This window comes from Hirundo rustica, chromosome 3 (assembly GCF_015227805.2).
Source record: "Hirundo rustica isolate bHirRus1 chromosome 3, bHirRus1.pri.v3, whole genome shotgun sequence".
Lineage (NCBI taxonomy): Eukaryota > Metazoa > Chordata > Aves > Passeriformes > Hirundinidae > Hirundo > Hirundo rustica.
The window spans coordinates 23,673,984-23,817,336 of NC_053452.1; the positions used below are offsets into that span (position 1 = coordinate 23,673,984).

General features: G+C 41.8%; 3 protein-coding genes across 6 annotated transcripts; all 3 read left to right on the forward strand.

Moving 5' to 3' along the window:
- The first annotated feature begins 10,222 nt into the window (after positions 1–10,222).
- On the forward strand, positions 10,223–69,953 carry LPGAT1 (lysophosphatidylglycerol acyltransferase 1). Of its 2 annotated transcripts, none has more exons than XM_040058322.2 (8): positions 10,223–10,275; positions 10,709–10,976; positions 37,159–37,277; positions 42,354–42,449; positions 44,559–44,832; positions 53,394–53,520; positions 60,365–60,471; positions 63,944–69,953. In XM_040058322.2, exons 2-8 carry the CDS (start codon positions 10,739–10,741, stop codon positions 64,093–64,095), a joined length of 1,113 nt encoding a protein of 370 aa, XP_039914256.1. In that variant the 5' UTR covers positions 10,223–10,275; positions 10,709–10,738; the 3' UTR covers positions 64,096–69,953. The 2 variants fall into 2 exon arrangements, with proteins under 2 accessions (XP_039914256.1, XP_039914257.1); XM_040058323.2 differs by lacking the exon at positions 10,223–10,275 and adding an exon at positions 32,323–32,441 and having other exon boundaries at positions 10,847–10,976.
- Positions 69,954–99,070: 29,117 nt separating this feature from the next.
- On the forward strand, positions 99,071–107,367 carry NEK2 (NIMA related kinase 2). Of its 3 annotated transcripts, XM_040060597.2 has the most exons (10): positions 99,071–99,207; positions 99,383–99,600; positions 100,665–100,902; positions 101,593–101,675; positions 101,932–102,058; positions 102,816–103,035; positions 103,980–104,034; positions 104,117–104,187; positions 105,075–105,122; positions 106,646–107,367. In XM_040060597.2, exons 1-10 carry the CDS (start codon positions 99,112–99,114, stop codon positions 106,870–106,872), a joined length of 1,383 nt encoding a protein of 460 aa, XP_039916531.1. In that variant the 5' UTR covers positions 99,071–99,111; the 3' UTR covers positions 106,873–107,367. The 3 variants fall into 3 exon arrangements, with proteins under 3 accessions (XP_039916531.1, XP_039916529.1, XP_039916530.1); XM_040060595.2 differs by lacking the exon at positions 105,075–105,122; XM_040060596.2 differs by lacking the exon at positions 106,646–107,367 and having other exon boundaries at positions 105,075–105,519.
- A 17,754-nt stretch (positions 107,368–125,121) lies between these two features.
- On the forward strand, positions 125,122–133,541 carry SLC30A1 (solute carrier family 30 member 1). The gene is made up of 2 exons (XM_040058566.2): positions 125,122–125,755; positions 129,163–133,541. The coding sequence occupies exons 1-2, from the start codon at positions 125,134–125,136 to the stop codon at positions 130,071–130,073; spliced, it is 1,533 nt and encodes a 510-aa protein (XP_039914500.1). The 5' UTR covers positions 125,122–125,133; the 3' UTR covers positions 130,074–133,541.
- Positions 133,542–143,353: the final 9,812 nt, after the last annotated feature.

Here is a 143,353-nt window from a genome sequence, read left to right on the forward strand (position 1 = left end):
TGGTAGGTCAATCAGCCTCAGCCTGGGCCACACTGGATCAACAAGGGGGTGTATGGCTCCAGAGGAGCTCAGTGAAACTGGGACTGCTGATACTTCTATTTGGAAAAAAAGGGGTATGAGTTGAGCAGATGGTTGAAAGGGTTTTTATTTTCCACTTGCATCACTTCTGTTTAACAAAGGGAGTTTCTGTTGCGTTTTTACTCTCCAATTTTTTTTTTTTCTAAATACATAGTATTACAAAAATAGTAATGCAATTATATCTATCATTAGCAAACGCTATAATTTTGAAACCTTACTTTAGTTTCCTTCTGCTTTTTTGTTATGAGACTTAGGCTGAACAAGTCAAACTATGTAATCCCTTGTGGTCTGGCTGGATTCATCCATGCCATTAGGATTGCTTTTCTTAGCCACAGTTAACATTGGTGTAATGGATTTTACAACATTTTATTAAGTTGAAATGCATCAACAGCACTAATGATAAACAATTGTGGTATTTCAGGAAGAACAATTTCCAGCTCTTACTGCACATGCCAACCTATGGAGCTTTTGGGCAGCACTTGACTGTGTGACGTGAAGATAGGGAGTAAATGTCCCTTACAAACAAGTTTGTGCTGTGGCACAGACTTCGGGAAACTGGTCTTGGATGTGTGTGGTAAAAAATACATATCAGCATTACTATCATCTAGATGAAAATTCCTCTTTGACTGATGACTGTTGCCTAAGTCTGTGCTGCTGGCTGGTGTAAACCAGGATAAAGTGGTTTGGATGGCTGTGGGGAGGATGGGAAGGGGCTTTATTGTCGATGCCAATCACAGGACAGGGCGTGGTGCCTCCTCTCTTCCTCTCCTTCCGAGCACATTGGGCCTGCCCCTGGCTCAGGACGATAAACTTCATATGAAACTACAGATAAGATGTATAAGGATTTTCTGGAATTCAGCTTTCTCCTGCATCTACGGAACAAAGAAGGCTTCAGTTAAGACCTAGTTGTGGCCTTGCAGTATCTGAAGGGAGCCTCCGAGAAAGATGGAGAGGGACTTTTTACAAGGGCATGTAGTGACAGGACAAGAGGGAATGGATTCAAACTGAGAGCAGGTTTAGATTAGATATCAGGAGGAAACTCTTTACTGCGAGAGAGGTGAGGTACTGGCACAGGTTGCCCAGAGAAATTATGGATGCTTCATCCATAAAAGTGTTCAAGGCCAGGCTGGATGGGGCTTTGAGCAATGTGGTCTAGTGGGAGGTGTCCCTGCACGGAGCAGAGGGGTTGGACTAAATGATCTTTAAGGTCCTTTCCAGTCAAAGCCATTCTGTGATTCTATGGTCTTTCCCTGGACAAAAAAACCCAAACCAAAACAGGGTACCTTTTAATGCCTAACTGATAGTGTTGTCTACCTTAATTAATGATTACTCATTAGCCAGTGCCAACAGTATCTTTAACTGAAGTTTTCCCAAAGAAATTATTAATTGCTGTTAACAGTGGACATCAGTATTCTACATTCAGCAGAGAGATAGCGACAGTGTTTTTCAGCCAGCTAGCAAGGCTGCAGAAGGTGAGGGTACCTTGAATGCAAATCACAGTGTGACTTCTCCTTTTGGATTTCCCAGTGTTGCATTATTTCTTCAGTCAGCTTGAGCTTGTGCAAAAACTGTACAAGCAGCTTGCAACATGGGTGTGTTCATGATCTTCTTTGGGTAACCAAGTTAAACATAGCCTTGAGGAAGCTCAGCAAAACAGTTGCAAAGCTGCGTATGGCATCATAAGAGAAGGAGGTTGCATGCTGTGCTAAACTGGGGGAGGGAGAATGAGGAATTTTTTAACAGGTCTCTGTCCTGATCATATTTCAATGGAAATGCACAGTGGACCTTGGATCAGACCTGATTAGTTTGTCCCCAGGTCTTCAGTCAGCTCAGATAGGATGGATCTTTGCACTTTGACCAGTTCTGTTTGAAATCACTGGAATTCAGCACACGGACCGAGTCCCCCACAAAGGCAGCTGTCATTGTTACATTGGACTCTTTACTTTCTTTTTCAACTCAAAAATCACCACTTTCCTGAAACGTCAATATTAATTTTAGATTGTAACGATACAGAATTCAACAAACATAAGAAGGATAAAGTAGTGTGAATAACTCTTTAGTTTTGTAAGAAGCTGTTCACTAGCGATTTAAGAGTGATAATCACATTTAATAACGGTGATAAGTATTTATTTAGTTCTCTTGTATTTACGGTTTGATCTACAAACACTGACTTGGTGTTAAGAGTTTACCAAAACCCAAGTAGGTCAGTCTGGTAAATGCTGACTTGAAGTGAACTTGAAAGAAAATAAGAACTTCATCTGATCTTTATGCAACATATGAACTTTATAATCAGGACCATACAGTGTAGTGCTTAGTTTGCCAGTACAGATGGAGAAAAATATTAATTTAGGGCAGTCAAATTGCTGTTTTTTCTATATATATCTATTTAAAATGGCTAATCACAAAACAGTGTGATAACTAGAAAATGTTAGGAGTCCCATCTGCCTAAAGATGGGTTGGCTTCATCTCTGTGTTTGTACCATGCTTCCTTATGCAAACTTAACGGGCTTACAAAAAAATCTTGCAAAGTGCAAGCTTATATATAATCACCATGTTATCACTGCCTGAAGTAATAAGATGCTGCAGATGGAATTGAATTAAATCAATATTATGGAAAAAAGATTTCATAACCAAGCTGACAAAGAGGTTAAAGATTAATCAGTTGGAGTAACTCTAGAGCTCCTTCCTTTAAAAAAAGCCAACAAGCCAACACTAAACAAGATGCCACAACAATCACAATCAAGCCCTCAGCTCAAACACTGCCTTGGTGCCAGTAGAGTCAGTGGGGTGGAAAAAACACTGAGATGAGAACCGAGCTTTGTTGTGCTCCAGGTGAGCTGCCCATTGCCTGACGCACGGAGCACGGCAGAAACACGTTCCGTATGGCAGCAAATGGAGGTGTTGCTCACCGACCCCCTGGCTGCACTGTGCTGTACCTGTTACCCATCTTTAATAAGAGACCTCTGTCAAAGACTTCAGTTTAGCTTTAATGAGGAATCAGACACCTCAAAACACCTGAATTATTCAGCTCACAATTACAGGGGTTGGTATGGAGACTTTATTACGGTATGAAAAGGCATTGTAATAGCAGGAACAACCTCTCTGGTTTTTAAGATTATATTGACTTGGCCAACTGTGAAATGTACTATGAGTAACTTTTACCAGGTCTGCATGCCAGTTACAGAACATGTAGCTGCAATAAGAGGCCTTGTATTTCTCCTGTGCTGGACCAAGAGTAACCCAAACAATTATAAATATGTACATCTTACGTAAAACTGATTGAAATGGAAAATCCAAGAGTGGCATTGTGGGAAGGTTAACCAGCTCTGTCTAGGTGGAAAATTATGAAATTTGCATACAGCTGGTAGAAGAAAGGGAGCGATGGCTACATCTGCCTCACCTTCTGCTATTCTTGACTAGCTGGCAAGTTGTTCAAATGTGATATATTCTGGGTTTTGCCTGTCTAACAAATGATGAAGGTCACAAACAAGATGACAGTACTGTTCTTAACCAGCTCCAAAATTCCTTGATTTGCTTCTGTTATGCTGTAGAAAGAATAAGTACATTCAGATATTAATGTACCCAAATTCTTCTGGGACATCAAGATAGCCTTCACTGAAGCATCATATGGCCTTGTCCCCCTCTGTAGCTTATACTTAGAGCCTCTTTAGCTTCTTTTTGGTGGCAGTAGAACAGATGCTGGTTATCACACTGCTCTTGTGCCACAAAGGAAATAAATGCATCCAAAAATAGTTAAAAACAAACTCTTGACAAATTCTAAATAATAGAGTACATCTAAATATTAGAGCATAATCTCCACCTCAAAAAGTTTATGAACTACCACTTTTTATGTGACCATACCCAGTAAATCTGTTTTGACACTGCCTTGGACTTAGCAAACAATTGGAAAGCACATGATAAATAAGAATTAGGTATTAAATGGGACAAAAATAGCTTCCCATAGAGAAAGCACAACTATGCCAGCCAATTAAATTGAGCAGCAGCAATCCACCAGATGAGCTCCATTCTGAAATGCAGGGCAGGGAGGATGCAGCACACATTCTTGACAATCTCACTGCATAAAGGCCCAGTTTGATGCAGGACTTAGTAGATGGAGTGATGGGACCACAGCCAGCCCCAGCATGAGACATGAGCTGTCTTCTCTCTTCCCCAGTATTTTTGTGCACTGATATTTTTTGTATCCTGATTTTGTGTAGCTGTGTCTTCCATGTTGCATGGCCTCCTGGGCCATGCCTTGGCTTCCTCTGAGAACACCCCAGAAGCTGTCTGTCAAACTTCATTTTTTACTTTCTGTTGGATAGGGCTTCAAGCATTGCATGGGAGTTGACTCACTGGAGCCAGAGTTTCTTCTTCTGTCTGTGTCTAACTGTATAAAATTCCCTTGGGAAAAATTACAAATGCAATAATGCCTGGTTATAAAATGTTTACTTGGTCTCATGTAGGCTTACAAAATTTTTGGAATGAAATATTATCTTAGAGCTATGTAACAATCCAACTTGCATCATATTTAATGATTCCTGGTTAAAAAAACCAAACAAACAGCAACAACAACCAAAACCCATTTCAGGACAAATGCCGCTAATTTTTATTCACTCAGGAAAAAATACATTTTGTTTAGTCTCTCTTACACTAGTGATAAAAAAATGGCCCTAAAACAACTCAAGACCTTCACTTGGCATCCTGGAGTCTTGTTAAACAAGCACTGTCTAAGATCTGATGTCAGCTCAAGCTAATAGAAGAGAGAAGAAAAGTGGGCATTTATCATGAGCTTGAAATTTTTGGTCATGCTTGTGACATTTTCTCCGAAGCCTATAATTTTTTTTTTTTTTTTTTTTTTTTTTTAATGTGAAAAAAACATAGCCTTTCATCTAAGTGTTTAAATTTTAGAGAAAATGAGCAAAAATGACAACTCTGTATGCTAGAGCCAAGGGAACTGGCAAGGCTGCAACTGGCTGATCTTGGTGAAGGGATCTGGAGCTGCAAGCAAGGGAAAGGAACTTGTTGGGGGGCTGAGATTCAGCGTCAGCTCAGTTAAAGCCTTTTTACATAAATTCAGGAATGTGACAAGTGTTAAAGTCAATGCCACAATTTACTTCCTCTTTAACTTCTGCTTCATGTTACCCTGAAGTGTCCTTAAAAGAATTAATGTGCAAATAAAAGCATCTTTGACCAAAAGGTCAAATAGGCCTGATAACATTTACTTCCTGGAGAGAAATGACAAAAGGCAAGTGGCCTGGGTTTTACGTTTTGTGTGTGATAAATGAAGGTGAGCCTTCAAAAGGAACTCGTGTGTCTGAAAGATTACTGAAAATAGATCTTTTTAAAAGCGCGTCTGCTGTTGGATGACTACGGGAAAGAACACGAGATCAGCTTGCCACTGAAGTTCGAGGGACTTGGAAAAGCACGGTTCCTCCCGAGGTGGAAATGGAGTAACTCATACTGTCCTTCAAATTTAAGAATTTACTTGGAGAACAGAAGTGATTTTGCCCCTCTTACAGAGGCAGCAGTAAAAGCTACTCTTAGAGAGTATTTTGGAAGGTTTAACTTGCAATGAAAATGTTAAATGTTCTGAAGACAGTAATGCAAAAATCCTTCGCACCAGGGTATTTGACACTGTAAAGGAGCTCAGAATTGAAGGTTAAATGTAATTTATTTTTTTCCAGATCCTAAACTTCCTCCATTTTGTTTTGGGTTTATCTTTTTTCCCCCCTCTCTTTTTTGCAGATTATAGAAAACATAGGTTCTTGATGCTTCTTTAAACTATGACTTTTCCAAATCCAATGCTAACTACTCAATTCACTTGAGATGATTATGCTCCCCTGAGTATATTCCCTATTTCATATTATGCATCTTCCAGCAGCCTGTGCTCTGCATGTTCCCATTTCTGTAGTTCCTCATGGCAGTTTAGTGTACTTTCATATTTTCTATCATGCTCTTTTTTAATAATAAAATTTTATATAATTCCCTAAGTAGCCAGTTGTTTTTTTCTGAGAGGCTGGAAGCAGTTGTTGTTTTCTGCTCTGTAGCATTTATGAGATTTCTCAGAAAATTTCTTGTCCCTGCTCTCTGTATGACAGAGATTGTGATTTGTAAAGGCCATTTTGATTTATTGTCATCAGCACACAAGTGCATCCTCCTAACCCTTTTTTTCTCCAACCATAAGACACCTGCAGCTTCAGTTTGCTACAACGAAAGCAAGCAGGGAGAGCTGATTGAATCTGGTGGTGACAAATGAGCAGCTTTTGATTTGCCAATCTTTGACCCAGACTGAGGTTCAAAAGCATTCCAAAACTTGCTGTTTCCTAACTCCAGAAGCCAATCATCCAGCTAGCTGGTGCTTGCAGCTCCAAGCCTGGATTCCATTATGGCTGTGACTCGAGGACCGCGGGGATGTCTGCGCTGCGTTTCCTCCTCGCAGCTACGCTCGCAGGCAGCTCTAATGCTACAGCAAAGCTGGGATGTAAAGGTGTGCCTTTGAAGGGCAGAGTATGACAATGACAATGGCTTAATCACTTCTGGAAGTGTACCCAGGCATGAGAAACGTTACCTTCTTCAAAAGGCTGTCGAGGAGTTTACGACTGACACGTGACTGGAATCGTGCAGCCAGATCCAGCGTTCACATCCAGCCTATGCAGTAACCTGTGCACTCCTTAGCATTACTTGTAAAAGTAACCAAATATAACAGATGTTTGTTTATTACTATGTCACAGTCACACCTCTGATGTGTTTTCCCTTCTTACTGGCAGGAATAAGCCTAACCCTCTTCTGTGTTTTTGGTCTGAAGGTTTTTAGGAAGGTAAGTGGGAGATAACTCCAATATTTATTTATTTGCTCCGGCAATCATTGACGTTGGTCCATCACCTAATTTTACCAATGTTCATATCTGTAGCTACCAGTTAATAAGTACATTAAAATGTACTTTTACAATGATCAACAGTGACATCCCTGTGAGTATTTCTGTGAGGCTGAAAAGAGGAAGTTATAGGGGAGATATTCGGTCAAAAAACATGTAACCTTTAAAAACATTATTAGGAAGGCCATAAAGTGAAAGCTGCTTATATTAATACTTTGCCCCTTTTCTGCATTTATAGTAGTAAAAAGACAAACTATATATAATGAAAGCTCATGAAGCTCAGAGCTTGAGGAATGGCTTCCAGAAACTGGCATTTATTTTCTGAAAATCAAAACCAAAAATCACTTGTGATACTTCGGGGCTTCGGGCTTATTGACCTAATAAAAAATTGCTGCTTTTAGTTGTCGCCTTCTTTTCGTTTGCAGTAATGGCACATATCTACCTTTGTATTAGAAAGGATTCTTCAGAGGCTCAGACTGGGTGGCACAGCTGGCTTGGCGAGAGCAGTAGGGTTATTTCATTGTGCACACTTCCTAGGACCTGGGTTGTCCATGGGAAGGCCAGGAAATGAGGAATAGGGGTGGGTCTTTGCTACGAGCTCATTCAGCAGAATGCTAAACCACAGCTTCCTAAGCTCTAAGGCAGTCACTGACAAAGAATGAATGCTTTGTACTGCTGCTTCCCCCTGTGCAATTCCTTTCTGCAGGATAAATTGCCTAATTCATTACTTGTCTAACATCATTTCTGCAGTCCCTCATTGGATGCATCAGATGTCAGAATAGTGTTTGAAACTGTGCAGTGTGAATAAAATTAGGATAAATAAAATTTTCTAAAAATTCATTATAATTAATATTTTAAAATAATGGAATTATAGATAAACTAAGCTTCATTTTGCTGTTGGATGTAAAAAATTAAAATGTATCCTTAATTATGGCCTAAAAATTTTCCTTTTTCTACCTGAGAATTTTGGAGCAAAATTCAGCTGAGAATAACTTCAAGCATATACCCAGAGTTGTTTGCATGAGACATATGGAAAAAAACCCCAAACCCAACATAAAACTCAAGTTCTACTGATGCTGGTAGCACTTCAGAACAGCTCAAGCTGACTGCACAACGATTACCGAGAACAACTGTCAGGTTTAACCTAGGAATAAAAATAGCACAGGCAAAGAACCGCTGAAACTTGGAAACCCTTATGCAAGACGTGTCCTTTTTGTCAAAAAGGTCAGAAGTTTAGTGTTGTTTTGTTTTGCTCAAATAGAACATGATGGTATTATTTGGTTGTTTGTATTTTTAAGTTCTCAAATTAAATTTATCTGCAATAACAACTTTGTTTGCTTCCTGGAACGGAGGTTGGGATTTAATTTTGTTGATGGCACAGCCATCTCTGAAGCCTCATTGTCTAGGAAACGGTAGACTAGCTTTACAACATGGCGTGGTTAGTATGTGAAACTGATATGTTTTTCAGTCCGCATATTACAATTTGAACGTCTTCTTTTTTTCTTTTTCTTTTTTTTTTTCTTTCCTTTTTCAGCTCAAAAGACCTTCCAGCATGTCTCCTTGTTAAGGTGGTTTCAGCTGCTGCTCTTCTTTGAGAATGCAAGCAGAGTTAAAATCACTCGCAAAGCCATTCTGTTCAGTGTTAAGTTGAAGTAAGCTGCGGGAACAGCCAGGTCAGGCCAGGGAGGGCTGAAGGAGGTCTGGCAGTGCTCCTGCATCGCCACTTCAGGGGTTACAGAGAGGACAGGAGCAGACCTGTGTCTGGCAGGCACAGCGAACAGACAAGAGGCAACAGTCCTCTATTGCCACAAGGGACAACGTAGTTACACAGAAGGCAAAAAAATCCTCACCCTGGAGTGGTTTTGTAAAGCTGTAGCTTCTCTGGATGGGGCTGTAAAGTCTCTGCCCTCAGCTGAGGGCAGAGGTATCTGTAGAGGTCAGAGGTACCTGTGCTGAGGTCAGGTATCTCTGTAGGTTGGAGACCATTGCAGAGTTGCTTTGGAGGTGGATGGATGATGTTTGTGGCTGATGGGGAGGGGTGAGAGAGGAGGAAGAAAACTGAAGCCGATCTATAAAAAGCACGCACAAGGGACTTATGACTATAAGGACAAGGCAAACTGCACTGTTGCTGTCTGGGCCCAAAGGGTCTTTCTGGTGGTGTGAGGGAACCTGTGGGAGCGTTCTCTTCTACCTTCCCCGATTGCCCGACTTTAACCAAAAAGCAAGGGCGAGTCGTGGGGCCGAGCCTTGCCGCTCCCTAGTCACAGAACCAGGGTTATATGGGATGCAGAGGGCTCATCGAATCCAAGGCCCGGCCCCGCACAGGACACCCGCAGGAGTCCCGCCCTGTGCCTGAGAGGCCGTGTGCCACACGCTTCCCGAGCTGTGCCAGCCTTGGTGCGGTGACCGCTGCCCTGGGGAGCCTGTTCCAGGGTCCAGCCATCCTCTGCGTGAAGAACCTTTTCCGGATATCCAAATTAAACCTCCCTTGACACAACTTCAGGCCATTCCCCGGCTCGTCCCGGCGTCGCCCCGCCCGGCTCCGGGACGGGCGCAGAAGCTCTGGGGGCAGCCCCTGCCCGTGCCCCCTCCGCGGAGCGCGGGTGTCCGCGGCCCGGCCCGGGAGGCGCTGCGGCGGGGGCGGCTGCACTCCGCCACCTGTCCCAGGGTCTCTGCACGTCCGTCTGTCTGTCTGTCTGTCTGTCTGCCTGCGTGAGAGCGGGAGGCTGCGGGGGGCTGCGCGCTGCCCGGCGGGGGCGGCGCTCGCCGTAGCGCCAGCCCCGCTCCCGGGCGGTCACGGCGGACGCGGCGGGGGCGGGGAGCGCGGCCCCAGCGCCCGGCATGAACCCGCGGCGGAGAGTCGCAGGCGGCGGCGGTGCCGAGGTACGAACTCCCGCCCCCGGCAGGTGCAGGGTCCTCCCCCCGCCCGCGACACCGCCTGCCCTTTGCGGGGCCGGGGCTCGGCGCGGTTCCGCCCGCGGAGCGCCGAGCCGAACCGGCGGGGAGGGCGCGGGTAAGAGAGGGGAGGGGATGGGAGAGCGAAGCGTGCCAGGCCCGGCCGCGGGCGCGGGAGAACCGAGGTGAACCCGCGGTCTGCGCCTGCCCGCCCGGCCCGGCGCTCCCGCCTCCCCCGCGCTCACGCCGCCCGCCCCCCTCTCTCCCTCCGCAGGGAGCCGCAGGGCGAGCAGCGCTGCCGCGGCCGGGCCAGCCACCTCCGGGTCCATGAGCCGCCGCCAGCCGCCGCCGCCAGCCGAGACCGCCGCCGCCGGGCCCAGCTCCCCCAGCCCCGCCGCTTCCGCCGCCGCCCCGCCGCCCCGCCGGAGGTGAGTCCCGCGGCAGGGCCGCCGCCGCCGCCCGCTGCCTCCCGCCCCGCGGGCCCGGGCTCCTGTCAGCCGGGGCGGGGGAGAGGCCGCCGGCAGCCGCCCTGGCGCCCGCCGCCTTTTCGGGGAGGGGGAGATGGAGGGCGGCCGGAGCACGCGTGTGTGCCCCGCCGGGAGTGCGGGCTGGGGACCCCCGGAGCCCGGGGACGGCGCCGGCCGGAGGGTCGCGCCGGAGCCTTCGTGCCCCTGGGGCTGGGGTCGTCGCCTGCCCGGTGAGTCACGGCCGAGGCGGGAGCGGGCCGGGGCCGGGGCCGGAGCCGCGCCGGCGGACAGCCGCGCCTCGCCCCCTCGGGGAGCGCTGCCTGTGCCGCCTTGCTTTGGCTGTCCGCGCTCGGGGAGCGCTGCCTGTGCCACCTCGTTCTCCCTCTGCCCGCAGGACCGTCCCGCGCCCTCCGCCGGGAAGAGCATGGCCGTGACTCTAGAGCGGGCCCAGAGGGTGGGCTATACCTGCCTGAAAGCACTCCTCAGGTTCGCTTTTATGGTCGCCAATAACCTGGTTGCTATTCCGTCCTACGTCCTGTATTTAATTGTGCTGCAGCCTCTCCGAATATTGGACAGTAAAAGCTTCTGGTATATCGAAGGAGTGTTATTTAAATGGCTTTTAGCCATGGTGGCTTCCTGGGGCTGGTGGGCAGGATACACAGGTAAGAATGTCTTATTCATTTAAAACATGCTAATGTGTTAATAGACTGTTTTCATAAGGGAATGTTTAGGGGAATATCTGAATGTAGTAGATATGCAGGATGTTTTTCTTTCAGGTGTCTTACGCAGATGTGTTTCTGGGTTGAGATGCTGTGTGCTGAAAAAAAATTTAAATAATGGCTAGAAACTTTATATGTTTATATGTAAGTGTTTAGCAGTCAGTGTTTTGTCCTAGTAAAATGGGAAATATGACTTCTCCTTAGCATCTCGATCACACTTATTTTAGTGCTACATGAAAACGATACATCTCTTCAAAAGAGAGGTGATTCGTACTGTGCATATAGCTGGTAGAACTGAACTTTTCTTATATTAACCGAGTGCATCTCTAAATCATCTCACCTTAGAAGTATCAGGAGACAAGGCTAAGCAGTTTGACACAAAGCTCTTGTCAGAAGAGCAGGTCTTCTATTCCTTGCAACAGCAACTGTCTTTTCTGCCGTTTCAGAACAGAGGGAAACAGAAGAAACCTTTTTCATTCAAGTAGTGATACGGAATATTTCTCAACTGTATGACTCTTCATTTTACTGTTAGCAGAGCTAATTACAGTATCTGTAGGGTTTTTCCCTCTGCATGCTTGCTTTGTGGTTATTACTGAACTTGTTTTTGCTCGTTTAGTATTCATAGGCTCATCAAGGTGATGGACTGAACTGAATTATTAAGGAAGGCTCTGGTCTTGTCCTCGAATGCACTGATTTTCATCCTGGCTACTGCACTTCGTGCAAAAAAACAGCCATCAGTTCTTTGTATGTGCTTTGGAAAGGGAAGAAATGAATCTACCAAGTGCAAAGTATGAGCAGCCCTCCTAAAATTCTTTCCTTCTCTTCTGCCCAGGCTGCATCTGCAGGTCTTGTGTAAACAAGAAAAACAAGGAATGGCAGCACACAGCTCTGGAGTCTGGTCAGACTCCTGATTAGTCAGAAAGTCAGTGTTGACCCAGACGGAGTCTTGTTAGGCAACGAGAGCTGACGCCTCTGTGCCAGCGTGGCTTTTGGTACCCTGTCGTGTGCCTTTCCGAGATGCACAAATTTCTGTGGATACTCTAGGTGAGCTTCCCGTTCTTGTTAAGGAGATGGCAGCAGCAGCAGCAAGCTAGACTCTGATCTGTCGGGCTAGAACTGTCGCAACGTTGCACTGCTTCAAAAATGCCTTGCCTGGTACAGCTCAAGCTTATCCAGATATGCTGTTTAAAAACCCTTTTATATGTTTGCTCATTAAAAGAAGTCCACATGGTGCTTGCAGTGGCAGGTACACTTGTAAAAGTCTGCTTTATGTCGTAAAGCACAAAGGCCTTCCAGAAGGAAGGATTGACTTTCAAGGTGTCTTGTGTATTATTAATTGGAAATGGGAAAGTTTATGGACATAATGGTGATGTTAAAGTCATACAGCTCATGACCCCGAGGATTCACTGTGTGTACTGAATGTGCTGGTTAAAATTCATTGTCCCATGACAATTTTTGAAAGCCATTTCCTCAGGGTAGTTTTACTGCTGACTGCAGAACTGTGTGGTTTCTTTTGCCTGTTGCTTGGAAGGTGGTCTTAGCATGATCTGCATATCCTAGAATCTTCCTGAAGCATCTGTTGGTTGGTGCTGCTGATATATCTTGACAGTTTGAAATAATCTGTTTTATAGTCTTGAAGTGTCTTAGTATATTTGTTTGAAGTATTTATAAACTGCTATGCGGAAGTGTTTTATGGGATGGTGTATGGGTAAGGAGGTCCTTCTTTTTGCTTTTCACTATGAAGCATGGCTTTTGGGGAGGATTTTGAGCAAATGCTTGTATGAAAGTTTAGTTTAAATGCATTTTATTTGACATGAAGGTGTTAACGTGTTTTGTACTGAAAGCTATGAACGAGAAAGAGCAGCTTATTTCTTTGTCCTTTCTTTAACCTCATCAGTGCTCACTACCGCTTGCAGAAACCTGGAAGGTTTCATTTCACCCAGTATCCTTCTGGCTTCAATATATGCAGACAGGGTAATCTCTGTGTCTTTTTCAGATTAATAGATTTATAAAAAGCTGTCACTAGGTCCATTGTTTTTTATACAGTATGACATAACTAACTCAGAGTTGAAATACTGCTTTATTAGAGTTGGTGTCCAAGACTTGCAGTGATCCGTCTGAAAGAGACATTTCTCCGGAATTCTTCTGTTTTAAATTCCAACAAACTAAGTCAAAGGTAGGCTTCAGTGTGCTCTATCTTTGCAAAAGTAAATGCAAGATAGTGGGTGTGCATGGGTTAATTGAAAAGGTTAAAGTTTCCTCTTTTGACTAGCAGAGTAGTTGGGGAAGGGTTTTTGTCTTGGTTTGTTCATCTTTAAGAGGGTACCCAGATAAATAAGTTTGCTTGTCTTTTAATTGGAGGAAATGGTCTGCTTCAGTTGTGTTGCAAGTATGTTTTTGTTCTCTAGTTTATTTATTTTTTCCCTTTACAAGCTTGGGCCATCTCTTGGGTAAGAAGCGACAAAAATCATTTGCAATTAGGGACTTAAACTCAGCCTGCGAAATAGATTCAGGGCGGACTTTTTTGCTCCTGTAATTTGTGTGTGACGTGTAGGAGAAAGCTCGACACCAAATGAGGAGAATGTGGAGAGTGCTATAGCTTATCCTTCTGGGCTTTGCTGCTGTTGCATAATTGTTGGTATATTTTATTGAATATAGCTGCAAGAGCAGAGGAAGAACTCCTTTCTGGCCTTCTCTTCCTCACCCCTGTCTAAACCTGGGGGGTTTTGTTAGGATCATAGAGGCTTTATGACAGAAATTACCTGATCTATTACTCTATCTGAGTAGCTCTGATCTGTGCTTTTTGATAAACGCAGGTGTTTCTGTTTGCAGATGCACTTGCTATTATGTAAAGAGATAGCATATGATGGGACAAGCAAAATAAAGGACTGGGAAGAGCAATTGTAAAGGTCACTATCCTCTCCCTGATCTTTTTCTTCTTAAGACGCAAGTGTGGGAGAGGACTTGTGCATGATTGGTTTACTTTGATTTTTAAAGGGCAGAGTATGATAAATATCTCTGTTCTCTTGAGCTCCATAGGGTTTCTTACGAAAATGAAAGCTAAGTATCTTTTTATGAAGAGTGTACAGACAGTCTAGCAATGTTATTTTATTTGTATATGATTTCAGAAAGGCCTTCTCACAACTCTTCTAAATATCCTTTTTTTAAGGCTTTTTAAATAATTACATTCCTCTTGTAGGAGCTGTTCAGCCAGGGCACTTGGCATCTGCATATTAGTGTGATTTGAAAGGCACCTTTGAATAATACTTCTAAATATTTTCCTGCATTTGTTGGAAGATGCATTCTAAAAAAAGCAAACTCAAGAGTGCTTGATCCTTTGTTGGCAAGTACCTTTTCCCCCTGTACTATAATTTGTCATTTAATATATGAGTACACCAGATAGCACTAAATAGTGCAGTAGATGGGAGGGAGGTGGAACATATCTGTGGTGGTGAATTTCTGATGACCTTTTGCTCACCTACAAAACTAGTTTCAAAGCAGTCTTACAGATTGCGTCTTCTTTGGTCTGGTATTGCAGGCTGAGTGTAATACCCACGTACCTAATAAAATCACCAAAACCAGGACCGCTAGAGAGAAGCTTGCTTAATTAATTCCTCATAGACAATCTGTTTTGTGCCCTCTGCTGCTGTCTGAATGCAGGGGTCGGTAGGAGCCTGCGATGGTGTTGTTGCAGTGTTGCAGTCAGGAGCGTCCAGGGCAGCAGAGTGACCAGCTGGCAGTGCAGTCCTGACACTCGGGATGCTGGCGTTCTGCTCCGCCGTGCTCCGGCCGGCTCGGTCCCGCCGCAGGGAGCGGGGCTCGTGCCCAGCCTGCGCCAGGGGCTGGCGGAGGGCGAGCGGCCTCTGGCCGCGGCCATCGTCTGCTCTAATGTCAGCACCGGGGGAGAGAAGTCCTGCAGGCTTGTTGTGTGCACCTGGGGAAGGGGTTCTTCAGAACTGTGCCTGGAGTGCTTCAGACTCCAGCAGCCAAGAGGACGCCCTGACAAAACCTCGTGTTTCAGCCTCTCAGTGACGCAGAGTCTTGCAGTGGTATTGGATAGGTCAGTGGGCCGTGGGCATGTGGAAGAGAGTAATACACCTGTTACCACACGCTAAAAAACTCCTAGTGCTGTGACTATGCTTGCTGGTATAATGATGCAGAGCTTAATTAAAAGTGAGCCGATCCTGTGGTGTTACTGTTCTGTGTCAGCCAGGATGGTGACTAATTTTGAAGGCTGTCTGTAAGGATTGTCAGGTTTTGTTAGGTGAGGAGAATTTCTCTTTCCTTATCTGTTCAGCCGAGTAGAGAAAAGCTGAGATTGAGATTTTTGATTTTTAATTGTCCCCATCTCCTCCCAAGTGGTTTAGCTTTTATTGGCTGATTTATACATGTGATTAGGATGTGACCACTCTATAATTTTTTCAGCAGTCACACTCTTTTTTTTTCCTTCCTAATGCAAAATCTTGTTTCCATTTTATCAGTCAACAGCCTTAATTCCTCTAACCTTCTAAGAATGCAAATATTTTTGTCTTACAGAGCTGTAAAAGATACAGGTGGAGTTGCTGTGACGACACTTCCTTGGTGCAGACAACATTTGCTGTCTGTGCTGCTTCTTGTGACAGGTTGGCCCCTCTCCTTGGGCAGGAAGTGCAGCAGAAGCTGAAAGACAGCAGATGAGATAGAGTAAATATTTTGTCCCATAAAAGGCAGGCAGTGTTATTTCAGGAGACCTATCTATGCCTCTGATCCTGTCATTGGTTCTGCTCTCCTCAGTTCCTACAGTGTGATTTTCACTGGCAGTATTTTGCTTTTGGGTCTGGTCACTACTCTGGGGACTGGGCAGGGAGAAGCATGGGGAGACAACTTCTGCTTTTGAGGTCAGGCAATGTGTGAAATGGAGAAGGAAAATTGTTCCTGTTAACGTTCTTAAAATGTAGAATACTACATCATGTGACTCAGTAGATTTGGGTAGCAACGTACCGCACATAAACTTCTGGTTTATGCTGTGGCGGTGCGTTGAGTTTCTAGGCAGTCTCTGACTTAAATGAAGCTTTCCCTGATGGGTAGGTTATGCTGAGATCAAGCAGGAATCCTTTCATTCGTTTTGCTGCTTGTAAGAGGAAGTTTGTGTTTACCTTTTGAGCTGTCTCGATAAGCAGGGGTCAGAGTTGAATGAGTTGGGGGACCTTGGAGCTGTTCCCACCGTGGCCTCGGAGCAAAGGCCCATTGCAGCTTTGTGTAAGTGGAGGGAAGGTGTGCAGCGAACTTGGTGTCAACTTCTTTGTGCACGTGATGCGTCTGTAGAGCGTGCTGTACAAAGACCCTTGTCCTTTTCCAGTGGCATGAGAAATCACATCAGGAAATCCCCATCTCTCCTTTTGGGGACATGTGTTATAGTTACCACACTTCTCTGTAGCTCCTCTAATGCCAGCAAGCGTAATCTAATGTGTCAAAAGCAGAAAAGCTTATAATTAATTTTACTGTTGTATCATTTCACTGTAAAGGGTCATTCCAAGCGATTAGATAAATGAAATATTCTCTGAATTGTTTTGTTGTTTCAGAAAGCTGCTGCCTCCAGGCACAAAGCTTAGTGTAAAAGCACACACTATTGTTTTTGTTGTTCGTTGCTCTTTAAGTCCTTTTTATTGTTGTTTGGTTTTTTCTTTTTTTAAAGCAGGTTAGTCTCTGTTCCTGTTTCACCTAGTCTGTGTAATACAAGAACTATTGCAAGCCTGCCAAAGCATAGTAAAGATGAAATTATTGATGAGTAAATGTACAGAAAGGTGTGATTCTGTAATTTTAAGTACAGCAATGGCTGTGGAATGCTTCTAAATTAGCTCATATGCTCGCAGCCAAAAGGAAACAAAGTTTTAGGAATTCTGGGTTCTATGGCTCCTTGTGGGTGAGTTTGCTATTTTTAGCATGTGTTTTTATCCCCCCTAGTTCATCATCTGGGCCCTTGTTTTTAGCATATCTAGTCACATTAGTCTTCTTACTTCTCCCTTCATTATGAAAGGGATATGACTAAGAATACCTGAGAGATCTGTCTCTGTTCTCTTTACCTTTTCCTGTTCTTTTCCATGATGGTAAGCTTTTAGGAACCATGTGAAATAATTACAGGAAAGCATTTGTCCGTCTGTGATTTGGACAAACAAAATCTTAGAAAGTTAAATATTTTGTCCACAAATTCTTTGCAGTGAAAATTTTTTTGCACTTGAACAGTGTCATCATGTCTCAGAGATTGGAAAGTGTCAGAGATTATGTCTTTATGCCAAAGATTATGTCAATTTTCCACTCTCATTTAATGTAGCTCTTCTAAAGCCTGGAAGTTTTAGGGATTTTTAAGATGGAGAAAAAAAAACGGAATGTTTACTGCAGAGAAGAAAACTTATTTTCTCTGAAATTCTGTTCTGAGAAATTACATTTTTAGAATGAGGCTCAAACAATACGTCACTTTCCCTTTTTCTGTCGTGTGTGAGAGGGACAGAAAAGTCTCGCCAAAGGTTAGTTTGGCAAGTGCTGAAAAGTAGAAGAGTTGTGCAACCTTAATTAGACAGGGTAGTTAGTAAATCCTTTATGGAATATAAACATAGTGGTGTAACTCCCCAGTGTGAACAGAGCCAAACTACAGCTCCAAGATACGTAATCTGCTCGTGTTTGCTGCAGTGGGATGTAAACTCTGATGCCGAGGATGACACGTCAAATGCATGATTGCATGGGCATGGAATTGCACTGCTCTTGCAGCCAGCATGGCTCAGATAGGAGTCCAGCCACTTGTGTGTGCACTTACTGAAATAAATAAAGCTAATATGTTTGCATTCCCAAAAATGTTCCATGACACCAGTGAGGGATTCTGTGTATGAGGCTGTTCTGTGTTTTCCCTCTCCCCCCACAAAGCATTTCTAGCAGGGACTGCCACAGAAGAAAGCCAGTTCCAGCCTTTCAGACTCATCCTACCACTGCTTCAGTTTATTGGGCAGATATTTAATGATTTGAGGTGATCTGGATCACAGCCGGCTCTGGCCCATGCTAAAAGTACCCGTCCACCCCTTTTTTTGCTGGGTGAGGTAGAAGACACAGTCCCTAACCCAGTTTCTTTGTGGGCGTGGTGAGAGAAGGTAGGTGCAAAGAGAAAGAGGAAGGGAATCCATCTTTTGGTGGCATCACCAGCTTTAGATGATTTTTTTAACTATTGCTTATGGCCTCAATTCAGAAGAGCAGTCCTATGCAGGATGGGGCTTTAGTATGTTCAGTGAATGTTACTGAAGTAGACTTCCATCTTTTCTTACTATTTTCTTAACTGGTTTAGACTGGAAAAGTGCTTTCTGCCAAATTCTTTTAAAGAAGAAGACTAAGCTTAGGGTGAGAACAAAGGACTAGAATAAACTGAAAACTAGTTCATAAAGAAATAAGAAGACCAGTGGTGCAGGCTCAGCAATGGGGTTTCTCTAAAGTTTTGTATGTGTACTATTTGAATTTGTCAGCTACAGAGACAATTGTAGAAAACTTCTAAAGTACTTAAGCTGTATGTATAGCCAACACAATGCAGAATGTTTGGTGTTGAACAATATAAAGTAATAAACATTTAAGTAAAGCAGCAGTTTAGGAAATAGATGAGTATCATGGTGGAGAGCTTAGGGAAAGTTTTATCCCCATGAACAACTATACCTTCTGTTACAAAGTATGTAAAGAACAGAATGGAGAATAATACTAAAAAAATACCAGTGGTTCAGCTTCACAGTTCAGTAGTTTTGTCTCAGTTTTTCTAAAGCTATTGAAGAATTAAGACCTCTCTAAGAGGGTCATCAGCCTCATTGGTGTAGGCTGAAATCAAGCCAGAACCATTTCACTCACAGCTGAACTCAAAGTAGAACCAAATTGGACAACTCAGTGATTTGGTTTCCTGGGCAGAATAAAAAAGATTCAATCTTCTTTACTCTCTGTGAAGGAGAAGGGAATTTTTAGTGTTCTCATTAAAAGGTAGAACATTGCAAGTCTATGAGATGTAATGAGACAGTAGCACCTGGAGGTTATGTTTAGGTTTTTTCTTAGATACTTCCATTATACCTTTTCACAAATGCTTTACCAGGTAATGCCTATGGTGTTACTTCTTTTGATTCATACAACATAACCATAAAATGTCTTTTTTAACTGTTACCGTTCTAAAGGGTAAGGAATTGTCCCTTTTTAAGGAGTTTAATAGTTAATAGCTTAGAGACTCACCTCAGTTTTGTAATTTAAGTGAAGGAGGAGAGGAAAGATTAATAGCTTTATTACTGCTTCTCACTTAGGTGGAGCTAAAAATAGAAATGGTGTTCTAAGAGCAAGGGGCAGAGCTGCTGCTGTTTGGGAAGACATGGTTTCAGGAAAATTGACTCTTTAGGACAGTGGTATGAGTGCTTGTGGATTTGGGTTTTTTTGGTGGCAAAAGGGAGGACTTTGTCTGACTTCTCTTAACATTCAGTTAAATTAGTTTTCTAGCATCCCGTAGTTACAAAAGTGGAGTTTCTGTGAAAAAGTCCATAGTGTCTGTGTTTGCTTGCCAGAACTGGGGGAGAAAAAAACCCCGTCAATATTAAGAACACGTACTTTTGGTTAATTTAAGCAGCAGTTATGTTTGAGTGTGGTGTTTAAGGTGGGCCATCAAACACCATTTTAGTGTAATTTTATGACTTGGGTATATATTACCCATGTAGATAAACGTGACCCTATTTAAGTAGTTTTCTGATGAGATTAAGCTGATTGTTTAACAGCTATTCTTTCTCTCACCTCTCCCACACTTTTGATTTGCTTCCTTGCAAATCTGTCTGCAGTTGACCAGATGGTTCGGATTTCGGGCATAATTGTGTTCTCATGAGTTTTGTGAAAATTGACAGCTGAGCGGAGGAGAGAGACCCAAGTTTGTGCCTCAGCTGAGGGTAGTGCAGGCAGGCTCAGCCATTGTATGTCTTGACATGTGCTGCTTGTTCAAACAGTGCATCAGTGATTCAGGGTTTGCCAGTGCCAGCGTGTCTTGTCCATCCTGTAGGGGGAGAAGGAGGTTAGACAGTGGGTTTTTGGGAAATCAGCATTTGTTACTTCCGCTTCTGGAGCAACACGTTAACCTGGCAGCGGCAGATGGTGCTGGCAGCAGCATCCTTTCCTGTGGGGTTTAGTGCACCTTGCCTATCATAGTCTTTTAGATCCGAAAGGCAAATGCCGAATACTCTTCACTCTTAATATTGGGAAAAAGGCTAACTGGCAAAAGAACTTAGTAAATTGAGCTTTTAATACCTTCTGCTCTATGTTAAACAGAAATTCATGTAGACTCCTGAAAAAAGGACTGGAAGGGCATCAACCTGATGACTGAAACTCCATCCTGATTTTGCCTAGGATACTATTAATTTTCCTTTTAAAACCACATCAAACTCTCAAGAAAGAGCAGTGATGCTCAGATTACTGTAGACAGGTCAGAGTCAAAGAAAAAAATCAGTTGTGAATCTGACCCAGGGACATGTAGAAGCATGAAGGTCAGGGTATATTTGAGTATATTTGGGAAAACCTGGGAGAGAGCAATGGTGTGGGTTGTAGGCAGCATTAGAGTCTGTCAGGAAGGGTTCTGTACCACTGCTGCACCACTCTTGAAGGCATCACATTGGAAGTGTGGCCCGTTGAGTTTTGTACCTGAACCTGTCCTATTTTGATATGCATAAATATATATATAGATGGCCTGGCAAATCTCCAACTCTGATAGCTGCCAGTTTGCTTTCCAAATGCATTCTTCTTTGTTACCCATTTTTATTTCCTGTGGTTTCTCTGGCATGAAATTCAGTTGTTGTTGCTCCTGTCAACAGCATTACTTGGAAATAAATAGAACCATAGCCTGTGTATACATTAATAGAGAATGAAGGACCTCTGAGGTTCAGTTTACATTTGTAAAAATGTTTCCAGATGCAGGCATGGTTAGTATAAATGTCTTTTAAACCTCTGGCATGGAGTGGATGACATGAAAATGAACAGATGGGGGTTTTTTGTATTTGGAACTCTTCCATTTGTATTATCAAACCTAATACTTTGGTCTTCTAATGTAGTAACAGAGGAAGGGAATGGGACAACAGCAAGGTCTTTGCGCAGGTAATTCTGTTGTTTTGGTTAACGTGTCTGGAAACACTGAAGATCATTTGATGCCTGTCTTGGGCTTCTGGAGTTTGACAAGATTTCTGCAGGCTGGAGGGGTGCTTCTGTTCCTCCTCTCTTTCGTAGGGAGAAAATACCGAAACATACCCTTTTTCCTTTATTGTTTACATTCCGTGATTTGTTTTAACGTCCTACTGAACATTAAAAGCTCCAATGCAGAGCTGAGTTCATGTAACCGCGAGTGGTGTCACTGTGCGTCAGTGAAGGAAGGCAAAGGGTTATTTTGGGTGGCTGCTGTGGGAAGGAACCCTAGCAGGTGGCCTCCTCCCTTCTTTTCCAGTCCCATTACCACCCTTGCCTGATACTTTGCAAGAACTGTGTGGTAAATCTGGCTGTCTGGTCAGTCACTGGGTTTGATCTCAGTTTCTTTGGGCAAAGTATGGAGGATTTGGGTGGAGAGGTAGAATTCAGTGTTTGAATGGTATTGACCAAAGCGCTTAATCTGTGGAAGTGCTAGACTTCTGTAGCCTATTTTTTTCCCTAGTTTTGTTGTTGTTTGAAGAAAAAGTCATTTGTAAGGCTTTTGGCTGGAGTTTCAGGAGTAGAGTAAGCCAAGGCACTAGTAGCCACAGATCATAAAAGGTTGCATTTAAGTGCTTACAGTGCCCATTACTACCCACAGACTAACAAGTATTCAAATTAATCATTTAATTGTAAAGTAGAAGTTTGAGAGTCATCGTATCTTCTTTCATTTGTGGCACCCTTCTATATTTGAAGTGGAGAAGCCCATTTCCACAGTCTGTTTCACAACTCTGTTGTTCAACCCCTTTATGGGTGCTCTCCAGAGAAACTGCTCTGCACTGAAGTAGTTTTTAATTTAAGTACTCTGAAGTCTCTTCTTCTTTTTTTGTTCCCCAACATTTTTCTGCTGTCATTTTCCCCATTTGTTCCAAATCCACAGAAACTTTATTTTATTTTATTTGAGCTGTGAAATTCTTTTTTTAATGTGACGAGTGAAAAGAGAGGGAGAAAGAGAAGCCTCAATTACTGTCATTGCAGCAACATATTTCACAGTTTGAGCCTGGGCATTTCACTGAAAGGTGCATTCAGTACTGGTCTGTGTACTGAGGATGAAGGATGGGTATTGGAATCATCCACTCAGAATGTTTGAATAAATCTCTTTCTAGAGAGTGACCATTTTATGTTAGTAAAAAGTACTACTAAAGTTCCAAGTAGTGTATGTTGGCCACAAATCCAAGGTACTTCTTGCAGTTGTCAGCAGGTGTAAGAGGATTATTTGTTTTGTAACAGTAGGAGATGGCAGAGAGCTAAACTTTTTGTAAGATTAGGAACAGTTAACTTTCTGCTGCTCCTTTGAGGAACACCAGCTAGAATAATGCAATGAGAGAGGCTGGTTTTTTCCTGCTGATTACTTAGTTTGTGATAGCCTGACTATGCCATTAATGGTATTACTTCTGATGTTGTGATGGGCTTCTGCTTACTGTCAACCTGAAACCTGGCCACACACTTCATTCTTAAAAGTCGCTGAACCGGTATAGGATAACCTGGGGCAAATTTAATAAGAGGTTTTGTTCTCTTGAATCATTTGTTGTGTCATACCAACAAAAGTAATACTAAAGTTCCCAGCTAGAATTGGTGTAATGGACATTCCAGCATGCTTTTCAAACTTACTGTGGCCTCTTGTTTTAATAATGGAATTTGCATAAGCAGAAACATGATACTAAATATAGGAATTTGCTATTATATTTATTTACATCATTAGCTTTGAATTGGTTTATGATTAAATTATTTCATTATATTTGTGGTAACTGAACATAGTTTCCCCTTTATAAAATCCATTGTATGGAAAAAATTAACCTGGTATCTAACAAGTCCAAGGGACAGTGTTTTCACAGTTCTTGTTCATGTTACAAGTTCCTTGTTGTAAAGACTGTTATTTTTAGCATGGATGAGAAGTTTTTTAAAGTCCTTAAACATAATGGTGGAAACATTTAAAGCTTCTCTTTAAGGTTTATCCTTCTTTCTTGCATCTGTATCGTTCTTTTTTGGATTCTTTGCAGGCCTTTCATTTTTAAGTGTCCCTCTCCATGCAGCAGCTTGAGAATGTCCCGTGCCTGGGTGTGTTCTGTGGTATATGGCCACTCTATCCCACTGAACTGGAGGATGGCACAGAGGTGTGTGGGTGGAGGAGAGTAATGGCTGCAGCTGTTGATTAGGAGCCAGTTTTATGGCTTGAGGGTATTGATTTTCAGATTATGCTACATCTGCATTCTCAGTGTTCTTGTGATCGTTCAGGCGCTCAGTAGCTGTTCTGTCTGTCCAGACTTGACTGAGTTGAAAGGATTTTAAGGGTCGATGTCCTTCAAGTGGAGACAAGCTCCTCAGTTCTGAGGTCACTGGGGTATAGGGCTGATCTTACCACAGTTAGAACCTTGACTTCCAATAATAGTATTGTTTTCTTGACTTGAACTTGCAGCCAGTGATTAAAGTCATGCAGTTTGCTTCCCTGAGGAGGAAAAGCAGATTAAGATCTGGTTTTGTTTGTTTGTATTTAATCAATATGACTTATTTAAAGGATAGTTGAAATACTATGTTTTTCTGAGCCCAGTTGATTTGAACACTGAGAAAATGGTTTCCTTGCTTAGTAGTGTAATTAGGTTTTTTTTTAACATAGCTTATGTTTTGAGAAACATGGTTTTAGTCTTTAACTGTTGTCACTCTGGCATCTTTTCTTGATGTGTACCCTCTTGCTGCAACCCTTGCCTGCACCTGGTCCCAGTGCTGCAATTCAGAGTTAAGCACTTTAATGCTTGGGGGCTGATCAGGCCTTTTTGCCATGCTATTAATTAGGGTTTGTATGTAGGGAGAGATGACTGCAAACTCTCACTTGGAGTTTCAGGCAAGTTCCACATCTTGTGTAAAGAAAAAGCAATGTTTGCTCACTTCCAGTCTGATTGCAGTTTCCTGGTTCCCATATTTCATAAACCTCAAGGCACTTCAGAGATTTTCATGGCACTTCATGCCATAACTTGATGAGTTACCTCTCTATTATGTAAAAAAGTGCCCTAGAATAGCTGTGTTTTATCAGTTTCCTATGAGAAATTGCTTTCTCTCTTCTTGCAACCCAGTGACAGTTTTCTGCATGCCTTTTTCCTCAAAGAACTTCTTGTGTAGTGCTCTGGAAAGTTTGTGGTCCCAAATCGTACAGGAACTTAAAACTTTCAAATGAAGAATGTGAATGAGATTTACAATAAGTGTCTTTTCATTGCTGGCCACCCTCTCCAGTCCCTCATGCAGTACATGATTACTAAATTTGGCTGAGTTCTTCTGCTGTCCCCATAAAGACTTGGTATAGCATGGCCTTGGGATATTGGTTGGAAAATTGCTGCATATGTCATGTCATTTCTGCAGCTGTGTTTTTTGGGAAAAACATCTGAAAAGCTTCAAGATGCCCTGATTTCCTTGTTATTATGTTGGAAGCTTGCAATGTGCAAATCTTAAAAGGAGAGGAAATGGCTTATCTCTTCCTGGGCAGGTTCATTGCTATCTGCCACCAGTTAAATTGCTCTTTCAAGCCCTACTTTCAGCTAGGCTGACTGGAGGATCTAGGTTAAGTGAGAGCAGAATTTTCTGTATGGCTGGACCTGTGGCTTTTGAAATACCTTAGCTCTTACTTTTTTTTTTCCCCTAAAGTGTAAACCAGCAATTTTTGCAGAACTTTGTAGTGGTGGAGCTTGCTTCCTCTTAAGTAACAATGAAAATTTTGGGGAGTCTTTTAACAGGATTTGATTTTGAGCACCTCAACGGTTATCAGTGAATATACTTTAAATTTCTGTAATAAATTCCTTCAAGTCTTATGTATTGATCCCAGAAAAAAAACAGTACTTGAATCTGTCCACTTTAAAAGCAGAAAAATCTAGTGTGGATTGCATCCACCTATTTACCTATTTATAATAATAGATGATTCTTATCTTTATTTCTTTGTAGCCATCAGACTCTGCTCGTGTTTTATTTTCTTCTTGAAGCAGCATTACAGATTTTTCCGAATTATTTATTTAAAGCCTTGCTTTTGCCTTGCAAGTGCATTTTTTTTTTTTTTTTTCAGTGAGTCTTTGTCCAGTTTCCTCATTATTTCTGTTATTCCGGATTACACAGTGCAGACCCTATTTCTGTCATATAAAGAAGAAAATTCGATCCCTAACAGCGTCCTTCAGTGTGCACCTCTGCAGAAGCAGCTGAGCAGTGGAATGGGAGCTGTGGGAGTGCTGTGTTCCTGGATGGTGACTTGTTGATTATTAGTTTTGGCCAGCTTGTTCTAAGCTGACCAGTTTACATCAGGGTTCTCAGAGTGAACAGCTGAGGCAGCAGAGCAGGTTTCAGCCTTTCCCCCACTTTGAGAGTTCTCTGTCTGGAGGAAACGGGCTTGTGATTTCACGAGTCATTTGTTCTGCGTAGACCATTATCCTAATGGGCTTTTTCACACATTTGGTTTGGATATACTGGTTTTTGGTATTGGTAACACAATCTGAAATGTATCCCTTTACTCCAGGGCTGAAAACCTCTCTTCTCTGGGCACTATCTCCCCTGGAAGCTGACAGGGTTTTGTCTGACTGCTTTAGTCCTGTATCTATTAGGTTTTTAAGGCCGGATGATGTGTTAGCTGTACTTTTTCAGCCACCTTAACAGTTGAGGCAAGTGAAGTACCTTATGAATGAGTCTTTTTGGCATCACAGGGAGTTTCACATCTGGAAAGAGAAGCAGCAGGATCAAATTAGTAATGCATACCATTGCTAGTGACTCAAAAGGAAACTGTAGTAATGGTATTGTAGTTTTTGGTACTGCCTCTGGGTAATTTCTGCTGTCTAGTCAGTTGATTCTGCAAAGACGGCTGAGGTTATTGCTGGGATGCAGTACTTTAACTGTGACAGAGGGTGTGCTTTCGCACCGCTCTCCTAGGGAGAAAATATTTTCTTTGGTTTGCTTTCCCCAAACAAATCCAAAGCCCACTAAAAATTAAGCAGCTGTCACCCTGTCTCTGCCTAAGTAGTGGCTCTGTAGTCTCTGTGACACACAGCTACAAAAATTTTGTACCAAGGATGTTTAACGTTCTCTTGTACATAAACTTACAAAAAGAGTGGGGAGGTTGCAGGTTTTTAGCGTGTTCTAAACATGTTCTTTGAAAGAACAAAACTATACGCTTACTGTGCTTTAGAGACCACAACATGCTGAACAAGTTTGTTTCAAAAAGAAATTCACAGCAATTTTGAAGGTAACCTGGGTGACTCGTACTGGTTATGCTTTTCTTGTTGGGCCAACCAGACTTGCCCAGCAGGTCTTCCAGCATAGCAAACTACGGTTCTGTAAGGATTCATCCTGGCTTAGCTGGTGCTTGCTGCCCCATCATGACATCTTCTGATAGCCCTGATTGTGCTGGCTTGCCCCTTCTAGTTTGTTTTTTCACCAGCACAGATTATCCCATGATGTTGCAGTGACTCTCTTCTGCTTCTCAAGTATAAGAGCAACTTAGGTAACTATTTTAGATAAATATCTTGAATAAAGATAATAAGGGAAATAATTGGAGTCTTCCCACTTTACATGTTGGGGTTTTTTGTTTACTTTTTATTACTCTTAGTTTTGTGTTTGCGTAGGTGTCACTAGCTGTATCTGAGCATTTAGTAGTAATTTGAATATCCTGGTGTTCAGAATAACTTAAAGCAGCTCAATCTCGCTGCTTACATGTGTGATGTTTGTCGTGCAGACAAAACAGTCTCAATAGAGAGTTCACTTTTCCATAATATAGCTAAAGATAAAAATATCTAAATGACGATCATCAGATGAAGATATCGAGACTTCCTAGCAGTGAACACAATAGTGTATTCTGACTAAAATGCATTGTTGCCTCAAGCTTCTGGGGCTGGTCCCACTTTTTTGCCTGAGTTGGTAATCCCAGATGAATCATACTCTGTTTCTTTCATATTAAGATTTGAACTATCTTTCAGATTTATGTCTTTGCAGCAGTAAGACAGAAAAATGTTGTCAGTTTTTATTTGCAGTGTGTGCTTTGCGATTGTAAAAGCTGTTCCTTCTCATGCTGCAGGATGAAGTTGTAGGGTTTGTTGTAGCTGTACATATCCACTAAGAAAGAGAGAGGTCTGTTAACTGTTTTTCTCCTGATGTCAGGCTGTCAGAGTTGTTTAGGTTGGAAAGGACTTCTGAGGATCATATAGCTGCACCCCTCGCTCAAAGCAAGGTCATTTAGAACAGGTTGCACAGGTTCGTGTCCTGTCAGGGTTTGAACCGCTGCAAGGATGGACATTTCACAACCTCATTGTGCAACCTGGAAGCAAACTGTAGTACAATGTTTTGGTGGTTTGGTTGTTGGTTTTTTGTTGGTTGTTTTTTTTTGGTTTTTTTTGGGGGGGGTGGTGGTGGTTTTTTTTGGTTTTGTTTGTTTGTTTGGGTGTTTTTGCCTTGTGTTGAAGTGGGATATCCCTTATTTTTTTATTTGTCTCTATTACCTCTCAGCCTGTCACTGGACACTGCAGGGAAGAGTCAGGCTAGGTCGTCTTTACACCTCTCTCTGTACCCCCATCAGGAATTGACACATGGGTACAATTTTCCCTCTGAAGACTTTTTTCTTCAGGCTGAACAGTCCCAGCTGCCTCAGCCTCTCCTCGTATGAAAGATGCCCTGTCCCTAAATCATCTCAGTGGCTCTTTGTTGTGGTTTAACCTCGGCCACCCCCCAGGTCCCACACGGCTGCTGGGTCACTCGTCCGGCAGAGAATTGAAAGTAAAAGTGAGAAAACCCATGTTGAAGCAAAGGCAGTTTAATAGGGAAGGCAAAAGCTGGGCACACAAGCAAAGCATAACAAGGGAGTCTTTCTCTTCTTCCCCATGGCAGACAGGTGTTCAGCCATCCCTGGGAAAGCAGGGCTCCATCACACACGTGTTTGCTTGGGAAGATAAGCACCATCACTCCAAACATCCCACTTCCTCCCTCTTCCCCCACTTTATATGCTGAGCATGAAGTCATACGGTATTTTCTGACACGAATCCAGGAGGGAGCAAGTTCTCCAGCTCATGCAGCAGACAGGTATTTTTTGTAAGATAACAGTAGTTTTTAAAGGGAAAATAAAGACGAAAGTGCCGTAGCAATTTTATTCCTGCCTGTTAGTGTTTGCGGAGTCAGACCCTGTTTATCAGCTCTGTTCCTGCTTGTTTAGGGGCACAGCAGTAGTGATGGGGCAGATGAGTATGGGTAGAGTACTGTAGCAACCTGCTGGGATCAAGTTATTAAAAATACAGAACCTCAGCCAACTGTTATTTGCTTGAAAGGGTGATAAGGGTAACAATAATAGGAAGCTTTGTATTTGTAGCATATCTTTCTTACCCAACAGCATTGGTATGGTTTTTTTCCAGAGAAAACCAACACTCTTTCCTCCTCTCTTGCTCCTCTCTAGTACCTAACCTTTTGCAAAAGAGCATGCTGGAAATGTTGTAGTGGTGTTGTATTCCAGAACTGCTGCTTTCAAAGTAACTCTTCTTTTTAATTCTAGAAAAGCCAGGCTGTTTTTCATAAAGCAGTCTTACAGATAACAGTTTTCTTTGAAATTAGGATATGTTTTGCATTGTAACCATAGTTAAATTACTGTAGTTTCAATATACAGTACACTGGAAAGGACTTCTAAGATACCTACTTAGGGTAGTCCAACATCAAATCTGCCTCTTGTTAAAAGTAGACATCAGTGTTATGGGTAAAACCCTGAAAATTTGAATCTTGCATTTTAAAACAATGGAGAAGTATTATGTAGATTCAGTATATAAAGTCATGTATTTAATTGATGAGAATCCTTTCTCGCTTGTAGAAATTATTCCTGTGGATAAAGAGACTGAAATACAGGACCCGCTGTCTTGCCTGACAACAGGTCTAGTTAAGCAAGTGCTGACCTCTGTGATGAGACGGAGTCTGTGGTGTTTCCATCATTGCCTCTGACCTTGGACTTGAATCACAAATGGCACAGTGGTTAAAAAAAAATTGTATGTGTTGGTTGTCTCTTAAAATTTCCAAATCCATACTCTCTTTAAGGAGGAATAAAACACCTCTGGGCCAAAATTCCCTGGGACATTTTTTTCATACGATAGGTCTTGTGGTCAGTGACTGTCAAATGAGGTTTCTTTCCATTGAGCAGTCTTCGTAAATCTTGTCTTTGCACTGTGTAACAAACAACTTAGATGAGATCCTTCTATTCAGGATCTCTTTGATGTTTGTTTTATGAAAATATGATTCTTTGCTTCTGTCACTTATGGTAGTACAACTTTTTGGTCATCCCTAGTGTTAGAGGCTTTTGACGAGGAAAAGGCAAAAATTCATCTTTAGCTTACATCCTTTTTTTTGGTTATGGTAATCTTAAAGACAGTCCTTTAAATTTAGTCTTTATTCATGTTGGAAATAGACATTTTTGGACATAGGTTGACATTATTTTCTTCCACATTGTAACTGGGAATGACCAGAGTAGTACAGGATGTCAGCTTTGCACATAAACTGAAGTAGTGGCAGTTAATCTGTTAATCTGAAGTGTATTTACTTTTAGCTCAGGTTCACCTGCCTTTTTAGGACTTTGGTGACAGTGTGCTTCTAACTGGATAATTTTTGTGTGCGTAATTTAAAACTTGTCAGGATAATTTTCAACTTTTAGGCCTGATCATTTGATTGCAGTATCCCTTAATAACCTTTACTTGTGGTGATTTTTTATTTTGAAGTATTCCTTCATGGTGAGAGAAACTTGCCAGACTCTCCCCTTGTTTTGCTTCTCCTTCTAGACTTCAAACAAACTAATTTTTTTTCTCCTGGTTATTACATCTGCAGTATGTAAGATATTAGAGCATTAGGATATCAGTTCATGAATGCATTGATGTTCTTCTGGGTGGTTAATGTATTTTATCTGTCACTGGGGAGGAATGTGCTGTTCAGCTCCCTCTGCGACTGCTCTGACTCATGAGCGTGAGGCGCTTCTAAAGGGTTTCAGCACTCCATCTCCTTCTTCAGTCCTGCAGTTGCTTTTCTAAGAATAGAAACAGCAAAACAGACAGCAGAGTTCCTTCTCAGCTGCTGCAGTTCATTACCGCTGTGGTCATGAAACCTGACATCAATGGCAGTCTTCACATCTCACAGCTTCCATTTACCTGTGCAGCTACAAACACTGTGACTTGTACTACTCCTTGGGAGCAGGAGCCACCATCTACAGCTGAGCTTCCAATTTGGATGATCAAAACTATGAGCTGTGGGACTTGGGTGCCTCTGCATTTCAAGCAGAGTTGTGGGAGCAGCATAAAATAACTGAGACCTCCCGAAAATGTGGAGGCTGTGTCCAGTGCAAGATGTATTCTTCTAGTACTTAAAATATATTGGAACTCTTCCTTAAATATCTGCTGTGATCATAGCTTGTGTATTCTGACAGTATCTGTTAATTTTAAAAGTTTTCTCACCGTATAAACTGCTTGCCTAATATGACTGCAAATGCTGAAGCTCTTGAGATGGTATTGCTTAAGTCAGTGGAAGAAGTTTGCTTTCTTGAGGGTGAGCTAAGGTTTTGCTTTTGTTTTATTGATTCTCATTCATGTATGAGTAAAAGGATCCCTCTCTTCAGCCACAAGCGTCATCTCTTGTGCCAGTGAATTATAGAACTCAAATAAACTGTACCCGTGAGGTCTTGAACGTGCACTCCAGGAAAATTAAGTCAGTATTCAAAAAGCAGTCATTGCTAGAGCCTATTTCCAAAAGGAACTGCTGAGCTTTAGGGAAAACATGGTTCTTGGTTTGGTTAGAAAGGTGATGGAGCCAGGGCATCTCTGCTGTAATTGTCTCCTGTTTTTAACACTTCGGACTGTTGGTTAATTGAAGTAAGAGGGTGGGTTGAGTTGGGATAAATATTGTGACTACTGCAGTGCTCTTGTCCACAGAGCAGATCTGACTTTAAACTGCAGAAGGAGGGAATGGAAGCTAAGAAGACCTGAGAGCAAAAAGAAATTGGTGTTGTTTCCTACAAGGAAGTGTAGAGTTGTCCAAAGTGGTTGGTGGCAAAAAACCAAAGATGGTGACTGGGACATCTTAAAATCAGCCTTGGCTTATTGACATATATTGTAGGAATAACTTGCCTTTATTTGCAGCTTTCCCTTCCCCAGCTGCTGCTCATACTCTGACTTTTCTATTTCAAGTGATTTTCTTCATGGAAATAAAGGGAAAAGATTGTCAATGCAGTCAGTTTATCATCATAAAATTCTGAATCAAGTTATCTGTAAAGGATGCTCTTTTTGTTAGCAAAATCTGGTTTGAAATAACATGTTTACATCCTGAAGATACAGATATTGTGATAGCCCTGAAATCAGCAACACTTGTTAGGAAGGGTACATTCTTTAATAGAAGAAGGACAGTATGTTAAGTGAAGCCATGTTTGATGAGATATGATATTGTGTGTATGTTCTTTCCCTCCTTTTCTGTGCTGTGTTTTTGTTCATCATATGTACCTCATGTGTGTTATTGAAAACAAGATATGAAGCCTTCCTTGGCAGTAGGAATTTTGGGAGGAATGGGTGGGATAGGAAGAGCTACTTTTCTCTTTCCATTAGTATGTGTCTGGTTTTATGTAGGTGGTTTTAAATACCTTCTGACCCTAAAATAAATGCTTAGTAAGTGTAAAAGGCTAACTGTAGGATAATTAGCTTAGTCCAGTGTTTGTTTTCCTTTTTTTCACTGTAGACAACCGGTTCCCAGAGATAAATAACCTTAACCTTTTTGTGAAGGGTAAAAACCACCTAAGTAGTATTTAACCTCTGGCATCGCTTCTGGGATTTTGTAAGGCCAGCTATCGAAGGATCCCATGTATTAAGGAGAGACAAATGAGTTGAACAACTGTACATGGTTGCTCCAGTTCAAACATGCTTTGACGAGTTGTTTGTGAATAACAGTAAAGCGGAATTGCAACTTGCCAGACATAAGTGCTTGAGTAAGAGGAGAAATGTTTAAAACATAGAAACCTGGTTGTCAGGCATTAGTCACTGCTGAATACCTAATAATTGCATTCTTTCTGCTAGAGAGCAGGGTGGCTTTTGAGGAAGGCTGTTCCTCAATAATGCTGTTTGTTTATTTGTAGGTTTCCGAGCAATCAGCTAAAGGTGGTTCTGTTCAGTTTTAAGAGTTGCCAGTCTGCAGCTTCTTAGAACAAGTTTTCATGAAGTCTTGTAACATGGATGCAAATGATCAGAAGGGCAGGTAAACTAAGGATGGGTGTGAAAAGGCAGGGTCCTGTACCTGGGGAGAAATAACCCTGTGCACCAGTGGCACAGTCTGAGAGTTGACCTGCTGGAAAGCAGCTCTGCCAAGAATGTCCTGGAGGGCCTGATGGACAACAAGCTGTCCTCGAGCCAGCAGTGCCCTTGTGCCAAGAAGACAACTGTGTCCCAGGGTACATTAGGAAGAGCATTGCCAGCAGGTTGAGGATAGTGATCCTGCCCCTCCGTTCTGCTCTGGTGAGGCCACATCTGGAGTGCTGTGTACAGTTCTGGGCTCCTCAGTACCAGAGAGACATGGAGCTACTGGAGCTGGTCCAGTGAAGGTCTGCAAAGATGCTCCAGGAACTGGAGCATCTCTCTTAGGAGGAAAAGATGAGAGAGGTGGCTGAGAGGGCGACCTCATCAATCTATTTAGATTTCTGAAGGGAGATGTCAGAGGATGGACCGGGCTCTGCTCAGTCGTGCTGGGCAATAGGACAAGAGGCAGTGGGCAGAAAGTGTTGCACAGGAATTTCCACCTGAATGGAGGAAGAACTTCCTTACTTCAGTGCCCAAGCCCTGAAACAGGTTATCCAGAGAGGGTGTGGAGTCTCCCTCACTGGAAATACTCAAGAACCATCTGGACACAATCCTGTGCCATGTGCTCTGGGATGACCCTGCAGGAGCAGGGAGATTGGACTGTATGAGCCACTGTGGTGCCATCCAACCTTACCCATTCTGTGATTCTGTGGAAAGTTTTGGAGTGGAAGTTCTTAACTTCTCCCCATTTCTAGAGAAAGTTGTGACTATTGTGTGGACTCAAGTCTAAATAGCAAATAAAGTGGATATCCAAATCATTTACACGTTCACTGTAACTTTTAGGTGATTTGTGTTTCAGTAGTTGTGATCAGAATGCTTAAGGTCACTTCCCTGATCTTGCCATAAAATGTCAGTCTTTTAAAACTCTCAGTGCCTTTTGAAATAATAAATTAGGACTTATGTTGTTATGAGGCCAAGGAGATCTATGCCTATTCTTAGGGCACACACTGTCGTGAAACTACTGACTAAAACAAATAAGAGATATTGAAGATTTCAGAGCATTTTTTTAAGTTTTAAAATACAGTCTGTAAAGTGAAATTGTTTGTATTAATTTCTGGGCAGTTGCACAGATCAGTAGACTGCCATTCTTCCAGGTGTATTCAAAACGATAAAATAAATCTGAATTTTCAGTTAGGTTAGTAGTCCTTTGTGCAGGCCTAGTGACATACTGTAATTGAAGTGCTTGAATATTTATTCATAGCATCACTTGCATGCAGACAGTTACATTAAAGACATGAGTATAAAGTAGCCAAGTGTTCTGAGAACTCTCAATGGCTAGTAATAGTTCAGTAAAATATGAAAAATTTTTTATTACTTTTGTTCTCTTCTTTAAGCTCTATAAGGATTAGCTCGTAAAGGACTAAGTCTGCAGCTCATCAGATGAAATATTTTCTTGACGTCTTACATCTTGGGCTTCTTTTTATGAGAGAAGGATAAATATTTCTGTCTTGGGGCTCATGTTACTAATTGCAATTAAACTTGTTTTCCTCCTTCTCTGGTAAAGCCTTTTCCTCACAACCTGAAGTCACACATGAGGTCTCTTACGGCTAAGTCACTTCTGTCTTGCCACATAAAAATGGTTTCTGCTCTTTCCTCCCTTTATGTTCTTTTACTATGTTAAACTGCACTTTCAGAAATCTAACTGTTGTCAGGCTTTAGATGCAGAAGCTGCTGTCTTTGAAAAAGGTGCTCTGGCAATAGAAAGAAGCTGTGGAAGAAAGTTTGCTGGATCTCAGGCCCCCAAGTGACAAATATTTGTCTTTGAGGTGTTTTTTGTTTTCTAAGAGTGGAGCTAAGCAGTGTTGTTTCTGCTGCCATGCAGCTGAGGTTTTGATTTCAATGTTTCCAACTGCAGTGAAGGAATGTAATAGTGCAAGTATTTCTTAAAGCAAAAGGTTCTCCTTTGTGTGGGGAGAAGATTGAAGGTAAGCATTTATTCCCCCCACTGAATTTAAAGGGACACCATGAACTTAAAATTTTAGAGACTTGAGGGTTTGTTTTTTCCTTCTTTAAAAAACTGTAGTAATGGCAGTGGTTTTTCTGCACACCTCTGTGGTTTGCTGTTCTCTTTTCAATCCAGAAATGCTCTGTGAAGGACTTGCACAGAGTGATTCTCTTCTCCCTGATAATCAGGTCAATCAATTTGCTGTAAAGTGTTATTAAGCACAAGAGACAGCGTGATTGCCTGAGGAGGAATGACAGAGAGGGAAGAAGCTAGAGGCAGGCCAGCTGATACACTGGGATTTAATAATCCACTGCCTGTCAGCTGAGTCACAGAAGCTGAGCTCTTAGCCTTGGCTGGTTGATGGAAAATGAATGGAGTAAATCAGTTTAAGAATTAAATCAAACTTCATTTTTCTTCACCTTGCGTTTCGAGTGGGATCACAGAGCCCACCTTTTTCGTACTTCTCAACTGAAGTCTGTCTGAACGTTTCAAAGTCAGGCAATATTCTTCACCTAGTATGTTAAAAGTGTACTTTTTTTATAGCAAATTAAGCTTCCTAAGTTCTCCTCTTTAGTTGTTTCCATTGTATGCTGCTTCTCATGGCTTGTACTTTTGTCATGACCTTAATTTTAATCCATTGTTAAGTTAGATATCTGAATTTTTTTTGAAGATCTTCATTTTAAACTGTTCTACAGTTTAAATTATTAGTATTAAATTGCTGTGTTCCAGAGAAATATCTATAGTAAAGGAAAGCATTTATTTTCTCTGAGTGATCTACAAATAAAACAGTTTTATTTGGAAACAATTAGCTACTTGTGAAAAAAGTGATTTTGTAGATACTTGATACGTTTAGTACTTAGTTTATATTACTTTTAGAAAGCCACAGTTCAGTAAGACCATTGTATGCTGGCTGCTTAACAGAAAAACGGAAGTAATGATTTCAAAGTTGCTATGTGGTTGATTCATTTCCCTTTAAAACAGTTCTCACTTCATCTTAGTTTCTTGCTCTGTGGGGTACTGCCATAGTGAGACATGTGAAATACACGATAATGAAGGTGCGCCGTCAACGATGACTGCCCCGGCCAAGCGTTTTCCTACTTTCATGGAGTTAGAGAGGACACGGCAGGGAATTTGCACGTAGTGAGGAGGAGGGATAAAGGGGATCTTCCAAGTTCATGGTGAGAAAAATAAGGAAAGATCCATGCTTAGCTTTCCCAGGGAAAGGAAAGGAGATTGAACATTATGGAGTGAGTCGTCCTCTTCACCATGGTATCTCTAGTCTGATTTTATCTACTGGTGACTGAAGACAGCATTTTATTTTTTTACTCTGTATTCATGTCTCAATTCAGTACTAATTTTAGAACTGTTAGAAAGGAACAAAATGGCAATTTTTAAAAGTGTGATGCTAATTGATTTCTTCAAGGACAGGGAAGCTACGTCTGGCTTATTGCTTCTTGTTGTCAGTGTGCAGCCTATTACCTTTGCATCAGTTAAACCATCTATTAAAAGACAGTAAAGTAATGGGCCTGTGCTGAGAGTTTTTCACTGCCTGAAGCAGTGCGGATGAAATAGTTCCTTTGTTGTCAGAACTGAAAAGGACAGCCAGTAGGAACCACTTAAGGTACGGAACAAACACAGAAGAAGTTACATCCTACATGCACAGGCAATGCATCGTATTTTTCTTTTGGAACTTCATGGAGCTCCTCTGCCTGTCCATCTGTTCCCTTTAGCCCTCACTGCAGTGTCTGTCCCGCTCACTGAAGATAGACAGACTCTACTCACTTGTCTCTTTGCCCCAAGAGCAGCATTAGACATGTTCTGGTCTTTAGTTTACAGCACACATTTCTGAGTTTCCCATCCTGTGTTCTTCAGGAGGCAGTCTTCTCTTTCTCCACTTAGTTACTTCATGATGATGGAGCTATCAATTTTAACCCCTCTTCCTTATCTCAGCATGGTTTTGATAATTAGTGCAAGTGTTGGATGGTAAACAACTGTATCTTCTTTCTGACATCATTCTTGCCACTGGAGCATCTGGTCTCTGGTCTACAAAATATTGACTAATAGATTCTGTCATCTGAGCAGCGTTTTCTGAACCCACTTCCTTGCCTATAGCTAAGATTTAGAGTTGAATGAATGAGTTTGTTTAATGTAGCATTTTAAACCTAGTGATCCAGATACAGATTTTTTTTGTTTTGCTTTTACTGGAGTAGAATAATACTGAGTATAGAAACAAAAAAACTCACTAAGTATAAAAAAACCAAACAAGCCCAGCCAGCAAAGCCCACTGTTGACAGTATAATTTTCTTTTTAATCTAATGAGGTAAGATAGATAAATATGAAAGCTGGGTCAAAAAGCTTATGTAATTTTCAGACCCTAAATATAGAATGGTGTAATGACACAAAAAGATCAATCTCTGTGCACATGTTGTGGTATTTCTGTTTTGTTCTTATTCTGCACACACAGTTTCAAACTAAGCTGGATACCCCTCGCTTGGAAAAATGGTCTTGCTAATGTTCCTGCCTTATGCTATGTGCCAGTTTAAATTGACAAGTAGCATGTAGGTTTCTTTATGATTTTAGTCTGGGTGTGGGGTTGTTTTGCTTTCTTTTGTTAAAAATACTTCCATGTGCTCATTGTTAAATTTACCTTTTTTATTTGTTTTATTTTTAATAGTAGTGGAATGGGGTGATGATGTAAAAGCAGTGTCAGAAGATGAAGCCATGGTGCTGGTGAACCACCAAGCGACGGGTGACGTCTGCACTCTGATGATGTGCCTTCAGGATAAAGGCACGGTAGGCTGCATCCGGGGCAGGGGGTGGCTGCTGTGTGTTCCCTCGGGACTGCTCTCATCCCTGTGCGGCCCTGACGCTCACTTTGGGATGTTAACCCACCACATCATCTCGGTAGGGAGCTTTTTGTTTGGATTTGGTCCAGTGTGACAGGCAGTAGCTTGGAGCAGGCACAGACTCTGGGCGTTGCTTTGGAGAAGGTCAGATGTGAGCTGAGTCACTGTGCATCCAGTCAAGGCTAACGCAGAGGGAAGGTCTCCTCGCAGCTTATCGTGTACTTGACTTTCTCCTCTCGCCTCATGCAACTCAAGCCAAATTTGCTCAGACCAACACAGGTCTATACCTATACAGATCTTCTTGATTATGACTTTATTCCAACATGAAATTTTTCTCGAAGGTAGAGCAAGCTGTATATGGGATTTTGGTAGGAGTGAGGGCATGCCAAAGTTAAACTACCTAGTTAAGGTCAGGATTGCTTGAGCTCTTGTTTCACAAGCCCTTAATCACTTCTTGGTGAGCAGTGTAACTAATATTAATTATTTCATGCATTTCTGCTCAGAAAATTCATATCTGAGGAGTGGAAACCAGAGTATAGGATCTAAAGAGGGGATCAAATTTATCTACAAATCAGGAAGAAGATCATGTGTGCATGAGTAGGCTACAAAGGGTGGGAGGCATACCTGTCAAGCTGAACAAATCCATCAGCTGTATGTCTTAGTGTTGTCTTCTTTCTTCAAGTGCCTTAGTGCTGCTTCCTTCATCATAACCTGAAGAAACAAGGAAACAACTGCTTTTGGTTGCATCTGCACAATTTGTAACTGGCACTGTTTTTCTTAGTGTAGATTAATATAGTTATGGGTACACTTACCTTTATTGGTGATTTACCATTTTTTAGAAAATTTTCAAGATCTTGCTTATGAGGTTTAAAAAAGCTGATAAAAACATAACCCCTTTAAACAGCCCAACCTCACAAAGTATGAAAATGCTACTCAAGATGGAGCAGAGACTTTTCTTTCTTTCTACTCTAGCCTAGAGCAGGCTGTTTTAAAAGTACTTCTGATTGCTTTCATTTCTTTTGGAATTGAGGGAGTTGGGTATATATAGCATTCTGAGCTGTAGCCAAATGAGTAGAGTGACAGAATAAACTCTTTAATTCCCCTCACCAAAATTGTACCTAGGACAATCTAGTGGTAAAGATATAACTGTGAGGGTGTAGTCCTGTGGATGGATGCATATGGCATATGATCTTGACCACTATTTTCTGGGCATAAATCTAAGTCATGTTTATCCCATTTGACCCCATAGCTTAAATATTTGTCAAGACAGAGTAAATGTCAGTGAATGTAGGAGATGCTAAAAATGGAGGAAGGCATTGGGATCACAAATCATCTTCACCATGGAAGTTATTAGGTTTGCATGTTATCAGAAAAGCAGAAAATCCCTAAGGTATTTTTTTTTCCCTTAAGTAGTTGCAGTCATTGCTTTTGGAATGTACATGTCCAGAGCTTAGTATGGCTTTGATGTTTTTAGCTAATAAAGAAATAAAACAATATGAGCTTCAATACATGCTTAAAATACAGAATAAGTAGTACAAGTGTCTGAAAATAACAAGAAAAAGGGATAGTTTATCTTTGCTAGAACTTGCTGGATCAGGTGCTTTTAAATAGCACGCTCTCTATTTCTAAAGAGAATTGCCTTTACTTAGTGTGACTGTGAAAGTACTGGAGGAAAAGAAATAAACCTGCCTGTCCAGAAATAATCATTATGCAAGATGCAAATGCTTTAATTAGTCAGTTTTCCTTAAATCCAGTTTAAACTTAACACAGAGTCCTTCACAAGCTTGATACTCATTAGTCAGCAAGATTGTAATTTTCAAGAATTTTTTTTTTTTTTTCTTTAGGAAGGTGAAGCTTTGCCAGTCCAGGACTTGTTTTGCTTGCTTTTGTCAGCCAGTACAGACCAAAAACAGATGTAATCTGCAAATGCTTAGAGTTTAGTGCTGTTTTAAAAAAAATGTTCATTTAAGACATCAGAAGAGTGCAGTTTAAGGATCTGGACTTTTCTATGTAGTTAGGCAAACTGATGAGACAGTCTTGCACCTTGACAGTGTTTCCCAAGGGTGATGTCAGGAACCACGGTGGTATTTTGTTCTAGCATTTTATTAACACTTGCATGCCAGTGAGAGTGTAGCCTGTCTGTTGTAAGTAAATTTAATCTCACAAAGCAGAAAGATAAATACATGTGCCGAGATATTTCTGGTTTTTTAGATTCACTTACATGAATAAGAAAAAAGTAATCTCTTACTAGAGAACTGGAACTTTAGCTAAAAATTAGAATTTTAGTGGACTGACTTGGTTTATGTTGTTTGATTAATATTTTGTACCATAATATAAGCCAAACAGCAAAGCTTCAGGTGAACCAGAAGTGACCTAATTATACTTTTATTAAAGTTTGAGAAATTGTTCCAATTTCTTTGTGAAAGTAAGAGTTAAAAAATTCAGTAAGTTGTGGTCTCATAAATATTGAAGGTTACGTGTTTAACACAAAGAAGTAGGTTAAAATACTGCTATTACTGCTTCCTGACTGGGTTAGGACTGATAAATGTGGGGTTTACTCTGATTTGGAATAGAAAGCAGTGCCAGGAAGGGCAGTGGAGACAAAAGTGCAGCTGGCAGTGGTCTGCATGCAGATTTCAAGTCGTGCTTTCTCAGGTTTCATTGTTAAGTTAGAGGTGCTTGAAAGATGAAAGTCAGTCTGTCCAGGTTGCTTTGTTATGAAATCTGTGGAGACTGAAGTGCAAGTGGGCCTGTGTATAGGAGGCACCTAGATTTTTTAAAATTTTAGTTGGTAAAAGCTTTTTCTAGCTTCTGGACGTACTTAACCAGGAAGCATGAAGGAAAAAGGACCTGAAGTGGCATCCAAAAGTTCTTTGAAGCCATCAACAGCTATGAATTTTTGTTCAAAACACTTCTGAATGTCTTTGTTTAAACCTCCTTGAAATGCAAGTGGTAGGAGGCTCATTTCATAAGTGTTGTTTTATTCCTGAGGATACTAAATAGAGGAGTCACTACATGGAAGAATTACTGACAAAATTTTGGAGTGTCCTCTATTCTGCCCTTGATAACAGAATAAAATGAATATCCATTATTCTTGTTTGCCTTTTGATTGCAGACAAGATAACTGTGTCCTGTTCTTTGCACTGCTTTTTTGATTTGGTATGTTAGTATGTATATATATTAATTCATACATAAAAATACTTTATCTTTGTACTTCTTACCATCACCTGGGCTTACAGGCAGATTTATGATTGCTGGGCTCTGAAGTTTGTCTCTTCGTAGCCTACACACAGCAGACTGTGCGTGTCTTAGTTGGAATTTGCATGTCACATTTATCTTTGACAAAATCTCATTACTCCTCAGAAAGACTGAGGAAGCTCAGGGATGCTAGTTAGAAGCCCTGTGTCACCTAAAACAAGGTGAGATGGACTTCAGACTCTGAAGAGCAGTGATCAGCTTGCAGGATAAATCTACCATTATCTAAAGGAAAAGGCAGTACCAAGTGGTAGGGCAGGGGAGAAGCAGCAGAGGTACTGGGCAAGAGTTCCTCATCCAGGATTGCCAAAGAACATATGGGGACCAGTGTTAACTCCTCAAAAGACACATTTTCATTCCAGCAAAGCAAAATATTAAGCTTGCTTATCTCCTCCAGTAAAATAGATTAAAATAAATTAGATTGTTGGTTTTACAGCTTCTTTGTACAATAGAACAATAGTTGCCAAAATGCCAAAGCAGTAGATGAACACCGGCAGGCCTGAGTACTCCTGCAGGCTAAATCATCATTAGTGAAATTTTGGTGGTGTGGAAATTTTTTATCAAAGGAAATGGTTCCCTGCACGAGTCTGTCACCTTTGGGTGATGTGTGGGCACGAGCTCATTGTAGTGCCTTGAAGGGCAGTAACACCTCTGAGTGATTATTTTTTGAGCTCTTGTCCTTAGGGCACACCTTTTCTTTCTTGTTTTTTTCCATAAGGCTTTTTAATTTACTGAAATGGAAAGAATGTTAATGTCTGCAAAAAAGAATTTGGCTTTAAGATCCTCGCTTTTATTTAACATAGGCCTGGAGGTAGCTGTAGGATAAATGATTTCACAATATTAGTCTCAAGTAAGGAATTCTATCTAGGAGCTAATTTTTTGTTTGTCACTCACAAATACGTAGCTTGCCTTTGGTCCTTTGGATGCATAGCATCTAATAAGGAATACCACTGGCAGACAGGAAGGGATACTAACATGTTATATTTATTTCTTAGGCTGCTTCCTCTTGTGTTTGCCTCAAAGTACATGAGATGCAAAGCAGAAGGTGCTTGAATGATCATCACCAGAGAAATGTCACAGTCCTTCATATTCTTTTTTGATAGTGGTAAATGGAAGAGTGCTGTCTTACATGACTTCAGGTTCACTGAACTTGCATCAGTTGTGACGTGGCTTCATAACTCAGGGAAAGGGCAGCCTAGCCTGTGATTGGGAGCATGTCAGAGACACTGGATTTTCCAGTTTTGGAGAACCGCTTCCCCCCCCACTCAGAAATGAACTGTAGGAGGGATAGAGGAAAAAGACCTTGTGAGAAGAGAAGCTTTTCCCTTTCATTGTTTACTTTGTTGGGAGTAATTCTCCTATTTTAAATATCAAAGGACTGAACAGGTCTGCCTTCACTGTCCTGTAAAAAGTGATGGTCAAGTGAATGGATCAGCTCAACCTCTGTTTTTGCCTTCTCACTGTGTTGACTGGGACAAGCAGCAGGATTTGGTTAAGTTCCTAGGGATATGTGTCGCTGCTCTGCATGGCTAATGTTGTAGAACTGTATATTACATAATAAAAAGGCAGCTATTTAATCCTGCTCTCGAGGGAGAAGCATTGCACCTGTGCTGCTTTATATTTTGGGCATAAAGGACCTTATTCTATTTATTTACAGGTTTTATTGCTGTTGTAAATGTGGCAAAAATTTGGCCAGTGTATATATATAATTGATAACTCTCTGCACTTGATAATTCACTCATTCTTACATTTTATTTTTACTTTTCAGGTTGTTCGTCAGATGATGTGGCTGATGGATCATATTTTTAAGTATACAAATTTTGGCATTGTGTCTCTAATCCATGGAGACTTCTTTATAAGACAGGTAAATGGAAACATAGTGCTTTGATTTATCCTTATATGTTATGGGACTTACTTGTCACCTCCTGATTGGTTTGCACGATGAAATAGTTCTGCTGTAAAGTGTATATTTGGGGAGGTCTTTGTTCTGAAGCTACTTTATTTTCCAAGCTATTTTTATTATTTGCATAGACAAAACTGATTATGGAATCCAGTTGTGAAGGGAGCCTATTATGAGAGAGGTGTACAAGCAAAATACATGGGCAGTCCTTTTTATCTCTGTTTCTGAGCACACCTCTCATCTTTCTGTAGTGACCTTGATGCCGTGCAGAGAGCCTGTCTGGTGAGGTCACTGTTCTGGCTGCAGAGTTTCAAATGAGGAAAGGCAGGACTGTCCCTTTTGATGGTGACACAGTAGGGATCAGTTTAAGGTGGCGATGGACCTGTGTAAATAGTACTTAATTGATTCTTGAGGGTTAATTGTTATTTGAACATTAGGAAGGAATGTCTGTTGAGCTAAGCATCTCAAGTATTAGTGAGTGAAACCCTCAGATGTTTCATACTGTTTGGGTAGGGTTTTTAGTTGTTTGGTGGCTGTTGATCAAACTGTGCTCTCAAAGTAGAAACTCAGGAGGCTGATGAAAAGCATGAGCCTGTTTCCAGTTATGTGAACTGCAGTATCCATCATACATGTTTCCTTCCCCTCCATTTTCCTTTGTCTGGGCGTAAAATGTGTGGAGAGAGGGAATTAATGAATTTTCACATTGCAGAGAAGAACTTAATTTACTCAGAATTAAATAAAGAAATGCCTAATCACAGCAGTACACAGCTGAAGTGACATTTCTCACCAACACTAGAGGCACAGTTAGAAAATTTCAAGCAAAATTAGATAAAACAAAGGTGTCTGGTGGCACACAGCTGTGTATTGCTAGAGGATGGATGGGAGGAGCAGGTTTGGATGCTTTGGAAAATTTAAATCTGTTCCCATAGGTAGAATTTACAATATGCACATTTTGAGGTACACAGGGCTTTCACCTTGAAAGTTATGATTTCTGGCTGTGGGGTTGCAATTCCAGTCACAAAACCAAAGCATTCTTGAGCTGCAAAAACTAAGGCTTTTCCTCATTTTTGTAAAGTGGCTGACATAGACAACGTGGCAGATACAATGACATCATTGTGAATCTAAAGATACGCCAATTGAAAATAAAACGCTTCTAGGCTGTTAGCCTTTGGGTGTGGCAGTATACTTCATGTGAGTGAGTAATGGTCCTTTGCCCAGTTCCAGAAAGGCTCTAGTAATATTTGAATGGTTATTGTTCACTGCTCTTTTCTTAACTTCTGTGCTGTCATGGAGTCCTGTGGTCTGATAAGAAAGGATTGGCTCAACTGAGGGCTTTTATACTGCTTTATAATTGCGTGAATATGAGCAGGCAGAGCCTTTCCCTTCCCTCTCCTGTGGTAAGTTGGAAGTAATTACAATGGTGAGACTTAAACGTAGGAGAAGCACTTTCACAAAACTCACCTTTACTGAAATACTGTTTTTCATTCAACCCCACTCTTTCCCTCTTCCTTCCTATGACCAAAACCACCCAACTAACCACCAAACAGTGCAATGTTTGTGGCATTTTTGTTGACATTTCAGAAGATTAAAATCACCTCTGCTGAGGAGAGCTTTTATTTTGCCCTCCTGTGTCTTTTGAGTGATTTGACAAAGTCACTTCGGGGCACTCAAAAATGCTAATTAATGTAAAGAGAGTCCTGTGAAAATTTGGGTAGCTTGGTGTATGCAGAGATGGGAAGAGGAAAGATTGTTCCCGAAGATATTTCTGCAGTAATTAACGATGTATCTTACTGTTCTTATGTGAAGAAGTTGTCCTAATGCACCAGAGAGGAGAAATGAGTGAGTCAGTGGAGCAGTGCAGATCTGAGTGAGGTCTGTGGTTCTGCTGTGGTGACCCAACTGAGGTGTGGTCTGTAGGCCTCCAGTAGGTATTCGAGGAGAACATTGCTTTTTATTGTCTCAGGGGCTTATTTTTATCTCTGAAAATAGAGAAACCAGAGAAATACAATTATTATGTCTGATGTTACCTCTTTTAAACAATCATTTTATTTAGATAGTGTTTTATCCTTACAGGGGAAAGCACACCGTGACCAGCAGCTTGTGTTACTCAGAGACCATCTAGAAAAATATTACAGGAGCCGCAATAGGAAATGGATTGTTTTATTTCCAGAGGGTGGCTTTCTTAGGAAAAGAAGAGAAACAAGCCAGGCATTTGCCAAGAAAAACAATTTGCCTTTTCTTAAACATGTCACCCTGCCAAGACTTGGGGCAACACAAGTAATTCTGGAAACGCTTGTAGCGCCACAAGAAAATGGAACTCCATCAGGTGGAGATGCTGTGAGAAAAGGTAAAGATCACTTCACTATACGGGTATAAAGCAAATTGAATTTCAAAGATTTGCCTTAAGAAAAATGTTGTGTAGAATCAGTCTCTTCAAATATCATTTATAATGTATTTTATATAAATGTTTTCATGATTAGTTTCAGTTCTGCTAACTTTATTTTTGATGTTGAAATAAAAACCACCTTAGTTTTAATTTGATTTTCTCTGTGCTATGGCTGCATGAGTGCTTGGCTTGGCTCACATTATGGGTGAAGCAGATACTGGAATAGGCACCCAGAGTGAACAAGATGGTGATCATCTCCTTTTGGCAAGACTGATGGTTTGCACTTGTTTGTGACAGCATGGAACTGTAGTAGAAGTATTTCTGGAATATGCTAGCTGTGTTCATATTTTTATTCCCGGCTCTAAAAGTTTTTTTGCATCCTCTTCTTCAACTGTTTTCCACTGAGTTCAAGTTCTTCTGTTCTGTACAGATCTTTGTGTTGTATGTCCCCATTTTGCTGGAGTTAGCTGTCACTGATCACTAGATTTGGAGGATTGTTTTGGCTGTCATGTCAGAAGAGTTACGAGAGAATAAGAATATTCCTGCAGCATTATTGTTTTGGGATGCCTGCGCTATAGGCAGGGGTATAGCTGGGATATGAATAATGCCTGTAGTTACAGGACATGGTGCTTTAGTCTCTCAGTTTTTGAAATAACTTCTTGGCATGTTCAAGAGCAGGGTTAGATCTTTCTTAACTTCCTTGTGGATTTTTGTTACTTATTATAGAAACAATAGATTGGGGGGTTGTCGTAGTTTCTTATTGATGGGTGGTGCTGGTGTTTCCACAGCCAAATTTTGATAATCATTTCGCAATTGGAAACAAAGATCCTTACTAATGAAGCCACATGTGCAGAGGACTTTGGATTATTTTCTGTCTGAAGTTCAAATCTCAGAGTTAGCAAGAACCCTTCTACAGAAATTGCTTCCAGATTCTTAGTTTTGAAGTTATTCTTGTCAATGTAGAAAATAAATTGAGATGATGTTCTTGCAGAAGTGAAGGTAGGATTTAAAATGAGCTGGAAATCAAGCTGTAGAAAGCATCAGAGTGTTTCCTGTTAGGCTACATTCAGAAAAGAAGGACCAAAGAAAGCCCTTGTTGTCGTAAAACATTTTAGGTTTGAAAGAGAAACTGAATACCCTAGTCCTTGTTTAAAAGTTTGGGGGTTTTTTGAGAAGTTTGGCCTGTTCCTGCTCTATTTCTTGCTATGTCAAAAAGGTGTGGAGAATAAGAAGTCCCCAAATTAATTATAAGTTGTCTGGTTCTGGGGGGAGACCAGAAGTGCTTCTCAAATTCCAGTTTTATATTTTCCTCTTCTTAGGTTGCTATCAACTTAGCTGAACATCAAACCTGGCTTGCCTTTTTTTTTTTTTTTTTTTTTCCCTCTTCTTTGAGTGGTATCATTCAGACTCTAGAGAAATGAGCATTTGATAGTAGTTGACCTAACTGGGTACTAAAATAAAGGAATTCTTTCAGAAATAGAATGGAGCCATATTGTCTGTCCTACTCAAGGAAAGATAATTGAGCAAAAATAGGAATGAAGTGCGTGGGTTTAGCTGTCACTCTTTCATAGTAATGGACTTGAAAATTTACTAAAAAGGATGAAAAAGAAAAGTGAAAGTAAATTTTATATGCTAGGAAAAAGTAGTATTTGACACTGACGTATTTTATGTCCTCTCTTCTTTTAAGCTCACAAAAATGTTTCTAGCACTGTAAAACTTCACTTTCAGAGATATATGAAATATTAGTTCTTGATTTGTATCTTGTATAAAAGATTCTTCCTCTAATCTGTTGCTTTCTGAATGCTTTTATTGGTCTCTTGCCATGTCAGAAAATGTTCAGTTGAATGAAGTATAATTTTATAAATTGCTATAGTTATATTACAACATTAGAAGTCTAACAAAGTTAGTGAATATCTTTACTTTTAATCTCTTCTGTCTTTTCCCTTTTTTTAATCACATGACAAACCCATGTCAGTGAAATCAAGCTTCCCTCCTGTTCAGGTGACCATTGTTGAGCAGTGGGTGCTAGAACCAGGCGTTGTGCATAAAGGTTTTGCCAGTGGCTTGCAGAGACTGCCCATCAACCTTTTGTTCATTATAACTCTGCTCCTTTGCTTGAAAAGTGGTTTCTTTACCAGAGGCATCACACTTGAACTTCACGGTTTGCTGGACACATTTTTCATCTGCAGCACTTTCTGTGCTCTATACTGTCTTAACAATGTTCCTGGAGTCCTGGGTTGGCAAATTATTCAGCTTACCGTAATAAGCTTTCTACTCCAGTATTTGTTATTCTCACTGTCTTTCTCTTTCCACCAAGCTTTATTGATAGTCATGGGAATTCACCTTCCTCTCTCACGTGATTTTAGTTAAATTGGTTTATAGATGAAGAGTTCTCCTCATCAAAAATTGTCTCCTTCCCGTTGAGTTTCCTGTGTAGATATTTTAATGTTGAGTCATGATACACAGTTCTGTTCTTGACTGCCGTCATTTTATTAGTACTTAATTCATTTCAAATGATCCTTGTAACTTTTATGCCGTTGTAAATTTGATACCATTCTACTTTCTCAGCTGGAGTGATGTGTAAAACTGGGTGAAAGAAGAAAATATGACAAAGGCAACTATAATGAAAGATGGTTTGTCCTTAATGTACTGTTATCACAGTTTGACACAAACCAAGTCAGATACAGTTGTTTGATTGTGTCACGCCCCAGCTCCTCAGCCCAGCTGGCTTCTGAATGTCACATGTCGCTGAAGCTGTGGCCTTCAAGTCCTGGTTCAAGAACTGGGCTAATTGTAGCTCAGTGCTACATCATCTGTTCTGCTACAAGGTCTCTAATCTGATTTATGGTATCCCTTTGGTAGAGGTGGGTTTATGTTGAGAAGTGCAGGGTTCAGTAACCTCCCCAAAAATTCATTAGTCTTAATTATGGTACTACTATTCTTAATATCCAATCCCCTTTTCAATTTATTTTTATACTAGTAGTGTACTTCCCAGTTTAGTAGCTGATTCTTCCTTTGTAAAGTGACAGAAAGACCAAATGTTCCTGAGCTAGACCATTAATACTGTTTGATAATTCTTGTACTTAAACTGATCAATTCTTTATCCGTGGCTTTTCCAGGACAAGCAGCCTGTATTGTCTTAATTTTTTCCTCTTAACAGTTTTCTTTCATATTTAAAAACCCAAGTATCAGTCTTCATCAGAGTGAATTTTAACTTACTGTTGGTAAATACTAAATTAAGTTACTGAAATGCTTATTGCTTTTGCTGCCTTTCAAAACTTGTTTAATTTAACAAAATTATGTAATTGCATTCCTAAATTCATAGAAGTATGGAAAAACAGAAGAAAGGTAGTACAATCATTTGGTAGCAAGACCACTGTTGAAGCTAAATAATGCAGAGAATGTAGCTAAGTGGTGTCTGTCCCTGAGAAGAGAGTCTAAGGTACTTCTGGTGTCTGATGAAAGCCTCCAGATGGGCCAGCACTGCTGCCAGCACCCACATTCCAGAAGAAGGTTTTAGTGCAGAAAAGAAATATGGGCAGTATAAAAATACTTAATGAATAGCCAGCGTCATCCTAACCCTGTAGTGACCCAGGTGTATGTTTGCAGGGGTATTTTACAGTTTTTTGAGGTTTTTTTAGCACAGTGCTTGGTCTTCAACTTGGTTGCAAATACACTGTTTCTTCAATTTATAAGATTTGCTTTTGTGAGTTTTAGAACTATCAAAATGTTCTGAAGGCCAAAAGCTGACAATTCAAAGGAGTTTGGAGCTATTGTTCTTCAGGGATGCACATTCCGGAGCTTATTTTTGATCAAACTTGTTCTAGTGTGTTTTTTGTTTTTTGGGTTTTTTTTATTCTGTTTTATTTTACCGTGCAGCAATTTTTTGTCTGGTAAGAGGTTGCTATAAGCTTAGTTAGAGCCATGCTGAAATCTTACCTTACTGTTTTGAAATGCAGCAGAGTACATTCAGTTCTGATGCTGTTTCTCAGAGAAATTCAATTTTCACTTCTGCAGGGTTATACATTGAACTTCATAATTGATTTTTTTAAAAAATCAAACTTTTTGATTTGCTGTCATGAGAATATGACTTGAATAACATGTGAGAAAGCTTTTGATGATTGTTTTTTTCTTCCCCCTGGAAAAAGGCTTCTTGTTTTGTTCCAGGTGGTTTGTTGTGTTAAGATCTTGGAATGATAAGTAAGATGTTCAGTCTGAGAGTTAATCTTTGGAGAAAAAAGTTAATTCTGGGGTCAGTGATCCAGTTGGTCACACAAGGACAAGTAGAGAACAAGGGACAAGTTACAAGAACAGATTGCTGTGCAGGGAGAGCCATGAGCCTCTTTGGCTGCATTCAGGGTGGTGCAAGTGTTCAGGAAACCACACCTCAATACTCGTGAACGCTAACAAATACTTTCTTTTCCAAGTGCAAGCTGCAGCCCTCAGGTCCACACCTGGCTGGTGCATTCTTTCCCTCTCTGAGTCCAGTCTGGCAGTGTGGTACCATCCAGAGTTCAGCTGGAGTCAAGCTTTCCTGCTGAAATCTGTGTATGATTTGTTCTTTTTCTCAGTGGCAGACACTGACAGTCTGCTGGTGGGTTTGAGGGGTTCTGTACCTCATCTCATCTGCTGTTTAGCATGAGTTGACCCCAGGAAACAGCAACCCCAGGGAGGGCAAAGAGGGGATTGAAGAGAAGGTCTGAACCCCCATCAGTTTGTGATTGTAAACAGTCTGTGAAAAGAACTTCAGAGGATGACAGCTTGAGTGCCTTGCAGACTGATGATGAGTTGCTTCTTAAGTAAATAGGGAGAAACTTAATATCACTGAATCCACAGTGAAGAAAATAGTTGTGAAGATTTGCCTCTGCTGATGATTTGGGAGAAAAACCCCAAACAACAAACAAGTTAGGAAGCTGTTTAAATTTTATTTTTGATTATTTTTGTCTAGGCCAGAAAGCTGCTGTTCCATGTGATTGTCCAGTTTTGTCTTAGCATCAGTAGGCAAGTGTGTACCATTCACACTAATGTGCATCATTGCTGCTTGGTTTGGTTGCTGTTGTGTAGGGCAGGTGCCTGTGGGCGTGTTCAGAAGGTTTATGTGCTATTTAAAAAGAATCAGTTAACATTTTCAAGCAGTTTGAGCAATCCCTATCTTCTCTCTGTGCTGGAAGTGGCAAGCAGACTGATGCCACAGAAGAAAAACCAGTGCTTGGCAAGATCAGCTTAAGTACAGCCTCTGCAGCAGCTTCTGCTGCTGGAGTCTCTGACAAGTCAGGCTGCTCAGTCTTTCAGCAAGTACTAGAAATGAAAAGATAAGAGTGTCTTTTCATGGTAGGTAGGAAGTTGGAAGAGTTTGGCTTTCAGAAAGGTGTGGCTGAGTTGGCCAAGCCAAGCCTGGCGAGAGGAGTTCTTGAGCACAGGTATATGCAGCTCCCTGATTTCCCAGCTACAAATGCCAGACCTGAGATTCACATCATGTGATAACTAATGCATCAGTCTTTGGTTTGAGCTCCTGTTAATGTGCTCCATTTAAAGAATAACAGGGTTTATTCTTGGCCAAAGGTTGGCTTACACCTGAAAGCAGCATCCTTTGTGTTTTGTGCAGTTGTCAGTTTCTTTTCCAGTTTCAGGATCTGTCAGAGCTCCCTGGCTTTAAAATAAATTTGCTTATGAGCAGGTTGCAACACAGTATAACACCACCCCCCCCCCCCAAAAAAAAAAAAAGGTAGCAAGATGTATTTCAAAATTAATTTTCCTAAATCCTTGGTGATGTAGGTTTTTTTGGCAGTCAGATATCTTGGATGATTATGTAAGGCTTATTTTAAACCAGAGCATGTACAAATACTGTGATTTGAGAGCACGTGGAGGTAGCTACACTAACACCTGCTTGCTCTAAAAGGGGGTCTTAGAGGCTGATGTGACTGTCAGAATTTTATTTTTTCCTGGCCTGGGGTTTCTGGTGGGCTGTCTGTATTGTTTTCCCCACCCTGCCCTGAAAAGGGTTGGACATGAGCTTGGAGCTGGAGTGAGGAGTCCAGTGCTGCAGCAGCTCTCTCCACAAAAGCAGAAGGTAGGGAATCAGCACAGCAGAGAACTGCAGGAGTTTTCCCTTAATCAAGTGCTAGCCATTATCCACTGAAAGAACAGCTTTAAATACAGCTAAATATTGAATAAATTATTTTGAAACACTTTACTGTAAATAATAAGAAAATGTGCCCATATTCATCTGGCACTTTTTAATTGCAATTAATGATCTTTGTTGCTTACTCACTTAGGCAATTTAACTTTGGCAATTTGCTTGGTTTTATCCATTCTTGCTTTACATCTGGGAAAATAATAACGTGAATGACTTTGTTTCAAAATCTATTTCTAAATTAATACTTCTGTTGATTTAATATTCATTTCATATTGGCTCTTCTCTGATTCATTGCTACTTTTAAAATGAAGCACTCTGTAGTTAGTGCTTTTCTTAAGACAGACTTGACAAGCACTCTGTCATGATGCTGGCAAGCCTGCAGCCTCCAGTTCTCATTTCACCTGTCAGGGGTTTAAAATACCGAATTTCCAGAAGGTGACACTGGATGTTACCTCTCAGCTTGGCCTATGCAGCTTGCCCTGGGTCAGGTTTTGGAATAGCATGTTTCATGCTGCTAAGAACCCATAATCTAAATTTTAGGAAATGCTGTCTAGCCCTGTGGGAGTAGTGCGTTTGTAACAAAGCAGTACAACTCCACTGATGAGCAGACAACAAGAAGACACTGGCTGCTTGTTAAAATAATTGATAGGTACATGTGATAGCATCGCTGTAATTTTCTTTTCACACTTAATTAAGTTAAATGCAAACTAAGTGAAACTAAATGCAGGTAGAAACTGGCACGCCAGTCCTTGCATGTACATTCTGGCTGGAGTAACTGTGGCTTTCAGGGTGCTGCTCAGACTGAGTGCTGCAGATTTCTTTAGGTGTGTGGTAGATCTTCTGTAAAATCAGAGTGGTCACCCTGGGCAAGGCCACACATCTGCCTAGCCCAACGTCTTGTCCGTGACTCCAGGTGGATTACAGAGGAAGAGTGTGAACACAGCAAACAAGCATCATACTTCCCACGTATTCTCCAAACTTCTGACAGTTTCCTGTGTGGTGGGTTTCCCAAGCCAGTGGGGGTTTCTGCCTGCTTAATTAACCCTCCATGTACTTACTCAGTTTCCTGATCCCAGCTCTTGGCATCCTTGACATCCTTTAGCGAGAGATTGGGGTTCCCCACCCCTGCACAAAAAATCATTTTTCTGTTTGCTATGAAAACTCTTCGTCTTGGCTGAATTTTGAGTGTCTGTTCTTGTATTGGGAAGGATGGTGAACAGTCAGTCTCCGTACATGTTCTTGGTGCTGACAGTGTTCTTGTCAATCTCTGTTACATTTCTTTTGTAGTTTTCTCAGCCGCAGGCTTGAAGAGTATTGTAGTTTGTACTAAAAGCTAACAGTTCTTATGTACTCTTGCCTGTGGGTTTCTGATAGTCAGCTTTTTAAATCCTTGAAGATCCTGCCTGCTGTGGTGTGAGCATATTGTAGTACTCAAGCAGTAATTGAGCATTACTCTGACGGCCCGGGCATAATGTGACCTCAAACACAAGACAGCTCCAGAATGGAGAGAAAATTGACAGGCTAAACTCAAAGTGCCATCTTGGCAATGTGCCTTCCTTCTTGGTTTGCTCTACAGATCTGCTGCTCTTCCTCTTAGCAAACCTGTGAATTGAAGACATGCCAGAGAGGGGTCATGGCTAGGTTGATTCATGACCTGGACCGTTGCTGGTTGTAACCTATATTCAGATTTTATAGATTATTCTGTAGTCATGGGATATTCTGAGTTGGAAGGGACCTACAGATTTGATTCTCTTGACTCATCTCAGTAGCAAATATTTTCACCTCCTTTGATCCTTTTCTCAGTTTCTGAGTGATCTGAGCAGCATGTGAACATGTACTGGTGTCGTACTACCCTGGAACCTTGTGGGTGCAGTATTTTCCCCACTGTCAAAACTGACCAACTTCTGTTCCTTGCTTTCTGACTCTAAGTATACCCTGAAAGTGGTGTTTTTCCTCTTCATCCTGCAACTCACATTTTTAATAACCTTTGAGGGATCTGCATAGCTGCTGCTCCATCAGTGATCTTATAGAAAGGGCCAGGTGTAAATGTGCTTGAAGTGCAGACCAAGAAGCTTGGATGTTTATATTGGGATTTTTCCTTTTGGTGAATGGGGGGAAACACCTGACCCTGGGGGCCAAGATGTCCTGTACTCAAACCTGGTGAGTGAACTTATTCTATTCTGTGTACCACGGTATCTAGGAACAGCAGGAATAACCATGAAATAAAATCTAGGTCTAGCTGAAGTTTGTAACCGTATTTCTGTGCTCTGTAATGAAATCTGGATTTGATTTTTGGTCATCTTATTTGTGCCTCATACCTCAGGAAGTAATATAAAAATTGAATAACTCTCAAATAAGTAACATGGAGTTTTCTTTTTGTTCCTAGAGAGCAAATCCAAAGGCCTCCAGTGGGTGATAGATACAACCATTGCATATCCCAAAGCTGAACCTATAGACATCCAAACCTGGATTCTTGGCTACCGACAGCCAACAGTGACACATGTACATTACAGGTAGGAAATAAACCTGCTCCTCCTACACTGAACTCTAGTATTCACAAATCAGTTTTGCCATTTCAGGAGAGGGGAAGTCAGTAGCAGTGGGAGTGGGGTTTTTGTGTCTCACACTGGTGGGCAACTCATTTTTTTTAAATCAAATACATCTTTTTTAAAAAGGTTAAGGGACTATTCTGTATCTTAGGACAGACATTTAAGTTTTGGACTAATGTCCCGTGGCTGAATAGAGTTGTGGGGAATATATCTGAAGGCTAGGTCATCTTTTTTACCTTAATGTTAAGGTGCTGGTTAAACCCAATGTGAATTTTTTTAATTTTGTTTTTTAGTAATGACAACTGATTAAAAACCATGGTTGTTAAATAAACCTATTTCCTAATAAAATACTATATTTAATTTTCTGACAAAGAAATGCCAGCTTTTTTACTCAAAGAATACTTTAAGTAGTTGAGCAAAGCAACTGGAAAAAGCAGCTGGAAAACGTTGCAACTCTCATTGACAGCTAGGATGGGAGACCATTAAAACTTTTCTCCTCAGCAGTTCTTTGTCTCAAGACCTAAACTGATAGAGAGAGAAACTGCATTTTGCTTTTAGCATACAGTGAATTGCAAGTCTGAAATCTCCAGGAGTAGTTTAACACTTTTTCTATACTAAATAAGTTGTTGCATTTTATCCCAAAATCACATTACTTTGTCTTACTCCCTCTTGATGGTTTGGAGAGCTTTTAGACTTTTACAGAAAGCTTTCTAGTATCCTTGTGTGGATCCCCTGGGTGGCAGTTTAGGTGGGAATGCCCTCCATCATCACTGCTGTGTCATTGTTGTCTGATGCAGAGTACAGGTTGCTCGCTGGAGCTCCTTTCCACAGCCGTGTTTAAATCTGTCCTTACTTTTTATAGAAAACTGCCTTCCAAATTTTCCTGAAGGTGAACATACACCCTAATTTATATAAGATAGCATTATATCTATTGTGCTTTATTCAGGTCACCTTAGTGCTCTCTCAGATCTCTGGGATAATTGCAAGTTGAATGTATTTAGAATTCATCTGAAAAGTATTTCCAAAAATAATTTCTTTAAAAACAACAGTAAGTTAACGTAAGTTGAATTCATTTCCTGCTTCTAAATGTATATTTAGACCTATTTTTGATCACAAGCATAAATATGATGTAACCTTTTTTTGCATTGAACTTGAATGTTTTGAGTTCTTATAGTACTGAAACTCTAAGAATAATATTTGAAAATATTTATTTTGGGGTGTAAGTTTATTATTTTCTTCAAGAGGGTCTAAGTCACTAGTTTAGACAGGAGCAAGCCTCCCTATTTGACTACTTTATGTATGTTTTTAATAACCTCTGTTTGTCATGGCTGACCCTGTAAAAACAGCTGAAGCGTGTCCCAAATGGAAAGTCAGGCAGCACCTCACCCTGGCTGAGCACAGAGGGCGATGGCTCTGAAATGAGACCGGAGTGTCTTGGCTTTGGCTGGAGCTTGGCCTGACTTCCAGTCCTGGTAGCTCTTGAGGCACAGGGCCCCTGCACTGTGAGGTGCAGGCATGTCCTCTGAACAGTTTTCTTTAAATGTACATCAAGTCTGTCTGCATTGGTATTATACCTCACTTTTCCTGCATTTACTGCGATAAAATCTTGCTCATTTTTTGGTAATTCGGAATGTCTTGGGAGATAACATTGGAAATAAATTGTAAGGGTCATTTTTCAATAACTGGGAAGAGAGCACAACAGTTTCTCATGTCATTTTTTTTAACTGAGTTTTTTGGGGAAAAAAGCACCCCTTTGGAAAAAGCAAATAGTTTTGTCCAGATGCTATCTGTAAGAAGAATCATGATTTAAACAGGCTTGTTCCCTTTTAGAGTAGTCCAGACCGGGGTATTGATGTATGACAGCAGTGGGGAAAAAAGGAACATGTTCTGTGCCACTCAGACGGGAGCAGGAGACTGCGGAGCTGCTTTTGTTCTGGTGGCTCAGTCAGTCCCTTCCGCTGCGCCCCTTCAGCACCACCTGTCTCTTTCTGCCGTACAGACTTTCAAATCTGGTGATTTCCTTTTCTCATAGCCTGGGCCTTTGCTGCAGGATTATTTCTTTTTCATCCTGCTCAGGGAGCAACAGAAGAGAACGCAGCAAGGAGCCTTATGTTACCGTTTTTAGGTGGCGATGGCAGAGAAGGCTTGATTTAATCCAATAATCTTTTTTTTTTTGAAAGCTCAGTTTGATAATGAGTTGAACCTTGCTTTTCAAATTTTAATTTTCAGTACAAATGACACAGTTTTCAGAAGTTCATAATTGGGCTATGCTGTGGCCTGATTTTCCTCAGAATGTCAAAAGAAACTTCCCTAGGAAAAAAAGAACAATTACCAAGTTTGGATCTACAAACACAAAGTGTGAGAACTTTACCCATCTATTGAACAGCTTTTTGACCCTGACTGACCTGTCTCAGAACTTAATGGAACGTGCTGCAAAACTCAGTTTGCTCTCTGAAATTTAATACTCAAGGAAAAAGTCTAATGAACTTCCTCCAGGCCAAATGGCACTGGGATTTTTGTGGGAGATGTCAATCCATCTGATGCAAGGCATGTCAAACTAGAGGCATCACTGTAAGACCTGCCTTGTAATGAGTCTGTTGGAAAGGTTTGTTTGCTCTTCTCAAATGGTTTAGGTTTGTGCTTAGGCCATTGTGTGGTGACTGTAAATCCAGACTCGCTGCAATTCCACTTGGCAGAAGTGGTTTGGTGTCCATGTAGCAAGGCCACGGACCGGCTTCGCTTCTCAGCTCCCACCATTTCTGTGCCATGAGTCAAGTTTGGGGTTTATTTCTCTACTTTTTACATCAGGCACTTGTTCAGTCTGATTGATTTGGTGTTTCTTAGCTGATCACCAAGTTTCTCCAGCAATAATTTCTCGAGTGCTGCAGTTCTGTTGGCAAAACCCAAGATTTGCAAATAAGAAACACGCTGGCTGTGGAGTTGGCTCGGTACTTAGCATCCCCTCAGTCAGGAATGGTGTGAGGCTGGTTTTTTTTGCCGTAGTTCCCTTGCAGGGCGATGCCCTTGGATGCTCACATCCCTCTTTTGGGCCGTGTGACAGTGACTGTGGTGCAGCCCTGACGTCAGCACCAGCCCGAGTCAGCTGTGACGCAGGGGTGGCCGTGCATGGAGGTGCCACACAGACTGCTCCCAGCTCTGGCAGCTTTCCTCCCCGCACCAGCTTTTGTGCTCTGCCACTGCTGAAACAAGCTTTCAGCTGCCGAGGAAGTTCTATTTTTGTGTCTGCCTTGATACAGATGTATTGAAATAAGCCAGGCTCCGAGCTATAAATAAGATGAAATGCATTGTGGTTGCTGAATGAATGTTGCAGAAGGGCATCCCATTTGGCAGTGTATTTTAATGCACTTTCTTACGCAAGTAACTTATTTTGTCGTGCCTGACATCTACCAACAGCCTCCACTGTCCTGCATTTGTTTAGAGCCAGTGAAGCAGCAAATAATATCATGACTTCTGTGGAGAAGTAATATAGAACTTCAGTTCAGGGTACGACACATGATAAAAGACAATTAGTACTTAAAGTGGTAGCCATGAACTTCAGAATTGAAATAGAGAATCAGAGGTTGTTTCTCCAGTAAGGACCACTTAAAAGAGAAAAATGTTTCTAAATATGCCATATTTCTGAAAATTCTTTGCTGTCTTCTGAGAACCAACTTATCGGTAGCTATTTCTCCACAGTTTGTCACATTTGCCAGCATGTCTTTGGCAGTTACACCTCCTGTGTTTAAAAATCCTTTCTTCTTTCCTGGACTGTCATTTATTCTAATATAATATGGTTTGGAGCATGGACACAAATCTCTGTAGTGGTTTAAGAAGTCACCGTCCCTCAGTCGGGTACCCAAAGTGTCCTGCAGCTGTTGTCACCTTGCAGCTGCCAGTAGGCACCTCCAGCTGGAGGATAATGCTTCATTACTGGAAAAAGATTCTTTGTGGATTCCCGTGGAAACGTGTCTTTATTTCCACCACTCTTTTCACTTCCCAGGGTGCAGCCTGTGCTGCCACTGCTTTTAGCCCCTTCCCCATTTTACCTGGGGACAGAAAATGAGCTGTTCCTGTGATATGAAGCAAAAAAAGGTATTTCCATTCAGCTTGAATTTTTTGGTTAAGTTCTTATCCAGTCCTGTAAAATTCCTTGTTTGCCACACCGGGAACAAAGATGGTCATATTTTAATGCAATGTGAGGTTAGTTTTGCCCAAAAGCTAGAAAGATCTGAGTGCTGCAGAGACTCTGTAGGAGCTTCAGGAGTTACATGTTGACCTTATTGCTTGCCTTGGCAGTTCTATGTGGTGATATTTTATTTTCCTGAGGAGATGAGCAAACCATTTGCTTCTAATGGCATTTCTGATGCTGCATACTCAGAGGAGGGGTAGAGCCAAGGTGATGCTCATGCCTGACCACAAGGACACCTGTTTACATATCTCAGTGAAAACAAGGAACTGTTTCCTGCATCTTTCAACACTGGACCTGACAGATGTCAGTATCCAGTGGCTGAGGATGACCCTTCTCCTGTTGGAGCAATGGCGCTCTGCTGCTGTTTTGGATTTCCTGTGTGGGAAGTTTTGTAACAGCACACTGGTTCACTCATATTCCTGAACCCAGTCTCCTTCAAGAGAGTGTTCTTGTAAAACACAGATGCCAGCTGAGTCATCTGATGGGCACAGAACCATGGCATTAGCAGTATGTTTAGTTTAAATATAGGGGCGGTTTAGCTTTGCCTTATTGAGTAGAGAAAGGGCTTCTTTCCAGAGTTTGAGGATTATTTTTTAAAAAATTTAATCTCTAATTTAGACCTGTCGTGAGTAAGAATGTTCTGCTGGTAAAAATAACACTGAATAATCTAAAAATACATTTGAAAATGCTTCTAAATACACTAGCAGTTAGCATTGCTACGTTGTGGCAGCCAGTGTAGCATTATCAGCAAACCAGTTGTTTTTTCAGACTGGGTGTAGCAGTGACTGCTTCTCAGAGTTCGAAGCAGCAGAGTTTCTATCCAGAGATTCAAGCATTCTGGCACTGTTACTGATCCACACAAGAGCCTGGATGGATTCAAGCAGGGAAGTGGTGTGCGGCATTCCTTTAGTCTCTCACAGTGCTGGTGTCACCTGTGCTTCACTTTACTGCTCCATTAAAGCGCCAGCTCAGAAATTGTTTCTAGCTGGTATCTGGCAAGATCCTGTAATGTTTTCAGACTAGGAGGAATGTTCTTGCCTAAATAGAGCTGTTACACATTAGATCAGGGAGAAGTGAAGGCAGAGGTGAAGAAGATCTTGCAGTCTGCAATTGCATGTGAAGCCAGGTAACCCTACACTTTGTCCTGAGGCAACACATGTTCTCTTAGTTCTGAACCCTCTTAAAACCTGCGTAAGCAAGCATCTGTCCTTCAAAAATACTCTGTGAAACACAATATTCAGTTGCTGAGCCTTTTATCTCTTCACAGCAGATAGGCAGAAGAGAGTAAAAATAGTGCTTGGCAGCTTGGTTGTGTCTGGGGACACAGAGTTAAGTATTTCTTAGTGTTCTACCCTCAACAAAATGGTCCTTGCTCTGTGGGTGTGTTTTTTACTTGCTGCTACGTGGTTTAATTTTAACCTGCTGTACAGTATCTGGGCTTCAAGATAAAATAGTTCTTTATTGTTTGTCTTTGTTCTTAATATGCAGACTGAAAACTTGAGCTGCTTACTGAAGCACCATTTCATAACATTTGTCTTTGGCCAAAGACTTTTCTTCAAACTCTCTTTTATCTGAGATAACAGTTGCTAGTTTCTGGTTACCAAAACTGGCTTTACTGGAGCATAGAGAACTCCACAGTGTGAGGAAGATGTAGGCAGAGTTACTCCAAAGGCTACAGAGACAGCTTGAGTTCATGTTGATACCACAATGTGTAAATAAAGTTGTTCATCTCCTTATATTGAAGTTGTATGCCATTTGAGCATTTGAGCAATACATATTGTCTCTGTACGCCAAAGCACTGTGATTTGTGATTCACTCCTTAGAGCAATGCTTTGCTGCTCAACTCCCCCACTTACAACTTATTTTTCCATGCATGAGACTGAAAGAGGGAAGGACAAATGACAAATGAACAAAGCTGGCAAAGATGTTGAAAACTGTAACAGCAACAAAAGCATTCTTCAAAAGTGCCTTATTTTCTTACTCTGACATTCCCATATCTGTCCAGAGGCTGCCCAGATGATTGTGGCGTTACTTTCAATTCTTTGCAGTATTGAACATAGTAAGCTGCACATAGTAAGTAATACAGAAAAAACGTGCCTTGGAAATTTCAGAGCTGCCAGCATCCTTTGAAAAGCACAGAGGGCTTGTTTTCTGGGATGTGGAAGAACTATTGGTGCTTAGTGATGTCATTATGTGGCTTCTGCCTGCTGAATTGTTTCTTCAGAGCTGTGAATGAAGCTTCTCATTTTTTTCTTTCTTTCATTCCTCCTTGGTTTGTATTCCTTTTAGGGATAGTAATATAGTGTGGTGTTATTCTATTAAAAAACAAACAAAAAAACCCCAGCGCTTTAGTAGCTTTTATCAAAAACTGTAGTACAGCATTTGATGGAGACTGATGCCAGTGTCTTCTGTGTGGTTTGGGTTGGCAGCCTGGCATTTTCCACTCTCGTGTCCTTAATGCCTCTGTGATCTGTGAGTTGGAGAGGATGCAAATCATGCAGTTAGATTTATACAAAAGTCTTTTTCTCTCTGTTTTGTGGTGGGCTGGGGCAGAAGAGTTTTGTTCTGCACATGCAGAAAACATTTGCTAGGCTTAATTTGTGCTTGTTTCTTTGATAGGATTTTTCCAGTGAAAGATGTACCTGCAGAGCCTGAAGCTCTCACAAACTGGCTGTACCAACGGTTCATTGAAAAGGAGGACCTCTTGACACATTTCTATGAAACAGGTAGGATGATACCTAGCAAGGAGAACTGTGCTTTGCTAATGACTTCCCTTACAAGGGTCTCAAAATGGTTTAAGAATGTGTAAGCATTCTTCACATGGGTACAGAAGATACAATTATTGCTGTTATTACTGCTTTTTATGTGACAAAAAGTATGATTAAAGAATTATCTAGGAAAGATAAAGTACCTGAGCAACATTAGAGTTAGGGTAGTGTTAAAACAGTAACACAGAGTTCAGCTGCGAAACGTGCTGCTCTGGGATCTCGTGGCAAAGATCCATGATTGAAAGTATGATGGGAAGGAGCTGTGAGAATTACCTGGCACACAGTCTCTGGGGCCGTGATCTGCAGCCCCGTGCATCCCAGTTGTTGATGGGGAGTGTTCAGTGTCTCAGACAGCTGAGTTCAGTGTTCCTGGGTGACTGTGTTAAATGAAGATGCTTCTTCTCTGAGATGATTTATTGCAAAGGCTCCTTTAATTTAGTTTTGAGTGCTTCATTTATCAATCCAAGTGCTTAAAGAGATTAATAGAATTCTTTAACAACCCAGAGTTATATTTTGTTTTATGAAATGTTGCTGTCACTCAGCTATCACTGATGACAAAGTTCAGACTCTGCTATATAAATCACATCCAAATGCATATATTGGACGTTATTAGACAAATAACTTTGTGAATACCTTTAAGAATACAAGTGTGGCAAGTAGATTGTAAAGAATTCTTGGTTTTGTGACATTTATTTTATGCTATTGAAATAAGTCATACCCAGAAAATCTAACTAGTCAGAATTTCTGAGAGTATAATTAATATAATCAGATTTATTCATTAAAATGCACTTCCAAAATAGCATAATTGGTAATAATTTGCCAGTGCAATCAGTATGAATTAATAAAGACATGTTTTAAATGTAAATGCTGTAACATAGGACCTTATTAGGCATAAATTAGCATAATTTAAAGTTACTGCCATTTACACTTTTTGGGAACTTGCTTGCATTGCTTTAGTTTGGCCTACTGAAAAAGTAGGCTGCTACAGTGTTTGGAAACCCCTTGGAAAGGTCCTGAGGTTGACTATGAGGGGAATCCCTGAAGCTGCTCAAGAGCCAGCTTTGTATTCACCTGGTACACGGTCACAAGTGGGGGTGGTTTTAAGAGTTAGGGCTGTTTCTACTAGTATTAATAATTATTATTGTTAGCATTAGCATCATTATATTATTGTGCAATACACGCTGCTTAGGAACTTCTCTCTCTTAATAAAGTTTACTTCATAAAGCTGCAGTAACATTTAATGCTCCATGAAACTTTAAAAGTTTGCATTGACAATATCACTGGTAAGAATACATTTTCTTGGCTTATTTGTATTTGGGAAGAGAAAGAAACAGAGCCCAGAGCACCTTTCTTCATTCTGCTGTATTCTCAAGTGTCAAGAACTTAAATCACCTGGGGAAAACCTGTAATATTAGACCTCTGGAAATCATACCAAAAGAAAAATATGCCTAAAATTTGACGTGAAACTACTCCATAATTTTTTACAGGTGTATTTTATGCATTTCATTTATAAAATTAAAACCACTTCAAATTAATAGCTGTAAGTAACAGACTCCTGTTTTAGGCAGCTAGTGGAAAAATTGTATTGGCAAGTTCTTGATTTCTCTGAACTCTTCAGCAAGATAACCTTGGAACCCCCAGTAAGACAAGTGAGATTACATTTGCAGGACAAAAACACTTGGGGAGCAATTGAGGAAAAAAACTCAACCATAAACTAGGAGCAGTTGGAAATGAGTGATGGTGTACTGAAGTCAGCGTGCTCCTCGTGCTCCTCATTCCCTGTGCTCAGAAGCCAAGTGGTGTGAGGTGATGAAAAAGTAAGGAATGGCATCCCTAAAGCCATGGAAACATTCTTTGTTGTACCAGATCTGAAACCTCATCTCGAAATCCTGCATACAGGTCCATTATCCTTGTCAAGGAATACAGACTGAACTGGGAAGAGGGACAAATAATGGGATCTTAAGATTAAGGGTAAGGTGGAGTTGTTTCTGTGAAGGATGACTAAAAGTACTTGGCTTGTCTCAGCTGGGAAAGGGAAGGGTCAAAGATGGCTTGGAAGAGGCAGCCCTCTGTTCCTACCAGGGAAAAAGGAAAGGTTTTTAAACCAGAGGTCAGTGTTGGTACAGAAAAACAAATGGACCGTGGAAGAACAAATCCAGCGTAGGGTGGACAGATTTAGCTGAGTTACTGGGGAATAATGGTGTGGCAAATCTACCCAAGTGTGAAATACCTATCAGGGAGTGGTGGATGGGGCTCATCAAGGGTGTTTTTAGGCTTTTTCTTTGTTTGCTTTGGTGGTTTGTGGATTTTATTTTTTTTTTTTTTTAATTAAGAGCATTCATGCAGGAAGAAAAAGCGCTGTCTCAAATGCTTGATTGCAGTTCCTCAGTGATTGCAAATGTGATGCACAGAGATAAGCTGCTGATGGTATCTAATTGCCCAAATTGTGTGGTTCCTAAGATTAAAAATTGACATTGCTGCATCTTTACTCTTTGAATCATTAATTTCATGTTCTTCTGAGAGAAGCTGAGACTCCATAATGCTGCAGCAAATACATCGTCTTCTCTGGTATATTCAGAGTTTTATATTCCCTGTTCAAGATTAACAACAACAGAAGTGCTTCATGTCATCAAGTCTTTGTGCATCTTAGTACAATGTAACACAGATGATTTAATGTGTTGATGTAAATATATGCAAATAGTTTGCTTGTGATCATAAAGCTCTGATGTATTCAGGCCCATTTAATTTAGTGTTGCAAGTCAGAAAATGTTGAAGTATGGAAAACCCAAATTTTATTGTCAGATGAATCTCTTCCAGTCTTTCCCATCTAAGGAAGGATTTCAGTAAAGAATTTCTGGAAAACACTGCGGCAAATTACAGTGTTTCCTTAGTCAGTATGACTGAGTGTTCAAACAATATGTGGAAACTGTTCTTTAAAGAAAGTGTATGTATTTACATTTTCATTAAGACCCTCCAGAATGTATGTGTGTTGCTTCTTCCCAGTATATCGTATCACCGCCAAACAGCTGTAGAGTTCAATATGGAATCCATGCAATTTAATCATGGCGATACTAATAAAACTTAAATAAACCCACAAAACTTAGTTGATAGTTGGATCTCTCTGCAAAGGTTGAGTACAGTGATAGCAGCCTCTAAGGAATGCTTTCAGGCTTATGCTTAAAGTTTATACGGAAATTAAAATTTTTCATATTAATTAAGGTAAGGAGTTGTGTTTTGGTTTGGGTTTTTTTATTTCCTTGAAGGATTCTGGGGAATCTTTCATAAATTTGTCTGCATTGGAGCACAGAGCAGCGCCCAGTTTATCGTGTGTGGACACCATTTCTGGGACAAAGCAGTGGTGGTAAAGAATTGTGCATTAAGGCTGTCATTCCTGTGCAAAGCATTACATGTGTTTTATTTTCTCTTGCAGGAGCTTTTCCGCCACCCCAGGGTCAGACAAAAGCGATTTCTCGGGAGATGACCCTCAGTAACCTGTGGCTGGTTGCCATACAATCATTTGCATTTTTGTCAGGAGGGATGTGGTACTGCTTCTTTCAGTATTTGTACCATTGCCTATTTTAAAAATGGAATGGGACCTGAGGACACAATGGGAATCCAGGCTCTTGCAAATGAGTATCATGTTGTATGTGCAAATGTGAATATTCAAGAGTAAAGGAAAATACTGGATGGACTTTTACCTCTCTTTGGGGGAATTTTAAATTCCACTAAAAGTGAAGATCAGTAACATAGTGACCTGATGATGTATTATTTTAAGAATTGTCTGTATTTTTAAAAATGTATACTCTCACCCACACTTAAGCAAATTCAGCATTTGGACAAAAGGTGCAATCGTACAACCACCGTAGAAGAATGTCTGTGACAAGAAAGCTTTGTCACCGCAAGTATTTCTTGGCATTGTAGTTAGAGCTCAGAAAATTCAGCAACTTGTCTCTTCAGTAGTGTGTTCAGCATTGGTGTGGTAGAGAATCCTCATTTGCACAACGTGTACTTTATTGCAGCTCATTGTGCTGGAGTCAGAGATCTTCGACAGAGCTGATGGAGGTGTCTTTGTGGCTACGCAGTCAGCAGTTGTCATACCAGACACATTGATCTAAACCCAACACCCAAATAAGATCCAGTGTCAGGTCTGTCCCGTGAGGAACTGGTCCTCAAACAAGCATTGCAGCATCACAGTGTGATTAAAAGCTGTCCACGTGAGATGAATCAGCCCATCCCTGCCGTGGTCTTGCCATCGGCTCTCCAAGTTCCATGTGCTACCAGTGTCTCGTGTTATAGGGAAACTCGGAAAATACAAAGTCACTCAGTTAAATTCTCTTTTTGTTCAGAATGCAGCTCAACCCTCATCATCAGTTTTAAAAATGCACTTTCAAAGGTGAAAAGTCAGTGAAGGAAAGACATAAGACTTGGGGAACGGAGGGAAGCTTTGTCATGCGTTGGAAGGCAGAGCAATTCTAGCTGTTTCTGAAGGTCTGCTGGTGCTGCTGGTGATTTTTAGCCACCTTTGTATTTTGTATACTGCAGTCCAACCAAGGTGACCTTGGAGTGGTTTATAGAGGCCTTTTTCTCCCCGCTAGTTGCAACAGTGCTAAATATACTTGTGGGAGAGTTTAAATAATTCAATGCCAACCATCTTAATGTTTTGCTAAGGAGTAATAGAAGAAAAACTAGTTTCGTAAAAAGAAAAAAATAGGTGTAATTGCTGTTATAAATCTGTAGGAAGATACTACTGAAAAAATAAGTATGGGGAATATTCTGAATAACTACATGGAGGGCAGTGTTAATTAGCTCACCAGTAAAATCTTACTGCTAAAATCTTACTGGAAGAAGGATGGGTTGAACTGAAGGGCAGATGGGAACAGAAGACACTTTCAGATGTGTAGTGCAGGATCCTTTTGAAAGGACGCCTGTGATGTACAGCCTTACTTCTGGCAGGTCTGGTTGGCATTGTGTTTATGTGATTATGCACAGATTTGCGAGAACTGTTCCTAAAATAAAACTAATCTCTCTAAATACAGGCAGGGTAGCCAGAACTTCAGATGTTGGCATGCTGCCTTCTACAGAGTAATTTTGTTGAGAACAAAGTAAGCCCTCAGTAGTTTTGGCTCTGAGCTAGCAATATTGATTCCCCTTCTGTCTCCCTCTGCTGCTACATGAATCACAGGAGGTGGTGTGCGGAATACAAAACCTTGCCAGTGTTCCCTTTCTGGAGTGGGGGGGTGCAGAGAGCATACCAAAACACGAGGCAGTGCCAATTTCTCTGGCTTTGTGGAAAAATACTTTGTCAAATATGCCATCCCTGCTCCTCCCCATGCAGCAGGGGTTGCTCAGTGGGGATTGATGCAAGGTGACACACCACAGTAAGGTCCCTTGAAGTGTTTCCTCCTTTCCTGACTACCACAGGAGGCTGGAGACAAAGTACAGTGGTTGTCAATAGCTTCATGTCTGAGGCAAGATGCTGATTATAAATGCCATCTCTGCACCTGAATTCTGGTGTAACCATTGCAAAGAAGTAGGTATGCCGTGATAGGGAGGGAGTCCGTGGAGTATTTGTTGTTTCGTGTTGCTCTTGCTAAAGTTCCCCTGATGGAATGAATGTTTTTAATCTGCCATTTGACAGGGGGGTGTGGGGGCAGCCCAGCACTGTTAAGTGGTTATTTCTGCTGCCCATGGGACTCTTACAACTGCAAAAGGCAAGTGGCAAGCTACTCACTGCTGTCCTCCCCCATGTAGTTTGATCAGAACCACAGAGATGCCCAGAGTACAGCTCAGTTTATTTTGAGCTAGGACAGACTTGACTGATGCAAAAAGGGAAGTTTATATAAGCAGATTGCACAGCAGTTACTCACATTGGGAGATTGTTCTCCTAACCCTGTAAACTCCATGTAAGAGCATCTTGTTTTGTCAAATGCAGTATTGTTATTTTCTTTTCCCAGTGGGTTGCAGTCAATAGCAAGTGTTCACGTGCTGCCTCAAGGAATTAGCGCTGCGCAGTAATGTTTCAGATGAGTGTTTGATTGATCTGGTCCTGTTCATTTTCACTTTGTTCCTCTCTAGTTCTTACTCTTGCAAGATGTTTGTTTCCAAGCACTGGTTGTTGTTTCAGTAGGGTGAGGAAATAGTGTCAGGTCCCAGGCTTGTCTCCTGCCTGCACTGGGAGATGGGAGATGCACTCGGCTTTGTACAGCCGAGTTTTTGTGGGTGACATAGGAAGGAAACCATTGGAAAGCAACTCCAAAGGACCCTCCCAGCATCATCCTGGATACTGCTGCATGAAAGAGAATAAAGATAAAAGAAGTTTTGCTTTGAAGGGAAAAACCTAAAATGGATACAACATGCAGGAAATTCAGTGCTAAAAATACCGTGCTGGTCCAGACTATCTGGAGCTTAGCAGGTGAGTCTGTAAAACACAAATTCTGTCAGCTGCAGTTCGGTTCTACCTTCTGGCAGTTGGCTGCAGTTCTGGATGGGGTGGGCATTTTGCTGCACTGTCCATGGGTGGACAGTGAAAGTTCAAAATGTGTTTTGATAGAAAGTGATGTTAATGAACCATACAGGTGACCACAAATTAATATCACATTAAATTTATATTAGGGAAAAACAGTGGGAAAATGTGTAAAATGATCAAAAATGAAAAATTCACAGAAAAAATTCTAACTGAACGCTATTGCACACAGAAGTGAGAACAGAGCGATGTGAGTACATTGCGAATAATAAGAAAGAATAAAGATGGTTCTTTGCCAGGGTTGCCCACGAAACATCTCCACGTTTCTAGGTTTAATTGTTCATAAAAGTTGTTACAGTTGAAGTTGTGTCAGTCCTCACAGTTTAGCTTTGCTGCTCTGTGAATCCCATGATGTGAAAAGCACCTGCCCATCCACGCTGAGCAGTTTCTTCAGTGCCCTGGGGTGCGTGTGCCATCATTTCAGTCTCACTTGGGTTCCATGTCTGGTTCTGTTGAGTCTTGCAACAATGGTGTCTCTCTTTCTTCTTTCTTTCTTTCTTTTTTTTTTTTTTTTTTTTTTTCCCAAAGTTGCTTTCACCAGATGTTGGAAAGTGAAGTTTCAGTTTACCTTGGTTTCCTGGAAAATTAAAAGCTTCCCTCTCCCTCCTCCCCCGGCGTCACAAATAAGGTGCATCTTCTTGCAGTAAAAATAAAGCGATCACTGTGGTACTGTTCATTGTTCACGTGGTTTGCAGATGATGTAACTTTTCTTTGTGTGACACTGCCATAAAGTGCTGTTAACTTTTCTCACCTGTTTGTACAAGATACTAACAAATACCGATCACTGTGTGTGACAGGATTCAACTACTCCGCTTTGCCTTGACATAAATTTTGGGACCAAAGGTACCTAAAACTGGGATTTCCAAATCACAAGCCTGGGGTTGGATGCATCCTCTTGACAGTCAGCTGGAGATTTTATGGTGATCTGATACAATCACACAAAATAATTATACATCTGGGGTTCTGTATTTTTCGAAATAATGGAGCCATATGAAATAAAGGGTTATTTTGCAAAATTGCATAGTTGATAGTTTTTACACTTCTTTTAAAAAATACAAAGCAAAAATGGGAAGAGCAAAATGGAAACCATACTCTGGCTTAAAATGTCTGCATACATTAGAAATGCTTCTGAACAGTTCTACTTTTTCTGTAAGAGCTGTAGACTGCCTGGCTGTGATGGAAGTCATCATTGGAAGGATTCTATGCATTTTAAAGTTAGACCTTTTATTTTATCATGAGATAATGAAGTAATTATTCACTGAACAACTGTCCTATTAAAATGAGTTAGTTCCTTAAAATTACTGCACCATGATGTTCATATTGTATGATGAACAGGGTTTTTTTTTTTAATACCAGTTATCTTCACCTCCTGTTTTCTCCTTCCCTTCTCTGTTACCTCCATTTTTGTTTTGTGTGATAAAATGGGTGTGAAAGCCTAGAGTGATTGTCAGTGGTTTTGCGAAGGGCTGGTCATGTTTGGAATTATTTTGCTGAATTTATTTCATTGGATTTTTTTTTTAAAATAAAATCTTCCCAGCAGCCAAGATGTCTTTCAGAAATGTAGACAGCTACCAGAAGCAGCATTTCTCTTTCTTTTTCCCTGGGTGGGTTGTTTTGGTTTTTTTTTGTTTTTGTTTTTTGGGTTTTTTTTCCTTTGGTGGGTTTTGTTTTGTTGGTTGGGGGTTTTTTGATAGAGTTGATTTTTTTTTTCCAGTTTTTTTCAAGACTTTTTCATATGCTTCTTCTAATCCTTAACAGATGAGATTTTCTTTGATGGTTGTATTTATTGTGTTTATAACGAATGGATACACAACCTTTACTGTGCTTACCATAAACACAACAAATAGTAAAATAACGCTTTGGTTCACTGTACAGCTGCAGTGTTAATTTGTGATGGGTAAGATTCTTTATTAGGAAGGACACAGAGACAAATTTTGTTTCCGTGCCAGAAGTAGCAAGAGGAGGAGTGGAGCAGTAGGGGAGAAAGGGGACAGCAGCTTCTGCAGCTTTCACTCACTCCAGCATCTGCTATAAGCTGTGCCGGTGCCCAGGCTGCGGAGTTCTTCTGCAAGCCACTGTAGCAGTGAGTCTTCTTAAAGTTTCTGAGAGCTGAGGGTGTGCCAAGAGCAGAACCTGAGCCCCCTTACCCTGGTTTGCCTCCTAGAGGGACGTGACTTCAGCCTTGTTGGGAGCAAGGCTGTCGTCATTGTGACATCTGTACAGTTTTACAGACGGATCTGTTTTAAGCAACTCCAGCTGGGCAGAGCAATGCCAGGTGGGACAGCCCCACTCATTCTGTGGCCCTGGCAGCTCTCGCTGGCGATGGCTCTCGGCTCCTGTCACCTCTTGAGTTCACTGCTGGGGCCCAGTTCTGCAACGTCTGATGGAGGGAAAAGGAGCTCCTTGGAGCGTCGTGAGACATCTCGCACAATTTCCAAAACAGCGCCATGGTTGTAGTGACATCTACCTCTTTCTTTCCCTTCTGGGTTTTGTCTTGTTTTTCTGTGTGGTGTTTTTCTGTGAGGGGTGGGGGGAATTGGGGAGTGGGAGGGAAAACTTGAAATCTGAATATTAAGACAATGGTGGGGGATCCAGTGCTTACCAGCTGTGTTGTCATATTGAAAAAGCCATTGTTTTTAATTCCTGCCTAGTATGAAATGTTTGTTTTAAAAAAATCCTTCCTGCTGGAAAGAAAAATGTATTTTTAAAAAGAAAAAAACCATCCCTCTTGGCTATGAGAATGTCAGCTGTATGAGTTGTGACCATATCATGACATGCTGATCAGATAAATAAATTTTTATCTCTCAGGACTCTATTGTATTTTTGCTGTTCTGGTAACTGTCAGCTTTTCTGAAAGGTTTCTCTTCATTTTTAAAGACCACTAATTTCGGCTGAAACAGCAAATAAAAAAGGTGTGCGAATGTCATGTATGCTTACTCTGGTTTACAAAAAAAAAAATTTGTCTTGATTTAACAAAAATTTATCCTGTGAAAAATAATAAAAGGCTACAGGTAAAAAAACAGGCACCTGAGGTGGTCAGGTATTACGCACTGCAGTTTCTTTGATCTCAAAGGCAAAGAAAAGGTATCTCCTGGGGAAGAAAAAAAAAGAGGTTTTCTCATCAATACCTTTCTACAGATAAATCTGTTTACTTAAACTTCTCATATGTCCTTGGGCTCTTTGTGGAATGAGGAAGAAGTCTTTTGGGTTGGTTGTCCTTTCTGATGCCAGTCTGGCCATCACCTGGTTTTGTACCAGGTTTGATTAAGATTTCTCCCTGGGCTTGGAGAAGTGGTGCATCAGGAATTTTAGAGCAGCTAGTGCTGGGATCTGGTGCAGCTGAAAAAAGGCTGCCAGTATTTTTGCTTAAAAATAAACCATCGAGTTAGTTGTAAATGGTGGTGTTGTGTAAGTATTAAAGGCTGATAAGAACAGATAATGGGTTAAAGGTGGCAAGCAGGTTGCTGGATGGTGACATGCAAATTTTTAAGTTTACCCGGGGAAACTGGAAGTTCCAAAAAAGTTCATGTTGTGAAAGGAATCAGTAAGATCAAACTCCAGGTCTATACAAAGGGTAAATGATAAGGTAACCTCAGTAGAGCTCTTCTGTGTGGCTTTGGGAAAAAGCGACACTGGTCTTGCTCAACAAAACTACAGGACTAAATCAGATGGCAAATGTGGCTCATTATTATATGCCACAGTAGAGTTGGCTTTTTATAATCTCACTTAAGAACCGGAAGGAGAAAAACTAAAAGGTCAATTTATACTGAATTGCTGAAGAGGAAATTTTTCATCTGCATTTGGCTAGTAGAATTCTGCAGATCTGTTCAGCTGTGTACAATATTTTCATAAATTACATGAAATAAACCACAAATTGTTTTTAATACCAATTTGTTATTAATAGGGACAAGTTGCTGAATGTTCCAAGTCACTTAGTGCAGTGTATGTTTGATACTGAGGAAAAAGGAAGGTCATCTAGCCACAAGGAATAGATGGAAGAAGAAGAGAAATTATTCCAGAAAACACAAGAGTTGAGAGATTCTGGCATCTGAGGGCTGCATCAGCATATCTGCTGTAAATAAATACATAGAAGTAAAGAAGAGGACAGATTTGACCATTTGAGCAGACAGACCAAGTAGGAGCAGAGGGTAGTAGGATTTCCCTCTGCAACATTAGTGAGACCACGTATTGAATATTGACTCAAAGTGGCAAGGCAAGATGGAAGAGCATGGCAGTGTTTTTCCCCCAAAGTGGAGCTGTTGGGTTTTCTGCTCTTCTCTGTGCTTTTGGCAACGCTGAAGATGCTTCTGGTACTGTTCTTGTGTTCCCTTCTCTCTGCATTTCTCTTAGGCAGACACACTGGGTTTTCCTCATCACAAGGATTTGAAGGGGAGAAACTCAGAGCTGTTAGATAGGGGCTGTCCTGCACCTCTGCCTTGAAGTGCACAAGAGGTCAGGCATCCTGAAAGAGAGAGCTCCGTTCACTGGATGAGATGGTCATTTTCCTGCACTGAAAATGCCAAACTTAGAATTTATTAGAACAGAACTGATGGTTTGGTTTGCTTTTTTGGGTTTGGTTTGTTTTGGGGTTTTTTTGCCACTACTCTGACTAAATACTCTCTTGCAGCTGGCAAAACCAGTGGAACATTTTATGTACAGGGCTCTGCTCAATTACACCATGGCCAAATGATATACAGGATCTTGCCTGACAAGCAATTTTAAGAGCCTTCAGTGCTGCACCTTGTGTCCTCTAAGATGGGTGGGGTTGCTTTTCCAGGAAATTCCTAATCCAAAACTGATGACAAAACCAGGTGTGAATAATATTTAATGTTTATAGTAGAGTCTTAAAACTAAGCTCTGTTAATTGCCCACAGGCCTGCAGTAACATTTGCTGAAGCACTTGCTTAGGGTAGCACTGGTTTAATTTCTGTCAAAAAAAGTTTCTCCCACTTCTATTTATTCCAATACTAAGTGCTGATTCCACTGTCACTTAAGGTGATAGCTGAGGGGTTTTCTTACTCCAGCCATTCCCCTAGGGAAATAGTCACAAGATGCAGTTTGATGTTCCATGTTTGTGCCACAGCTGATCCCTAAAGTTCAGAACGGGCAGCTAAGGATTTGCTAAGTGGGCAGAAGCACCTGTAGGTGAGAACAGTCACCAAAGGTTGCCTCTAACACCTGCTCCTGTGAGGCCCTTACCCAGGTGTCTCTGTTGTGCTGAGGCAAGGATTTAGGTCAAGATTGATTTTTAGCATTAATCATTGAATAAGCCTTACACACATGAACTGAAGCTGTACCAACACAACCCCTGAAAGACCCCAGGCAGAGACAATTAAAGCTACAAAGTTAATCTGGAAAAACTGAGAGAAAGAAGGAAGTCTTGTCTGCTTAGCTTATCCAAGGGTTAAGTAAAATACCACTGTTATGTACAAGTACTCAGCAGGTGCTGTCAGTCATGGACTTCAGGCTAGAAAAAACAAAGGCTGAAGAGGCAGCAGTTCCATGCAGAATATAATGAGCTGAGCTCAGGATGAGGAAGGGAGGGAAAGCCACAGCTCAGGCATGTGTTCAGTTCTCCCATTCCTCGAGTCCTGAAATCAGAACTGTTGCCTTAAATGTTTTATTAGAGCTGAAATAGAAGTAGGTACTGTTTAGCCTAATTACAGAGCGAGGTTGTGACCTGCATTATGCAGGTAACAAGACTAAATAATTAATGGGCTTTGGCCCAAATGTCTGTGAAACTTAGAATTTTATTAGCAGCTGGATGGCAAATTCTTTTTCTATGCTTTTACCTTCTCAATGCAACATTTCTGTTTTCTGCTCCAGGCTCACAAACCCCAATTCTGCAAGAAATAGCAATAAATACAATGCTAAATTTTCAGATTAATCATTTGCATCTGTGGAGTAACTATTAAAAAGTCTTCCTTTCTTATATAAGCACAGATGATTGGAGCTGTATAGAGAATCAGGCCCCAGATATGTCTGAGCCATTATCCTCACACCCGGAACTGCCAGGACAAGTGCCTCAGAGAAAACTGTAAGGATCCCTGGAGTGGACAAGTGTCCAATAACCTTGCTATATATAGGAATTTTCTTCCTAACCGTTCCATTAAAAGTTTGCTTATGTCCTGGCCCACTGAAATTTACATCCCTGTTTGTTTTACTTCTAGTTTACCTTCTCACTCTCAGGGTTTGTTGGTTCAGTTTTTGGTTTTATTTTGTTGACCTGATGATTTTTGAGCTTGGGAAGGTTAATGAGTCTTGGGGGCCACTTGGAAACTCTGTCAGAAGTCCACTTTTTTCAGAAAAAGCTTCATTCTCTATAAATCTTCAGGGTTTGCATTGGTTCTTCCTCTCCTCTTGTGTTATGAGAGAATTAAAAAAACTCCAAAACCTGGTGTAGCTTTTCCCCTCTACCTTTCCTGCTTTTAGATCCTCTGTCAGTCTACCACGACTGAGTATTTCTCTGAACTATTTAAATTTCTGTTCTCATTGTGGTAGATCCATCATCTGCATAGTTAAGTTCCTTCTGCTTTTTATTACAGCATTCAGAGAATTGATTGTCCTATCGGTATAATTTATTTAAATACTTACCCATACAGCTTGATGGTGAGAGGATTAGATTTATTAATAGATTAGTAATTTCCAGACTCCAGTGACACATATAAATCAGACAATAAATAAGTTAGCAGCTACAGAACAAAAATTTGCTGCCAAGAGTTTTAATTTTCTACACAAAAATACCCACGTTAGATTTTATTGCATAGTGAAGAGGACTAAAATGATAAAGCTGTTCCCTAAGGTAAAGTGAGAACAGGAAAGTTGCTTCCTTCATATTAATCTGTCTTTTAAAAATAATAAAAAAACCAGTCAGGTGAGGTCAGGTAAGATCCTAGGAGCTGTTACAGAAACCAGCAAACTGCTAACCTGAACCAGAGCCACTGATCAAGAGCACTTTGGGGAGCTGCCCTATCTCCTAATGGATCTACGAAAAGTTGGCCCCTGATTTTTATTTGTGTATTTCTAATTCATTATATGGAAATAAATACAAAATATTCAGTGAAGACAAAGGATTAGGATGTGGAGAAGCTCCATACAGGCTCCTGACCTTTATTTTCTGGTTTGCATTTCTCTCTGCAGCACTTTGTTGTGTAAGGAGGTATTATATATGCTAGGTATGTTAATGCAGGCAGCAAAGCCAACCTGAGTGTATTAAGGGTAGAAATCACAAGGTCAGAAGTGCCAGTTGTACTAATTAGTGCAATCCTGACTAAGAACAGTTACATGACTTTATTTTTAATGAGCACAAGGATTATGGGAATTTAGATAGAACAATAATCTATTTTTATCTGGTATTTTGTAAGCTCAGAAGATGAATCAGGAATAAGCTGCATAGTAAGATAGGCCAGAGCTGCAGCTAAATTATCAAAACTGCAGAAACAAAACATTCCTTACTTAGAGCACTGCATGAAAGTCTCCAGGTTAAGGCAATAACCTTAACTTGGTATCAAAAGTATGGGTTACAATAATAAGGTGAAGTACAACCGTGGCACCCACCTCAGAAATTAGTATGACAAAACTAGTTACAATTTTTTTTAAGACTTTGGTGTTTGCAAATCAGGAGGGAGAGAAAATACATTTTGCTAGTGGTTAATCATACTTATTTCTTCTAATTGCTGCATCATCTGCTATTGAAGGCTAAGGCCAAAACTGTTAAAAGGAAAAAAAAGAAAAAACCACCACAGCAGAAAGGAGCTGTTGGGATGGGGTTTTCCGTAAGGAGTAGGAGTTGATTTACATGCTTATGTAAAATCTATGTTCTGTGTATGCAAAGACTCTGTACTGGGATTTGCTTACTCTCTTTCCTGCCTTGTGCACTGCCTGCTGGTAGTTAAACATTAAAGGTGGGGTCTCCTTCTTGCCAGGAAGACATTTGCATGACTCTAAAGCTGGAGGCAGACAAAACCAAATCAGTGGGAAAGTCAAAACAACTTCCTACATCTCGGGAGATGGGAAAGGGGACACATGGTGTTTAAAGGATCATTAAACAGAAAAGGATGGGGATAGGAAGCCAGCTTGTTTCTCCCACTAGGCTCTCTCTAAATGCAGCCTAACCTGGAACCTACAGCCCACTCAGGTTAAGTGGGTAGGCACAGCATTTGCACTGTCAGCTTTACACCTGCCCTTTAAGGTGTCCAGGATTGGGTTCAGAAAAGTAAAGCACGACTTTTTCTCCTGTCCTTACAAATTGTAGTAAAACTTTTCACACTTTCCGCCACCGCTTTTATCTCCACCTGAGCACAGCCATGTGTATTTTTAGGATGACCAGCTCTCATGAGCGTACCATCTCCTTGGATATGTAATTCAACAAACTGGCACACTCTGATAGGTCTCTGTGTTCCAGCACATTTTCCAGAATGCTGAAGAGGTAATGAAGTGCACCCTGCTATCCTACATGAGCTGGTTGAAACATCTGCAATACAAACATTGCTGTGGACAAAATATTTTCTGGTGATTCACCTTAATTGGGAAGGCAGAGTGAGTCACGGTATCCTGTAGGAATTTGTATTAACAGTTGATAATCTAGAAATTTTTAGATATTACCTTTTCAGATAGGACATACAACAGGATTTTTCCTATATCAGGACGTGACATTAACGTCAGAAAAACTTAACTTTGATCAGATTTAAATTGTGCTGCTCTTAGTCAAGTAAATTCCCATGGTACTAAAAAATCACTGGGTGATTTAATTTTTGGATTGCTGTTTCATGCCCAGATTCCTGTTTTAGGTTGAAAAAAAGTTTAAGAGCACCTGGAGAAACCGAAGTTTAAGCTAAAGGATAAAATTAATGTTTCCACTTTTACAAGGCTTTGGGCTGCTCACTTTTTTTGTTCTTTGCAGTTTAAGGATTTGCCACAAACAATTGCACAGGCCATCCTGTCTTGACCTTGGGCAAAGCCCAGTTTCCTTAAGATGATAAATCTCTGCTGAACACATCCCAAATGCAAAATCCTTCCAGAACTTACCTGCCACAACTAGAGAGAAACATGCTGTTTCAATCTAATTTCCACTTGAAGGCAGGAGAACGTTTCTCAACATCCCGTAGGCACCAGCTGCACCTGGATTGCTCAGTGCCCTTTTGCCTGGTGGTGCAGCCTGACAATGTTACCTCTCCTGCTGTGGTTCTGCAGAGGCTCAGCTACCTCAGTCCTTCAGGACAGTATCTTTCTTCCAACTTGGATCACCAGTGGAAGTTTCCAGTACTGAAATGTTAAGAGTCCTTCATCCCCTCCAAAAGGAGATATATAAATAAGAGGATTATTACATCTGTGCTGAGATTTTTGGACCCAACTTCTTTGTTATATAAGAGCTGTCAAACTGGTTGCTGTCCTCAGTTTTCTCTGGTGATGCAGCAGGTTACTAATCATGTTGCATCCCCCTGCTCCCTGGCAGGTATCAGGTGTTGATAAACTGACTATCAAAGAGCTTTACTAGGAAGGCCTGGGATTCTGTGGCATTGGCTTAGTGTTGGTACCACTGTCTGTGCTGTGCTGGCCCACGCAGGAGTTTCTCAGGCCAAGATCTATGGAATGATGAGCTTCTGCTCAAGCAGTCACTGAGATATATTATAATTAAATGTTTCAGCTAAATAGCCAGTGAGATGCTGCTCTCTTCTCAGCCTTACTTTCTCCCTGCTCACCCGTTGTCCCAGAGCTGGGTAAGAACTCAACTGACAACATTCCATCTGGATTTTTTAGCTGAGTAATAGCTCACACTTAAGCCTCAAATGATGAGAAAGCTCACTTACTTATCTCAGGACTGCACCCTAAAACACAGAAAATAAAGAGGCTGGAAGCTGCTTCTATTCAGCTGAGTCACAGACCTACAAGAAATACTTAGATATATAGAGATTGAAGTTTACTTTAAAGTTTAGACAAAAGTGGAAAGAAAAGGCAGTAAGTGCATATGTGTCAAAATTAAAAAGAGGCCTTAATAATGATGAGTAAACATGATGAGAGGGATGCACTACATTTTTGTACTGTACTAGAAAGTATTTTCTTCCATCTTTATAAAACATGAATTATTATATTTTTATTGGAGGGAGTGACTTAGAAAGTAAATGCCTGAGGCTGCAGCTGGGTCAGAGGATTGCCTCACTGGGGTGAGATACCCTGCAGAAGAGAGCTGCTCGAGCACGATCCCTCAAACCCAGTCACGTCTGCATTGCTGGGTACTGTTTAAAACACAACCTGCAGTCAGTTCCTAGTGCTGCATGCAGCCCATGAAAGGTGCCTCTGGAGCTACCTGCTCGTAGCAGTGCCTCTCCTATCTGCAGTACTGGCTCTCTCAGGCTTCCCGAAGGATGGGAGCACTGGGGGCTCTTAATTCATGGTAATTTCCTGATTTATTTGTGGCAGATGCAAAGCTTATCCTCCTACACCTCTCAGTTCCTCTGCCACTGGTGACCACTACATTAAAAAGTGCAGGCAGTAGTTCTGCCTTCAGATGTTCCATCCAGAGTGCGGCTTATCAGTTTGGACAGGCTCTGATTTCAGTCTGTGTGAACACACCAGGCCAAGAACCAAGGTAGCACACGGCTGACTAAGAGTGCTCATTAGATCTCACGGCTCTGCTCCAGGAGGTTTCCAAACAGAGCTAGAGGAGGGGAAGGAAAGTTCAATGAAAGAAACAGACTTTAGGACAAGGGTCTGGTGAGCTCACCACTGAAGATAAAGTTATGGGACAAGCACTCATCCTGATGGGGTTTGGTGCTACATTCAGCAGCAATTAAATGCCCCACCCTGCCCTCTTTTGAACCGTTCCTTGCTAGGTGACTCAGTATTTTTATTACAATTTGTCTCTTCCTGCCTTTTCTTCTTTTCTGATATAAGCACCTTTCTTCTAGGTTGTTCTTTCCAGAAAGCTGAAGAATTACTTGGCTGAAGCAGTTATTTTGAACATTAGACATAGGAAGCAGCTTTGTAGAAGTAATTATCATAGAATCATTAAGGCTGGAAAAGATCTTGTGTACTTACATACAGGCTTGCCATGGTTTAGTTAATTGGCTCAGGCATGTGCAAGCACACTTATTTAGCTTCCTCCTTGGTCTCCAAGTGCACCAGTTGTAGTAGTGTCATAAGCACTGCCATGAACTGGTGCTGCTGCGTAGCTCTGTGTGTAGGCCAATTTCTCCCTTTTCTCTCCTAACTCCATGGCCGCAGGAGTAGCACCCCATGTTCAGAGTTTTTATAAGGGTGAAATAGCCTGTTCTGACAAATTGTATCAAGCTTTGAAAACAGATTAGCATAACCAAGCAGAGATGATTTTGTTCTTACTTTCAGGAAGAATGAGAACAATGCCTTAAGAAGCCCAGGCTACCTGCTCCTGGGATCCATTTCCATGGGGGTGTCTGCTCATCCCTCTGATGCAATGTATTAACAGGAGCGTTGATCCCTCTAAGCATATGCCTCTCGTCCTTGTTGACAAATGCACACCAATAGATGCTGTGGGTGATGCATCATTATGTAATTGTGCTTGTGGTGCAGACATTGAACCTCCCGTGACATTACAGATCCTGTATTAAAGACAGAAGCAGCTTTATCCTAAGCATTATTGCTGCTGTGAACAGACCCAAACACGAGCAGATGCACTGCTACTACATGCAATGTGAGGCAACTGTGACAATAATTTTCAATTTAAAAACTAAGTTTTGTGTAATATGTTAAACATATGTTAATAGAGAAAAAACCAAATATTTGGGTTCTAAAGATTTTGTAGATTAATATCTGTGTTGTATAGAGTTGGTATGAGAGAACTGTAAATTAAGAAGGTATTTTGACCTTGGCTACTCAGACTTTGATTATTCAACCCTTCCAGTTATTATAAAAGGGGTCAAGTCCTCTCATGTCTACTAATTAAAATTAAAAGCTAAAATGTTCCAAATTTGTCTGCAACCTCCAAACAAATTTAGTATACCAGCAGAGAGAAAGAGATTAAAAACGTGGGAAGGGGGGAGGGAGAAGAAAATGAATGTCCCAATTCATCAGAATGCTATTGATTTTGACACTGAAATGTTGGAGGCCATTTCAATATTTTAAGCAACACATGAAGGAAGCCTTGTGGTTGTTCTACTAGACTGGCATTGGAAAAGTGTTGGAAGTCATTCCCCTCTGGCCTACCAAGTCACTTTGCCTCCCTGTGCCTTTGTGTTCTGCACTGAATAGCACTGACACAGACCTTCTGTCCACCCAAACCAAAGCTGCCATCACAATATGCTGAATTAGCTTGTGGTGGGATCAAAGAGACACCAGATTCTGTGATTCTGTCTAAAGTGAAACTACAGAGGTTAGGTAATGGGTCAGCATTTCCCTCTGGATGTGACCAACATGACTCTCACCTTAGCAACACAGGACTAACAACTCCACTTCAAATGAGGTTTAAATTGGGGTCCTGCACCTTGTGGTCTTGTCTTACTTGTCTTACTTGTCTTCTAAGCTTCCTCTTTTCTTCTGAATGTCCCATGCAACCACAAACTGTGTCCTCAGACCATCTAATCACAGAAACCTTATTTGCAGTCAAAATTACAATTGATTTTACTTTGGTTATCACTCAAGTACACCAGCACCATTCAAACAATGAATATTAGAGGACATTGCTATTTTTCACAGGCAGCTGAACCACAGACAGCAGCAATCTTCATCTGAATTTTTCATTTTAAAAATGAAACCTTTCATGGAGCTGACTAAGCTGTCTGTGTGAGCCACCAGGAGACAGGATTGATGGATATCACAGGGACTGTGCAAAGTCAGTGATCTGAACCACCGAGAAGCACAGAGCACATGGTCACACCCCTAGTGAAGATACTGAGTTAAAGCTGCCAGTTTAGAGCTGTGCAGGCCAGCACGTCTTAAACAGAAGAATTCAGAGCCAGGTCTTGTTAATTAGGAGTCACATAATTATGTAGTATGTTTTTCCATTAAAGACATTAGGGAAGGTCTTTTGGGAAAAGAACTGTATTTTCTGGACTGAATAAGAAAAGGTACAGTCTCCTCATCCAATCTTGGTTCAGTCATATCCATGTAGTTTCAATATAGTTGGTGTCCTTTCAGGTGTCAGCTTTCCTGGGTGCTCCTGTTAGCTTAGGTAAAACCACACTCAGATAAAAAACTGAGCTTACCTGTGACCTTGCTAGTGCTAGTGCTGTAAGTACAAATGCATGGCACTGTAATACTCCTAACAGAGAAAGATGTATTAAAATAACTACTTGGACTGTCTGCAGTTAGCCAGGCCGAAGAACAGGCTGCTGCTCCTTCTATTACATCCACATCTTTCATCAGCCTGTGATTTAATGGAATACTGATCTTAAGGCCAAAAAAGTAAATGCAGTGGTAAAAAGGAACAGTTTTACAATTGGTCTCAATACTTTATATTTGCAAGGCATTAGAAATGTAGTTTATCCACGTGACATTTTCCCTTATGAAATTTTAGACAAAATTACAGTCTCTATTCACTCCATCATAGTAGCAATTTTCAATAAACTATGCTATAAGAATTATCCCCAAACCAAGAGGTTTGAAAATCTATAATAATTACATTAAGATATATTAAGATTGTTAAATGCTTATCTAGAACATGAAAAAGGATTTAACCCTGTCATGACAACACAGGTAAAAACCATCTTTAAAACACAAAAATGCCCTAAGCTAAATGTGTTACTCTTTATTGCCATAAAACAGAAGGCTGGCTGGGAGTCTTGATATTTCCATCCCACACATGAGGGGTGGGAGTAACATCCCCAGTTTCCTAAAAGGAGAAGACTTTTGTGGTTGATTCATCTGTTGTTACTCTGCCCTGCAGATTTCAGGCCTATTGGCCATTCTCAGCTTCATTTAAATCCTGCAAGTGTGTTCCTAAGAGGGCTTTTTACTGGAAAAAATAATAGCTACACAGAGGGCAGACTCCCTAGCTTCATGACCCCCATGTGAGAAAAAAAAAAAAAGTGGGTAGAATACAGGCATTTTTTTTAGCCTGGTCAGCTGTCCAGTCTGTGATGGCTGTGGTGACTGCAGAGCGTGCTCTCCATACCCAGTGGGTGTTGCAAGGAACATGCAGCAGAGCTGCATTAAGGGAGGAGGAGGCAGAGATCAGGAGGCAAAGAACTCAGATCTGTAGGAATCCAGCATTCCCTGGCTTTGTCACTCATAGAACAGCTTGAGAGGATTTATCTTCTATGCTTCTTTGAGGAATAATTCTTGGCTTGTGCAATAAATTGCTACAGGACAAACGTAGGAGAATATTAATAATGAAAGCATCTTGCTCTTCTATGCTGCAGCTCATCGAAAGATCAAAATCTTGATCATTATCTGTCTCCTGAGAAGTTGGTAGCAGAGCTCATTCCATTCCAGAGAAGCAGAAGTAACACACAGCCCGTGTGCCTGCCTTCCCTATGGCTACACAGGAAGCCAACAGGGAGGGTTTCAGAAAAAACAAACCACCCAATTTTTATCAGCAGCATGTGGCACAACCAATTTTCCTGTTGTCTGTGTTTAAAACAAAGACTTACTTGACTGTGTTCTGTTTGAGTCTACTGAGGTATTTGCTACCTGAAACTGGCAAACATTGTTTATTAGATTAGACCAAGTAGGCGGTGTTGTTATCCTTGCAGAAGTTACATTTACAGAACTCTCCTGGAATCATCTTGTTTCCTGAAGCTTTCCAAGTATCATACTGATAAAAATCATAAAACAGATTGTTATACATGATATCTTTTTATGATAGTTGCTGTGATACAGGGCTAGTTACTAAAATAAGCCTACACCACCTATTCCGAGTGAAGTCAGATTGACTTGCATGGGACTGAGACTTCATGTTAATACCTTCGTAGAACATTAAGTTCTGATTTTACAAATTCAGCTGCTGAGACATTAAAAGTTAAGGAAATTTCTTTCATCAGCTAGATAGGAACCTGTCCTTGCTTGCAATGCCTGTCCTCACACATCTTAGCATTTTTGCCATGTTTGGGTTTCTTCAGGGACCAGCTCAGCATCTGTCTTTAGCCTGGCTCTCCACAGGAAGAGCACAAACTCATTATGTCCAGCAGGCTGGGATCAAGGAGAGGCCATGTCCAAGTCACTGGCAGTGAGCCTGGAGCAGCTCTGTGCCATGCTTCCTGTGGGTAAGTGCTGCAGGCTGGGGGCAATGCAGCTCTCTGCTGAGCAGGGATATCCGGCATGGCAGGCCCGCAAGCCAGGTTGAAATCACATTTCATTTGAGAAATGGGAGGAGAAGTCCAAGGGAAGTGAAGTGGTTTTGAGTGCAGTATAAAGAGACTGCTGCTCAGTTTTCTTCACCCTGTGCCATTCATTATTTCAGGGCTTTGTCCTCATTCTTGGGATTGCAAGATGAGAATTACAATGTGGGTATTAATACATCAAATCATTGCAGATAGGGAGAGGATCCACTCTGATATTGTGTAGCGACTGTAGCCAGTTGTGTCTGCTTTTACAATTATACTGGCCTCAGTGCTCTTCATCCTGCACTGATACCCGTGTTAGAAAGAAAGGAACTGCACATATTTTAAATTTAACCTGCACTGTTTTTTCTAGTCATGTACACAGAATGGATCCTTCCACCACCAGTTTCCTTTGAGTATTTTAATTAGAAAGAGAGACAGAAAGAAAATAATAAGCATTTTTGCCTAAGATAATTTATGATTTTAGCAAGGTGTTGGACCACACAAGCTCCAAAATTCATTCCAACCAAAATTAGTTTATAATTCTAGCCCTGACTCCTGTTTAGAAGGAATTGCCCCTTCCCATGGACCTATATTATGTACTTTGAAGCCCCTCACTGATGGGGCTGTTTTGTACCTCCAAGCTACAGCTGCTATATCCAAAGGAGCCAAATCCAAAGTTGCTGCTGTGTCTGGACAGCAGGGTATATGTATGTGCACTGTGTATGGGGTTGTCTGCTGCTCAGAGATTCCTTGTAACACCAAAATTTGGGAGGGGATGTGGGGTATATGTGAAATGAGGACAGGATGACAATGTTCATAGCAGAAATACCTCACAGTAATAGTTGTCAACTCCATTACTGTCAAATTAATTCTGAATTGTTGCCCATCATACAGTGCTTAGCTTGAGGGAAGTGAAATGGTGGCTTTGCCTCCGTGGCAGAAATGAGAGTAGCTCAGCCCTCTGAGGAGCCTTGCAGACTGGCAAAGGAAATGTCAGATATCATTTGGTCAGAGAGTGTTTTTAAAGTCCTCCAAGGAATAGTCCTTGCTCTGTACACTTTATCTCCACTAGATATTTGAAACAGAGGGAGCGCTTCATTTAGGAAGTATCAGCTTTCAGACAAAGCAGGGGAGGTTTAGAGTTGAGGCTACATTTGGACTGAGACAGTATCAGGCCAAATCTGCACCTCCAAGCAGCTAAACTTCTGACTTAAGAGCAGCAAAGAACAGTAGATGGAACAGACTGAAATTCAACATTAGCAGGCTCTGTTTCTGGATCAACAATTAACTTGGCATGTGACACCAGGCAGGTGCATGGCATTATCAGCACTCCTCCTCTAATCTGGCACATTGAGAGCCAGTGCAGCAGACCCTCTAGTCCAAACCAACTATCTCAACATTTGAACTCTTAGGCAATATCTCAACGTTTACACGCTCTGGTAAGTGAGATCGCACGACAATGAGTGTTAAGGACCTGAATAAATGAAAGATTATCTATTTAGATGCCTAGCTAGAATTTAAGTCCCCAAAGAAGTTTGTTTCTACCTTCGCAGTGCACATACTGTGTCTAGCTAAAGGAAAAGATAAGGACAGGCTAAAAACAAGGGAAACTGATCCCTCAGTGGACGTGAATAATTCCCTGGAAGCTTTTCTGTCAAGTTTCTGGTTAATTTAATTTTTTTTCCCTTCCCTCACAAGAAAAGATCGACAGGAGCTTTTCTTGAATCTCCAGGTTTACCAAATTGAAATTTTGTGGAAAGACATTGAAGGAGACACTGGGAAGGTGCAGTGCAAGTGTGTCTCTGTGAACCAGGTAGAGATCTTGAGAAAGCAGCTGAGGCTGCTGAGGGACTTGGATGTAATGGTCTTGTCTAGAAGGCACAACAAAGCTGAGTGCACCTGTACATTAATACCAGAACTATCTTAGATTGTACAGAGTGTGAGATAATGACAAGACCTTCTGATCTGTAATGTTACTGATGAGAACTCTACTGGTACAGAGAAAATTAAATGTTTAAGAATCATATACTTGTGGTGATGACACAAAATCGGGATTATTCTCTGGGGTCAAGCAACTGCTGTTGTCACTTAGGGCTTCACAGATTAATGGCCGTTCTCCATCTTGCAAAGTGATCTTAAAATTGCAGTCAAAAAGGAATTTAGAAATTATGACGACAGTCTGCACTAATTACTCTGCTTGTGTACAAGTATTTTGCTATCCATCCATTTCTGTGTGCCAGGCTAACAACAGAGCAAGATCCCGGCAAGTGCTGATGAGAAAACAGGTGTAACTGGTGGGGTAATCTCAAGGAGAGAACAACCCCTATTGCAAACTCCTCTGGCAGGAACTTTACAGACTCGACAGGTTTTGCCCTCTCCCTTGCTTTTTTTTCTGGGCTCACAGCGGTGTCCGTGTGGCTCCCTGTGGCCAGAGGGAGAATTACTTTTCCTGAACAATCCCAGCGAACATTTTATTTGTGGGGTCACTTTGACATAATTCTAGGAGGTGGCATTGTAACTTTTGACTTTTAAATGCCTCAGTATTATCCATATAAAGCTTTGGAGCGTGACTAATTAATACAATAATCACCTCTTGCAGAGAACACATTAACTCCCTGAACTCTCAGGACTTGCAGGATCAGAGAGAACGCTGGAAGTCACTGAGAAATTGAATTAGCAGATTCTCAGGATGGCAGCAGCCAGTAAGGGACTTCATGCACTCGTGTGTGCTGAGGGATGAGCACCATGCTCCAGGGACACAGGCAAAGCTGCTGTCTTCACTAGGATTATACCATGTGGGTACTTCCCTGAGGACAAAAGGGAATGAGCTCGGGAGAGCTCTGGAGCTCTGTATTTATTCAAACTAATATTCTGTGAATCAAATGATCCAATTAACTAAACATGCATTTGACCACAAAAATGTTATGTTATTTTTAGCTGGCATTGCAATTGAAAATCTGCATCTATTTTCTACAAAATTCCCCTATTTCTTCTGCTTTAATTTATCAGTGATCTGTGTGACTGCTCTTGAATTTTGATTTTCAGAGCCTGTTATGTCTCTTCATCCTTTCTGATGATGAGATAAGCTTCTAACAGAAAGACAGAAGTAATCAAGGTGTTTGAAACTAGTTTTACCCAACAATACAAGTAATGTTTTCTTTCTGTTTTTAAGTAAAAAAAAAAGAGGTCAATTATAGATCAATGTGATCCATAAAATTCATTCCAATCTGGATTTTTATTACAGGTTTACAGGCTTCAAGGTAAATTCAAGATGATATTGAAATCACCAAGATGGAAGCAAAATAGTCTCAAATTCTGAGCTTCAGCCCCTCCAAAACTGAATGAGAAATTAGATTTCACATTCAGAAAGAGCAGTTCTCCATGGACTTAATCATTTGTTTGTCACATACCATAATAATTGTTAATAGCCTAATTTTTCAGACATGGGGACTGTGGACTGCCTGAGGTGTCAGCAGCCATTACCCTAAACTGTCTCATGTATCTTGTAGGTACTCATAATGTATCACCCTATTGTATAACATCACTGTAACATTTTGTCCCTTTCTCTCTTTCGAGAAGGATGGTCGCAATCTGGAAGGAAAAAAAACCAAAACCAAAACATAATCAAAAGCTGCACAGATGGTTGTGTAACAGCTGATAGGTAGCTGCAGTTGCTGATGAGTATTTTGGAGGCGGCAGACAGCAAGAGCAATGTTACTGCCAGCATTTAAAGGGACCCTACCAGGCCACGAAATAACCCTGATAAAAGAAATACTTATCAATTCCTTCCTTCTTTCCTTTCCTTTCCTTTGGAACGGAAGGAAGGATAGGAAGGAAGGAAAGGCAGGAAGAATGGACACGGGAAGGAAGGAAGGAAGGAAGGAAGGAGCCGTAAGGAAGGACAGGAGGAAGGAAGGAAGGAAGGAAGGAAGGAAGGAAGGAAAGGAAGGAAGGAAGGAAGGAAGGGAAGGAAGGAAGGACGGGAAGGAAGGAAGGGACGGAAGGAAGACTTGAAGGTAAGCATGTCCTTCAGTAGTCAGTACTAGTACTTTCCATTCATTCCATTCAATTAACATCCTTCCTCCCTCCGTTCCCTCCTTCCCTCCCCTCCTCCCTCCCTCCCTCTCCTGCTTTGCAGAAGCTTTCAGAAATTATTACCCTGGAATTTGAAATGCCCTAAGTGTCTTGCAGAAGCTTTTTGCTGCATCCCACTGTAAATAAATGGCAGTGCTTTGTAGGAAATAGCTTGGGTTGTGATGATAACCACAGATCCCATCAAGTTAACTTCTGATGGAGTGCCAGTCATGTACCACTGCAAACTGCAGAAAGCGCCTACTGTGTAGTTTGTTTGGCACGGGAAGGAGATCCGTGGTGTCCTTTAGGAAAAGCCTTGGCAAGCACCATGAGACCAAACCCATCAGCCAGTGGCTGTTCATATCCCAGAGTGCTGCTGGCTCAAGGCACAGTCAGCCAGACCAGCACTGCTTTTCATGTTTCCCAGTCATCCTTAGCAGTGGGGTTGGAATGTGGTGTAACAATCAGTTATGATTCCGACATAATTGTCTCTCAAACATTAAGCCCTGAATGACAAGGACTGGTGTTGGTTTGGGCTGCTGTGTTTGAAGCTTGTCCTCACTCAAAATTCAGTCATTCCTGATGCATTTAGCTTCTTTAGGCAGTTCTGCTCATTTTATAGGTGTCCTTGCTTTGTTTTATGAAAAGACAAGTGAAGCATAGCCATAACCTGTAGCTGAGTTCTGTTCCTATTGGGCATTTTCCTTAAGCACTCTGAGTGCCTCTAATTTCTCATAGTGTAGTCCAACCTTTTCAGGAAAGCCCAACAAAAGATAGCCAGACAAAAATATAGAGCTACCGTCTATTACAGTGACTTTTTTACCCCTTATGGGCTGTCACAGGACTGAGGGCAAATAATGCAACTGACAGGTAATTCCCCTGGAAAATCCGGGAATAGAGATCTTCCATGCAGCAGGTTCTCCCTCTGGTCTCAGATATTTCCAGGTAGCTTTTGACATTTTCTATTGCTGGATTTGCTGAGTGCCAGAATAACTCCTCTTGAACATGACAGGAACAGCTTCAGTGACCTGGAAAATCACGATCTGTTTCTTCTCTTCCACTTGGAAGATTAGCCTTGAACTTCCTGTGCTGCCACCAGCAGCTGAGTCCTAGTGTTTGGCACATTGTGATGGGCACCATGAGGCACAGTGCTCTGACCTTAGTGCTGAGCCTGCCTCGTGCCTGTGGCTACGCAGAAACTGCAGAAGTTCCCCCATCTCTGACCATAGGTGTCCTTAGTTTGCTCACAGAAGCATTCTGAGCCTGGTTTCCAGTCTCAGCCTCACACCTCTCCTCTGCAGTGAGAGCAATGTGTGTCTAGTCAGCACATCGGTGTGGGCTCTGAGGGATAAATCAGGCAGTCACTACAGGATGGTATTCAGGATCATGGGTATATAGAAAAGGCAAATACACCATGAGTATTGGAGAATCCATCAGTAAAAGCCTGTGCTAGATTTAAGAAACAGACTAAATGACTCCCACTAAACAAATTTTTGGTTGCATTTATATATTTATATATATATATATATAAAATATGTTATACTTTTGCGTTTGAAATTCCCTTCTCAAGGTATTTCTATATGAACAAAAATGTGAAGCAAAGGACAAGCTTTCATAACCATATTGGCTGTACCAGTCCTGCAATTGCTGGCTCCCTGCTTTCTCCTATTAACCTCAATGCATCGTGTCTGTCTTTTCCATAATGAGTTCTACTTAGAAGCAAGTGCTGCCTAGGCAAGAGGTCTTACTGATGTCATTAAGTGTCTCCCTGGAAGTCTTCTACAGAAATGAGGCTTAAAAGCTGTGAGGAAAAAAAGAGGGTAGCCACCTTGCTTTTTAAATACTTATGTCTAACCACAGTGTTTGTTGGTTGTTTCAAATCAGGACAGCTGAAAATATTTAAACATATATGAGCATGAAAGCAAAATTTGCTAAGTGTAAATGTTCTAGAGGCATAGATGGGCCCTGCCTTACAGAAGGGACGTGATGAGGCAGCAAGTTCCCTAAAGATTTATATTCAGCCAAGTTATTTACCTTCTCCTATTTCCATTGATGACAGTGTCCCTACAAGCCTTGCTGCCCACCTCTTGCTTGGTCAAAAAGTTTAATCCAGAAAGAAACATGCTCCCATCTGTCTTCACTTTCTGATGAGATTCACCCTGCTAATATAAATACAACTTTGATTAAAGTGTATCTTTCAACAAGAAACACTGTCCTGATTAGCAGACATAATGAAATCAGAGAATGTCCACTCACATTAGTTGTCTGCTCCTAAATTTACTTGCTCAATTAAAAATCTGTGCATTTCCCTCTAATCTGTCTGATTTCACCTTCCAAAAATCAGTTCATGTTGCACCTTTCTCCATCAGTCTAAAGAGCTTGTAAGTACCAGGCATTTTCTCCACATGAAAGCACTTATTCACTGAAATCAGCTTACTGTAGTATCAGTAGAACTGATTTCAGTTTTGTTTGAGAATAAAACACCACAGATTGATAAAACATGTAGCTCAGGAAGAAGTGGAGCTAATGAAGTTCATATGCCTGAGGATTTGTGTCTCACAGTTAAATTCTCCGGTGTCTCAAGAGCACACAATAATCAAAGGTCTTCCCATCCATCATCATCACCATCATCATCATTATCATAATCCATGTGAACTCTCTGGTATAATAATATAGTTGAGCACTTTGGGATGTTTCTTCCCTCTCTGCTGAGTTACTTTCTTAGAATTTGTAGGAAGGTGAGAGACATAGAGACTGAGAGAAATAGATAGGTGATATGATCAGTTAAGGTATATTTCCATAGGGAACCAACCAACAAAAACAAACAAACAAACAAAAATAAACAACAACAAAAAATCAGTTTATGCAAAGAAAACACCAGCTTTTAAACCTGTAGAAAATACCACTGCAGATGCTTCCATTTGAACTGTCTTGCTTTCAAAAATGTTGTTGTTGTTGTTGTTGTTGTTATCAGGAAACCCACATACGGAGATCCTCACTAAGGCTATGGGTGTTACAGTTGTATGGCAGCTCCAAAATTCAAACCTTCCCTGCTGGAAATCAGGCAGCCAGTTTCTTTGAATTTGAATTTAGGGACAACAGGGAGTTCTGCTCTATATGGTACCAGAATATTTGCCTTCTTCAAAAAATTTCTGTCTCCCCATCCTCTGCTATAACCACATGGCCTTTTTCCCCTAATGTTCAGTTGCATCAGATATAATTGATATTCTTGGCTTTAGAGTATATTCATTATTCATTCCTCAAAGCAAGGATTATTATGAGGTTTCTGTGTGTTTTTACAAGGAGCTACAGGATATCATGTACTTGCATTGTCAGGAGTACCAACAGTGACAGGTGTCTCCTGTTAAAACACTGCTACCACGGTTTATGGATCTTGCTCCATGGAAAATACAGTGTCTACCCCATCTATCTCACACACTGGTCACCTTTAACATTGCAAAATCTGACCATGTATTATGGCCAGTGCCCAGTTAAATGAGGCATTGCAATTTGAGACAAGTCTGGTATGAAACCCCATTCCTTCAGTATCTGCTACCAAAAACCACATCTGAAACAAGTATTCGACTTGTAATAGATAAGCACCGTTTTCTCTTCTCCTTTTGCTACTAAGTAAGCAAAATGTAGGACTGATGAGGACGAAACTCTGTCGTTGTCCAAACAGAATAGGAATAGGAGTGACACTGTGTCTCTGCTGGCAGTTGTTTTTGTTTTAATATATGACCAGTTCTTGGGCTGACAGATGGCAGTCATCCTGTGTGAAGAGAAATGTCTTTCATTTGATGCTTTCTTCTGGTGTGTGCAGGTAGCACAGGCTGTGAGACGTTTTATGTCCTGTTTCATAGCATTCTCCCTTGACAGCACTGGATGTGGAACTTTGAAAGTTAGATTACAGACAGAACTACAAGGGATGAGCCAAACCATGGTCTTCATAAGCAACATGTGGTGGCTACTTGCATTTCTGCTGACAAATCTTCATGCCTCATTACATACAGAAGGTAGACGTGACAATTATACATCAAGGCATTTCTTAAGACAGAGCATTTCTTAAGATTTAAAGACAGGAATTTCCAGTTGCTTTCCAATAGGTCTAAGAGATAACAGTGTTAACATATTCTTATAACCCTTATTCTTGGTATTGGTGAGTGACTTCAAAATTTCTGAAAAAACCCACTGTTAGATGACTTTACAATAAGAGGAGAGGATCTTGCTGTCTTTCCGCCTGGCTCTCCTTGTGCAGCCTCGTTCACTGGGGTTACTTGGGGACATTGCTCATCTTCAGTTACAGCAGGAATAGAACAGTTGTCTTGTTAAGTTTGGGCTGCTTTGTATCGAAGATTTTGGAAAATTGTGCCAAAAGGAGCTGGAACTCTCTTCCATTATTATTTAATGGCCACGCAAATTACAGATTGTGTTTCTGTAGCTTGCCTTACTTCAGAGACACTTTTTGCTGTGTCTGATAGTAGGTGCTGTAGTTTAGATGGGAAAAAGGATAATGGTATTGATGTGATTTGGGCTTGATGTAGTATCTCTCAATCAGGCTTTAAAATTTGTGCCCGAGGTTCTTCACTAACTTGAAGAGGATGAGAGATTTGACAAATGGATGCTTTGTCTTCTTGGTTAGCATGAGTTAGTGAGAAGCCTCATTGCAGAAAGTGCTTTCCAGCTGAGGTTTCATTGCTCTGACCGTTAAAATCTGCTGAGAACTTTCCCCTGCCACCAGAGGTCATGCTCCTATTTTCCAGCAGGTTGAAATCTTCCTCACTGTTCATTTGGTGATCCTCTGGCATCAGAGCATATGTAGGACTGGTATCCATGTCCAAAAAAGATACTTCCAACCTGGACTTAAACTGGCAGGGAGTTTCTACTTGCTTCAGTAAGAATTTACCCAATTGTGCAAGCTGCTGGTGGACAGGACCTATTTTGTTTAGATGTAGCATTCCCTCATATAGGAAGATAGAATCTTCTTAGATACAACGCCAGTAAACTCAATGCATGCTTTAATAGACATGGTCCTAACTAAGACCTTTACAATCAATTTTGCGCTTTGCTTTCAGAGTGATTTCACTTCACCAGTCAATCCTAGCTACAGGACTCTCTGCTGCAGCTGAATCAGACCCAGTAGCTTTGTCAAGGCTTTTAATAAAGATGTAAAAAAAAAAAATCAAGTTCAGATGCTTATCTGATACATATTGTAACCTACTAAGCCTCTGTGCTGGACAAACATTAGAACACAGCTGAATTTACTGTAGAAAGAAATGTGAAATTCAATGTGTATCACAAGAGAAAGGCAAAGACTGAGATGGATTAAAAACAAACTAACTTTGAATAAACTGCTGCTTCTCCAATGGTTATATTATCCTAGGAATAACCTACTCATCTTAATACTACAAGCTTGATTTTGCAGAAAGGAAACACACACTCACATTACTTGCATGTCAATCACACAACTCTAAGGTTTTTAACGTTCATGAATATTAAAAAACAGTGAATTTTGCCTCCATAACTGCAGAGGTTCCACTACTCAACTTACAAAAAGAAATGTAATAAAGATAAGTTCAGTGAACCTGTGTTTAGGATCATTAAAATTAAACTTTGTGAATATTTTCATCTAGTAAAAATGAATAAATTGAAAAATAAAATGACATTTCCTCCTCATCCAGGCTGTACCTCCTGCATTTATGATGCACGCATCTAGATGTAATCATATAATTCTAGGACTCTAACCAAGAATAATTAGAAATAATTATATCAATTTTCAACAAGTTATTTGAATAATTAATTGCACATATAGGAGGAATGAGGCCTTCTGCAGAAGCAGATTGTAAATCAGATTTTTTTCCTTTGCTTTATCTGATGAGTGGGGATTTTTCATTTTGTTTCTTCACTTATGGCTTAAGGGATTTTTACCACATCCAGCATTGTGGTGTGATAAAGCTGAGACTGGCCTTCTGACCCAGAAATTCTCTTAGTATCTTAAAAACCAGAAAAAAAAAAACAGGAAAAAAAAAAAAAAAAGTAATGAAAAAGGTTTTGAGATAGAGAAATTCTGGTTAACTGTGAAGCCAACTTAAAAAGCAGCAAATATAGCTGCAGAAGAGAAAGTCTCCTTGATTCTAAGAAGCCACAGCTCTTCCGTGAAGAACTGACTGATGTACTGATGTGGCTCATTTGCCATAGTCTCCAGCTTTGCTCTCTAAGATTCTACACACCACTTTAAGACTTTCTAGCCAGCTATCATTATCAGACAATTCCCACAGAAAGCACAAAAAAATCAAACAAAATATGCTTTGATGAAGAGACAGGCAAAATAGAATCTGAACGATTGTGTCAGCGTGGTAGGAAGGTTTCCTGAGTTCCCAGACTGAAGGTGGCTCAGAGAGGGGCAAGCTGCCCCATTCCTCTTGCAGGTGACTAGAAGCCTTGTATCAGCACCGTTAAAGCACTTCAGTTCCTCCTGCCAGCAGACACAGGGACGCCCACTTGGTGCCACTGCCACCGACTCGTGCAGAGGATACTTTTTGCTCTGTTCATCAGAGAGGTGCCAAGGCCCCTTTGGGGATTTCACCTGAGAGAGCAGGGAATGTAACTGAGAGCTCTGACCAAACGTCCCTGTACTGATGGTGCTCAACTTGTGGCTCTTAGCTCAGTGTCACTCACCCAAACAATCCTGACAGAATCACAGGATGGTTTGAGTTGGGAGGGGGCTTAAAGATCGTCCAGTTCCAACCCCCTGACATAAGCAGGGACACCTTTCACTAGATCAGGTTGCTCAGAGCTCCATCCACCATGGCCTGGAACACTTCCAGGGATGAGGCATCCACAGCTTCTCTGGGCAACCTGTTTCAGTGCCTCACCACTGCCATAGTAAAGAATTTCTTCCCAATAGCTAATCTAAACCTGCACTCTTTCAGTTTAAAGCCACTTCCCCTTTTCCTGTCCCCATATTGTGTCAGCCCCTGAGTTTAAGAGAGAATCCCTTGTGTCATGGATCTCAAGGTCCTCAACACAACTGAAAAAAGAATGACTACATTTACTTACATTAAAATGTCCTCATTTATACACTGAAAAAAACCCCAACCCAAACTGTATGAAATTCTTCTTTCTTCTCCCACCTTAAAATTCATTGACTGCAAAGCAGAACCTCAGACTTAAGAAATAAGCAGATTCCCAGATTCCCCTGTGACTTTGAGTCCATGGATATAAATCTTTGCCATCTGAAGTGGTCTCATGATCTGTTTGTTACGACTGTGCCTTACCCTTTCCTCAGTGCAAGGCAAGGCAGATTCTTGCAGGGCTCCTGTGTCTCCTTTGTGAACACTGGCTTTTCACAGCGCGATTTTCTGCATACTACTGAGATGCATGACAAGTTTTGATTTAACAACATTTTGATTTAGGAAACCCACAGAGTTTTTGTGGACTTTTTGCAGTGTAAGTGCTTCATTTACTATGTACTTTCCTAAAAATACAGGTTGTCAACATAAAAATGCTAGAAAGATTTCTTTCATTTTTTTGTTCCTCCTATTCTTGTAATTCTCTCTTTTATTTATAAAGCCTTCCACTGATGCATACAATTTATTTGGCAGCTTTAATAACAGAGACAGCATAGTGGAAAAGACCCTTTAACTAGAGGATTCTGAGAGGCAGAAGAGAGTAACAGAAGGATGAATATCAGTCCTTGTTTCCTGGAAACAAATAAAACTCTGGTGACAGTCTCCCTGATGCTGCTCTGCCACTTGTGGAAGCAAGGAGAATAGTCCTTAGCTAAGTACACATTTTTGTTAAAAATGTAGAAGGCGAAACACTGTGCCATAGTGCATAAAATGTCAGTGATTTTCCCAAGCTGTCAAATTCCTAACATTTCCCTGGCTACAATTTATCTGAGAATTTTGGTGACAGGATAATCAGCACAACATTTCAAACCTTAAAAAAATATTTGACAATCTCAAGCCACTTCTTTTTTCCCAGTAATTTTTTATGTCCGTATTTTCAACTTCAGCATCACATGACTGACAATGGAGGCCTCCTGCCCCCAGGATGCTTTTCAGAGCTCCCAGCAAAGGCAGGTGACTACATTTGCCACCAGCTCCTATGTGTGCCACCTGTTCCCAGAGGCCCTATATGTATATGGAAAAACATTTGAGACTGGCTGCTCCACAGTAGGAAACTCTAATATTGTTGCTTTAAAAAAAATTAAGCAGCTGAAGTCAGCAAAGTATTTACTTACTGTATCACTTAAAGCATTTTTTCAGCATTTTGAGAGCTCCTAGATATGAATTTTAATCTGGAAGGTTTCCCTTTCAAAAGAGGATAAATTGAGGCACAGATCCTAAACTTGTCTGCCTTCCCAGGAATGACTTAGTAAGCAAGCCAACAGAAATCATGGATTATCATACTAAACCCTTCTTTAGAGATAATCCCAATTCTTTAAATTTTGACTCATTAAGGATTTAAGGACACTCAGTAATTTCACTTTTGAAGTTCTATACATGTCAAATAATCAGCCTTTTAATGAGTTTAAACAATGTTCTTAAAGATCAATTCAGGCACTTTCTGTTCTTAAGGCTAATGAATACTATTTTGAAAATTACCATATATATGAAGACATCTATAACATATAGGGCTGCTAGTTTCATTACAAGAGAGAGAGCAAAGTAATTACACACTTTCAAAATGTCCAGCTGTGCACTGTATTTAAATATTACTTTACAGAACATAAGGAATGGATAATAAAGAACCTGGGGTTAGTAGAATTCATATGCTCCCCTCTCTGAATGCAAAAATGTGTCTTTTCTCCTCAGTCTCCTCCTCATTGATTCCCATCCTCTTATCTTGTCGATTTTACAGTCCTTTGTGTAAAGACTTGACCAGCTGCTGAATTTAATTTTTGTGGGTTTATGTTTTCCTCACCTTAATGGTTTGTAACGCAAAATCTTTGAGGTATAGCTGCTGCTGTGTACAAACAACCTCACTGGAGCTTGCCTTGCTGAACACATTGCTTCTGGATTCACACTGGCCTTTGAATCCAAGCATTAGAGAAGATGAAAACCAGCATGGTCTCAAGTAATTAATGCTGCTAAATTTCGTTCCTTTGCTGTCCCATCCATTGTGCAGAATTTCTTCAATGAACATGTTCTTTGTTTCCCTCACAAAACAATAGGGGGAAATTTTATCCTCTGGTACTTTTTAGTGTTTCTCTCTAATTTCCCAGCATTTTATATGTTTTTGTTGATCCTGTGTATGATTTCTGTTGTTAAAGTCAGTAACCATGACATTACCAAAAAATTATGTCATCATTGTAAAACAGTCCTGGGTAAGTGTAAAATGTCTGGGCATGGACAAAATGAGAGAAAGTGAGGGGGAAAAAAAACAATGTGCATAAAGACATGTAAGGATAAATGCAATTGAATATTAAAAACCCCAAACTACTTCTGTGGGGAAAATTAACTCAAATAAAACATTCATTGTCTCAGTCACTCCAGCATTTACAAGCCCTCTTGTTTCCATGTAAAAATATTTTTAAGATCTCTTACCTGTCTGACACTGAATACTCAACTCCTTTTTTTTGCTAGAAGACTTTGGCACATTCCTGAGATCCTGGACTTTACATGTCTTTCACCTCTTTGAAAAGAAAAAAACAACATTTTTCTCGGCTTTTTTCCTAATAATTTTTATAAAGTTCATTTATTTTTTGTTATTAATCATTTTTATGGTTTTATTTTCAGTGCTTTTCTATTGAGCTTATTTTCACTTTCTGAACCTGTGCAATCTTCTCTAATTAGAAAACACAAAGAAGCCACCAGAAACGTAACTTAATTTCCTTTAGTACTTTACCACACTTTTTTTTGCTATCAATCTGTATATTGTGTTGGACTTTCAAAGCAAAGTGTCACACATTTATTTTCAACAAATCCTATGTGCAAAAAAGAAAGCATCTTTAGAGAAATATCAAATTGCCTACCATACTATTTATTTTCAGCATTTAATATTTTGTCAGAAAACTGGGTCCTGGAATAAGAGAAAATGTACTTTTTACAGCACAAAGGACAGATGTCATGAAAACTGAAAAACTTTGGTGGGCAACTATCAAAGAGTATTTTTATTTTGTTTAAGGTTTGGGAAATCATTTGTGAAATTTCATGTTAAAAAGAAAAAAAAGCAGAATATAATATTAGAAGCAATATTAGAAATATGTTATTGAGAACTATTTGGTGGCTTTTGAGGGCCTGAAGTCATGCACATGTATTTTCAGGACTAAAAACCTGAGAGTTGCTCCTGAACTAGAGACCAGAATTAAAAATACAATATATGACAAAAGAGGCCCCCATTTTAAACTTGATACATATTTTTGGAGTTATTCATGCCTGGGTTCACTTGTCCATATATAAAAGGAAAAAAACCCCCAAACTTATAATTTTTATAAGTGTGAAAATCAGAAAGAAAATGTTAAAAATTAACATTTAAAAATATTTAAAAATTTAACATATTAAAAATTTTAATAACCACTTCTAGAAATGCATTTTTCTCAAAATTAGCCAGCCCTTAGTAAGTATAATAAAAGGTAAAATGACTCTGCTGCTGGTTTTTGAAGCATGACATTTTGACATTTCTCTGATTCAAACCAACATTTCTAAAGAAACTTTTAAGATAGTCCCTAGACAAAACACAGTATTGAAATCCTACTCTATTTCTTTTGAAACATAAATAGAAAGGCTCCCATTGATAACAGTGGGAATGCACAATGACCTTTTGCTAATTTGAAAGTGCAGAAGTTTGAAATGGAGACATTTGAAACCAGTAATGAAGCCTGAATAATACATACTGTACTGCTTGTCATTTTTATTGTGTAATGCCATAATTTATTTACTACGCTTATGGTTCACGTGAGGATTTTCTTTCAAGGTAATTGAAATAATCAGTAATAAACACGAACACTTTAGATCACTCTGTTACTAATTAACTACAAAACTAAAATGCCTTTACTCTGTAGAATTCATTTGCTCATTTTTTTCCTGTAATGACCATACATTCTCTACAGATAGAAGTCTATACAATTTTTATAATGGATACCAGGAGTTTTTGTATCCGCTGATGATAAAAGTAAAGGTTTCAATTTTTCTAAAGACTAATAGAAGAATATTTCATAAATATTCAGTCATAGCATGACACCTACTCAAACCTATTTCAAAGCTGAAACATAATTGGGAAATAACTGAGACCATGTGGAGATGCCAAATGAGGAGCTACTCTGTCCTGTTGCTGAATTTCTGGGTCAGGACATACAACTGCTCCCTTTCACACCTGATTCAGGGAAGGCGTCCCTGCCCATGGCAGGGGGTTGGAACACGATGACCTTCAGGGTCCCTTCCAACCCTTGCCACGATGATTCTGTATTATCACAAGAATGTTAAAATGCTTTGCTGAAGGAATTCCTGCTCCAGTCACAGCTACTACCACACGGACAGAGATTAAATTGAATCCAGAACTGCACCTTGGCATCATTCCTTATCATAAATGATGCTAGAAAAGACACTACATTCTTCTGAAAATGTATATAATCCCATTCGTATACTGTGGTGTTACTCAGTGCCAGTGAATGCAAACACAGTATCTGCTGCCTCAACATTTGGATGTGGACCCACAGTTTGCTGTTTCTAAATTTTATGTTTTAAGCCATTACATTCTTTGGTTTGTTTTCAGCAGGTGGTTTGTGTGTGATGTGGCATGGGTGTTCCTATGTGGTGGGACAGGAGAACTGCCATGATTTTGGTAGTTTTTCATGAGTGATGTTTTGAATAATTATGAGAAAATTTCCACACCGGTTTTAAAGGACGATTTGCACAGAACACGCTGAGTTGGAAGAGACCCAGGAGGATCATCGAGTCCAACTCCTGGCCCTGCACAGGACAACCTAAAAGTTACACCATGGGTCTGAGAGCATTGTCCAAATGCTTCTTGAGCTCTGTCAGGTTGGTGCCATGACCACTGCCCTGGGAAGCCTGTTCCAGTGCCCAGGCACCCTCTGGGTGAAAAACCTTTTTCTAATATTCAACCTAAACCTTCCTGACAGAGCTTCGGGCCATTCCCTCGGGTGCTGTCACTGGGGACCTCAGAGAAGAGATCAGCCTGCCCCTCCTCTTCCCCTCACGAAGAAGCTGCAGACTGAAATCAATCCAGACTAGGTTTACATTATTTTAAATAGCTTAAGGGGCTTTTTCAGCATTTCTGAATAGTAAAAAGCTCTGCTAAGACGTTCCAACTTTCTGTCACTATCTATCCAATAGATGTAAGCATTTCACGAAAGGCGATGATTTACTGTTATTTTGAATGCAAAAAACCCCGCCCCTTCCTGAGGACCTGTGAATACGTGACTTATCGATACCTGCAGGCCTGGCGATTTGTCTAATCAGGAAGAAGGGAAGAAAAGGGAAGGAAAAGGGAAAAGCGGAGAAGCCGAGGAACAGAAAGCGAAACAGCGGGAGGATCTGCGGAGGACGGCCCCCTCAGCCCGGGGCGGGGCGGGGCGAGGGGCGGCCCCTCCGCGGTCTCGCGATGTGCGCGTGCGCCGCCCCGGCGGTAACGGCCGTACCCGCCGGGCTCGGCGGGCGCTGTTTACGGCGGCGCGGCCAATGGGCGTGCGGGGCGCGTGGGCGGCGCGGCCAATGGGCGGGCGGGGCGGTGCGTTTGAACGGCGCGGCGCGAGCGCAGGGGCCTGCGTGCCCCGCCGGGGTCCGTGCGCTGCCCGCCATGCCCGGCCGCCCCGACGATTACGAGGTGCTGCTCACCATCGGCGCCGGCTCCTACGGGAAGTGTCGCAAGGTGCGCCGCAAGGCCGACGGCAAGGTGAGGAGGCGGAGGCGGCTGCGGGAGTAGCGCAGCTTTGCTGCTGCCGTGCGTCCCTGCCCGGTGCCGGCGGCTCTCGGCGACACGCGAGCGAGAGGCCCTGGCAGCCCCCGGTCCCCCTGCGCGGCCCCTGCCGCTGTCCCGGTCACTCCCCAGGGTGTTTCTGCCTCCGCAGATCTTGGTATGGAAGGAGCTGGACTACGGCGCGATGACGGAGTCGGAGAAGCAGATGCTCGTGTCGGAGGTGAACTTGCTGAGGGAGCTGCGGCACCCGAACATCGTGCGCTACTACGATCGCATCATCGACAGGAGCAGCACCACCCTGTACATCGTCATGGAGTACTGCGATGGGGGGGACCTGGCCAGCTTGATAGCCAAGTGCGCGAAAGAAAGGCACGTGAAATGTCCTTGTGGCGCGTTTGGAGTGCCTTGCACGGGTCTTGGGCAGTCCAGAGAGAAGGGAAGCTTATTTTGTAACTTCTGAGTAGTTTCGGGTTTAACCCTTTGGAGCCAACAGCTCTTCTCATATGTGAAAGGATTTGTACAAAGTTACAGCACCGATGGGAACTGCTATTGAACGCATCATGTTGGTGCCGAAGCAGTATAACACCCAGAGCTCTCCTGTGAGGCAGAAGCTGTTGAAGGGTTTCTAGCTATGAATGGGGTTGAGAACATAAACCAGGTGGTCACAGCTCTTTTTGGCAGGCAGCTTGGTCTGTGGGTTCCGGCCTTCCCCACGAGTAAAACTCCTGGGACCCTGTGTTTTATGAGAGCACCAAAACGTGTGGAAGGGAGGAGTGATCTTGAAGGCAACATGAAAAACTATTTTATCTGCCTGTATATAGAGTAGAGCTTGGAGAGACATCAAGTTGGTATGGCTTTACCTTGGTATAATCTTAGACTTAGCATCCTACTTAAGTATCGTGTCAATTTTCACATTCTTAGGTCAAACAGGTACATGGCACCACCTCTTTGACTTTGTGAGCATAGTCTAAAAGAGTTCTGCAGCTGCCCACCAGCATCAGTGTTTTCATTTAAGGAAGTCTGTATTAAAAAATCAGCCCTGTTTTGGCTGTTATTGCATGTTGCTCATTATTTACAGGTGTCAACATACTGTTATCTTAAGTGATCAAAGGACAGATCTCATCACAAAAGCATCAAATTGATATTTGTGTTGTGAGAAATGAAAATGCTATGTGTTTGATGGTTTGGAGGAGGAAGAAAATACTGCAGGGATTCTGCAATGAAAGCCTCAATGTCTTCTAACGTAGTTGCAGTGCTTTTTTTAAAAACATAAAATTTAGAAGTAGAATATATCTATGCCTGTTGCTGATAGTGGTTATTTCAGTGGTGTTTTATGACAGTAGTGTTAAAAACTTATGGAACTGAAACTGGCAGTGACTAATCAAACTGATGTGTGCTCAGAAAGTCCATTAAACAATGCATTCATTTTTCAGGCATTTCTTGGATGAAAACTTTGTTCTCCGAGTGTTGACTCAATTAACGTTGGCCTTGAAGGAGTGTCACAGACGGAGCGATGGTGGAGTCACTGTGCACCGTGACCTGAAACCAGCAAATGTCTTTCTAGATAGCAAGCAGAATGTGAAACTTGGAGACTTTGGACTGGCTAGGATATTGCACCATGACACCAGCTTTGCCACAACGTTTGTTGGCACTCCCTATTACATGTCTCCAGTAAGACCTCCCTTCTATACATTATCTTTCCTTTTGCCCCTCCAAGGTGTGCTGTGTTGGTCTCGGAGTCCATGAATGTTTGGGAGGTTTTAATGAAGCCTTATTGGTCTTAAATGCAGGTGACTTTTTTTCCTAGAGAATGTATGTTCTGGAGACGAAGTTATTTTGGAGTTATTTTCATCCCCTTTCTTCCCCACACAATCAGCTTCCTTATAATAACAGCTGCTCTTCACAGTATAAGTTTTCTTATATTGTTGGGACATTAGAGATGTTGGAGTATATTGTTCCTGAAATGGGACAAGGTAATTAGAGAGATTTTATGCTTCATGCTGTTAAGGTAGAGAGCTTATTAAATTACCTCCTAATGGTAGGATTTTAATTTGTAGTGGAAGTGAGCAGGGGAATGACTTATTTCCCTGACACAGGGCACTTTGTGTGGGAAGGATTAATGTTGACTGAAACAGAGTTGCATCAACTAAAGACTGGTGCAACATTTCAATCTTCTACAGTGTAGTACTGCCACAAATAGTTAAAATCCTTTTTGTAAGAGTAGATATGGATATTAAGATGGAATATTAGAAGCTGTTCCAGCATTTAATTGTTTATTTCAGGTTTGCATAGTAGCTGATTGTTCTGCAATAGTGGAACCATGTGTTTGTTAATAAATCTAAGATTGTTCTCTTTCTTTAGGAACAAATGAACTACATGTCATACAATGAAAAATCTGACATCTGGTCACTAGGATGTCTCATGTATGAATTATGTGCTCTTTCGTAAGTATGCTGATGTGATAACAAATGTGGGAACATGACTGCTAATGTAGGTGTGATTATATTTTGTATAGATGAAAGCTTAAAGGTTTCAGAGACTAGTCCTAGATTTTTATTTCTCTATTAATCTTGACATTAGGTAGTCGGTCTCTATTGATCTTGACTGCAGAGATTTTTCATAGTCTGATTTTTTTTTTTTTTTCTGAAAATAAGTCCTGTAAAACCAGTGAAAGAATCCAAGAAAAATTTTCTTCTTCAGGCCTCCATTTACAGCTTACAACCAAAAGGAGCTGTCAGAAAAGATAAGGGAAGGGAGGTTCAGGCGAATACCATATCGTTACTCAGACGAGCTGAACGACCTTCTCAAGGAGATGCTGAATGTAAAGGTAAGAACCAATTACTAATTTTTCCACTTATAAATTGAGCTAGTACTGAAATACTATTTTTTTCTTCTCAATTATGAAACAAACCTACTTGGAGTAATGGTTGTTTTCACTTTGTCACTGGCACTGTCACTTGTAGAGGAAGGAAGGAGGAGTTGTGCTGAATCCATTAAACAAAGGCAGCAGCTCAAGTGTCATGACAGGGTCACAAGATGTCAAAAAGGCTGCCTCCATATTGGCTTACATGGGATTTCCTGACTGCATGCTTATTGAGGTTTTATAATTTCAGGGTTAAAATTGTTCCAGTGTGTATGGAAGCTGGAAGGGGCTGTTTTGCCTTCATTTTAGAGTTTGCTTTATATGGCTAACGTATAGCTTGTTCCCCCATGGCTGGTGTGGGCGTGTTGAGAAGAACATGGCATGGGGCAACAAAGCTGTAACAAGCACCCAAGCCTCCAGCAGGCATGGATTGTTCAGCAGAGTGTTAGCTGAGGAATCTGCTGACAGCTGCCTCTGCAGGTTCACCCACGCCCTTCTGACTCTGCAAGGAGAGGGTCCCTGGGCTGGGAGACACAGGCTTGCAGCTCTGAATCTGCCTTCTCCCTTAGCTTTTATCATCTGGTTGTGCTACTGCTTCTTAACTCCAGTTTTCTCCAATCTCTCCTTCACTTTGTAGCACCTCAGCTGGTCTTGCTTGGAAATCTCTGGCCTTAATGTTTCTTCTTACAGATGGAACCTGTTGGTAATGTCTTTCCTTTAGGATTACTGCCGACCTTCTGTTGAAGATATCCTGCAGCACCCCTTGATAGACGGTGTGGTGACAGAAGAACAAAAACAAAATTTTGATAGAAGAGGCTTGAGACCATGGGTTCCAGAAAGGCTGCAATACTCAGACGTTGCAGTGAATGAGCTGAAACGGAAGGAGCAGCAATTACAGGAGCGAGAGCAAGCCATTAAAGAGAGAGAACAACGTCTGGAGCGTATGCTATTCCATTTTGGGAAGGGGGTGGCAATGGGATTCTGATTCAGTTGCAGGAAGAAAAAGTAGGCAGTTTTCACAACCCTCATTTTAATGCACTGGGATATTGTAGTCCTGCATTCAGCACTAGAATTGTGTCAGAAGACCAAACCAAGAATGCTCAGGGCTTACGCAGCTATACTAGCTTCTGTTTTAAGTTACTAAGATAGAATTGGCAGTTTAGGTATGGAAGTGTGGTTTGTGAACATTATTAAATAATGAGTGGCAGTTAGGAAAGTAGACAGAAACTTAGTGTCTGCATTGTGCAGTGCGGGTTACTTTTCACCTACTGGTTAAGTAAACATTGCCTATACTAACATGTAAACTAAGGTGAGCCTGATGCTGGAGAAAAAACCAAATCTTTGAGTAAACTGTCAACTGCTTTTATAAAAGCTGCACCCCACAGGTAGCTTACCTGTGAGTCTATAGATGGCTGGTCCTCAGGTGTTAGCATTTCCTGCCTACATATAATATCTCTGCACGTGCAGTGGGCTCTGCAGTACAGTTTTTAACCATATGTATTTTTTATCTGAGCCTGAATAACAGCTGCTATTGTTGTAAGCAGGGTGTTTAATCATAGCTGAATTACAATATCTGGTATATAAATATTTTAATCATGAGTTAATGTACAGAATAGAAGGTTGCTGTCTCTCTGTTGTTGCAGACATGTCAGAGTTTGGGACAGAAGCGTGCCTGGCAGTTCAGAGTACTTGTCAGTGCATTATTAGTGCATTGATAAAGGTCTATCTACGCAGCAGTTACCTCTGTTTAGAGCCATAGAATCAGAAGTGTGGGTGTATCTGACTGGCTATTACTGCTGTCTTTCCCCGTAAGAGAAGCCCACCAAGCACAGTCACTCTAACATTTACATGTTCACACTGCATACTACCATATTTCTACTTCCAGAGAGAGAGCGGGAACTCTGTGTTCGGGAGAGACTGGCAGAGGACAAACTTGCTAGGTATCTTACTAACCTATAATAGTCTATATTAGAAACTCCACAGTCTCACAACAAAAAGCTTAAACTTCTCTTTCCAAACCAGAGCTGAAAACCTGATGAAGAGGTGCAGCTTCCAAAAGCAGCAGCAGGAAGTAACGTGCGTGGAAGGTCCAGGTATGCAAATATGCAAGAAGGCGCTTGCACAGGTCAATGTATGCTGTTGTGACCAGAAGAAAGCCCCTGGTGCTCAGCGTGCTTGGCACAGTCCCCTTGGGGCAAGGCAAAGCCCAGTTATGGCTGCATGGTTGAGAAGAGACTTTTGATTCTCTGCTTTGCAGAAGGACTTAATGAGTAATGCTCAACCATAAGTCTTGAGTTGGCACTGTTTGCACTGCAGTCTTGTGCTGTCTGGGAAATTAGGTTCTTGTGATGAGCTAAGGGAAGTGCCTCCTTGTAACCCAAACCTTTCTCAGAGCTGCACTTATTTTATGTATGGATGTCTTTTTTTTACAGACCTTTGATTAAGTTAATTTTAATAAAATTGCACATGTCTAATAAATTCAGCTTTCATTAAACTTACAAAAGCTTCAACATGGGAAATATTATTTGTTGTAAGGGACCTAGCTGTGGCTGGTGGGTGCATAATATAAACTATGAAGAATACACACTGCTGTTATAAAATGAAAGAAAAACTCCTATTTGAAAATGTACTAAAATACTTCCTGACTGTGTCTAGTCCAGTCTGTTTTACAGTAATATTTTATACTAATTTTGCTCACTTGTTCTGTCTTTGCTATCATAAGGGTGTCATCTGTTAATTGCTCCCATCTTTTATTATTAAAAATAATATTCAAGTAGCTAAATGCCTTTTTAGATAGTGGTAGGAATAGTGAAGGGCTGGGTCAGAAGTAATAATCTAGAACAAAGACATGTGAACACTCTTTAACATGCAGTAGCATTCTCTTCATTTAGTTTAGGTCTGATAAAGCAAGATAAGCATGTCAATGCCTCCAAAGCAAATAAAACTGAAGTAGCTTTTTGTTTTTTTTTTTTTCCCCAAGAAATGCCTATCAGAGCAGAAAAGGACAAAGTAAAAATGTCCCTAGAAATTGCTCCTTGAGCTGTTTCTAACATTTCTGTCAACTTTGAGAATTCCACCCGTCTCTCAACATCTTGTCTGCCATCGACACATTAAAGAATTTGAGAATGAACTTGCTTTTGGATTTCTGATGTTGCATCTAAAACTGGATGACTGAAGGCAAATGAGCTTCAGCTCTTCCTTCTGTTCTCTTCTGCATTTCCCACCCCTTTATATGATATTTTGACACTACCAGGCATATTAGTTTGTGAGGACAGGCACAACCAGTTTGCGTGGTTAATACCTCAAGATCGCTAATGCAGCAAAGTGAACAGTTACTGCAAAACTGACCAAATCTTACAATAGCTGTAAAGCATCTGATTTGCTGCTCTTCCGTTTCATTCCATGGTGCTCTTGTACCACTGTTTCTAAAATTATGCCTATTCTCATACAAATGCATCAAGTTTTTGTCCAATAGTGGTACCAACATTGGGTGCTTGTATTTTCAGTTGCTTAAATATTGCTGTATTTTTCACAACTGGATTGCATATCACACATCTCTTTGATCCCTAATTTCTCCTAGAAGTCCTGTGGGTGGTTCACTTAACCGTAAAACAGAATACCAAAAATCCTGCTATTTAAGACAGTGTCCTAAACACTACCTTATTTTTGCAGGGATTTCTAATTCTTAGTGAACAATTTAATGTTAAAACAGATCTGACTTACACTAATGAAGAGAAAAAAATGCTGAAATATTTGCTGGCTTTTTGAATTCCTTCTTGCTCTTTTGTGCTTATTACATTCTTGCTGTAGCCTCATAAATTGACAATAAGGCTTCAGTGTTAGGATTAGAATAGTTAGACCTTTGATTAAATAAAAGTCACTACTTAAGTTGGGCCTTGTGAAGTTGGTTCTTATGTGAGGCAACTCAGCTGTTACAATAGCTTTTGATGGCAGTTTTTCTACTCTTGAGTCATTAACTGCCTTTTGATAGTGGCATGCTCTAGGATACACTATGAAAAAATCCCCTTCTGGAGGCCTCAGTGAAAGTAGCTTGTTAATTTTTAATTCACCTGAACTCATTACTCATCAAGTCAGAGCCTAATTTGTACCCCAGTGACTTAATACAAGGATAGAGTTGGAACAATGCGGGTAAAGTACAATGACCACTGGAGAGGTTGAATCTGCCCCTGCTGTGAAGCAAAGACAAGGTTTTTCAGCGGCCGAAAATTCATTTTTCATTTTCTTTTGGAACTGGGTTATGCTACTATTTATTTAATTCCTGTCCTTTGGAGGAAACATCATGTCTTTTCTTCTTAATCAACTAATCTTTCCTTAGGTATAAAATCTACTATGGCATATATCCCTTTACTAATGTCAATTAAAAATTGTTTTCAATTTTTTTCTCAAGAAATAAAAAAGAGTTGTTGCTATTAACTGAGATACATTTTGTTAGATCACTTAAAGCCATAGGTAGATGACAAAATGGGCACCAGGGTTAAAAGCAATAAATGCTGGAAGATGCACTAATGCAGTACTTTTTGATTTCTTAAGATAACGCACTCCCGCTTCCCCTTTCTACAACCAAGAAGAACTCACTATTAGATGGAAGTGAAGAGAAAGCTGTGCCTCCTCATAATATGGAAAACTATCTCCTTTCCAAAGGGAAAAGCTCTGATCTCAAAAGGCGTCTATATGCTGCAAATCTACGGGCTCAAGCACTGGCTGAACTGGAAAAAAACTATCAACTAAAGAGCAGACAAATCTTGGGCATGCGTTGAAACTGTAACAGAAATATTTATCTTTGAAAAGAAGATTAAATGTATAGGCAGATACTTGTGCCTCCCTCTCTTAAGCTAGAACCCACTGAAAAATTTAACAGTTGTATGAACTCTTAGTTTATGACAGGTGGTTTATGATAAATGCATAAGATGCTATATGATGAAAATAGGTACTTTTGATACCAAATAAAACAAACTGAATTAACTATATTAGTAAAGAAAAATATTTTGGTCCTCCTGTTTACCACATTATATTCTTCTAAAAATATAAGGAATGAATATGTGGAAATGATTTGTTTAAAATCTGATGTGAAAAGCTTTTCAGGTGAACAATGTTCAGAGATTCACAGTCTGTAGGTTAAAATGATGCTGTATGTAATGCACAGTTGTTGATAAAGGAAGTATTGATATTCTGTATATGTGGAAAAACAGTGCCTTTTCTGCACTTGTAAATATGTTTTAACAAATTAGCAAAAAGATTTTATGTATCTCTTCCTACTGAGTGTGTTATCAAAGCAGGTTATTTTTAATGTTATATTTTGACTATTGGGTGGGATGGGTGAGAATAACATGATTTCTGAGCTTATATTAATTTCTGCCTGAGCAGCTAAATGCCTTGTCCATCCTCTTACAAGGCCTGTGCCAGGGCACAGCATTTGAAATAACACTTTCTCTGCCTTGCCTTGAAACTGTGTTATAAACTGATCACCTGTGACTGCTGTCCAGGATGGGACACTATCCAGTGTATTAGCATGTGTGTTTTGGGGCAGGGTAGTTGTCCTCTAAATAGTAAGTAAATCCTTATTTTCTTGAAGCTTAGGAGGTATCTCCACCCTTAACAATTCTCTGCTGGTGTAGGAGTTGCTCACTTAGGATGGTGTAAGTATCATGCACTCAGAGTCATGAATTTTAAAATATCCTTTGAAACTGTTTTGTCTGGCATGTGTTTTATATAAAGACTTTTTTTTTTCCCACTCTGCATTGAAATGCCATAAAACATATATTCTTAGAAAACCACTTGTTTTCAAAACATGTTTCCTTATTGGGCTATAAATGTTATCTGAAAAGGTATTCTAGATGGTTTTTACTTCAGAAGAGAGAATCTTTGAAACATCAATTTAACTTGACATACTAGATCATCTTACAAGTCTCTTCCAAAGCAAATCATTCTATCGTTTGCAGATAAAGAAGTACTCGTGTAACCCAACAACAGATCTGCTCTAGCAGATTCTTAACAACCCAGCAGAAATTAACATTGGCTTGCAGAATGGTTGCTGTTTTCACCACAACCTTTGCTTCAAATAATTAGACATGACTATTTTGTTTGCTAATCTAAAACTACCAACATTTTGGTGGTCATTCCTCAGCACTAGGCACAGTGGGAAGGTGTCATGTGGATCAGTGCAGCTTTTCTCTGTATTCTTTCATATTTCTGAAGCTTCTCACGTATGTGGAGGGTAAATCCCTGCTTTGTCACCATGTTTGCACACTCAGATTTTTCTGTTCTGTGCTTCAATCACTGCAGTGCAGTGATGGCCTTCATGTGGATCATTATGGCATAAAACATTAAAGGGTAAGATACATGGTGTTAGTACAGTCAGAAAAAATACGAAGGATTCAAGAATGTTTGTAAAATGTAGATATCAGTGAAAGGAGGAAAACAAGCAGCCAAGAAAATAAATTAATACTGATTTATGTAAGACCATATTCACAGAGTCACAGAATTGTTTGGGTTGGAAGGGACCTTGCGGATCATCTGGTTCCAACCCCACCGCCATGGACAGGGGCACTTCACTAGACCAGGTTGCTCAGAGCTGCATCCATCCTGGCCTTGAATGCCACAAGGGACCATCCAGGAAACATCCATACCTTCTCTGGGCAATTTGTTCCAGTGCCTCGCCACCCTGGCAGCAAAGATTCTTCCTAGAATCTAATCTAAACCTACTCTCTTTCAGTTAAAAGCCATTCCCCCCTGTCTTGTCACAACGTGCTCTTGTAAAGACTGTTGTCTTTCTTGTAGGCTCCGTTCAGGTATGGGAAGGCTGCACTCAGGTCACCCCAAAGCTTTCTCTTCTCCAAGGCTGATCAATCCCTATTCTCTTAACCTTCCCTCATAAGGGAGGTGCTCCATCTCTCTAATCATCTTGTGAAAGGGCTGGTGTTTACAAATGCTTTGCTTTTAACACGACCAAGGTAAGGAAATGGTTTGAGAGTATTTTTTTTCTCTTGGAACACACACTTCTGCATTTAAAATTAAAATGCCTTGAGAGAGCAGCGTCTGTGACTTTTCTCTTCCTTTAATTCTCTAGTAACCTCAAGATGGCACTGTTGCCATGTCATTTATACGAACTTCCTCTATTATACATTCATCCAGACTCTAATATCTTATTTACATTTATTTTTACCTGTTTTGTTCTAAGCACGTTGCTGCAAGATGCTTACTTTCTTTGGCTACCGATGCTTTAGTACTTGCTGGTGCAATTAATTATAATTATCTCCGATTTGCCATTTTGTATCTTTTATGCATGTATTATAAAAATAGCTGAATCAAAGTCCTGGTTAAGAACTACGCTGTTATGAATCCAAAATACTACAGAGAGTGCAAACTGTATCAATCACAATGGCAGTAATAAATGAGAACAGCTTAGGTTACAACTGTAGCATTAAGCTGTTTAACTGCGTTATTTACAGTGTCTTCTTGAAGTATTATCACTCTAATATGATAAATGCAGTATTTCTTCAGGTTTTTGAATCAAGAACTTCCTACCAGTACGTGTCAAACATAGTGAAAGGCATCCTGGAGACGGTCTTTGTTCTCGATCAGGATTTTTGCTTTGGAATCCTGAAATTCACATTTTCCTACAAGGGCCTAATTGTTTTTCAAATAGAATGTGTGGAATCACACTCAGGATGCAATTTTCAAACATATTCCAAAAATAGAACATTCACAAATAGAACATTTATGGGAATGGTGACTGCTTATGGAGTGCTTCCAAAACATTGCCATCATGCTGATGGATATTCTTTTATCTTAGAAGGGAAGTGTGTACATATGGATATGGTACAGCTTAAGCCTTACAGGATGATCATAGTGGTGTACACTGTGGAACATTGTGAGAGAAATTAATTATTGTTTAATACAGATGTCAGGAACTTTAATATGATTAGTTGTGAGCCCCTCTGAAATTGCAGAAGTTTTATATGAATAAGAACATGAAGGATAGCCTGGACGGGAAGTTGCATAATCTTTGAAAAATACCGACCAGTCTCCTGATTTTCGGCGGTCATGCCCTGTCCCCTCTGCAGGCAGCTGAACAGCACCTAAACAGTGGGAAAGATAAAAAACTTAATGAAAATCAGACATAAATATAGAGGACCTTCAGGCTTCTTCATAAAAGTGGGAGATGCCACTTCTGAGCCTCTGTCTCTTTGGGTCACTGTGGCAAGTGTGGCCCCTGCACATCAGAAGGGTCTTCTCCATGGTGGTAAATCTGCATTTCTCCAGCTGTGCCAGACCTTTGGCTGTTGCTCATCACCCATTCCAACAAAGGGATGTGGAAAATATGTGGGAGGACCACGATGCCATCAGTGAAGCTGATGCTATGCCGGAGATCCAGTACCCCCTGCACGGCGTGTTAATAGAGTATAGGTGTAATTGTACATAAAACTTCTCAAAAACACTATCTGACAGCCAGAACCCACTGTTCTCTGTCATGTTCTCCACTTTCAAAAAAACTTGTAAAACACCAATAGCAGCATTTCCAGGTTTTCACCCAGCTTCAGTGGTTATTGCTTCGGGTTGATGGTCTAGCTTTCGGTGTTTGCCATAGATTGTCAGGAATTTATGGCTTACAGGGTATCCCTGTGGTCCAGGGCCTATGGTTTATCGATCCCTGTACGCTCCCGCCTCCGCTTTTCTCATTTAAGATTCACAGCTGATGTTTAGTGTTTTGTGGTTTGCTAGAGTAAATGATAAACTCCTGAGAGATACAATTCTCAAATTCTGAAGTAAGATCTGTAATCTTCTTTCTTCACTGTACGGGGTTCATCTCTCGGTGGTCTGTGTTGATTGACACTGGGACTCCTCTTGGTTTAGCTAACAAAGTCCAGAGAATGGATCGGACGCAAGTGAGGAAAGGGGTGGATGGGTGGGGAGGTGTCAGGTGTAAACCCAGGATGGGAATGTCTCCTCATGATGAGCTCCTGGGGATAGAAAGGAGAGGCAAGAAGAGACTTCCCTATCTCCCACGATCCCCTTCTTCCTTCAGTATCCATTTCCAATCAATACACACTATAGTTTATTTGATCACTTTCATGCCAGGGGGCACAAAGCACTCTAAACTTACTAGAGTCCAGCTCTGCCTGGCAATTTTGCAGGGGCCTGCAGGTGAAAGATGAACAATATGGGCAGGGGTTGAGCTGAAATGGCATTTTGCCACTTCTGATTTCCTCCCAGCTTTCACAGGGGATGATACCTCTGTCCCTGCAACCCACTTGCTTTTCACATTCACACGTGTGCCTGGGTGGCAGTTCAGGGTCACTGAAGTGGCTGCTGCAGTTTGAAACAGGCGCTGTTGTTTCATTCTTTGGGTTGCCTAACCCCCTCCTAACTGCAATAAAGCTGGTGAGCAAGGACATAAAAAGATTGCCTTGGAGGAAGTGGACCAAAAGAATAAAGTTTATTTTTAACCATGAATTAAGTGTTTTGTCCTCATAAAAAGTGTTTTCTCCTAACCCTCTCTCTTCAAACTCACAGGATGAGTGAGAATGTTTTGATGTGGTGAGGTGCTAGCACTCTGGGGAGAGGGAGAGAAGATAGAAACTGCTGTCAGTGGGAGAAGACTCTGGTCTGCTCTCTCCCAGTGCCCCCAGCGCTCAGGCCACACTGAGGCTGCTCAGAGCTGTACCCAAGAATCCTAATTGATCCTACACTCTGGAGAAGAGGAAGATGGAGGAATATGTGCTGCCTTCTACAGAGATGCTAAAATGTGGTGCTTGTGTGGCACCCTGCGCCCTCCCAACGCTGTTCTTTGCTCTGTGCCACGAAGCCAGGAACCCACGCCCAGACTCCTGCGGTGTGAAGAACAGCAGCCCTGGAAGATGTCCTCTTGCTGTCCACAGGAAGGTCCCACAGACCATGTCGTAGAGCAGGTGGAAGCAGATCCACTCTGGAGGGCGGTACTTTGGCATTCCTGCAGGACACGGGCAGAGCTCACCAGGTGGATGCTGCTCCCTCTCAGACCCTCGTTTGTTCAGGCATCCCTGGGGACGTGAGGGCTGCACTGGTGGCACAAGGCACACCCGCTGCCTCTCACCAGCACCTGACTCTTGTTTACAAACTTTGGGTTGTGATAGAAAGCCTCTGGTGCTAGAAGAGGACAGCTGAGTAGGGAACACCCTGCCTTTATCCCCTTACCCCCTACACCTGTACTGAAAAATAGCACAGGCCGAAGCTGAAAAGGGGAGTAGAACAGCCCGAATCCTCCCGCGACTGAAAACAGAAAGGGAATCCCTGCTCCCTCAGGACAACCCAGGAGTCCTGAGTTCACTCTGGATGCTCCATCACAAGCCCAAAGCCGTCGGGGAGCTCGAACCAGCCTCACGACGGCGGCGGAAGCCACAGAAGGACACCGTGAGGAGCGGCTCCGGTTCCAGGGGAGGGGAGCACCGCCATGCCGTCGGCGGAGCTGACGCTGCCCCGGGGGTCCGGATCCCCCCACCCCCCAAAGGGGATGCCCCGGTGCCCCCCTGCCCGGGCCCGGAGGCTGCACGGCCCCGGTGAGCCCGCAGCCGCAGCGGCCCGGGGAGAGCCCGGCGGAGCCGCGACCGCGGCGGGGGCGGCATGGGAGGGGTGAGCGGGAGAGGAGAGGAGAGGAGGCAGAAAACCGCTCGGGAGAGTCGCTGATGCTGCAGATGCTCTATTGGTCACTTACTGTTTTTTTAAAAAAAATTTTTTTCAGTATATATTCCATCTTCAAAGCCACTTTCCTGGAAGTGAAGTAGCACTTGCTGCCGAGGTCAGCTCTAAGCTCAGCATTATTGCCGTGATTTGCAGCGTTTGCACGTGGCCTGCCTTATTTGCATTGCCTCAGTTGTATGCAAGACTCGCTGCCAGAAATGGAAATTGATTCTAAAGCCCTTCTGCAGGTCCTGCCCCTGCATCCCTTACCAAGATGTTTCTCCCCATCTTCAGTTTAGGAAAAATCACAACTTTCTCAAAACATCCTCAGAAGCTCCCAACCAAAACCCCCAAAACCGGTCACGCAAATAAAACCAGCCCAAACCCAAACCAAAAAACCTAACCAACCCAAAAAAGAGCCACCTCCCTCCCCCCCCAAACCCCTCACCTTTAGGAAGTGGGATTGAAGAAATTCCTATGCTGTAGTGAAGTATTTTGTACATACCGAATAATGCTATTTAACCCTTCCCAGTTAGCAGTGGATAAGATACGCTGTATGGAAACAATTGGTACAAAGTTGGAGAAAGACTGTGCATGTTTTGCATGGATTTATTATAGTTGTTATTACAAAAACATGTACTACCAAATACGCTGCCAACTACAGTCCTAATCCAGTATCCCACAATATCAGGCTCTGAATGAAGATTTTAAAGTGATCTTACAGCAGAATCACCAATTGTTCTCTTACAGAAAATCAGACACATCGACAGGGAAAGCACTGGATAAAATCGAGTCTTTGCAGTGGTGAGGACAGCTTTCAGTATATGCAAACACAGAATTGTCTCCTACTCTCTTGTTAGTAACCAAACACAGAACAATGATCGTCTTCCCTGTCTACAGGCTCATTCTCCCTGGTGACTCAGCCTGGAAGAATAGGAGCTGCTCGCTTCTTTAATGCCAGGAGGACTCCTTACCGTGCTGTAAATCCTCCTCCAGCCCCAGCAGTGCTGAGGAACAGGGCATGAACCCAGCCTCACACCACACGTTCCCAGCCACATTAAGACCCACGATTAGCAGTGAGGTCCCTTCCTGTCCTTGGCAAATAATAAGTAACCATGAATGCATGAAATAAGCATGAACATAATATATAATACATAATATATTTTCTGTATAGATATATACATCATATACATGCAAACATTAAAATACAAACTATAATGTCTAATAGATGTGTGTATGTAATGTAAATACATAATATAATAAAGAATTAAATAAATGCATGTACTAGACACTCTCAGCCTGGGAGTTATTCCAAGGAAATTCCTATTTAGGACTTGTATTACCTGGCAGTGAGGTTTTGGTCTGTTTTAAGCATGTACCTAGAAGAAACAACCCCTGCTGAGATGTCTTTGCCCAGCTATCGGGTCCCTCTCAACTCACCAACACAGGCCACAAGGTAAACTGAAAATGTCTCTGTGGCAACATCCAACCTTCTAATTTTATTACTTAAATTGAGCCCAGTAACTGATGAGAGGAAGTTCCCTCTGAATTAACAAGATGACCCTGTCTCTGTGCACACTCAGTGCTCTGCTTCCTCATCTAGGCTGCCCAGAGTAGTGTTGCTGTTGCTCATGTGTTTTATGAAGTGGTTACTTCTTCAAGAAAACAGATGGATAATTTCAGGTAATTTCACATAGATTACTGAGGAGGTATCAAAAGACTATATTTGATAGGCTTTCCATTTTTAAAATTTTGTCTAAGCTAATTGTCCCTTGGTATTGGGAAGGAGAGTGGTTGTTAAAACAACAGTAGTTTATTTACAGGTGCTTGGAATCTCACTGTAATTTCCCTGTGGTGGTAGAAATATCAACCCTAATTCAGCATCATTGGAAACAGAGGATTTCCATGTAACTGGCTTTTCAAGGCATCTGTTATCATTGGGAATTCTAATTTAGTACCCATTTCACGATTACATCTTCCTCTGTGAGTTATGGAGAAACTTTCAATGAAAATTTGGGCTTAACATCACAATAAAAAGCCCATTGACCCTCAGCTGTTTATTAGGGTCATCTCTTTGCAGTGTATTATTTCTGGATTTTCCCTTATATTGGTCCTCATTAATGTTTTATTTATCTACTTCTGAAACATTTCCAGTGTGTGGACCTGAGTGATTGGAGCTGCTCTTGCCAGAAGACACCGGCAGCACGGGGATAGCCAGACTGCAGGGCTGAGAGACTGAAAAATGAATGAGATGGCTTCCCCACAACCTGAAACCTTTCCATCACTGCTGGATAGATTTCAAGAAGACAAGATACACTTTAGGCAGGAGTCCCTAACGTGAGAACCTCTGAGTCAGGGTTTAAAGTTAAAGCAAAGCCACAGCTCCTAATGATCAGCCTTTGAGCAATAATTTCAGAACCCGCCCTTGAGATTTCCTGTAAATTTCCTTCATCTCCCTTAGAGCATCTGCAAGGGATGGGGAGCTCCAAAGAAAACCTGTCCTTTTTCACAAAATACAAATGTTACTAAGAACTATTGTAGTAAAAGCTGTTGATGAATGCATTTCCCCCAGCCCCTGCTGTTAAGTCCTCTAAGCTTGAGGCATGAGTGACATCAGAAGAATGACAGTGTGGGGGCTCCACAGCTCTGGGAGACATCTGCCATGCGTCAGACGCTGATGATCTGAGGTTTGCAAACTACCAAGGAAAGTTACTGCAGCAGGAAAAACGAGGGCAAGATTATTATGTTTTGTCCTTGGATGGTAAATGCAGGAGGAACTCTGGCCCTGTGGGAGCCATTGATGTTATTGTGGCCTGGGTTGTGCACAAAGTCCTGTCCTTATGATTTAGAGTGTTTATTTGTTTCCAAATCTCTTTTCCCACCATCCCTCATTTCTACTCTCTCTGGGGATGATTCAGTGGAATAAAGCCACATGGGCATAACACCCATCCAGAAAAAACACTTGAGGACACACTTTAAACTAAGCAAGTGTTTTATTACTTCCTGAATAAGAATGTTTTTACAAAGTGATACCCTTACGTTTATTACAAATAATATGTCTTATAAACAAATAATTTTAACTAAAGGGAAGCCTGTACAAACTGCCCCTGTTGCCCTGCAATCAAACGAGGTGGGCAGAAGGAAGCAAGAAATTTGGAATGAATAGAAATAACTAATTCTAACACTGCCAATTACTTGCTTTTGATTTTTTTTTTCCCCTCTTGCTGTCTTTGTTCCTTCTTGACTGTCTGCTCCGTTTCCTTTGTATTTTTCAGTCACGCTGTTGGGGTTTTTTTTTTACTGAAACAAATAAAACCCAGAAAATGACATTGTTTGTTTGACCACTGTGCTGAGAACTCTTTAGAGGGCTGAGGAACTCAGTTCACTGAAACCATCAGGGTCAATAGATAGCAGCACAGAAATAAGTGTGCTGAGTGCAGGCCAGTATTTACCTTGGGTGTCTGCATATTCTTTTGATGTGAAAGGAGTATTGTACTCCCCCCGGGGCTCTGCCACAGAAGCATTTCTCCAGCAGTAAAACTGAGAAAGCAGGTTTAATCATTAGCTGGTTTGCACCTTGGCGGCTTCAAAAGGCTGTGTGGAGACCTCGCAGATCATGGCACTCGGGCACACCCAGAGGCTGTGCAGGCAGTCTTGAAAGGAAGAGCTGGAGGTGACCATTGCCCTCGAAAGGCTCCAGCTGTCCCAGATAAACAGCTGTGCAGCAGTGAGGAAGGGGAGCTGGTAGCAGCACTGCAGGTGGGAGGGTCCCCAGGCACATGTGCTATCCTGCCGGCCCAGAGGGTTCCTCCCGCTGGGTGAAGCAGATAAGGCACAAACATGAAACTGGCCTGCCTCCCAGTCTGGGGTTCCACTGGGGCCTGTCAGTCAGAGGGTTCTGGGCTCCTGGAACTGCTGGATCCCTGCCAGGGGCAGGCCGAGCATTGGGATTTGGCTGCCAGAGCTCCACATCTGTACGCTGGGGTCTGTGTCACCATCCCGACCAGCACAAGCAGACAGTGTGACACGGTTACAGCAGGTCAGAGAGAGACTAAGGAGGCCAGGAGGACTGAGGAGGCCAGGAGGAAGCTGTGGTATGTGGGGCTAAAATGAATCACCTCGGCAGAGGGAAGGCTCACTCCTGTAGGAAGTGCTGGGCTCTTGCTGCCCCGACTGCTGGATCAGGCCAGAGCCAACGCCAGGAGTCGTGTATGACGATTCATCATCAGGTATGACGACGCATAATGACAGAGAACAGAACAAGCAGCTCCTCCTCTCCCTCCTTTAACACTTCCCAGCCTACACAGTGCCTGCATGTTGCCACACAGAAGATCTCAGGAGCGGCCACACGTGCACGCCCAAATCCTTGTTCACCCACGCAGTGTCCTAGAGGGCAATCCACTGGAATGGTAGTCTTCCATGTAGGACTGTGTCAGCTCGGCCTGTTACAGCTCCTTGGGGATATGTGAACACACAAACACTACTGTGCTTATAGGCTGTAACCAAGTCTCCATGAATCATCCTCCATGAAACATTTTTCCTACTTAGGATTAGATACAAAGGTGTTGGATCTAATTATTAACAACACAGAAGCTTTGAAGACCAGTTTGAAAATTATCTCCGAATTCATTGATTTTTAATAGTTAGTGTCTCTAAGTGTTTTGATGATGCCTATGGTGATTTTATATCACTACAATGCTACGACATGCATATACTGGAGCTTTAACAACACTGGCAGGCTATGTTACTGCTCCTCAAATACATGTTTTGCTTATTTACATATTTCCCTTTTTACAAGGACAATATCTTTCTGTAGCGGAATTTCCAAGAAAGAGATAGGTCCTGGTTTATTTAATTGGCAAAGGCACAAAGTTTGTCTATTTTATGTGGCTAATAAAAAACTGAATAAGCATATTCCTAGAACCTTAGTTGGCACTGGTCAGGATACTAAGGTTACACACAGTTTAACTGCAGCTTTTTGCACAAGAGCTTGCCAAATGACAGGAAAAAAGACCTTTATCCCCACAATTAACTAACCAGATAATATACATTGTTAGTCAATAAGGGAGATGGAACACGTACCTCACAAACAGATTACTTGGAAACTCGACTGGCAAGTCCTTCCTGGGACAGCCACTGTAACTGCTGGATTTAATTACTGCTTTGTCATCTTAGCAGTGATAGAAATGGGTTCCCTCCATTGGCTCTGCAGCTACTGTAGAACAGCATTTAATCCACCCATGCTGACCTGAACCCTTGTTTCCCCAAACATTAAGGCAGAAATATCTGGCAAGATATAAAGCAGCTTAACACAAATAAAGCTTGCAAGAAGCAATGTTCACAGTCACTATTTTGCTATGCAAATAGCCATTGATAATGAGTTGTATAGAATTAGCTTGTGAGATCTGGATGAAGGTGTTTTGGAAACTCATACCCCGTGAGGCTCCCCTGTTCTTAGTCACCTACATAAATGACCTGCTTTCCAAAAGCAGCCACCCCTTATGTTTGCTTCTGAGGGAACTGTCAACTGCCCAGGGCTGATTAAATCACAACACCTCCGCTGTGCCCGTGAATTTTAGTTTGGAGACACAGCCTTGAAAATCACATTTCTAGCATATTGGTATAACCATTGGTCTTGTCAGGACAAGCCACTGGATTCTGCTCTTCCTGCTGGCATTACTCAGTTTGTGATGCTAAGGAACTCGCTAAGCTCATGCTCTTTAATGTAAGCATAAGGAAAATCCTTGTCTTAGAGAGGGCAAAACCAACAGTGGGGGCAGGACTCACTTCGTTACCCATTGACCCAATCTCCAAGCAATTTGCACCAGGCTTTCTTTATAATCCAGGACAGAAATGCGCACTCTAAAGATGGAATTCAACTAATCAAGTACATAGCACTGTAGGAGGAGATAAACCATGTTGCAGACTCCAGTGACAAAGCTGATTAGATCTCTGCTGACTCTAAAGGGAGACTCCTGATCACAAGATGTTTGTGTACCAGCTACCAATTCCCAAGCGTGAATCCCTCCCTTATTGTCCAGTTGAGGCTGTGGTTTCCTGACCAGCATCAGTGGGTGCCAGTGTGTGGTCACACACTTTCCCCTGCCCCAATCACATGGTCCTGTGTGTCAGCTCCAGCAATCCTGCTGCCCTAGGTAAATAGGATTAGCTTGCTGAACTGGCTGAAAAGCAATGAAGATGAAAAAGAGTTTGGTTTTTGGTTGCACTGGTAGGCAAAGCTGATGAACCTCATGGCATCACGTGTCCTAATTGCTAGATCTGAGGCCTGGTTGGGAGCAGGAATATAATTTCTGAAAGGGCCTTGCAGCGGCCCCTTTTGGCATCAGCTTTTAGTTGGACCAGCTTAAGTTGAGAATAAAATGGCTCCTGTGTAGAAGGCAGTTCTGAAAATTAATAAATACAGCTACAGAACATAACATGCCTGTGTTTACTGCCTTGGGATATGATTTGACAAACACCAAATATAATTAATCCTTAAAAAGAGGTCTTCATGTCTCCATCCTTATGCGAAGACCACATGCGGTATCTGGGAAAAGCAGCAGTGTCAAGCAGGTCTCCGAGTTGAGATTGCAGCACATTCCAAGTCAAATCATCAGTATTTATTGTGTAATAAAGGCAAATTCATCCACCTCAAGCTGGCACAGTAAATACCTAATACATAGATGGTAAAATGATGAGTATGTTATTTTTCAGCCACCTGAATGCCCTTACATACTCTGTGTCAGGACAGAAGGCTGCGGCTCTTGCCTGGTGTGTGCTGTGGCAGCAGCAGCGGCGTGTGGGTAGGTGAGCTGGCTGGAAACACCAGGAGTACCTGGGCTGCCAGAGAAGGTGAGCCAGCCTGAGGCTGCCCTGCACATCAGACCTGCCGGTGCCAGGCCGGAGCAGGAGCCCATCAAGGTGTGCTGCACGGGGCTCTGAGCCTGAGCATGCCCTGCACATCCTGTGCCACCGGGCGCTTTGGCGTGCTGCAGGCAGGCCTGCCCGCACAGCTGAAACGAGAGGATGGGCCGTATCCTGCGCTCGTGGCTGTTCCAGGAAGCAGCCTGCAAACTCCGCACGCGCAGCCAGGGGAAAGGCTTCCTTTCTAATCTGCCTGGAGATCTCCCTCTTCTGGTACCATGTTCTTACACAGCCCAGCTCAGTCGCTGGGACTGAGGTCTTCACACAGCGTGTCCTTGATGACACTGAGCTCCCAGGAGACGTGGAGATAATGAACCAGCGTAGCTCCATTCCTCAGGGCAAAATGTGCCACCAAAGGGCATTGCTTCTGAGCAGCACTACATGGAGGTGCTCCGCAGCCTCCCACAACTCAGAGCTGCACTTGTTGAACTAGTTTTGAACTGCCTTTTCCAATACCAGTACGTGCATGTCTATGAGTTCCTACAGTATTAACTGTTCCTGTAGGGACTTACCTCAAAGGACCTGAGTGATCTTCTTCCAGCAAGAGACCATCTAGAGATCCTTCACCAATGAAATCCAGCAGCCCATGGAGGAAATTCCCTGCCCCCAATTAACCAGCTCGGGCACCAGAAAGTACTGTGAGCTCTCTGAAAGGGGCTGATACTGTAAATAGGTGTAGCAGACAGCACGGTGCACAGCACATATCTCTCTCAGTGTCTGTCACCAGCAATTACCCACTGATTTGTTGATACTCATTACTGTGGCTCCAAGATAATTGGCTTGTTCTCATGTTCTTTTTAAAGATAATAAAAGGCAGAGCTTAACAGTATGATTTATTAAAGATGCCATATGAAGGATAATAATTTATTTCTGTAATAATTAAAAAATGTTATGAACCAATCAGATGCAAAGATATTTTTTCATTCCAGAACTCCATATTTACAGAATTTTCCCATCCCTGTTGAATCATTGTTACTCTTTCCACCAGAGAGCCACGCTGCGTGCAAAAGTGAGTAACACCAGAAGTTTTCCTGCCTTTTTTCCTTTAATGATTAATATGGTGGTGATTTTTCTAGTTGGATCTACTCAAGCACTGGCTGAATAAGGCATTAGCTCTAACTAATACGTTATCAGTGTTAATTTCACAGCTGATTAGAGCAACTATTTTGCCTGCCTACTTGTGAATTGTAAGAAAAATATTATTTGTATCATAAGCAGATAAATTGGTAATCAAAGCAGCCAGGAAATGTTCTTTAGTCCACCAAAAAGGGCACAACTGTTCATTAGAAACAATTACAGATTGGCCATACAGTTAATTGTGCCCGAAGTTCTGGATTCGGGATACTGAATGCCATTGAATCAAGTGAACAACTTGACAGTAAAAATGCAAAGTAAAGGAAAGATTAAAACTGGACATAAGAGAGGCGTACTTGAAAAATCAGCTGTTTTTTCATTAGGGAGAAAAGGAAGGGAAAAAAGGGGTTTTTAACCTGCTTTGCAAGATTCAGAAGTATAGTGGACGATACACTGATCCCCACAACTTGCCTGGAGTTCTGCCATGGACTTCCAAAGTGCCCAGATTTCACAGACACAATAACCAGGCAGAAAAAATATCTTTATAGAGGAAGGTGTCCTTCATTTCCTATCTCAGTGCCAATTACTGCTGTAGTCTTTCTTAACATGTCACAAACAAAGGCGTGTAGGCACGTGCTGAATTTGCCTCTGTTCAAAGAAGGACTTTTAATTAACCGCAAACACATGTCCGTGTCCTTTCCTTGATAAAGCTGTTTCCTGAATCGGTGCATAACAGTGAATCCAACCTAGAGCTACGTGAACAGTAATACTCACTTTTCATTTGTGCTGTTTTTCATTACAAGGAACAACTTTTTTTATGCAGGTAACTGGACAGTGAGTGCTTCTGCTGGCTTTGGTGTTGCCAACTGCATCTAATTTGAAGAAACCTTGCAAGGACAGCTACCAAAGAGGGAGAGACACTGCCTGTGAGAAACGCAGCCTAAAATGAACACTGACAGCCTTGAAGTGGAACAGACAGATGGAGTCATGTTTGCCACAGTCCCACAAGCCCTCATTAAAAGCTGACAGGTCTGATGACTGCACAGAAAGGGGAAGACTTAGGTGTTTAAAAGGAGGCAGAGTGCTCTGTAATATATAGGCAGGGTTTCACCTTTTCCAAGTGGAAAGGCACAGAGTGATGAAGAGCCCTCCGTGGTGGAGATGTCTCCACTTGCAACCCTGTGCAGAAATTCAAAGGGAAAAAGCAGTGCCTTTATTTACTCAGCAAACATGCTGAGTAATAGCAAAACTCCCAGCCAAAGTCCTGCTCTTCACAGAGTGCTCGGCTGGCTCAGGAGAGCCCAGCAGGAGCCGGTACAAAACGTTTCACTGCAGGACAGGTGACAAGCAGCAGCTCCCTGTTCAGACCTGTCACCTGGCTCTGAGGGGGAGGAAGCTGTGTGCCAGACATCCACAGCTACTTCTCCCCTTGGAACACAAAGCATTTATGGTAAGTAAACAGATTTTAGATGGGTCCTTCCACATCTGTGGACCGGAAGCTGAGCTGAGAAAGAATTCTTTGAGCCATGAACAATGCCTGGAAGCCTGAAAAAAAACCAAAAAAACAACACCCTAACAAAAATCCAGAGTCCTCCCTCCTCTGAAGACAAAGTACTCTCCCTAAAAGCATGAGCAGGAACATTGTGTCTCCTCTAAAACACCATTTATGGTTTCATTAGGTACCTGTCTCAGTCGCTTTCCCATTAATCTTAAAATTGATGATGTTGCCAGATGGACAGCCCTAAGTTTAGGAACTATCCCTGTTCCTCTTGACTGCTGGTGTATGGTAATACAATAGAAAAGCCTGGAAACAGCAGCATACAGCCCACTGGTTTACAAGAAAGAATGTGGGGAAGAGGTAGCAGTGTGAACTCCTGTGTGGTCTAGCTGCCAGTCCATGCCTGGCACATCCAGCAGCGGGACTGGGCTGCCACAGGGGATCATTCATCAAAGTCCCTGTGTTTGAAGCCCCCGGAGACAAAGCAGCTGGGTCAAAACTACATGCCCAGCCCTATTCATCAGGGACCAGTGGAAGGCCTCAGGAACCATTTTTTTTTCCCTGCCTGGGAAGAAACCATGCCCTCCCATTCTCCTGGGGTATATGGTCCATGCCTTGTGGCTTTTGGCCCCGAGTGGAATGCAGTAACCAGCCTGATATAGCGGGACAAAAAGCTGTCCCTGGAGACGGCTAAGGATCAACAAGATGGCATCCTGTAAGGGGAAGGCTGCAGCACACTGATCAGTGGTGTGGGTATCCTTGAGCACATCAGGAGGTCTCATGGTGAAGAGATGTCAGAAGGATCACAGATCGATCTGGACACCATCTGCATACCAAGAAAGAAGCCCAAAAAGCCCCAACTCCCCTCCTTAAATCAGGCAAAGCTCTTGACGCAGTTTATAATGAAGTTTCATTCATCAGGGTTCTACTGATATTTATATCCTGTTTATTTCTCTCAGGAGGGGACTGAGTACTTTTAATTAAAAAAACCCCTACGATGACACCCCAGTGGCAACCAACTGAAACCCAGTTTCATTAATTCCTGAAGCCGAGCCAATGAAAGACACCAAACTTCTTGTCCTCCCTTCCTTCCTAGCTAAATTCCATTGGATTAATAGCAATCCCTGTAAAATTATGACCCACTTCCCCTGCAGGAATTAAAAGAGGTTTGAGCTGTACCAGTTTCTTTGACCCATATATCCTAAATTTGGGCAGTTCTTCCTTGTTAACTAATGGCCTTGTGTGGGAGTGAGGACGACACAAAATTGGCATGTTCTGTTTCCACGTAATTGCTGTTCAGCTTCCTGGTTATTTACCTCTTAGTAAGTGACGTTAAGGGCATACGAGAAGCCAGGCAGGTGAGGGGAACGTTATAGCAATCTAATTGCTGACTCTCTTCACAATGGTCATTAAAGAATTCTGTGTGGGCTGCTACCGCTACGTCCAGCACGAAGCACACCTAGATTTTGACACAAGGACACCCTTACAGAAAACAGGGCTCAGGCTCCCAGGGCAGCACAGCAGTGCCTGTGGTGCCCGAGCCAGCTCTGCCATGTGAGGAAGGTTAAGCAAAGGTGAGGGGATGGCACACACGGATAACAGTGTGGTATCGAGGTGCGGGCTCATGGGGATGCTGCCGAGCACAAGGGAAGAACTGGACTTTGGCCGGGAGTTTTGTTATTACTCAGCACGTTTGCTCATGGAATATTCTTTCACACTCTTTCTCTTGCTGCCGTGTCTGTTGGTTTCCTGGAACACAGTGGGCAAAGTTAAGAGGTCAGCTCTGCCTTTCTGTAACTTTGGCGATTTCTTTTTTTTTTTTTTTTTTTTTTTTTTTAAATTTTGTGGTTGCGCTTCTGTGATTTTTCAGGATGTCTCAAAACACTTGCTTTCCCTTTCCTATCTACAAGCGCGAGAAACGAAACAGTGTCCAGGGACTGATCTTTAAGCATGTACATATTTCCCGCTATATTATTATTAAAAATTATTATAAATTTTAATAAGAAGTATTTAATATCGCAACTATATAATTGTTTTAGTCATGTGTTATATTCTACGGCCTTTCAAAACTCCGGGCAAAACTTTTTTTTTTCTTCTTCTCTTCCAATATTTTTTAGCCGCTCATCAGTTACTACTGATCGCGTCCGCACTTGTCTTACAGCCCTCAGTGACACGAACAGGAAAAGAATCGAACAGAAAGCCCCCGCAAAAGGTCACAGAAAAAGCGCAAAGCCCACCCGAACTCCCCGCGCAGGACGCGTGACGTCACAGCGCCCCTCACGCCGGCCCCGCCCCCGCGGCCCGCAGGGGGAGCCCCGCCCCCGGGCGCGCGCCAGGCCGGGGCCGTGTGAAGCGCACCTTTTGCACGAGTCCCGCTCGCCGCGGGCGGGGCCTGCGGGGGCGGGGCGGGAGGGGAATGCCGGCGGGGCGAGCCAATGGGAGCCCGTCGTTCCTCGGCGCGTCACGCTTGGCCCCGCCCGCTCCCCCTTTTAGGCGCGGGCGGGCGGAACGGGGCGGCCGCGGCGCGCCGGGCGTTACCGGGCCGGGGCGGGGCCCCACTGTCGCGAGGGCGCGCGGGCCAATGGCGAGAGGGACCGGGCGCGGGGGCGGGAGGGCACGGCCGGGCGGGCGGGGCGGGCCGGCCAATGGGGCGAAGGCGGGGGCGTGGCCGAGGCGGCGCTGGGGTTCCGTGTGAAAAGAGTGAGGGGGCTCGGGTGCAAAGTTTGCTCGCCCGGCGCCTGCGGAGGGAGCGGCGGCGGCGCGGGGGGGAGCGCAGCGGAGCGGAGCGGCCGCCCTAGCGCTCGGGGCCCCGAGCGCCCGCCGCGCTCCTCGCGCCCCCGCCGGGGCAGCCGCGACGTGCGAGGGGATGGCGGCGCAGGGTCCGGGCGGGCCGCGGTGCTGGCAGAACCGGCGGGCGCGGCTGCTGTGCATGCTGGCGCTCACCTTCCTGTTCTTCGTGGTGGAGGTGGCGGTGAGCCGCGTCACGTCGTCGCTGGCCATGCTCTCCGACTCCTTCCACATGCTCTCCGACGTGATGGCCCTGGTCGTGGCGCTGGTGGCCGTGCGCTTCGCCCAGCGCACCCGCGCCACCAAGAAGAACACGTTCGGGTGGGTGCGGGCCGAGGTGATGGGCGCCCTCGTCAACGCCGTGTTCCTCACCGCCCTCTGCTTCACCATCCTGCTGGAGGCCATCGAGCGCTTCACGGAGCCCCACGAGATCCAGCAGCCGCTGGTGGTCATCGCCGTGGGGGTGGCGGGGCTCATCATCAACCTGCTGGGGCTCTGCCTCTTCAACCACCACGGCGTCGGGGGCCACGGGCACGCCCACGGCCACGGGCACTCGCACGGCGGCCGGCAGCAGCACCCCCGCGGCGGCCCCAAGCCCGAGCAGCCGCCCGGGGACGGGGAGGCTGCGCTGCACCGCGAGGAGACCAGCACCTTGGTGGAGAACTGCAGCAGCTCCAACGGAGTCGGCCAGGAGAAGATGGGTAAGCCTCGCGGGGAAGCGCCGCTGCCCCATCCGCGCCTAGAAAAGCGGGAGGGATCCTTTGCCCGAGTAGGACGGCGGCCGTGCCGGTCCCGCCTGGTCAGCGGCCGTCTGTCAGGGCTCTGTGAGGACCATCTGTCCCCAGTTCCTGGAAGAGAGGCGAGAAACTTTCTTAGCCGCTCTTGGGGCACGTGGCTGTCGCACCTCTTCCTCACGCCTTTCTTTCGGATGCTCTGGGCTGCGTGTTTGTCTTGCAGACAAGTCAGAGTGTAAAAGTCTTAGGATAAAGCAGTTTGCCCTGGGAAAAAAAAGTTGGTTCTGCAAGGGAGGGCACATGACAAGCGTTTCTTGCCTAGCGACACGAGCTGTCACAAGATGCTCTCCTAATGCCATCCGAGCTGGCTGCACATCAAATGGAGCGCAGCTCGGTGCTTCGGTCCTGGCAGCTGCATTGCTCCGTTGGGTCACTTATCAGGTATCTGGGAAGCTACTCTCCATCTAAACCAAACATACTGAAGTCTATTCCATCACAGTAACATTGTGCGTCTTCGTAGCATCGGTATTAATAGGAAGAAGTCTTGGAAATTGCCGGTCAGAACTGTGGAAGCCAGAATGTGACACCGTGCTGGTGTCAGGGCACGTGTGTGGTGTCTTGGAATAATTTTTCTTTCGCTTTTTAAAGCATGTGCTTTCCCACTCACCTGCACACAGACATATGTTAAAATCTTCCCTTCCCGATTATGGTTAAATGGTTTCATGGGTAGGAATTTTTGGGTTATTTTTTAAAGGATTCAGAAGCTGGGATAGTTCATTTTGAAGATGCTTGGTTGAAGCCAAGTATTGCGTGCTAGCGGAGTGAAAGGTGTGTGAGGTTGCCACTTCTCTGTTCCTAGGACATCCTTGTCACCAGAAGGAATGGACTTCGGGCTTTGGAACCAATTTCTCTCCTTCAGTTTCAGGGTGACATAGTCAGACCATTGTTGTAGTTTAAAGGGAGCTTTTAACTGATAGGAGTGAACTTCGCTACAGTTTCAGTTTTTCTGTGGTCAGAGGTTCCAATACGTGCTTGAGGAACAACTGCTTCTCATTCTCCGTGTTGGCTTTGATAGGTTTTTCAGGAGGATAGGAAAGTTCCTCTGAGTACGCTACACCATTTTCTTGACCACGTAATAAGCTCCATGTAATAAGTTGGCTTAATTCCAAAAAAGGTATCCTAATAATTAGTTTCAAACAATGTAAAATTCCCTTGACCCTTGATCTCATACATATCTTGGCTTGGGAATTATCCTTTAATGGTGAAAAGTTGGGCTTTTAGCTGAGTTTTGGACTAGTTAGACCAAAAGGTTATGGCATGGATTAAAATGTATATTGTTGTGAGCTAACTTGTCTGGAATGTCTCATGGATGTGCTTCTGGCAACAACAAATAATTTGTTGTGGGCATTTAGGTGGTAATAGGGCGTAATTTTGGTCACAGTGAAACTTTGAAATAAGTTTGTATTTCCTTCTGTGCCCTGTCATGATTATGAAATGGATGGAGCTATTCATAGTTTGCCTATGGAAAAGTTATAAGTAGAGGAGATTGGAGGCTCGGGAGAAGATGTAAGATGTAGAAATGAAGACAAAGCTGGTCCTGTGCCTTCATTACAAATCATAGAGTAGGGTAGTCCTGATTTCCTAAGGGGGAAGTGAAAAGTAGGCATAGCCTTAGGGGCTATTCCTGCACAGGCATTTCCGTGCATGCACTTTATGTAAAATAATCAGTTTATTGGTACATTTCAATGAACATATTTCAAACGGACATGTTTTAACCATTTGCCATTAAAAAAGGTTCAAAAGCTTTCTGGAAACTGTTTCCTGTTACTCACTCCTATAGATAGCTGTACTAACTTCAGATCTCCATTATTCCAAGTATTTGGTACAAAGTAGAGCGAATGTTCCTCTTTCCTTGCTGTCATCATGGACCTTGAGGTCTGAACTCTGTAACCTGTAACCTGACTTTTCCAACTCTAATGTATGAGCTTCTCTGGAAAGTTACAGGTCCCATGTTCCATAACTCCTAGAGGTAGTGTGGAAAATGTAGCTGGAGCTTCAGGGCAGAAGTGTACTGGATGAGGTAATGAGCTGGGGCTTGGAACTCAGCCTTGGTAGGAGCCCGCTCCTTCAGAGAGGAGCGGACTTGTGCACACTCTGCAACTGCAGAATTGCAGCCGTGAGGGCAGAACAGCAGAAGCTGCACGTCTTACTAACATGTTAATGTTTACTAAGGTCTGAACTCAATAACCTCAGAAGCAGTAAAAGCTCCTTGTTTCATTTTGTCGGGCCAGGGGCCAATGCCCGTTGCGTTTCTTAAGCACTGGAAGCATCCAAAGAAGAACTTCTGAAAAAAAGCAAGAGGTTAACCATGTACAGTTCTTTCCAATTTGAACACTGAAAGATGATTTTCTTTCAGAAAGGATTCTTCTTTGTAACAATCTGTGTATTTATTCCTACGTAGCTGGTTAGCTGTGTTGGAGTGGTAAATATTGCAGAACAGTTGTGACAAAGGAGGGCACTAAAATGTTAATTTATGCACATATGACTGGACATCAGAAGGTTTATGTCACTCAACAGCTATGTGCCACTTGCGTAAAAAAAGTAATTTTACTATTTGTTTATTTATTCTGAAATATAAATAACAGTAGTTCATATCCTCAGAGTTTCAATGATAACTTACACTGCCCTATAATCAGTTCTGGTGGTAAATTCTGCATTTTAGACCTGAAATTTCACCTGATTATATCTCACTGTCCTGCTAACTCCATGCGCCATCTTGGAAGGACTTCCTTTTCCTTGACTTCAGAAGCCTCTTGACAAGGCATTGGTAAACCTGAAAAGCAGCTAGTAGACAGCTGTATTCATACAACTTTTCAGCTTCTAGCTTAAAATTTTAATATGAAATGGCAAGGCAGTGCTATGGTTAAAGAGAGATTTTAACAGAGTCTGTTGGCGTTTCAAAAGAAGGAACAAATGTAACTAGCTGAGCTACTTAAACCAGCTTTTTTACATATGTTCTGTAGTTCTGCATTTTGTTTAAGAAACAAGCAGTGAATAGGCAAATGGTTAAAGAGCTGGAAAAGGTGAAAGTAGTTTTGCAGCAGAGTAAGTTAAAATGTGGTCATCTTCATTCTTTGCCACTCTACCTCTTTAATCTCCATGTAGAAACGGTTGCCTTCTAGATTATTTAGATCACGTATTGGAAAATTGCATTTTCCTCAGCCAGAGAAGTTGTTGCTAAGTGTGTGGATTGAGTTGCCTTTTGGTTTCATACTCAGTGTGCCATGCTTACTGTTGGATATGATTTTATGAGGAATTGCAGTAACCTCTTGTATTAGAGCTCATGCCTAATTGTTTTACTGTTTTCTTCTCAGGTGATACGAAAGATGACATGAGTGACGTACAAGTGAATGGGAATGCTGGCCATTATCCTCTGGATGAAGAGGAAGTTGAAGAAGATTCTAGTGCACAACTTAACATGCGTGGAGTTTTTCTGCATGTTTTTGGAGATGCCCTAGGTTCAGTAATTGTGGTAGTGAATGCCTTGCTCTTTTATAGCTTGTGGAATCCATGCCCTGAAGATGGGCCTTGCTTTAATCCATGTGTCAATAATCATTGCATGGAAAACGCTACTTTATCCCAAGCGCTTGGCAGAGCTAACAAGTCCGAGCAAGAGAGCGTTACGGTGGCTGGTCCTTGCTGGTTGTTGTATTTAGATCCTGTCCTCTGTTTGATTATGGTCTGTATACTCCTTTACACAACTTACCCGTTACTTAGGGAGTCAGCCCTCATCCTTCTGCAGACTGTTCCCAAACAAATAGACGTCCATTCTTTGAACTCAAAGTTACGTACCCTGGAAGGAGTCGAAGCAATCCACGAATTACACATTTGGCAGCTGGCAGGCAGTAGGATCATTGGCACTGCTCACATCAAGTGTCCTGACCCTTCCACGTACATGATGGTGGCCAAGCGCATCAAAGAGATCTTTCACGACGAAGGGATTCATGCGACTACCATTCAGCCCGAGTTTGCCAGCGTTGGCTCTGAGTCAGGGAGAGGGAAATGCGAGTTGCCTTGCAGGACTCAGTGTGCTTTGAAGCAGTGCTGCGGAACAAGAGAAGATTGTACTGCAAAGAAGACAGAGAAGTCCTCGTCGCTTAGTATTTCTTGTTCAGAAGTTGTCATTGAATTTCCGAAAACGAGGAGGACTAAGTCAGAGAGCATCCCTTCAGTGAAGCTGGAGGCAAAAACCGATCAAAACGAGCAGTTTGAGTCGTCTTTGTAACTCCCTGAAGGGTGCTACCTGAGCTGTGGAGACTTTGTCAACAGCTGTGTTGCAAGAGGAAGAGACAGACGTTTGAGATGCAATTTTGCCAAATAGTGTAATTGCTGAAGTCCTTGTTCTTGTCATTGCTAAATATAGAATGCTTGTTTTAAAGAATATAATGTCACTGTCATGATACAATGTGTTTGTGTTGACTTTGTTTGACTGAGACAGACAGAAAGTGCATCCATGCTGTAACACTTCAGAAAACCAGTTTCAGCATTTCAGCAGACACTTTTTGCTGTGCTTCAAATTAAGATACTATTTTCCAGTGAAAAGGTATTTGAGAGATAAACATGTAGGAACTCAATTTGTGTTACAGATTTCTTGGGCCTGCTTTTTCCTTTAATATTTGATTTGTAGATACCTTAATATATTGTTTATTTAGAAGCCCTAAGAAAACCAAAGTTCACAGAACATTTTTGAAGATATAACTACTAAAAACTGGAAACCACTTTGCAGTTTCACATATTTTTCTTAAAGCTATGTAAAAATAATAAAATTAATTTATCGCACAGCGTAAGTTAAAGACAACATTGTTTGATTGTCAGAAATTTTCCCCTCTTCTTCTGGTAAGGTAGCGAGGTAATTGAAAACAACAGATGTGAAAGAGGTTTTTTTCTGTCAGAATGGGAGTTCAAGCTACTGTATACTGCTCTGTGATCAAGACATGAGCGTGATCGATAAAGTAACACAGACTTTTTTTTACATTTTACGGATTTTCTGCTGTTTTCCGTTACTTCCAAGTTGTGTTTGGTCATGAAAGTTCGAGGTTTAAAGAACACTTGACTCAACAGTGCTATGAATAAATATTTAGCTGATGCTGAGTTTATTAAGACAAAATAATTAATTCTGTCTATAAGTGCTCTGTTGGGGAAGGTCTGCCATGCACCAGCAGTGTAACTCCTGCTTCCAAGCACAGACAACATCTCCCCAACAAGTAGGGTAATGGTGCATTTTGCTTCTAGCTGAGTGTGTCTGTAAACACTTGCAGTGACTTCAGTCCTGGTCCCCGACCGTGTCTTCAGGAGCCCTCCACTGGCTTTTGAGGAAGTGGTGCAAGGAGTAAGATTTCATTCACTGTGTTTCACACTTTGAGATGTTTATGTATCACATAATTTCACTTACTCAGTATCTGAATCTATGGTTTAAAATCTTGACTCAGTTAATTGAAAACTGGCTCTAAAGAAGCTGTTACAGTGTGCTGCCAACTTACATCTTAGGAAAGGAAACTGCTCTGTGGACTCTGTGAATTTGGCGGAGATGAGATGAGAGTTGAAAGATAAAACATACAAGAAATCGAATCTAAAACCCTGGCCCTTTTGATCCACTCTCACATTATGTATGGGAACTAATGTCTTGTGATTAATGGATTGGTCCTGTGTGCAAAACTGGAAAACAACTCAGATCTTCCATTCTTTGCTCTATGACTCTGGACATGATAAACACTTTGCCTCAGTTTCCCTGTCTTCAAATGGGGATAATACCTACCTCACAGGGGTGTTGTGAGGCTTAACTATTGTGTGAAGAGCTCTGAGATCTGTTACTGGAAGGCACTGGAAAGAGGATAAGATACTAGATTACCTGGCATTTACTACTTGTACAAATGTATTGCAATACCTAGGCACAACCAGAGGGAACTGAGGATAGTTATGGCCTTAGGAAATTCTTTGATGCTGTGGTTTTCAGGTTTTTAACAGTATTTAAATATAGGGGTTTTTTTAAAAAGAATGTTTTGTTAGTGAAGGGAATGTAGCTGTGCCTCCAGATACAGAACACCTCCCTAGTTTGCGTTTCTAATTTGTGTCTTGCATCATAATTGCTCCTAAATAGTACAGAAAATTCTGTTGCTCATCGGACCTGGATTGGCCCAAGTCGTGTCAGTGGTCTTACCCAGGCTCTCAGCAGAGCATCGCAGTCAACTCTCGATTATCCATGGGTGGGTTACAGCGTTGTGCATTAACAGTGCAGTCTGCCGAGCCAAGGCCAGCCCCGTGTCACGCCGCGCTCTGGCCGAGCGCCGTGTGCCAAAGCGTGGGGAGGGTGGAGGTGCTGGCCCCGCTTCCAGGGAGCCCCACCACAGGCTGCATTGCTGGGGTGCAGCGCAGCACTGCCAGGGGTTTTGCCCCTTGGCTGCTCAGATGCATCTGCAGGAAGCTGTGGGCCGTGGATGGGCGGCCTTGGTTTTGTGCTGGCATGGGATTTGGTGCTTTGCAGCCACCAGCATTGCTCACCTTTTTCTGTGTTTATGCTTGTTGTATAGTCCCATAAACTAACTTAAATGTGTTAATATAGTATTTATATAAGTTTTTGGTTTTTTTCTGAATTATCTTAACTCTTTTTTCTGTTACCTGTATATGATCTAGAGTTGACTGTTAAGTGAGATCTTGTATGAGACTACGTTTGCCGCGTATGCTACCACTGCTACTATACTACAGAGTATTAACCAAGTAAATTTTGAAATGAACAAAGTACAATTTTTTTTTTTTAATGTGTATCCTTGCTTTCTGTGGTAAACTTTCACTAATTATTTTCATCACTAGTTTAAAATTCATCTCAGTCGTTAGTATGAATTGTTGAGGTTCTGCCGTATATCACTAACACACCATAGAACTACTGTTCTTTAGTCTATTTTAAAAAATACCAACAAATCAAACCATGGTAGCACTGAGAAGTCTGATTGTCTTCTCTCCTGTTGCTCTTACAAAAAGAGGGCAACTGGTAAGTCATAACACCATCACTGGTTAATAGTCTTAGGAAATGCATCTGAATAGAGGGAGTTGTGGTCACTAATTCCATTCTAAACTATTTAATTTTTTTTTTTCTGTGCCAGAAATCATATTTTTTTATTTCTGTGTCCATTGCAGGCAATGGCTAGCTAAAATGACAAAAAACTCTCCCCCTTGTTATTTTAAGTGTCAGGACAGGATGCGGAGGTGACAGTGATGATGGTGATGATGATGGGGGCAGGAGGAGTTGTGTGGCCTCTATCATGTGTTGTGTTGCACATGCAGCACCAGGTGGTGTTACCAGGGCCCTCTAGTCTCCTTAGCCCTTGATGGTAAACTCCCTGAAGGCATAGAGTGAGGTCAAGGTGGTGGCTGTGCAGCAGCAGGAGCGCAGTTTCTCCGTTCTGACTGTAGAAGACCCGACTGTAGCCTGCTAGCTTGTGAAATAGCTCGATTTTTTTTTTTTTTTTTAATTTGATCTGTCTGGAGTTATACAGACTTGATTTGTTCTGAAGATCACAGTTTAAGAATACCGAGAGCATTCAAAAGCACTGTGCAGTCTCTCTTTATTTCATTTTTTTTTTTCCACAAAGCATGAAACTCGTGAATCTCATGTAAGTGAACACTGCAGTGGTGGGGAACTAATTGTATTGTGTATCACAGTCCTGAATTTTTAAAATAAAAACAATTACCTAACACTGACTTTAAGGTAAAATAAGTTTGTACTTCAGCATCTAGATTGTTTAGGCTTCTGATTAAATGTGTCAGAGACATACCAAACATCACTGGATGAAATATTTTTCCCTTGCTACATGTCTCATCCAGGAACATGCTACTTTAGAATCACTTCCTAGATCATATCTGCACCTAAGGTGCAGTGCAGAATTAATTCAGACACTCAGTGAGCTAGCCACAACACCATCAGTCTTCCTTTTTAGCAGGGTAAATTTTTCTTGTGGAACCCCTAATAATTGTAGCTCAATTGCTTTCAACACCCGGTGTGGGCTTTGGTAATATCTGTAGTTGCCACATCGCAGTGGTGCGGTGTGGACATACACAGAGTTATGTAAAAGAACCAGCCCCAACTTGTGACTCCCCAAAAGCCATGGCAAGGGCTCAGTCCTGAAAATTTCTGTATTCTTAAATAGTTTCATTGGGCTGACGAGTACTTACTTGCATGCCAGGAATTACTTGTGGGAGTGAGTCCAAAGCTTCTGCCACTGTTAGCCTGGCTTTTAAAGAAAAAAAGTACCTAGATTTTATGGATGTATTAAAATCAGGACTGCTGTGGTGTCCCTAAATTTGCTGCAGAAATACTGCCAATTTGGTATAATTCCAGGATTTATTCCTTTTCCCCGTTCTCTAAAAAGAAAAGGAAAAAAGCCCACTGAATGTCCTAAGATTGGTTAACAAGTTTAGCTAAACTGACGTTGCTGTTAACTTCTGAAATCAGGCCATCTGAATTTATTAAACACTGCCTGATGGAGTTTGGGGAGGAGGAATAAAGATTCTTGCATATTCCTTCCCCTGCCCCCTGCTTTGACGGCACTTTCTAATCTCTTCAGCTATGGAGAGACCAGGGGGGATGGAGGGGGTGAATTTTGTAACTAGATGTTCTGAGTTCCACATGGAGGGAATGGGAAATACTGCTAACTATATTTAAAAGCATATAAATATGCTCTCTATTTTAGTTCCATAGCATAGCATCAGTTGCACCCTTTTTAGGTATGCATTTGAGTGGTTCAGGTCCACAGTATCTTTGGCTTTTCCTTTCTCTGCTAGACAGAAAGAGGTGGATGCTCCATTGGCCTGAGCTAAAGCCAGAGTTGACAATTTTCCAAATCAAACGTAGCTTTGCTGATAACAGAAGGTCTGATTATTCCTTGTGACCTTTGCTTTGTGTGGTTAGCTGAGTGTGAGGTACAGCACCATGTTTTAGCAGGCTCACGTTTATATTTTGCACTCACCATTTTGTCTAACTAGTTGAAAAGCAAAACCACAAAGCTGAAAATTATCTTTCATCTGTATGTCTCCAAAAAGCACATGGGTTTAATTTGGCTTCTTTTTTTTTTTTTGTGTGTGTCCTGAACCCTGTTTCTGAACAATGTTAAAATATAATTGGCATAGCTTGTTTATTGACGATATTTCTTTTTGCCTCTTTAAAATAAAGAATAATGGGGTTTTTTACTTTTTTCTTTTTTTTTTAATTTTTTTTTTTCATTTTTTCCTTTTTTTTTTTTTCTTTTTTTTTTGTTTTTTTTTGGGTGGGTTTGTTTGTAGTATTAAAGTGCTGAGAAAATAAATGGAGCTCTTGACTATCAAATACATTTAGTTGGGATTTCTTTCTCAGATCAGCTCCCTGGGTGGAATCTAACTAGTAGAAATGCACATTCACCATCTCCCAAAACATCAAATATGAGATGAAAAGAGCACAAATAGAGGAGATGGAGGTTAGTAAATGGGTTTTGAAGTCCTGGCCTTCGACTGCCTGGGTTCCAGGTGCAATTAAAAGAATAGTTGCTCAGTTCTAGTATCATGAAGAGTTAATTATGTGAAAGGCATTATTTTTTATCTCAAAGGAAAACAGCTTTTGAAAAGAATAAAAAAAAACTTGACCTGTTAATTTGCCGTGGTTAAATATCTAACATAAGGTCTATAAGGTAGGCTTCCTAATAGGACTATACTGTTCTTTCAATATCTTTGGAAGAAAGCTGCTTTAGAGCAGAAGATGCTTTGGTGCTTTTCAGCTTCATTTGTTTCAATTCAGAAACACTGCAGTTTGCACAGTTTTGTGGGAGAAAAGAACTGACTGCAGCTGCCAGCAGTAGTACTGAGGAGGGCAGGATGGTGATCAATGCCTGCCTTGAGCTGTTGATAAGCTTGCAGTGATGAGTTCATTTTGGAGAGCAGCTCCTTTTTCTGCTTCAAGAGGGAAAAGCGATTCCACATTTTTAGTTATATGTGCAGGAGGGTATGTTTGGTTGTGCTGTAAGCACTGCACATGAGCTCGAGTTCTGCCATTTTCCAAAGCTGCTTCTAACCTCCTCATGAAAAGATGTGATTTGAGCTTACTATGAATAACATCCATCCTTTTTGAGACATGGTGGTGTGGGAATTTTAAATTAACAGGAAGGGAAGCCTCAGGTCTATAGCTTACTTTTGCTGCATGTACCTTCCCCCATGTAATTCCTAGACCTCCTGCCCTGGATAGCTGCCTGACCACAAGGACCAGATCCAGCTCTCAGGACAACTCCTTGCTGCTTTTCCACTGGAGGAGCTAATGCCACAGGAGAAGGGGGGGATGGGAGTGTCTGACTTCAGGCAGACAAGCATTTTCAGGCACCTTCTCAGGCTGGTCTGTGCTAGCATCCCAAACCTGACATGAAAGCCTTGCCACTGAAACTTTGGCTAGCATTTATATATATTGGTGGTTTGGTTTATCACTTGTTTGCTTGTTTGCTTTGTTTGTTTGTTTGTGACAATCACCACAAACCTTAAAGTTCTGCTGAGACCAAACGACAATCCCCACCCCCCCATCACCCCAGCTCTGTTTCTAGTTACAGCATTGGTCGGCTTCCCAGCGTTTCGCTCCTGCACCAGCTCCTGCAGCTAAGAATAGCCCTGGTGATGCTGTGGAACAGGATGTGCAACCTGCTGGGCTTCCTGCATTTGTGCTTGTGCTGCTGGCCTGGGCTGAAGCCTGTCCTCATCTTCCCCTGGACTCACCGGGTGAATTTGTTAGATTTAATTTCTTGGATTAGGTTTGCTGTGGCTTGGCCCACACTTGTTCCAGTTGCATTCTGTGCTATAGGCAACTGCATTCTGCAGTATAGGCAAGACCTCAGCCGAGGGAGATATTTACTTGCTGCCAGTCTTCTGTGCTTCAGAGCGTGTCTGCTGAGTGTAAGTGGATGCTGCTGGCCTGCTGCAGACCTGGATTCAAGCTTCACTGCTTGGTTTGATGTTACTGTGTGATCCCTGTGGCTGAGGGTGCAGTGAGTAGAGCACAGGGAGTCTGCAGGTAACTGGGTCACTGCTGCTTACCTGAGCTAGGTGCAGGAGTGAACAACGCTCCCACAGATAAATGCTGCACATATTGCTATGCCCTCGAGATTTTTCATTAGACAGCACTGACTGGAGACTCAGTGCTTGCCTTGGGCTCTCCCCCAGTCAAGCACATTTTTCATTGAGAAAGGGATTATGTGAATTAGCAAAATTTGGGTGATGATTTTCGTTGTATTTTTGTGGGCATGTGGGAAGGTTCTGACCCAAATGGATGGAGTTGATTCTGCATGCTTCCAGCTGAGCATTAAGGAGGGGTTGGGCTCAAGTATCAGGTAAAATCTAAGCTCAGCTAGTTCATCCTAAATATCGGTACTGGCAGAGGTCTTAGACTTCTGTGTCATGCTAGTTTGAGGTGATTTTCTCTTCACATTGCTATTCAAAAAGAAAAAAAAGGAAAGAATTGTGTTTAATTGCCACAAGAATTATTACCCAGCCTTGGTAGGTGTGTTTCCAGTTCACTGAAAACCTCCCTGCATGCAGCAGCAGCAGCACAGTAGAGACACTGACGAGTTAGTCGGCAAGTTATTGCTAAAAAAGAGGTGTTTGGTACATATGCTTGAGCTTGGAATGACACTTGGCACCATAATGTCCCAGTTATCTTTTTCTGAAGGAGTAGGAAAACTGCAGAACTAAATATTGAGTCAAGCTGTGTGGGCAGAGCTCCTGTGTCAGAGCTGCGCTGATGTCACAGCCGCAGCGTGACATCACGGGCCGTATGTGAAAAGCCAGAGCATCACCCAAGCTCTATGTGTTATTGAAAACCTCAGTAGCATTTATTGAAAACTTGCATGGTTTTGGTTTTTTTTTTTCCCTTTTCCCATTCCCCTAATGCTGAGAAGTTTAGCCACACAGCTAAGGGGAGAGAGAGTGTGTAGCTCAGCTGCCTTGCAACACTGTGTGCTGCTCTGAAAAAAATGGTGCCACTGAACCCAGAGTTTGAAGGCCACTGCACTCAGTGTGCCCTTTCTAAAAGTATCTGCAAAAGCAAGGCGATGTCAAAACAGTGTTTTCTCTACTGAAAGCTGGTGAGATACTCAAGTCTACAGCTTCTGCTGTAGCTTTCTGTGATGCTCTTATTTGCTGTCCTCTTCTCAGAGAGTTATCTGAGTTACTATTAATGCATGTGCACGCAGTAATTGTTGTGGCATGGAAAAACAGTAGGCCAGACACTGGAGTTCTTTAGATTTATTCTTTAAGAACAGAAAATCTGATTTAAAAGATTTTTTGCCAAAACTTCTTTCATCTCTGATAGTATCAAAAAGGCAGGTCACTTCTGCCATGGTGGTCACTCCAGTTAGCAGGAAGCAAATGAAATTATGGCATCAATGACGAGCAATGGAGTGTGTGTGGGTTTTGATTTTGGAGTGGTTAGATTCTCCCCCTCCTGCAGCTGCCTTAATGAGGGTAATGGTTTTCTTTGGTTTTCCTCTACAGCTCTGCAGCCCTTAACAGCTTGTTACTGAGGGACCTGCACTTGGAGTCCATGGAAATCCAAGCTAGTGAAAGACACGGAAACACATGTTTAAACAGATCACAGCTGAAGCTGAGACCTTAATCTTTCTGCGACAGAAGGTAGCCAGCACAGCTTCAGCTGTTCCATCCTCGTTAGGAAAGGTTAGTGTGAAGTGCCAAGCTTAACTCACTGCTGGAGAAATGGTGTAGAAAATCAGGTAACAGCAGTTTAGTTTCACACCCGAGCATATGAGAAGTAGCCTCTCTCTGCAAAAGACTGCAGCTTGGCAAAAATAATGTCTTTGCAGGGGGGGTTGTTACTGGCAGTGGTGAAAATCCTGATAGAGCAGTATTTCTCCAAATGACTTAAGGTAAAGTCAGATATGCAGGGTTCTTATGCAACATGAGAGTTCCCCTTTCGAAACAGTGGTTTGGAGAGAAAAAGTCATTGGTCTGGGCTAGGACAAAAATTAAACAAGATAAACAACGATGGACTGCTGCCATCTTTCCCTTCCCCTTTATCTCTAAACCTTAACCTTAAACTGCAAATTTGAGGTTAATGCAGTGCAGTGTGTCTGCAACTGCTGAAGCCAGCTATATTTTGATAGATCTTGCTTATTTTGATGATGATGAGGGTTTGAAAGTTCCTCCAGGTAACAGAAATATTTCTATGCTTTAAAATTCAATTGTAAGTATTTTTTAATATTACTAAGAGTATTTTCAAATTAAATAATTAACTCTCCTGATAAAACAATTAATGAATTATTTACTTATTCTGTGTCCTTGTTTCTAATCCACAGAACATAGAAATAAACTTTATTTTCAAAAATCTGTCCCATTTTTGCTAAAATTATTTTTCTTTAATATCAGGTAAAAAGAGAGGAAGTGTCAGTTCATAAAAAGTGGAGCTAACCACACAATTTTGGTACCAGGTCACTCACCACTAACAAGTGCTTCAGTACCTTGCAGAGCTCTGAGTAGCTGTAGAATGTACTGTAGAAACAGAGACCACAGCAATAAATTAGGGTGGAAATATGTTTGGTTGAACTTCACAAAGAAAAAGCTGCTTTAGTGATACATAAGAAAATATATCTGTTCCTAAGTTGCATCTTGCATTCTGAAAAACTAATCCTTCAAGATACTGGTGATGTGAAGGTGACTTTATTCCCTAAATACCAGATTAGACCCTGTCCTATGCACTGATTTACCCAGCCAGTTAAAGTACGGTAGGGGAGCAGTGGAGAGCATGATATGCAATTCTGAACTGTGCACCATTCAGCTACTCCTTCCAGTACATGTGATCCTTCTTTTAAATAATGTGAGAGTTTGTTGGGGGGTTTTACCCCAATATGATCATCCTACTTTTTAAACAACTTTGCTCTGACAGGAACTTTGTTCTGATAGATTCATTTTGAAGGGGGATGTCTTCGTACCCTGATTGGCTTCAGGGTACCTTCCTGTGACAGTGCCTTCAGGGGCCACATGCTGGCTCGCTGAGCCAGTGACGCTGTGTTTTCCTGTGCTCAGCAGGAGTGCAAGACTCTGAACCAAGCTGAGCAGGATGGAGGATATTAAAGACCTGGAAATATGGAAGAATGTGCTGAAGATAAGGCTAGCTTAATTCTCAACACTTTAAGCCTTTGTTAAGAAAAGTTGGGCTCTTGGGTTTTGGTGGTTTTTTGGTTGGTTGGTTGGTTTGATTTTTTTCTTTTTTTACTTTCTACATCTGTGACTAACCCCAAACAGAGCCACTCATACGTAGAGAGGAAAACTTAATATTCATTGAAATTTCACTGAGGTGCTTTTTGGTAACTCCAAGATGTTTGCTGAGTAAATTGAATAAGGTGATAATGATTGTTACAGGACCCCTTAGGGCATGTTTTCCATTTCACTTTTCATCTCTCATAAGTAGATTATGAATATAAGAGCCTGCCTTGTATTGGGAACTCTGACAGGTGAAAAGTGCTCTCTGTTCTTAGTATGTGCCGGGCTCTGACCTCTGTCATACTTTTCATCCCTCAAACTTGCTAAGACTTGAGAACGTGACCACGGTAGAGGCTGTGGTTCTCTGAGGGGTCTCATTTATCTCCATACGGACTTCAGTTTCCCTCAAAAGCTAAAATTTCAGTTTAAGGATGACCTTGGAAATAGAGGTGGGGGATGGCTTGTAGAAATCTCAAGAAGCATCCAGCAGGACTACAGCTGTGCTAAGGAAAGAAGCCATCCTCTCTTGGACTGGACTGCAAACTGACCCAGCCTGAGGGATGGAAAACCAACAGTCATCCTCGGAGAGGTCTGGATGGCTCCTGGCTGCTCCTGGCTGTGCTGCACCGATTTTAGGGCCACACTACTTGGGACAAGTGAGGGCATGACTGCCATGAGCTGGGATGGGCAGGCCAGGTAATCTGTGCTCTGAGCAGCTCCTGACACACAACACCCATCTACCAGCACATGCATGCACAGCACTGCCCCTCAATGTTTGAATCTTCCCCTGTATCCATAGGAAACACCTCCACATCCAGAGCATGTGTGGCATAGGTGTAAAGGGAGCAATGGGTTGGTGGAAAAGGCACCACCAGTGGTGTAACAGCTCTGATACTGAGCTGCCACTCAGTCGTTCTGGGATTAATGCTGTTACTGAGTTTAGAACTGATGAATGAGTCTTGAAACTCAATTTATACAGAAATAACTGCTTAAACCTGGTTATTTCTTGTTTCCTTATGCATGGAGATTTTCTAGGCTGTCTGATTTTTCCGCAGTAACTTCCAAGCCCTGCTTGGGCAGGGGTTGTTGCCTCCCAGTGTAGCACTGATCATAGAGGTAGGTATCCTCCAGGCAGGGCTGCTGGATTCTTTCTAATCTGGCAATGAGGAAAAACCCTCACCACAAGAGAGTTTGCAGTGCTTCACTAAATAATTAATAGATACTAAAGTCTCCAGGACTTCAGAATCACATGGGCTCTGACTTTTCATGCAATGCTGTATAGTGTTTTGGTAAAAGGTAAAAACTATACCTACTCTAAAACAAATCTATACCATAACATGGAGGCAAAAAGACAGAATTAGTAGTACTGCTTCCTCCTTTAACAGGAGTCAAGCTGAGCCAGAGATAGAAAGTTTATAAATGTTTTCTTTTTAGTTTTTTTCCTTTCGTGTGGCATCTTGTTAGAAAGCTGGAAACAGACTTCTGTTAACTTTTGGTTATTAAAAACCAAAAAGCACTCTTAGAAAAAAATCGGGGTCTGACAACCCAGCAGGGTAATGGGAAACTTAATAAATATCCTGTTGTTATAACATCTGTCATTTTAGCATTAACAAGGCTCATGACTTTGTTGTATGATCACAGCTCCACTCTGCAGATTAAGGGAAAGGCTGTTAGACCTCTAAAGTAAAAGATTTCTGCCCAGCAGGGTGCTTTAACCTCTTGTATCCTGAAGCAATTTAACTAAAGCAGCTTGAAAGTGATATAGAGACGGACTCCTGTGCAGGGCAATTTGGAGGGATACAGAAGAAGTTGGACTCAAGGATTTTCCTAATTTTGTTCTCTTTGATGTCCAGAAGAACCAGGGGGGGGGGGGGGGGGGGAAACACAAAAACAAACAAACAAACAAAAACAAACAAACAAAAAAACCACAAAAAAAACAACAAAAAAACCCCAAACAAAAAAACCCCACCAACCCTCAACCAAGGCCAAAAGAATGTGGTAGGTTTTTGTGATTTATTCTTAATTTGGTCCCACTTAGATTTTCTTCACAGTTATATGGACGAGATTTAAGATACTGTCTTATTAAATGAACATCACTGCAGCAAGGCTATGGTAGATGCCCACTGCTTGTAAGGCAGTATATATATGTCAACCACTAACATGGAGTGGTATTTTGGTTCATTTAAAACAGGCCTATGTAAGAACCAGAGCAACTGCACAAATACTGAACTCCATACAGCGTCTCTCACCACCTGTTTCTGAGATTTCTTTAGCTTGTTGACTCATGTTTTTCTTTTCTGGAAGCTGAAGAAAATGCCTGCCATGCTGAAAATGCTCCTGGTTTGCTTTTAATCTCAGACGAAGTTCATCCAGAACAGTTCCATGGTGATAATGTTTCTGACTTCTTTATTTTTTGCTTTTATGTGTCAGGTGGTGAAATGAGAGCACTCCACGATCTGCATGCAGCCAGTGCTTCCCTGGTACACAGCTTCTCACACAGGCAGAAGCAGAGGGGCTGAAAGAGAGAAGTTGTCTTGGTGCTCATGATGAGTCTGTAGCGTGTTAGGTGCAAGCAAGAGCTGTGGAGTTGGGAGGAGAGTAAATCCATCTTGTCCCAGATCTCTCAGTCATCCTCATTTTTCTCTCGCAGGGCAAGGAAGCACCACATCCAAGTCACAGCCACCTCCAGGACCGCTGTCAGTCTACAGAAGTATCACAAAAGCATCGTGGATCTCATTGTCTCACAGGACATAAGGACAAACCACCACATTCTCAGGCTGCTTAGATACTTCTAAAAAGCCCAGAGGCATCAGTAGCACTCCCAAGTGCTTCCAAGCCCCTGTGTACTTTAGATAAGTGATCTTGCATAGAATTTGGGATCCTTAAAGCAGATGTGTTTGCTTTAGACAGGACTGAGATTGTCCTAACAATGCTACTATTCTATTTGGGGAAAAAAATCTTATGTCTAGCAAAGACATAAGATCTATCTCTGGCATGTGGCATGACTGGAAAGCTCAGACATGATCTGGGGCAGTGGGCACCCAAAGCCCTTGCTCATGTCTTTAATAAGCAGACAGTTTACTTTGTGCACTTTCAATTTCTGTTCCTTCTAGTGATGCTAAGGCAAGAAGAGAAATCCATACCCTCACCCCAAATTTTGAAAATACCAGCACAAACATTACAGTAGCTGGTGGAGGTTTCACTACAGAGACAGATTTGAGAGATGATGACTTCAACTTTCAACTTCCTGAAATAGTTATTTAAAAAAACCTGACTCCAAGCCGCTTTCCA

What these genes read in the sequence shown, in the direction of transcription:
- NEK2 (XM_040060597.2), top strand. Translation starts at nt 99,112, where the DNA reads ATGCCCGGCCGCCCCGACGATTACGAGGTGCTGCTCACCATCGGCGCC. An exon ending in GCCGCAAGGCCGACGGCAAG is followed by an intron (nt 99,208 to 99,382) that starts GTGAGGAGGCGG and finishes CTGCCTCCGCAG; the next exon opens with ATCTTGGTATGGAAGGAGCT. An exon ending in GCCAAGTGCGCGAAAGAAAG is followed by an intron (nt 99,601 to 100,664) that starts GCACGTGAAATG and finishes TTCATTTTTCAG; the next exon opens with GCATTTCTTGGATGAAAACT.
- LPGAT1 (XM_040058322.2), top strand. Translation starts at nt 10,739, where the DNA reads ATGGCCGTGACTCTAGAGCGGGCCCAGAGGGTGGGCTATACCTGCCTG. An exon ending in CTGGTGGGCAGGATACACAG is followed by an intron (nt 10,977 to 37,158) that starts GTAAGAATGTCT and finishes TATTTTTAATAG; the next exon opens with TAGTGGAATGGGGTGATGAT. An exon ending in GAGACTTCTTTATAAGACAG is followed by an intron (nt 42,450 to 44,558) that starts GTAAATGGAAAC and finishes TTATCCTTACAG; the next exon opens with GGGAAAGCACACCGTGACCA.
- SLC30A1 (XM_040058566.2), top strand. Translation starts at nt 125,134, where the DNA reads ATGGCGGCGCAGGGTCCGGGCGGGCCGCGGTGCTGGCAGAACCGGCGG. An exon ending in AGTCGGCCAGGAGAAGATGG is followed by an intron (nt 125,756 to 129,162) that starts GTAAGCCTCGCG and finishes TTTTCTTCTCAG; the next exon opens with GTGATACGAAAGATGACATG.